Source organism: Sturnira hondurensis, unplaced genomic scaffold (assembly GCF_014824575.4).
Source record: "Sturnira hondurensis isolate 20B ecotype Veracruz unplaced genomic scaffold, ASM1482457v3 Scaffold0007208, whole genome shotgun sequence".
In the NCBI taxonomy this organism is placed as follows: Eukaryota; Metazoa; Chordata; class Mammalia; order Chiroptera; family Phyllostomidae; genus Sturnira; species Sturnira hondurensis.
In genome coordinates, this window is record NW_028079839.1 from 668014 (window position 1) to 804962 (window position 136949).

Sequence of the window (136949 nt, forward strand, 5' to 3'; positions counted from 1 at the left end):
ACAAATATAGAGCAGAGGGGTGCAGAGGTGGGGCCAGGGTGCAGGACTGAGAGCGCTGGGGTCTGTGGGTACCTGCTCTGTCGCCGGGGTCAGAATAACGCACATCTCTGTGCTCTGCTTCCCATCTGGCAGCAGGCCCACACCCTGCTGACAGCATTTCACCCCCACCTGGGGCTCTGCCCGGACTCTGCCCAGACCTCCCCCTCCCCACTGCCCCCCCATGCTCACAGCAGGGCCTCTGGAACCCCTGTATCCCAGTCACCTAAAATGCTGGAAAATGCAGACTCCTGCTCGCCCGCCCCACAAAACCTGACCCCCGACCCTGTGGGCTCTCACTCCCGGGACTATGGGATTCTGAGGGACAGCTGCCTGTGAGGTTAGCACGTGTGGGTTATGGGCGCAGAAGCGTGAACGTTTCCGCCTGAATGGACCCTAATGACAGAGGCTTTTCTGGCTCACACCCCAGGCAGCACATGCAAAGTCCCGTTGGTGTTGAAGGGAAGGTCAGGGTCAGGTGGGGGCAGGGAGGGCAAGGAGGGGGCAGTGCTCTGCTCCAGAGTGCCTAATACCTTTGCAACCCCACCCCCATTGACCTTGGTAGCACGGTCCCCACGGGGCTGTCTGGGGCAGGGGCAGGGGGCAGGGGTGTACACCTTTCTCAGTGTTGCCACAACAAGCAACCATTGACAGAGGGGCTTAAACAATAGAAATGTATCATCGCAGTTCTAGAGGCTGGAAATGGAAAATCCAGGTGTTGGCAGGGCCTATTCCTTCTGAAGCCCCCTCCCCGGCGCCCGGGGGCTTGCTGGGGGTCACTGGGGTTGCTCGGCTTGCAGACACATCACCCCATCTCTGCTTTTACATTCACATGCCATTCTCTCCTGTATCCAAATTGACCCCCTTCGTAAGGACACCAGTCCTGCTGGGAGGACCTACTGGGAGCAGGGCCCACCCCAGTCACCTTATCTTAACTAATGACCTCTGTAAGGACCCCATTTCCAAATAAGGCCCCATTCTAAGGCGCAAAGGCACCCCCATCCTAAGGGGGGGTGAGGACTTCAACATATGAGTTTGAGGGAGAGGCAGTTCAACCCAGCAGGGGGCTACGAAGAGAAGGAAGCAGAGTCTCACTTCATTAACACCTGAGCCCAGCCATCCCTGAAGGCAGGGCTCTTGGGTCCGAGCCAGGACTGGGGGCAGGAGAGGGGAGTCAGCAAGCCAACACGTGCAGAAAAAGCCAGCGGGGGCAGAGCAGGGCAGTGCGTCTGCCCACGGGGATGCTGGGACTGACCAGAGTAAGAATGCTGCTTTCCTAGTGAGCACGAGAGCTGGAGGGTCCCTCTCTAACAGGTCATCGGACGGATCATGTGATCATACAAATGCCTGCCCAGATCTGGAAAAAAGCAACCATGGCAATGGGGAAGTCCTTGCCGCCTCTCAGGCCCCTTGAACTGAGGTAGGGTGGGGCAAAGCCAACCACAGCAGGTGCACAGGAAAAGTAGAGAGCAGGTCAGCCAGCCACAGGTGGGCACAGAAGGGGCATCTCAGCTTCAGCCTCACCCAGTGGCCACACTGGAGCAACGGTCAGGCCCGGACTGACCCGAAGCATCTCTGTGCCCCGAACCCTGACAAAGACCAGATGTGGGCTTGTCAGACAAAGCAGAAGTCTCCCTGTGTACTGCTTGCGGGGGCATGTGAACACAAGTTCTGGGCAGCACAGAACAACTTCATGAGGAAGGTGTTCTCAGGGCTCAAAGGGAACCTGGAACACATCTCGTCCAATCTCATTGCTGAGGTTTGAAGCCCAGGGTGGCCCCGAGCCAGGACTGGAATGAGGTTAAATGGAACAGGTTTCCCATGCAGGAGATGCTGGCTTGCTGCTCAGTCTCTCTGAGCCTCAATTTCCTCATCTGTAAAATGGGAATGATAAAAATTCCAAGGGACAGGGGTCGCACACACCAAGGATTTGACCCGAAGGAGACGCTCCCCCTGGGGTCGGCCGCTGCTGAGCCGGGAGAGTCCAGACTTCACGGGAAACCTCCAAGAAGCAAATGCGATCGGTTTCACCTCTCCATTTACCTCTAACTGGTGAAACTTTAAATCCTCCCGAATGGTTTTACTCTTCTGTGAAGGCTGCAGAGCCTGCACGCAACAGTTTAGATCTTGCTGGATGGTTTGATGTTGTTTGGCTCTTTTAAGAAACCCTGGGGGAGAGCCAACATGCTAAGGCTGAACACAATAATGCTCAGAAGACCAGACGTTTTGGAAAAGTAACTTGGCATCGGGTAGCCACAACATGCTGGCATTCGGCTGTTTCATTGTTATTATCTGGTGTGAATTCTAAACTCAGGGTGAGAGTGGGTTGTCTTCTTAAACTCATCGTTTTCCAGAGTAGAGTTCTTAAAAGTACAGAATTTCCGAATGCTAACAACCCCGTTTCCCCATTTGGGCTCCCAAGGATGTGAGCAGAAGTGGACCCACGGGGTTGGAGGGCAGGGCAGACAGTGAGGCTGAATGAGGAGGCGGGTGGCGGGCTCCGAATGGGCTCATGAAGGACCTGCTCCTGAGGGGCAGCTCCCAGCCCCCAGCTTCCTGCTGGAGAATGTCCAAATATGGCCCGGGGGGCTGGACACACTAGAGAGAGAACCATGCGTCAAGCAGGGCTGGATCGTGGATGGGTCCCAGGAGAACCCTCGGACTGTGACCCAGCTGGGTCTTCCCTCACCCCCTCTGGTCTATGAGGGTCACTTCGGGAAACCCCGATAGCCACTATTGCCAGGGGCCACTGAAGCCCAGTCCCTGAAAGAGGCCTTCCTGGCCGGCAGACCCTCTCCTGATGTAAGACATGCTTTGAGCTCTACAGAATGTCTGCAAAATTACCCTCAGCCCTTCCTCCCAGGCAGCCTCCCTTGGAAGGCAGAGCTGGGGTCGGAAGCAGAGAATCCGCCTCCCCTCTGTGGCTTGCAGTGTTTGCAGAGGCGATCTGGTTGAACTGCTTGGTTTTCACTTGAAAACGAGCAGCCCAGGGGCACACAGCGGCTCGGAGGAAGAGCTGGAGCCAGTGGCCGGGACACTATTCCCAATTAGCCCATTTCTTTTTTTTTTTTTTTGGATTCTATTTATTTGTAGAGAGAGGGAGAGAGAAGGAGAAACAGAGGGAGAGAAACATCAATGTGTGGTTGCCTCGCACCCACCCCCTACTGGGGACTTGGCCCAAAACCCAGACCCTGCCTGGGAATCGAACCAGCAGCCCTTTGGTTTGCAGGCCGACACTCAACCCACTGAGCCACACCAGCCAGAAATGGGTCTATTAGCCCATTTCTTAGATGAGCTTCCATCCCAGAGTCAGACAGACCTGGGTTCCAGTCCTGCCTTTGCCATTTACTGGTCATGTGACTTCCGGCAATGCCTTAACTTCCTCGGACATCTATTTCCTCGCGTGTAAATGGAGCTTGTCCCATCTCCCAGGGCTCCATGAAATCACACGTGCTGGCACAGTCCCCTGAATAAAATAAGTGCCTGGTGAACTTCTGTTCGCCTCATTGTTACCGCTGCGAATTGCTGGTGCTGTAGTTACTGAGCAGGCTGTCCCAGAGAAATCAAGGCTTGGCCAGGAAGCCGGGGTCGGGGCTCTGACCAGGGGCTGCTCCTGGCCGTGACCTTCCATCTCTCTGCAGGCTGGTGGAGCTGTCCTCTGCGGCGGCCATCGGCTCCCACTGGGGAGTGCTCTGCAAGTGCCTGGCCTACGGCAAGGCCGCGTGTGACCCCTTTGTGTACTCCCTGCTGCGACACCAGTACCGCAAAAGCTACAAGGAGATGCTGAACAGGATCTTCGACAGGCGGGCGCTCCGCTCCTCGGGCCTCGGCGGGGACTCCCACAGCCAGAACACGCTGCCAGTCTCTGAGTGAAGGCCACCGCTGCTGGACAGTCTGGAATGAGGCAGCCGGTGAGACGGCAGGGAGGGCTGGGGCTCCCGGGCAGACACACCCAGCCGCCACCCACCTGGCGTGCCCAGTGACCGTGGTTCCCTGGCTTGGAGGGGCTCTTGAGGCTGCTCCCTGGGTCCTCATCAGGGGCAGCCATCGAGCCATCCCTACTTATCACCAAAGGATGACTGTGGGACGTGCTCTGGCTCCTCCTTCTGAGAAGCTCCTTTGAGCTCCTAGACTCACCAGAGCTCCTAGAGGTGACCGTTTGTCTGGTCACGATCAAGGACGCACGGTGCTGGTGGCAGGTGGGAAAGCATGGCGCCCACCTGCTTCCTAAGCACTGGCTATTGGGCTCCAGGCTGCAGAGAAGTGGTGGCCTCCATGGGACATCGGTCGTGGGAGCGAGGTTGGCGGTGGCCCTGTGGCCCCACACGGAGCTGGGCCGCCCTCGTCCGTGTGATGTTGGAGGCTGCTCCAATGCATCTATCCTGCAGCTGGTCCTCGCTGCATTGTGCTCAGTGGGGACGATGTTTAACAGCTAGCGGCTCCGTAGTTGCTGCTGACCGGTCTTAGCGATGCTTCTGTCAGACCCAACTTCTGTTCCTCCCTTTTGCCCACAGCCACCGTTTGTGTGTGCAGACAACCGGAGCACAAACACAGTTGAAACAGGCAGGTAATACATGGAACGAGGTTCTCTGAAGTCTGACCCTGAAGTCACCGTCTGACAACTTTATGTGCCGTGGGGTTGGCGCCCAGGAGAGGCAGGAGGAAGGTGGCTGGCTGGTCCCCCACCCTGATTTGTGAGCTGGATTGGCAGGGGGAATTTTCCTCGTCTCACACGTTTTGCCTGGCACATCCTTTGAAGTGGACGGACGAGAACGGGCTGGAGCCGGGTTTCGGCATTGACTTTGGAGCACGGGGTTCCATTATCCTAGTTTCTGTAAGTCTGCCAACAGAAAGTGGAGGCAGTCCAAGGGGAGCGAGAAAGTGCCCTGTGATAATGATGGGAGAGTGGAGTTTTTATTGAAAATTATAACTGTAATACATGTGCTAATCCATTAGCAGCCTCCTCCATCTGGATTCAATAAAAACCGAGGTGAGTGGACCATGCCTTCTGCCCATTCCGTCTTCGGTCACCATTTCAAGTGAACATGTGACAGCTGAGGGCAATCATTTCTCAGGCCTCCGAGGGATTTCTCTGGGGTGGCAAGGACGGGGGGAAGCCCGCAGCCTTTTCTCTTCTGTCTGCTCCGTACAGCCCAACTTTGGAGATGCGGAGTGGGGGCCACAGTCCACCAGGGACCCACCAGCAAGACCCTATCGGTTTTCACTGCCCGGTGGCCCCAGGAATGAGAGAAAGAAGGTGCTGTGCATGCCTATTTGAAAAGATGTCTTATGAAACTTAGCTTCTCTTTTAGAAAACAAATAGTGGAGGCTGGGCTACTCTGGTCTAATTTCAAGGTTTCCATGGAGACTAGACCAGAGACAGATGCAGCTTCCCAGGCCTCCATCCTTCCAGGTGCAGGTGGAGGTGTGCTCGCCCCTGCCTGGAGGAGTGGGGCAAGGTGGGGAGACAGGTCCTTCCCAATTCCATGTTTAGGGATGTGACCTTGTTAGCTTGACATCAACCACACTGGGAATATCTGTACTGGGAAAATCACCAAATGCTTCAAATCAGGTCTTCTCTCCACCAACAGCTGGTGGTTAACCACCGGCCAGCGCCCCACTGCCCAGGCCTGACTTCCTGTGTTTCTGAAGCAGAGTTGTCTGATTCAGAGCGCATGTGGCCACTCAAGTTTGAATCTCAGCGGACGTTCATTTTTGTGGCGGTTTCCTACTGACAAGCAGCTGTTCACTGTCCATTGTTTCAGCACCAAAAGTCCCAGTGAGGAGGAAAACAAGCACGGAACCAGGAAAACGTGCCCAGGAACTCTCAGAACCGGGCACAAGGCAAGAAGGGGCGCAGCAGAGGAGGTCAGAAGACAGTCAAGTTCAGGGCGTAAAATGTGATTTTGATCAAAGGCAGACTGGACAGATAGATAACTGGGTCACCCCCCTTCCTGCACTGTCTGTACACACAGCACGTGGTCCTAAGGCAAGCAGGCATCTTTACCTCTTCTTTAGCTTGAAAAGAGGCATTTCCTAATTTTCACAAGACTGCTAAAAACCCCATGAAACCAGCTGTGCTGGCATCTGGTGGACAAAACTCCAGCTAAGTCAGCTCATTGGGTGTTTTCATCGTTACTTAGACAAAGGCATCAAAACCCAAGGGGAAGGGAGAAGAAAATCACAGTGTGAGCGATGATAAGCACCCACCAACCCAGCTGGAACCCCCTCTGGGTGGAGGTTTATACTCATCTCTACAGTGTATAAAATTTGCCCCTGCGTCCTCATTCCCAGGTGAATTATCTACCTCATTGGGTAATATAACGTATCCTCGTCACACGGCTTTCTCAGGTCAAGTGCTTAGAACTGTCTAGGCTGGAGTCTGTGCCACAGGGCCTGGGCTTCCTTCAGTCTAGTGCGAGGCTCGAGGTTTAAGGCCCACACGCTGGTGGACATCTGTACACATGAAAACACTTAAGAAGCTGGAAAATAAAGCACGGAATGGAGAGGCTGTAAATCCCTAAACCCACAGGTAGGGCACAGTTTCCCGCCCTGCACAATGGGGTCTCTCAGTTGCAACCCAGCCCACGATGCCTTTTTCAGTCATTCTACAAGTGAGCTAGCTTTTCCTTGTGCTGCTTCTTGAAGGAGGAGACTTCAGAGTCCTAGACCCACCAAGGGACCTTCGGCTCAGAGCCATGTCGCCGCATTCGGGGTCTGTGTGTCTCGTGGTCAGCTGACCTCCCAAAGATGTTTTTTACTTAGAAACCAGCTGCGGGGAAGGGAAGTTGCCTCGAGTCATCTCCTACCAACTGTACATTCCTTCCGGCCCTCGGCTCGTCTTCTGTCACCGTGAGCAATAAACCTCTCTCCCCACATCTGTGACGTCAGTTTTCTTTTCCGTGGTGCCTTTCTTTCTTTGTCGGAGAGAAGGAAGCATGGCACTTGGAGGGTCCCAGAGGGACACTTGCTGGGGTCTCGACTCAAACTCGGCCCTGGCAGCTCCGGGAGGAGACAGTGTCCCCCCTGTCACTAACCAGACCCACCCCACCTCCTTCCCACCAGCCTCTTGCACTTTGAGAGTGGGGGCAGGGCCAGAGAGAGATGGTGCCGGATGCCAGCCCCTGGGAGTGGGACTCTTGTAGGTTTTCATCTTTACCCAGCGTGGCTGCTCCTGCCAGTTCCCTGGGAGGAGCTCGTAGTGATGACAACATCCTGACAGCTGCTGAGTTCTGAGCAAATACTAGACCCCAGGCACCATGCTGAGTGTTTGGGGCCGTGTTCCCATCCATCAGCATGAGAACCTTGTGATGTAGGTTCTATTGTGACCTCTTTACTGGTCTGGGGAAATGTCTAGGTCCCAGGGCAGCAAGCAGAGAAATTTGAGGGGCACGCAAAACAAGGCGGGGTCTCAAGAAGGGCAGATCAGTACCGGTGGCAAAAGTCCCCAACTTCATTTAGCTCTTGGCAGCTCGAGGCTCATGGGGTGTCCTTCCATTGGCTCCCAGGATCACCCTCAGCCCCACCCCAGGGGCCCTCTCATCACATGGCCACCTTGCCTAGGGCGGGGGCCGGGTCTCGGGCTTCTCTTTCTATATGTTTCCAGGGGAATTCTGGGGGAATTACAATGTTTAGCAGTGATCCCTGCACCCAGAATTTACCGTTCACATGCCCTTTTCACCCACAGGGAATCTGATTAAATGTTTTCGGTGTCTGAAGGCTCACTGCCGACCTGGATTTCCCTGCGACTCTGGGCCAGCATCCTTCGTGAGCACCAGCCCAGGACAGCCCTGCCCGGCACCCACCGAAGTCAGCTTCTTCGTGCCCTGCAGATGGGAGGGTTTCCATGGAGGACCCTGGTGACAACTGTTGGAGCCTGAGCTAAGCAGCACGGAGGGCAGGAGAGTGGAGGCCTCCAGGGTTTGCACTTAGGTGGTCAGAGGGGAGAGCTGGCCGAGGGCAGTGTGGTTTTTGTAAGTTGCCACCTTCCGGCCAGGTCCCACTTTCTCTCCAGACCAAGTGGCCTGTCCGGCTTCCAAGAGCTAGTCTGACCCTGGTGGGCTGCTTTCGCTCTGCTGGGGGCCGAAGCCCTGGCCTGGTCCCTAGAGGAGATTCGGGAACCTCATCCTTGCACCTGCCTCTCCAGTGTAGACCCAGCCACAAAGTCAAAGGCCCCTCATGCCTCCTCCCACAAGTACAGGGTGAAGGAGCGGGGCTGGGCATTTCTGGGGGTCGGCCGTCTAGGGGAGATGGATCCCCAGGGGTGGAACTATCCATCTTCCCGAAGTCCGCATCGGGAAAGGGAATGGCTGGGACACATGGTTTCACTCAGCCAGACTCGGGTGTCGCTGGGCAGAGAGTGGCATGTGGCAGCCACAGGCTCCGGCCCAGAGCTGTGACAATACTGACGTGTACCCCTGAGCTGTTTGCTGAGCACGGTGTTGCGAGGTGCGCTGTGAGCTGGCCCTGAGCTGCGTCTGCCTCTGGCGGGTGGGGGCGGGGCCAGGACATGCACGACAGTGTACAGGCTGGGGCTGCTCTGAGATGCGGGCAGAGTGCTAGGGCTGCGAAGGGAGCCCTGGGCTCTTGGGTGCTGAGGAAAGAACGTTCTAGAAGGTTTCCTAGAGGCAGTGGCATTGGGCCAGAACCTCTAATAGGGAAGCGCATGTGATGAGACTCAGGGGAGACGTGAGGTGCCTGTGTGTGATGGGTGTCAAGCTCAGTGTGCGTCCAGGCGTGGAGAAGAGGGACGGCGCCTCCCGAGATGGAGCAAACATGACCTGTGGCCGGTGGGAGGTGGCAGAGGTCTCAACGGTGGGAGGACCAAATCAGATCTCTCTTCAAAGGAGAAAACATGGGGGCAAACCCACGTTCAGCCAGCTACCGAAACAGGGGCAAAGGAGAGGAGGAGAGAAGGAATGGAGGAATGGAGGGAGGGAGGGAGGGAGGAAAGACCAGAATTTTGAAGAGCATGCACATTATACAGGGAGTGGGGAGGGAGACATAATTCATTCCCTTTTTATCCTCACCTTAGGACAAGCTTACTGATCTTAGAGAGGGGGAGGAGAGGGAGAAAGAGGAAGAGAAACTCTGATGTGAGAACCATCGACTGGTTGCTTCTCACACCCCCTCACAACCAAAGACTGAACTTACAACCCAGGCATGTGTTCTGCCTGGGAATTGAACTCTCGACCTTTTGGTTTACAAGACGAGGCTCAAACCCCCTGAGCCATACCCGCCAGGGCACATAATTCATTCTTAAGAAACCAGGCACATGCGACCAGGGTGCATCCCCTGACACTCTACCCGAGTGGTATCAAAGGCGTGTCTTCGGTACCGAGCGCCCACATTCATGATCCATGCAGGGTCCTAATGGGCCTGCCGAGTACGCGCAGGGACAAAGGGAAGGGCTCACACAGCAGAAGGACCTGCATCTGCCAAGGTCACCCTCCCACTGCATCGGTGTTGGGCCACGTTCCTACCCCATGCACACCCACCTCGGGCCCTTCGAGGCGTGTTCGTGCTGCGGGCTATGGAGATATGCATCCAACATTTAAAGTTCAGACATTATTCATCTAATTAGTCTTAGCAGCATTCAAGCTTATCCTGGATCCTGTGTTTAAGGACTTCCCAAAGGATTTAGCTGGTGGAGTCGAACAACTGTGCACCTGCACTTAGGGTGGCTGACCAAGGGCATCTCCCGTGTCCTTTCTCCTGCAGGCCCTGTGACCCTGGGGTCAGTTTCGTCCTTATTCTAGGGCATGGAGGTTGCCTGTAGTTCATAGAATCTGAAGTTCACATTTCAGCAGCTTCAACCAGCCTAAAATCTGCTTTTGGAGACAGGAAGCTACCTTTGAACTGTGGAGGTCCGTTATCACCTCAGCAATACCCCAGACTGTCCACAGGGGTGCATTTGGAGGCCATGACCTTGGCATGTGATCAATGGCTGACCCAAGCTGCTCACTTTCCCAGTGAGCAGGTCCAAGTGACCGCTCATGTCTGATGAGACACCAGACGCCAAGCCCCCAAGTCCCAGCCCACCACGGTCGACCTTCAGGTCACTTCGTACTGAACCCTCACAGCAGTTACGACCATTGACTGAACCTCACGCCCCACAGACGTTCGAAGGCCAAGTTTCCTTGCAAGCTGAAATTATTCCAAACCTCAACAGCCCTGTTTTACAAGTATGTAAGCATAACTTCTTCCAAAACATGTAAGGGACATTTTGGGGGTTGCGGTATCTCACCAACCCCACTGGGATTTCCCTGGGGAAAATCCGGTAAGGGCCAGGTTACAGACTTGGAAGTCCAGTGAAAAATCAAAAAGGCACCTGGTCTTATCCCTGGGACCACCTGGGGCATTTTCTGAACACTGGATGGGGTTGGTCCTTGTTTACTTAGGCCCATTTGCTGAAGGAATTCAACCCCCTGCCAGCAGACCAGTTCAGCCATCTATCCATCCTCGAGAATAGAGCACGCTATCTCCCACGCCAGCCCCATCCAGTGCCCAGAGGAGCGTCACCGCTGCCCCGGCGTGGGAGGGGACTGGCGAGACGCTGTGCTTGGAATTCCTGGGAGCCCTGAGGGATGAGAGCGCTGAACGCAATTCCTTGCATTCCTTCAGTGTTCACAGTTATTTTTTGGTGTCTGTGCAAAGTTGGCCAAGGGCATTCACACCCTCCTAGCTTGGGATATCCAGAGATGGGCAAGAAGATGACAGGGGAGTCCTGTGTGAAGGACACGTGAGGTCGGTGCCAGTGACCTCCATGTGGGAGTTACATTTGTACGCTTCAGAAAACACTTTTGGAAACTGGAGTTTAAAAAAATGGAAGCTATTTCATTCCCGGGGACAAAGTGATCTGCAAATGACTGGCACCCGTACAATGTTCCTTCTGTCCCTAACGTCAGACCCTCAGGAAACTGGCAGGACATCTGTGTGCTTGACGTGGGAGCAGATTCGCCCCAGGCGTGTGCGCCCGGGACACTGTACCCGGGCACGTGCATGTACGGTGTGTGTTCACCAACAGCCACACACTGAGTGTGAAGCAAAGGAAGCCAAATCTGAGCCTCCACTAGGTCTGTGAGCAGTGTGGCTTTCCCTTTATTTTCTCTAATTTGTTTTCTTTCTATTTGTTAGATAAAAGTATGACTCCATCAAAAAAAGAAACATTACTATAAGCAGTCCCAATGTAGCAATATTGTCTTGATTAACACACCTGCCAACTGCTGTTTTCTGAGGCAATGGGACTCAAGATACTCGAATCCAAGGCCAGTGTCGCCTGCCCTGCTTGCAATGGCTTGTGTTTTGTGGATATGGATCAAATGTTGCAGTATATTTTTATGATGGAATTGACGGTTAATACAGGGCAAATGTATCTGTGTACATGCTGATTCTGTCCAATAGAACCTAATGTCATAAAACTGTATCCACACTTTAATGATTTGGTATGAACGTATTTTTTATGCACATGTTACTTGTCTGAAATGCTGGGTTTCTGTAACCTCAGGGCACAACATAGTTTGCATCTCTTTTCTCTCCTATCGTCCTATATTTTGCCCCATTTCTTCTCCCCAGGTGCCCCGGGCCTTCCACTCACCCAAGCCCGGAGCAGCCGCCCCCTCCCAAACCCACCTGCCCAGAGTCTCCGGTGGCTCAGCCCCCCTCCTTCCAAACACCATGCAACTTTTTGCCTCTGTTGACCCAGTTTCTCAGGCTTTGCTGGGTGACTAATTGCTGCTCAGATCCCAGGAAGAGAGTGGGAGGCAGCTGAGAAAGGAAGGAGGCCCGTGGTGGTAGACCACCTGCTCTGTGCTGGACACGGTGCTGGGGCCTGCTGGAGACTAAAAGCGCGTTCCTGGGGGGGGGGGTTGAACCTGACCCCCCACTGTGATCGTATTAGGAGGCAGGGCCTTGGGAGGTGACGAGGTCATGAGAGTGGAGCCCTCATGAATGGGATTAGTGCCCATTTGAAAGAGGTCCCAGGGAGCCTTCATGTGAAGACATGTGAAGACACATGTGAAGCCAACATGTGAAGACACAGCAGGAAGATGGCCATATGCCCTGCCCAGGTGGCTCAATTGGTCGGAACATTGTCCCAAACACCAAAAGTTGTAGGTTCAATCCCTGGTCAGGGCACATACAGGTTGCAGTTTCAGTCCCTGGTGGGAGTGTGTGTGGGAGGCAACTGACCAATGTTTCTCTCACGCATCAGTGTTCCCCCACCTCCTCTCTCTGATATACCCTCGGGTGAGGATAAGCAGTAGTAATAGTAAAGAAGACAGCCGTCTGTGAACCAGGACGTGGGCTCTCACCAGACACCCAGCCAGTACTGTGACCTTCACTTCCCAGCATCCGAAGCCGTGAGAAGTCGACCTCTGCCGCCTGTGGTGTTTCGGTGGCGGCAGCCTGAGCAGACAAGGCAGAGGCTCGGCCGCCGCTCCTCAGCGAAGAGTGCCCGGTGGGCTCCCCCACTTGGTAGTGGCTGAGCTCCCACGGCCGGTAAGGGGCATCGAGATATCAGCCAAACGTGTCTGCCATTCAACTCCTGCTTTCCCTAAACTCATGAAGACGCCTCCTAAACTTAGAGAAGATTCGGCAAGGCCTCGTACAAAGACGGTTGGGGAAACCGAGGCCTGGAGAGGGAAATGACTTCCCAATATCAGACATTAGTACTCAAGTGTCTCATAATCAGGTGTTCTTTCAAAAGCCACTTTTTCCCCTGGTTCTAATGTCAGAGTTGTCGCTTTCTAGGTATAACTTGACAAGGACATTTCAGTTCTGAAGGGCTCACAAGAAGCACGTCGGTGTCACACGGAAAGCCCGCGGTGCCTCACATGCAGGAACACCCAATCAACATGACCATTATCAGTGTCATCTGGGCCCCACGATGCTGCTCCCATAGCCTGTGCCCTCCCAGTAACTGAGGAGCAAACTTGGAAGGCTGATGGCCTTCTGCCACATCTGAGAGCCACGCCCAGGGTGGGAAACGCCACTGCCTGGCACCAACGTGCAGTGCAAGCTGGTAACTTCTCTGTGCCTCAGTTTCTCCATGTGAAAACTAGGAATAGCAGCAAGACCTGCCTCACAGCGCTGTGGGGGCTCTGTGCTCTGAGTGCTTGGAACAGTGCCATCGAGAACAGCCACGTGCACAAGGCATCACTGCCCTGGGGGTGCCAGAGTGAACCCCCAGGATATCCTCTCGAGGGGGGTCCAGGCCACCGCTCTGATAGGCCTCTGCCCGCCCCTTGGAGCTTGGCTGACACCTAGCTGCCCGGAGCGGGTGCTGGATCGTTCTGGTGGCGGGGGGTGGGCAGTCCATGTGGGTCACAGCCCAGCCCCCAGGAGAAAAAGGAAGAAAGCAGAGGGCTGTGCGTGGGAACGGGGGGCTCTGGCCCCCAGGGTCAGCTTCAGAAGGGAGGACCCTTATGCTGACGAGGGGCGGGAACAGGTAGCCTTTCCTGAGCACCTGGTGCGTCCCAGACGCTGCAGTAAATACACCCAGAGCACGGGCTCGGTGCATCTCCATGCTCCTGTGCAGCTGGAGTTCTCCCTGCCCCATCTCACAGGCAAGGAACTAACCGGGAGGGTTCCTTTTGAGCATCAGCTTGGTGGGTCCTGGGGTGCCCAGATATTTGGCTAAACTATTTCTGGGTGTGTCTGTGGGTGTGTTTCCAGATGAGGTTAGCATTTACATCAGTGAACTAAAAAAGCGGGTTTACCCTCCCCCACTGGGTGGGTGTCATCTAATTGGTTGAGGGCCTGAATAGAACACAAAAAAAGAAGGAAGAATTCACCCCTCCTGCCTCGCTGTGGGAGCCGGGACATGGGTGTTCTCCTGCCCTCAGCTTCCCTAGCTCTGAGGACTCTGGGCTTGAACTGAACTACACCCGCAGCTGTCCTGGGTTCCCACCTTGCAGATGGCAGAGCATGGAGCTTCTCGGCCTCTCTACTCATGAGTCGACTTCTTTATATACATAGCTAAGGTTTGGAAAAAGTCCAGCCATTGTTAGTATAACGAGGATGGTTAGGGCAGCATCAATGTAGCCTGGCAGCCAAGGAGAGTGGGCATGAGCAATGACGACTTCACTGTACTAGTCAGTGGGAATGGGAGACACCACTGAGTGAGCATGTGTACTGTGTGGCTGCTGCATTCAAAATGACTGAGTGAGCAGAGCAACAAACCTGCATCCAATTTTATGTTAAGCTTGAACATCCTTCTGCAGAAACTATTCAGATGATTCAGAAGGCTGCAGCTGTGGGCAACTCATGACTGGCAGCTTCATCGCGACAATGTGTCTGCTCGTGTATCACGTCTCATGCGGAGTTTTTTGGTGAAACATCAGATCACCCAGGTGACTCAGCCCCCCACAGCCCAGATGTGGTGCCCCACGACTTCACTCCTGGTTTTTCCCAAAACTAAAGCCACCTCTGAAAGCGGAGAGATTTCAAACTGTGAGTGAGATTCAGGAAAATATGATGGGGCAGCTGATGGTGATGGAGAGAAATGTATGAGGTCCCAAGGTGCCCACTTTTTTAAGGGGATTGAGGTGTCATTGTTCTATGTGCAATGCTTCTTGTACCTCGTATCTTCTTCAATGAATGACCATTTTTCATAGCACATGGCTGGATATTTTTTGGACAGACCATATGTGTGTGTGTGTGTGTGTGTGTGTGTGTGTGTGTGTGTGTGTCTGTTTCTTTAGAGAACCCTGGCTAACGCAGGACCCTCCAGGAGAAAGCAGCCTGGCTGAGGTCCCACAGCTCCCACTGGAACAGCCAGTGCCATCTCTTACTCGCACTGGACTCTCTCACTTCTGCACAGACCCCACTTCAGGCTGGGGGCTCCCAGGAAGCATGCCTGCCCCCTGAGTCAGTATCTCCACTGTTTACCATTTCCCTCTCTGCTGACTTCCACCAAGAGTTAAAGATGGATATTTATAGGCAACGCAGCCTGTTCTGGCTTCTAATTTATTTGTTTTGATCTCCGAGAAGACCCTTCAATCTCCCAGCACCTGATTTCTCATCTTCAAAAGTAAAGCTATGGTGCGAGGTTAGACATACAAGTCAATGGAAAAGAATTCAGAGTCTGGAAACAGACCCTTGCGTATATGGTCAATTGATTCCAAATAAAGGTGCCAAGTCAATTCAGTGGGAAAGGATGGGAATAACTAGATATTCACGTGCAGAGACACAAGAAACCTTCACCCACACCTCACCCTGTACACTAGACTTAACTTGAAGGTATCGCAGACCCAAATATAAAGACTAAAAATATAAAACTTCCAGAAGAAAACATAGGAGCAAATCTTTGCAGCTTTGGGAGGAGGCTGAGCTGTCTTTGATAGAAGGCACAAAGCATGACCATAAAATTAAAAAATGGAAGAATCGGGTCTCGTAAAAATGTAAAACATCTGCTCTTGAAAACACCATTAAGAAAATGAAAAGACCGTCTACAGAATGGAGAAAATATTTGCAATTCATACATTTGGCAAAATAACTATATCCAGAATATATAAGAAGACAAATAACTCAGTAGAGAGAGGCAAAATGTATACAAATGGCCAACAAGCACACAAAAAGGTGTAAAGCACTCAGCATTATCAACCACCGGGAAAGTGCAAATTAGAACCACAAGATGCCACTACACAGGCAATGGCTGAAATTAAAGATTGACAGTACCAAGTGTCAGCAGGAATATGGAACAACTGAGATTCCTGTGCCTTGTTAGTGGAACATGAAATGGACGTAGACCCTCCCTCCAGTCCCTCATGCTGCTCCAGGGCCCCCAGACAGTCTAGGCGGTGACAGCAGGGAAGGACCCACCCCTCAGCCCTCCACACAGCTGTCTCCCAGTCTCACTGCCAGGTAGGGGTATCTTCCCGGAGGCTTTGCCTTCAGGGTACTTTGCTATCTGCCCTGCAAATCAATCCCCAAGGGAAAAAAAGGAATAAAGGGGTGCTTACCTGCTGAAAATCCTCAAGATTTATCCCAAACTAAGGCCCAGAGAGGGGAGGAGACCTGGCTTAGGTCACCCAGGGAGCAGTGGAGGGGCCGGAGTCTGCACTGGGTGTCGGCTCACTAGCTCACCACTCTCCTCTCAGACAGGTCGCTGGGAGGCCTCGCGACATCGTGGATGGTTGCCCAGGTGGCCCGCCTTGTGGACACCCAGGGAGTGAGAGGCAGTGGACCTCAGATATCACCCAGTGTACTTTTACAGATGAGGAAAACGCCCCAGAGAAGGAAAGAGGTGCTTGCCCACACTCCCAGCTGAAGGTACTGAGACCTGTCTCTGGCTCTGGGTTAGCAATTCCCAAGCCTGACCACGCATTCGAATCACCTGAACCAGTTGGTTTCAACACGCCTCCTGGGACCAATCCCAAACCTGCATGGTCCGAACCTGCGCTGAGGGGCCCACATCTTCTCTGCCAGATGATCAACCCAGGGAGTCCCAAGGTGAGGCTAGGCGGGGGCCCATGGCACTGAGCCTGGGGAGGGGTCGCTGGGACCCCTGAGCCTGTACTGGGCTTTAGCGATGGGCAGAAGGGTGGGGAGAGGGCAGAAGGAGAGGGTTCACCCCCTGGGGAGGAAGAGTGGACCTGAAGTAGGTGTTGGTTCAAGAGGAATTTCAAGCCTGGATCCCTTCCTTTCTTTCTGTTGGCTAAATCTAAACCCAGGGCAGGGGAATGGCTGTGGGAGGGGCTTCACAACTTACATCAGTATTTCTTCCTTTGCTTTCACATTTTATTTTTCAATGACAGTTTACAGCTGATATTATTTGTATTAGTTTCAGGTGCACAACGTGGTGGGTAGACAATCGTATACTTTACGAAGTGGTTCCCCTGGCATTTCCAGTATCCACCTGACACCACACATTGTCATCACAACATTGTGGACTATATTCCCTATGAGGTACTTTACATCCCCATGACTATTTTGAAATGACCAATTAGTAGTTCTTAATCCCTTCACCCTTTTCACCCTCCTCCCCAAACTGCGTCCCCACAACCACCAGTCTGTTCTCTGTATCTATGAGTCTGTTTCTGTTTTGTTTGTTCATTTATTTTATTTGGATACCACATAAAAGTGAAAACATATGGTATTTGTCTTTCTCTGTCTGACTTATTTCACTTACCATAATCCCCTCTAGGTCCATCCATGCTGGCACAAATGGTAAAGTCCCAAATGTTTCATGGCTGAGTAATATTCCATTGTGGGCATCTACCACAGCTTTTTCATCCACTCGTCTCCTGATGGGCACGTGGGCTGCTTCCATAGCGTGGCTATCGTGAATAACACTGCAGTCAACACAGGGGTGCAGATATTCTTTTGAATTGATGTTGGGGGTTTCTTCAAATAAATACCGAGAACTGGGATCACTGGGTGATAATGCAGTTTCATTTTTAATTTTTTGTGAAATCTCCACACTGTTTTCCACAGTGGCTGCCCCAGTCTGCACTCCCCACAACAGCGCACGAGGGTCCCCCTTCTCCACATCCTCACCAGCACTGGTTGTTTGTTGACTTATTGATGATGGTCATTGTGACAAGTGGGAGGTAATACCTCACTGTGTTTTACTTTGCATGTCTCTGATGATTAGTGACGTTGTGTACCCTTTCATATGTTTATTGGCCATCAGTATGTCACCTTTAAAGAAGTGTTTATTCAGGTCCTCTGCCCATTTTTCAATTGGATTGTTTGGATTTTTTTGGTGTTCTGTGAAATTTTTTATAAATTTTGGATAGTAACTTCATATTGGATACATCATTGCAAATATCCCCTCCCAGTCCATAGGTTGTCTTTGTTTTGTTGATGGTTCCCTTAGTTGTGCAGAAACTTTTTAGTTTGATGGAGTCCAATTTGCTTATTTTTTTCCTTTTGTTTCCCTGTCCCAAGGAGATACATCAGAAAAATATATTGCTAAGAGAAATGTCCGAGATTTTACTGCCTCTGTTTTCTTCTCAGAGTTTTACATTTCCAGGTCTTACAGCTAAATCTTTAATCCATTTATTCTTGTAGATGTTATAAAAAGGTGGTCTAGTTTCATTTTTTGCATGCCTCTGTCTAATTTTTTCAACACCATTTATTGAATAGACTGCCTTTACCTGTTGTGTGTCCTTGCCTCCTTTGTTAAATATTAACTGACCAAAAGCAGGCGAGGGTTTTAATCCTCCGATTCGGTCCATTGGGATCCAGGGAAGAACAGAGGCTCCATCTCACTCGTGTCTGTGCCCTGAGTGCTCTGCACAGAGCAGGTATGCAGCAGGCGTTAAATAAATGCTTCTGCATTTCAATTCCCGTGATTGGCCATACCGTGTGAGTAGCACTTCCATGATAGATTTTTCTGTCACCTCTTGAGTTTCCGCAGCCATCAGGAGTTGCTGAGAATGCCGTGTTCCAAGTCGATGTGTTTGTTACGATCCAGGCTGTCTGCAGTTTCCACAATCCCCGTCATTACTGCCCTGTAATGAGCTCAGGCAGGAAAACCTCTCCTGGAGGTCAGAGCTCTGCCTCCACACACGGCAGCCTTTCCAGGGGCACGTCTCTGTGGGCCGTGACCGGGAGGAGTTCCAGGCCTGGGAGCCCTGGCCAGTGGGTCATCCGCTGGACAAGACCCAGTGGCACAGGCCAAGGAGCCCCTGGGCCCAGGGAACACAACCCCTCGAACATGAGCTAATTATATCACATTTGTTTGCAGCACCGTGTGCCCTTGCAGTCACCAAAGAACCAGAGAGATGCTTTTGTTTGACATTCTCCCATTTACCTCATAGAAAAAAAGTATAGCTGAGCAGCACAGATGTTTGCCCCTGGTCTCATTAGCTGCCTCCTGGTAATTGCAGGTTTTTTAACAAGCACAAGGCAGAGCTTCTCATGGAAATTAAACCCCAAGAGAAAGAGAACAGGCAAGATGGTTGGGAGCTAAATAATCACACACCCGTGTCTCTGGCGGTGAGATTGGACTGGGCATGCAGGGCAGTGGGGGGTCTCAACTGAGGGCGTAACGGAAACGAAGCTGGATTCTGGTACCGAGTGAGCAAAGCCAGCCGGAAATGTTTCTGCACAAGCCACCAGCTCTCTAGCTGGTTAGCGATTTGTCTGGTGGCTTGACTTGCTAGCTGGCTCTGGTGTTTCTTCCCAAGGTCTGGCAGCCCCGGGTGGCGCCTCCTCGATCACGTGAGTCAGGAGAGGATTCTGGCTGCTCCCAGGCCTGTGGGTCCCTGGACACCAGGGGTGGGAGCTCAGCCCGCCCTTTCCCTCCTGCGCTCACTGTAACACTGTACCCTCACAAGGCAGGTGCTAGATTTTATTTTACCCTGAATCCTGCTTTGCCCCTTCTGCAGCATGGACAAGCGGAAAAGTCTTAAGTTTGGGAATCCAAGTGACCTGACCTAGGATCCGTTTGAGGCCATCCTTGGGACCTGAACCTCTCAGAGCCACCATCAGTGAAATGGTGGCAATAGTTCCTAACTCTGGGAGGGACTAAGTGAGACCTACCCCTGGAAAGTGCTGGCACACAGTAGGTACTCCGTGGACGTGAGTTCCCAACCTACTTCCAACTTCCAAGAAATGTGTCACCTTCTCTGGACTGAGGAGGAGACTTGTTGGGGTTTTCAGTTTCTAGCTTCCAGGGAAGCACCTCTACAAGAGACAGTGAGGGGCGGTGACTCGTCTGTGACCTGGCTGTGGCCCTGTTCCCTCAGGGCTTACTCCTGCTGGGCTGACACGGATTGGGAGGCACCGCCCCAGGCCTGACCTGCTCAGTGATGAGGCCGTTGTGAGTTCCAGGACAAGAAGGCGTGAGAACAAGCTCATAAACCAGTAAAGGGGACCCCTTATTCCAACCCACGTGGGTGGCTTCTGGGAAGAGGCAGCTGCAAACGCCATAGAAGTGAAGGTTTCTCATGAACTTGTGCTGGGGACTCTGTGAGGGCTGGTAGCAGGACAGTCACGGAGCTGGACATGGTGGGCGGGGGGCGAAGAGTGACAACTTGGGGGCCAGAGGAATCTCGCCGACAAGTACCTGCCGTGTGACTTCACGCAGTTCCTCACCTGCCAGTGGGAAATGCATTGTGAGAATGGATGTACATGTCTGTGTAAGTTGTCAAGCACAGGTCCCCAGCACGGTGTTCCCGCAGTTCTTCTCTCACCCAAGGATGCCCAGTTCAACATCGGGCACCAGTTGGTGCTTAATTTCGGATCCCTGTGGCCCTGGCCAGCGGGCTCAGTGGGTTGGAACCTGCAACCAAAAGGCTGCAAGTTTGATCCCGATCGGGGTGTGCATGGGAGGCAACCGATCAATGTTTCTCTTTCTTTCTCCCTTCCTCTCTCTCTAAGATCAACGAACATATCCGTGAGCGAGGGTTGAAAAATAAAAATAAAAAATCCCCATAGAGTGGAAGCTAGCCAGACGCCCACTGAAAAGCCCATTAAGTTCGTGCAGCACTTGGAGCAATTGGCCTCTCAGGTGCTACTTCTGCAGCAACACAGCTCCCCAAGCACGTGACTGTGCTCCCCAGACCTGGGACTGTGCTGCCTTACGTGGCCAAAGGAACTCAGCAGATACGATTGAGTTATGCATCTGAAGAGGGGAGACTGTCCTGGAGCATCTAGGCATGCCCTGTGTAGTCCCAGGGTCCTCAGAAGGTAGAAGGCAGAAGCAGGAGAGTCCAAGAAGATGGGGCGGTGGACATGGGGTCAGAGTCAAGGAAAGACAGGGAGATAGGGAGACGCTGTGCTGCTGGCTCAGAGCTGGGGAAAGGGACCATGCTCCAAGGGGTGCAGGAAGCCTCTAGAAGCTGGGAAAGGCAGCGGCACGGATTCTCACCCAGAGGAGGGCACGCAGTCCTGCTGACACTATGAGATAATAAATCGGTGTTACTTTAAGCCACCACATTGGTGGAATTTGTCGCAGCAGCAAAAGGAAGCTAATTCCACAGATACACAGAAGCACGGCAATTTGTGTACAGAACTCCAGCAGCCCAGGTACAAATGGGGAAGGTGCTTTAGCAGCCACGCTTCGGAGCAGAACTGAGTGACGCAAGGTCGGCGACGTGCCCGTGGCCACAGGGCAGACTCAGTGTGGAGTGTTTTTATGAGAAGCTTAGCAGCTGGAACAAGAGGGGGGATGGCCCACATCCACCACGGCCCTTGCATTACACAGAGAATGGGTTCCATTAGGGCAAAACCACTCCAGGAGAGTGTGACACACTGCCCATCTCCTAAGCCTGATGTTAGAGCCGTGACTCTCCCCGGTGGGGGTCTCGTACTACGTCATCAGATGACAGCGTGGCCATGGGCGTTCCAAATTTAAGCGCATGTATTTTTGATCTAGCAGTCGCCTCACTCTCATTCTGTCATGCAGATAACCTTGACAAGAGGTGGACACCAGGCAAGGATGTTAATGATTGCTTGGCTTACAGTCACAAAGGACTGGAAACGACCTAATGTGCATCAATAGGGAATTGGCCGCATAAGGCAGTATTTTCACAGGTTTATCAAACTTTTCACATGCAACTTTCAAAGGAGTCAGGTGGAGCTTCATCTATTCAGATGGACTCGTCTCCCAGATTTAAAAAAACCAGGGTGCAGAAGAGCGTATGGAGCATTTTTGTCTAACAGGTTGTGGAGACTTTGTAAAGGCCTAGAATTCATTTGAGAGGAAAGAAAGCAGTAACAGGTTAGATCTGAAGGAGTCCAGACCTGGAAAACTGACATTTGAAGTGTAATCTGCTCTTCACCTTGCCTTTCACACACTCTCGCTCCCAGTGCCTGCATTAGACATTAAAGAAAAGGATGATAGAAAAGAGGGAAAGAAGGAAACAGATCCCTGAGACTAGCTCCTGTGTGGGGGCTGTGAGGAGGCCTCAGATGTTTCCTCCATGCAGCGGGTGAGGCTGAGCCAACAGAGAAGATTTGACATAAAGAAGAATCATCCAACTGTCAGAGCCACCTGGCACAGAGCCGGGCTGCCCCGGTGGAGTGTGTCCCGTGGTGGCTGCACCGTTGAAGCCGAGGTCGTGTGAACCTTTTTCGTGGGGTCTCCAGCTTTGGATGACTCGGTATTGTGCAGAAGGTCTCGCCTTGGCTCCACAGTGGAATCACACAGGGGATTTTTGAACCCCACTGAGGCCTGGGGGCCCCACGGCACAGGGACGGAATCAGATGTAGGAGAAGAAGGTCTCTCTCTAGACTCCATTCCTGTCTCATCCTGCCCCCCACAGAGCTCAGAAGGGTTGTAGAACATCTCACAGCTCCCTCCAGAACCTTCCGATGGCTTCCCAGTGCACTTAGGGCAAAGGTGACATCCTTATCAAGGCATGAGGTCCCCCTGAGTTTAATTTTCCGCCGGGGTCCCCACACCCACTTTGTCCCTCTTACTCCCCAGCATGCCTTTGAACTGCTCACGGCCATGGGCTCATCAGCAGCACTGCGAACACATTTCCTGGGCTTCTCAATGGTCCCTCGTTACTGTTTCTCACCTGGATTAAACGCACAGGTGCACATATGGCTTATTTAAGGTGAACATAGGAGCAGAGGCAGCCCATTATCCCATTATGGAAATCACATACCTGGAATGATAATTATGCTCCAGAGCAATCCTGTTTCATTCACGTGGATGTTGTGAAAGCATTTTTATTGCTCCTTAGGAAATCAGGTGTGTACGAAAAGGACCAACTTGTCCTTAGGGGAGATGCCAGCTCAGGTGTCTGGTGGGTGTAAATTCTGCCAGCTGAGGTCAGGAACCTGGGGTGGGATGATGAGTCCTACTGGGGATGGGCTGAGCCCAAGGTGTGGGGTTTGGGGGAAGACTCCAGTGGGGAGATCTGTTGGTGCACAGTCGGTTAAAGGATTTGGAAGAAGAATGGAGAGTTCTGGATGGGAGGGAGACAAGGATCTGGGAATCGTGAAGATTTAGGAGGTGGCTGAAACCAAATGAGCGACGAGATCGCCCCGTGAGTATGTGCTCAGTGAGAGAGCCCCAGGGAACCCAAACATCGGTGGGGAAGGTGGAGGCACAAAAGGATGGAGACAGAGGAGATGCACAGAGGTACAGTGACAAATCAAGGAGTGAGGATGTTTCAAGAAAGAGAAAATGTGGCAGAAAAGACCAGTACGTGGAGGCCGTCTAATTAATCTCGGCCAGAGGAATGGGTAGTCCGGGGCACTGGGTCTTGCATGTCTGGTTGGGGTCCCAGATGGAGTGGAAGTCAGAGAAAGATGATGGCACTGTGAAATAAGGAAGGGCCTCGTGGATTGTGGGGGCTGTGTGCGCATGCGTCCTGTGTTCCAGTCACTTGGCTTTCACACTCTTGCCTTTAAAACTATTTTAAAAAATTTTAATGCATCCTATATCAGTCAGAGTTCTCCAGGGAAATGGAATATGTTAAGAGATTCATTTTAAGTAATGAGCCCATGTGGTGATGGGGGCCAGCAATTCTGAAGTTCGTAGGCCTGGCAGGCTAGAATCTCGGGTGGTCTTGGGACAGAATTGCTTCTCAGCAAACCTCGACGTTTGCTCTTAAGGCCTTCAACTGATGGGGTGGGCACCCCCTACTGTTACAGGGAGTGGTACCCTGTTCTTCAGTGAACATCAGTGGGTGGTAGACATTAACCACACCTGCAAAATACCTCCTGGCAACACTTAGCATTTGATTGAACTATAGGCTGCTCCTGTCTAGCCAAATGGATGCATTAAACTAGCCATCACACATCCTAAACCTTGCAAACTGCTAGTCTCCTGCTCCAGTTCAGCCACCAACACAGTGTCATATCTGCTTAATAAAATTTAGAACCTGGAAGGACTTGGGGGTCCTATGAGGACCCCTCAATAAGTCAAAAACAGTAAGAAGAAGCTGCAACTCCACTCTCAGGTACTTTTTGGCTCCTTCAGGATTCCCCCCGCATGACCTCGATGACATGAGGAAATGCCTTGTTATTTATCCAACATGGGTAGTTCTCAAGTGACTTTCTCCCTGATGTGAAGGGAAGTAGGTGCCTTTCCTGAGACAGTCGGGGAGCTGATGAAAGCTCCCTCCCACACTCCTCTCTCAGGGTGTATTTAAAAGGATTAAATTGATCCAGCATCTTGTTGGGTTTTTTTCTCCCTTCTTCGAATGTCAACCTATCAGGAGCTCCAGCGGCTGGCTCTTCCTTGAGACCACACACTTGTAATCAGGATGGAAGAGAGGCGGCCCAAGACACGCACGCCACCACCCCTGAAAGACGCTCTTCGCCCCAACAGTACATGGCTGACCGGAAATGGATCCGACCTCGGGACCCACGTGTACCGTGCCTGTGCCGAGCCAGCACACTCAGCAGCTCTGACTCCTTCCCCAGCGGTTTCATCAGGAGACCCCCAGTGGCCGGCACCTCAGACAGTGTGGCTGTAAGTCTGTCTACCTGCAACAGGAATCAACATCTCCTGAGGCGACCAACAAGACCCAGTCACGGTAGGGAAAAAAGGATCGGTGAGTGGCCGCTGAGGGCTCCTGGGGACGATTCCGGTCTGTGCCGATCCAACATAATTTACCTGCCCCTTCCGATGGGTGTTTGGTGCCGCTGCAATAACACGTTTGAGACGGCTGAGACAGAGTGTGGCTCCACGGGACCAGGGATTCCCATCCGGGATCCGGGGGTCCCTTGGGGTCTATGAACTTGAAGGGGAAAAAAATGTCCCTTTATTGTCACTAACTTTTGAAATGTAACATTCCTCCCATGGTGAACATAGGTGACCCTCCAGAACAGCGGTCTCAGCACCGGCAGCTTTGTCACCTATGGTGACCGCAGGGACGTCCACACCCCATGACAGTGGTTGTGAATTTCTCAAAATCGCCAGGTGCTCATCACAGCTTCAGAGTTACCGCCAGCTTGTGCCTGCCGCCGGGTCCTGCCCTTCGTGTGTCGATAATAAAGCCCGTGCAGTGCTGTGGCGCACAGGGGCTTTAAAAATGCTCATAATGGTGTACCAGTGCGGTCACTTTCTGGTGTAACCCAACCTACACTGTTTCCTGCATTGAAAACCGGGATTCTAAGGAACAGGTAGCCAAGGTCAAGACCGAGGCTCTGCACCAGGCCCATGTTTTCCGACTGCCAGCACGATCCCAGCTGTCATGGGTCATGAAATCAATTTAGCGGGTTGCAACTGGCATTTAAAAATAGCATACAAAACGTCAGCATGTGGCGTGTGTACTAAAGACATATCGGATTTGTGTTGTTGTCGGGGAGGGGTGCTGGTTCACAAAGGCCCACACATTCCTTACTGTGCTGTGCTAAACACCCGGAAGACATGGCCCTTGGATGTCAAAGCTCGTGAGGACCAGCACGCTGTCTGTCCTTTGCTCCATGCTGCTTCCCTCTCCGGTACTTAGGACAATGCTGAGAGTTAACAGGTGCGCATCAAATATCTGTTAAATGGGGAACAGAAAGACCCACAGAACATGGACCATACGACACACACCTCCATCAAAAATGGCCACGAAACCACTCAGGACATGTGTTTTGAGGACTTCCTGTGCTCCGGGCACTGGGATTTCAGACTACAGTCACAGCAGAATGAGGACAAGTTCAGATCCGTCAGTATTGTGAGGTCAAGTGCAGTGACAACAGAGAAGGGGGTCTCAGATCGGGTCCCGTCCCTCAGCGCCCCCGCTCACATCAGTCAGAGTGTGTGACACGGTAACAGCTGGACGTTGGTGGGATCTTTTACAATAACTTGAAGATCCTTCACATCTACTGTCTGGGCAGGTGCCCTCTGCATGGTCCAGTTCCAACTCATATCCCAGCCCCTGGGGACCACCCTGGCCAAGCCGCCTCCTGGTTATTCCTAGTTGTGCCATCGTCCCCACTCACTGCTCCTCCCCGTCTGCTCCGTTCTCTCTTTCAAGAGCTCTTCCCCACTTCACCCACCGACAAGTGTCCTATAGGGACCAGTCACCTCCTGGATTCATCAAATTTTAGGTGGCTGCAAGGAGCAGAGAATGGATCCGGTCTAGTTTAGGAACAGGAGTGAGCACGTTTGGGGGCAGTGACATTGGCTTAAGTCACAAACACAGGTGGGAGAGGGGTGCCCCACCAGGGCGGCAGACCACGTGGCCATCTGCTCTGATGGGTGGGGCCGTGGGAAGATGTGCGCCCCATTCCCTGTGTATTTAGAAGGGAGAAAGGGAGCTAAGCGGGTCTCTCCAAAGGGCATGGGGCTCTCCTGACCTATCCCCTGGGCTGTTCTGCCTGTGCTGTTCCTAGCTGGCCTGTCCGCCTCCCCAGGTAGACTGAGAACTTCTCAAGGAAAAGGCCTGCATCTTACTCAGCAGCATGGGGAACAGTGCCTGGCAGGCACCGGGTGCTCAGTCCGAGTCCCATGGTGGAGCAACAGACAAGGAATCCCACACAGTACCCAATGCGGGGGGCATGGCGGAGACACATGGACACGCCCTGGTCCCCAGGTACCACGGTCACCGCACCCACCCTCACCTGTGTAGTACACCGGGTGCTTTGTATCCAAGCCTCTCACGTTCTAGTAACTGAAACTGATGCCATCTAACCTCCGATCATGAAGGTTAACAGACAGCCCAGCTGTGAGCCCAGCTGGCTTTCGACCCTGAGGGCCCATTGGTAGGGTTTGTGGTCAATGGTCCTGGTGATTTCTCCTATGTCATTCAGGCACAGGTGGTGGCTTTTCATTGTGATTTTAAGGAGTACATGGTCTCTCATAAGAGAGGACCGACCGCCTGTGCACCTGTGGGTATGTAATATCAAATCTCTGCATACAAGCATTTACACACACACACACTCCTCACCACCCACCCCTTACCTCACAGAACAGCACCCAGAACTGCCCGCCTGCTAAGGTGTCAAAGCTTCTGAAGCTACCTCTGCCTCCATCCCTGTCTCCATGGAAACCTAAACACCAGAGAGGATGAGGCTGGGCTGAGCGTTCTGTCTCTAAATGAGGGGCTCGGACAGAGTCCAGTCCCAGCAGCTGGGAGTTAATAGGACAACACCTTTCAATGGCACAGCCTGGGGACAGTCCTTTAAATAGAACCGAATGCACTTCTGTGTCAACAGAGCCTGTGCGGGCGCCAGACGTGGCCTCCTCTCTGCAGAGAGAGGGAGAGCTGCTGTTAATATTCTAGACCCTCTGTTTACTACTACTAATAAAAACAAAACAACAACAGCTATCAAGAGTTGAGCACTTACTGGGTTTCCTGAAGATCACCTCTGATAGGCAGCACAAAAATGAATCTTGCAGTAATTGCAGAAACACCCTCAGATCCGCCAGCCCCCTGGCTTTCTCCCTGTGCTGAGGCCCCCCGCAGTCCAGCGGGCAGGCTGCTGCTGGGCTGGCTCGGCCCCGAACCCATCACCCCTCATCTGGTCACGGGCCTTGGATTCTTCTATGGGTGAGGACTCGCCCCACTCTCTGTCTGCGTGGCACTGTTTGAGAGCGGACTCCACTCCAGCTTCAGAGCTGGCCCAGGGCCGCCTGACTTGCGCCTTCCTTGGCTGTGGTCCTGGATGGGGCACCTCCAGGACATTTGCAGGAAACACTATTAACAGACCTTGTTTTTACATCAGAGTCACTAAGCTAGTAGGAACTGCCAGGAACTCATCTATTGCTGTAGAAGAAGTCACCCCAAAACGTAGGGGCTTAAAGCAACAACCATATTATCATCACTCATGGTTTTGTGGTTTGATTGGGATCAGCTGGGAGGTTCTCCCATGATGATGGCTGTGCTGCAGCTATCTGGGGGCTCTACTGGGCGGGAGCCCCCGAGGTGGCCACCACCGGATGCTGGCTGCGGGCTGGGAGCTCCCCTGGGGCTGCGGACAGAAGGTCTCTGCTCTGGACACAGCATCTGCCCGTGGTTCCGGCTTCACGGGATGGTGAATGAGCTCCAAGAGCAAGAATCTCAAAAGGATAAGCCCTGCATGCAAGCACCCATCAAGTCTCGTCACTTCATGACTGGTGTATAAACAAAATCCTACAGTGCGCAACTTTTTGAGCTGGGCTTTTCTTTACTCACGCAATGACCTTGAGGTTCAGCCAGCTTGCTGTGTGTTATCAATCGCTCTTTGTTTTTTAATTACTGACTAGCAGTCCATGGTGTGGATGGACCACAGTTTTTACTTAATGCATTTACTTGCTGAGGAATATATAGGTTATTCCCAGATTTTGGCTATTACGAGCAAAGCTGCTATGAACTTTCACGTCTGCCTTTGTATGTATACAGGCTTCCATTTCTCTTGGGTAAATACCTTTGCATGGAATTGCTGGATTATTTAGGTCTGCGTTTAACTTCTTAAGAAACTACCAAACTATTTTCCAAAGTATTGCACCATCCTACATTCCCGCTTGCGGTATTTGAGAATCCTAGGTCCTCCACATCCTTCCAGCACTGTGGAATCCTTCCAAGTCCCTGCTGCCCTTCCTCCCAACACAGCACGTCCTTCAGGGATATTAAATGTCAGAGGGGAAAGAGGCTCCCCCAGATCACAGGTGGGGCCGGCAGAGAGAGAAGTGGGGGACCACCCGCCCACAGGTGCTATCCCTGTACACCAATATGGGGCTGTTCTAAGTCCAAGAGTGTAGTTAACTTGGGGACTTCTATTGCCCCAATACACAGCGTGTGATTTTTACATTTGTGGCCAAAATATTCATCCCACAAAACTCCCAATTTCTGGCTTTTCTTAAAAAGTCAGCAGAATCTGGTAACGCAGGGCTGCCTTTCAGCGTGGTGCTGAGTAATTCTGGGCTGGACCTCCCTCTGCCCCCAGCATGCTGTTACCCCTGACCTGGTGTCAGCTCCAAGGACAGCCAGGGGGACCTCCTCTCGCCAGCCATAGCCCGGCCTGGGCACCTGCTGGGGCATGGGTAGGAATGGCTGACCTGGCCTCATGCTAATCACACCTAGTTCTCCAGCGGCTCTGGGCTTCGGGAGGCTGAGACTTGGCAAGTGGCGCCCAGGGCGCCCCCCCGAAAGAACCTCACATTGCTCTCACCTGCAATTGTGCCTCTGCGGCCTGACAGATGTGAAGTTCCAGAACTCAGGTCAGGAGCGAGAATGTAAGTCAGCCTCCAGCATTTACGCCGAGTGGAAAGACTGACGCTCGGTTAGTTAAAAGTGCATGGTGCCATTAAATCCTCGGTAGACGGACGCACGCCCAGGAAAACACACAATTTCTTCATCGGACAGAGCTTCCGGCAACACTGTGTTTCCCTTCCCACAGAAGGATATTGTGTGGGTAACGTGGCGTGATGCACGGGGCGTAAAGATACGGGAACAGGCAAGGACCATCAGTCTCCACTAACGACGTCTTCTGGTTGGTTTCACCACACGTGACGAATCGACGCTACTTCCCACGGCATCAGTTGGGGAAATCAACATGCCTTTGAACGCGTTTCCGAAGTCTGGAAAAAGTGCCAATCTCCGGAAAGCAGAGCCACTCAATAAAGTGGGCTCATCTGCTCTTCCTCTGAGCGGACGCTGATGCACGTTTTCTGCCAGTCACGCAAACGGCAGGCATGGGGTTCTCTCACCAACGTTTGAAGAAGAGAATCCTGCCCGAAGACAGAATTTGTTCTAAATGTGGTCATGGTGCCCCCGTTTTGTTGTTGATTTGGGGGTGCGGGGATTGGCTAAAGCGAATGGATTTAATCTGCTCAGCTCAAAGACACAGGGCCTGAAAATGGGGGGAAGGGCAGGGAAGGCTGGTGGCAGCCTGGCTGGTCCCAAGGTGTTGGCTTCAGTCGCATCTGATGAGGGCAGAAGGACGGCTTGGGAGCGCCAGGGCCATGCTGGCTGCAGCACTTTTTAGGTACTACCTGGAGGAATCAGAGCTGTTGGACATGAGACTTGACATTTCCACGGAAACCCGAAGCACGAAATCCTTTGAACCAGCCCTAGAATGGCTGCTATGTGACGTCACTTCCCCTGCGGCCACTGCCCTCCTCCCACCTCTGTCTGTCCTCTCTCACCTGGGCTGGTGTAGCAGTGTCCAGCTGCCTCCTCCTGTGCCCAGTCTTGCCCCTGCCAACTCCATCCTTCTTGCTGCTGTTGAAACTGTTTTTCCAAAAGCTAAAACAGATGGACTGGAGAAAGACCACGCATCCTCAGTTCGACAGCATTCCTCAGTGCTGCTCCACCACTCACGTGTGAGGATGTAAACAACCAATCCTTCCGTCTTAGCTGGACCTCATAGAGGTGGGTGTCCTTTCTTCCCGAACATCTCATTCCCCTGAGATGGACCTGTCAGCGGACCTGCATCTCCTAACCCTACCACCCCGTGGCCCTGGCAGGAAGGCTGGAGATTGACTCTCCAGAAACCCACCCTCTTGGAGGGAGATGTTTACACTCTGCAGCCCTTTCCCCATGTGTCCGCCTGCGTGGCTCTGATCTGCACAGCAGCTGAGCCCATCAATCCCTTTGACAAGGAATCGCCCCCGCCGATTCCCTCTGCCCGCACGCTCCAGGTCCTACCTTCCGCACAGCCACAGTGAGCCCACCGGGCCGAAGCGCCAGGTGCCACAGAGAACCCCCCAGCAATGCCTCCCCGCTCCCAGCCACACCCCTGAGGCTCCGCACGGGGTCTGGTGAGCAGTGGGCTTCAGGAAGTCTTTGCTAAGGGAAGGACTCCGTGACCAAAAGTCTCCATCCCAACTTCCAGGTCACTTGCTGTCCTCCAGTTACAGGCAGTTTAGGATTCATTGAGACCAGCAGTGTATCTAGGAGAAGAAGGGACAGAGGTCATTGAGGTGTCACTGGAGTGAGACACTGAGGCGGTGCATTCAGAGCCTCTTCCCCTCAGCCTTCACATGCAAGAGTCAGTTCCTGGAGCCACCTCTCAAACACGCCTTTCTTGGGGTCACAGGTGCATTTTGGTGACCAGCAACAGTGCCCCTGGCCCACCTGTCACCTGAACTTCACAATCACTTCCTGCTGGTGGTGTCCCCTCAAGGCTCTGTGGCTTCTCACATTCAGGCCATATGCTGACACCCAGGAAGGAGCCCACCAGGCCTCACACCAGCTCCAGCCTCCTGTCCCTCCTGGGGACAATAGCAAGAGGATCCACACTCTGCTCAGATCCGGGGCAGGGACCGCCACTGCCCACAGCAGCGACTGTACCTAGCCTTCTTACCCAGCTCCCTTCCTCCTGCTTCCTTGGGTCCCCCCCAAATAAGCTTCTGGCCCCCACGTTCTTACCTCAGATTGACTGTCAGGGAACACCAAACCAAGGCATACAGCTAGACAAAATATTCCATTGTGGACATTTTTCTGCTCCCAATTCTCATCTTACAAATCTTTCAAGGATCTATCCTTTTACTAAATGCTATTCCCTCAAAATTTCTGCTTCTCCATAAACCAAAAAGAACTTAGGCAAGTTAGCGACCACCCCAGGCCTCGTTTCCCCATCAGGAATGTGGAAATAATTGCACATCTCACCCCGAGTTCCATAGTGGTCCTGGGGGACAGCATCTGGCTAGCTAATGCATCTGAATTGCTTGCAAAGGTACCAGATTAGCCAAATGTAGGTTTGCAATGAGCTCCTAAAGCCTGTCCTGCAGTTTCTTGACTTTTTTTAAAAAACCTATTTATCCTCCTTTTTATAGAACTAAACATTTTTTCCACTCGGTTTATTAAAAGAAAGGTTTTTAGCATACATATTTTTAGACTCACTGAAATGGCCTCATTACTCCCCAGCAAGGAATCATGTTCCTGCTCTCTTGCATTTCTTGGAATTTTGTATGTCGTCTCTGCTGTTTTCCGAGGGCCTATAGTGCTCAGAGGGTACTGCTCAAACCCTAATCCAGCTATGGCTGGATAGCTCAGTTGGCTAGAGCATCATCCTGATACCACCAAGGTTGTGGGTTCAATCCCCAGTCAGGACACATACAAGAATCAACCCATGAATGCATCAGTAAGTGGAAGAACAAATTGATGTTTCTCTCTCATCAATAAAAAACAAACAAACAATCAAAAAATCCAATCCTGGTTTCCTCTTGGCCATCACCTGCCTTCGCTCACCTGATTTTTCCCCTGTCTGATGGGGGGGTCCTCTTATAACCCCTCAAAGACAGCACACCCTTATGTCTCTGTGCCATTGTGTGGACTGTCCCCAGTCCCAAGAGAGTTCTGCCCTTGCTCTTCCTCTCCTGGTCTGCCTGGTGCACACTGCTTTGCCTTCTCAATCCATTGATGGACAGACACCTTTCCTGTCCTACGTCAACCAAATCATCAGAAAGAAATGACCCGTCTCTGAACTGGCCAGCAGCACACCCTGGCGTGTCTGTTCTCACCTGTGTTCCAGCTGAAGACTGGAGTCTTTTCCATCCTAAGTCCCAGAGCCTGTCAGGAGGGGACCGAAACAGACACTGGATAAAGGCCTTTGACAACAAAGCTCATCTTATTTCAAGGGAATTCACAACGCATTGCTTAGGGTGGGGCACAAGATTTCCATCATGGAAGAAGGCAAGAATGAACTCCACGCGGTCATTGGGATGGTTGGGTGTCTTTCCATCTCGACTACAAAGGGTCCCAGGATATACACTGGACACTCTGGTCTCATCCAGCTCAAGGCCTCTCCCAAACTTCCCCTTTGCCCAGGCTCCCAACACACCTGAGGGTTGAGCTGGCATTTGACCGGCCAGAATCCATGACAATCACTGTTCTGTGTTTTCCCATTGGGTGGGCTTAGGAACTTCAGGTCAGGAACCCTTTAGGTGTAAATAGGCTCAGCACTTCAGCCGGCCAGAGCCTCGCTCGAGTTCCCTCTTCATGGCGCAGGGCAGTGAGCCCGGGTGGTTACTGGGCCAACACAGCCATCGGTGGTGGGAAAGGCTTTCCCATCTCTGTGGCCACAGGAGGCTTCATCAGCTCGGCTCTTTATAGAGTGGCCTTGACTCCCGATCCACTGTCATCCTCCCTGGTGTGGAGCCCCCTGGGGCCTCTGAGGGGAGGACAGGTAATGGACAGGGAGGACCTGGCCATCCCTGCACCTCCGGCCTTGAAACCCTTGGAAGCACCCATGTCCCATCTTGGTCCCGAATTAGCCCTGCTGCATTAATAACTCTGAGTGTCAGCACCACAGACCCGGGACGCCAACTGGGACGTGATGCTATGGACCAAGCCTGTAGCTGGGAGCACAGTGGAGGGAAGAGGATTTGAATCCGAGCCCACATGCCACTATCTACAGGCTGCTCACCCCAAATACACACTCCCGTGAGCTAAGCAACCACATCTGGGGCACCTCTTCAGACCAGAAGGGGTCAGGGTGGGTGAGAGCCTTGTGCAGTCCTTACGAGTAGGGCAGCCCACCCAGGTGAGCGTTCTTTGCTCCCTCACGTCCTCATTTGTGTAATGAGACTGGTAAGAACTTCGGGGTTACCCCAGAGTGTTGCTGGGAGGTACAAATAAAATAATGGATGTGGGAATCTGTCTGCTGTAAATTGCCGAGTGCCATGTAAATACTAAATAAAATTATCTAGCATTCCTAAGTAAAAGGAAGAAAACTAAAGGTAATAGAATTGATTTCTGGGATGTGACTTTGAGTAAAGCTGAGAGTTCCTCATTTCCTGTGCACCTGTCAGCCCAGGCAGGATACTTTGGTTTACCTCCACCTCTAGGGTCACCAGCAGGTCCATTTGCAGGTGAGGACACTGAGTCCAAGCAGGATCAAGTGACTTGCTTGGAGTCACCCAGGTAGTGAGTGGCAGAGTTCAGAGTCAAGTTCATTTCTTGCCCTGGATACCTGCTCTCTCTGCTGGGGAACCCAGAAGGCCACTGGATGGGAAAGGCAGAGGCTATTCACTCAGACCGTGCTCCAGCAGGAAGTCAGTGCCGTCTCCTGCAATTTGTCAGAGTCTTGAAGGCAGAGGAGAAGGCTGGCTTTGCAGAGAGGGTGTCCAGCTTGCCCTGTGAGAGGCTGTTGGCCAGGGAAGCTGGAGGCTATCAGGGGGCTAGAAGCAGGTGGCACCTGGGATCAGGCAGGGGACTATTCTGAACTGTCTCTGGACGGCCCCAGGTTGGAAGCAGGGACAGAAGTGGGGAAGGTGTCAGTTACTGATCAAGTCCTGGCCATTTGGAGTCGATTGTTACAGGGATTGTTCGGCTTCTAGAATCAATACTGTAAGAGAGCAGCCTGACAGCCTTCAAGTCTGACTTACAGATACATTAACATGGATCAAATCCCCACAACAAACCTAAGAGGCAGGGGTTACTTATACCCATTTTTGAGATGGGGAGACGACTCTCAGATGTGGCAACTCATCCCACCTCACTTAGGTGGTAAGAGGGGTCCCAGGATCAGATGCAAGCCCCCTACATCCACAGAGCTCCATGTCTTAGTCCCATTGCGCCCTCTGGGGGCTCAGTGACTGGTGGGCACGTCCCTTCCCCTGCATGCCTGGGGGTGTCATGGAAGCTTTCTCTGGGGGGGCTGGAACGTCTCCTGCTTCTTCTTGCCCCCAAGCCCCCCCCGGCTTGTGCAGGGCATTGTGTGTGAATCAGCAGAAGTCACAGAACTGGATCCTGACGTCCGAGAGTCTTCAGACTTCCCAGAGCTGGACAGGGATTGCACCCGAAGGACACTGGCCTTCCCTGTATCAGTAAGAGCACACGCCAGAGGAAAAGGAGGAGCGAAGCAGAGTCAGACAGGAAGCTGTGACTTTCGATGAAAATTCGTTGTAAAATAGAAGTGGACACTGTGCATTATGTCTTCTCTGTGGCCAGGAAACCTGCCCCTGTAGCTCTGGGGGGGGTCTATTTCCTCAGCTCGGGTCCGGCCTCCCTTGGAGCTCAGCTAGTGCAGGTTTAGAGAGCAAATTAAGGAGTGGATAGATCATGTCCTAAGCCTCAGTTTTCTCATCTGAAAAGTGGGAGTACTAGCATTTCCCAAGCACAGCCGGGAGCCTAAAAACGGTGGTGCCAGTGGGTACTGGAAACATCAGAAGAACACTTTGTAAAGTAAATGGTTGTCTAACCGCTATGCCGTACCCATGAAACCAGTACAATATTGAAAGTAAACTGTAATTGAAAAAAAATTTTAAAGATATTGTATTGCACTGGAAATGTATCTGAAGAAAAACAATTAGCTACTTCTCTGCTTCTTAGCATTTGCAACACACCAGGCATCAGCCTTGAACTCAGGGCCTGAATCCTCGAGACAGACACATCAGGTGGGCCCTGTTACTATACCCATTCTGCAGAGGAGAAGCCTGAGGCTCACAGAACCGACACAACCTGCCCCAGGCTGTGCAGGGTAGTGGCAGGATGGGGACACAGCCCAGAGCTCCTGGCTCCAAGGAGGAGGCTCCTAGACTCCTTCCTGTAACTGGCCTAGACATGAGGGATTGGAGCAAACTGCTTGCTCCCATGGACAGACGGACATTTCAGCTCCTCCTCACTGCTCAGCCTTGCTCCAAGGAGAGGCTTGGAGGAGGCCCCAGAAAGCTGACAAATGAACGAGGCATGGGCAGTCTATTAAGCAAGTCCATCTGAGCATGAGCGCAGCCCTGCCCCCTTCCTCCCACGACAGGTGAGATAAGGAGAAACGCCATCACGGTGCTGACCTCCCAACACTCAGACAGTTGACCAGGCTGCAGGGGGTGCAGAAGCTGCCCTTTGGATGAGCTGCACTAACCGGAAATCAAAACAGGGCCGTGAGCTGGGGCAGCACCCCGCTGTTGGGTCGTCTCAAGTGGACAGGGAGTTACGATGGCAGAAAAAGCCTCAGGCTCTGCGAGCTTCGTCAGGGTTTCCCACACGTTTCATCAGCCCGTCGCTAACCGTGTCCCCAGACACGCTGATCAGATGAGGGTTCCCACCTTCCGTCCTCTGATTTCTGAAATGTGCCCGTGGCTCCTCAGGCTTCTGTCCGTGCCTGGGGGCATGGTCTGCTCTGAAGAAAGTCGGGCCCAGAGGCCCAGCCCCCAGGGCTGCTCCAGGACCTATTTAGGGTTTCCAGGAAGGCAGTTAAAGGAGGTTACCCTGAGCACCCTGCCCCAGCTGCTGTACGCAACACGACTTTGGCCACTTTGTCCCCACCGTGGGCCTCTGTGTTCCGACGTCTAAATCCAGGGCAATCGAACTAGTCCAAGGACAGAAACTTGAAGCATCCCTGCTGCCCCCCTTCCTCTCCCCAAAGCACACACAGCCAACAGGTTGCAGCGTTCTTTCCCACCGAGCCAGGACCCTGCCTCAGAATCCTTCCTGACACAGAACTCCAAGCAACTACAACCGATAAATCAGAGTTCACCTGAAAGAAAAAACCAGGTTGCTGTCCCAGGACTTGTTGATCTGGGAGGTACCCCTCAGCTCTCAAGACCTGTCGTTCTTGTCTGCATACCCAGGAGGCACTGAATGACTCCACCTGCCACTCTGATTTCTTTTCTCTAATTTTCCCTGGGCTCCTTGTGCCTTGGCAGTGAACTCGGGGCTCTGTTTAAGTGGCAGAGGACAGACGGCCTCGTGGGACAGCTCAGCCATAGGATCAGACTGTGAGGAACCTGTCTCTTAGCCTCCCAGCTAGTCCTGCTGGGTGGGGTGGCGAGGCTACCCAGGAGAACCACACACTACAAGCATCTTACCATTTGCTTTCTTTATTTTTCTCATTCTTCCCAGATCAGTGAGGCAGCAACAGTAATAAAAAGTGAGACAAATTTTCCTGCATGACAATTCGGTAACCCCTCCTGAACCGATGCTCCACAGGTATTGGTTCTAAGAGCCTTTCGTTACATTCAGTGCGATCTGGAAGGCCTGGTATTCCGTGCATGGGAAGTGCCTGCCATCTGGACGCCAGACAGTTGGGGAGAGCTCGCTTCCACGGGAGGAGGAGCATCTGGGGCAGAGGGAGGGTCGCCCGTCAGCCTGCCGTCTCTTTCCACGTCCTAGCAGCTCAGAGGAGCGGGACTATAGACGTGGTTCCTTCGGAGGCTGGCACCTCCTGCTGGTCCCACCCATGGAGCCCCCAGGACTACTGGACCAGCAGGAAATTTGGGGGTTCTCTGTAAACCCAATGTGCATGCAACCAGCCCCCAGGCATGCCTGATGCCCAGCCATCACTCTTGAATTATTTCAGCCATCCTCCCCCGCTGTGAGCGTGTCACTCCTTTGTTGAAAGGAAAATAAATGGACTCAAGAGGCCGCCTGCCTGATGCTCACTTCATAATGCCTCTATTATCACCAACTGCACAGCTGATTGGCAACAGCTTGGGATGTCCAGGGGCCAGATAGGGTGGATTGTCTTAGAAGGCCCATGAGCGTCTCGAAGGGTGACTCTGGGGACAGCAGGGCCCCAGGCATGCAGCACGTTCAGCTACGCAGGTTGCAGATGCACAGGGAATCTGCTGTCACGCGAACAGGGGGAGCACCGGAATCCCCTCGTGCACAGCCAGGAGCCCCCGAGCAGGCAAGCTCTTCTCTCTCTCTGATTCCGCTTGACTTGCTGAATTCGCTCACTCCCACCAGCCTTTCTCTGCTGCTCTGCCCAAGTGATTTGGATACATGGGAACAAAGAAAAGAAAAGACCCCAAGCCTTCAGCCCTCCCCTGGGGACCAGACTCGCAGGGCACACATTCTCCCAGGCCTTCTGGGATTACAGAGCGAACAACAGGGAGTGTGTCCTCTATGGAGCTATGACCGGGGGCGGTTCGATCTGCAGGGGTCTGGACGCAGCTCCAGCGTTGGGAGGTCACCCACGCTGCCGTCTCTTCCGCCCCCGCAACTTCAGCTGCCGGGCGGGCAGGCTGACGGGCTGCTTCCCGAACTTCTCCATGATCTCGCGGATCCTGGCCAGGTTGGTTTTGCTGAGTGTGAAGTTGCACTGTGTGGCGCCCATGTCATAGCCGACCATGCAGTTCTTGGTGGATGAGGTGAAGCCTTCTGCCTTGGCCGTGACCACATACTCCCCGGGGTTCAGGAGGCGCCAGTAATCCCCATCGTTGGCTGTGAAGAGAAGGCAGAGGGGTTCGGAGCAGTTCTGGCCCAATGCAGACACTAGCAGCCCTAGTGTCTGAGCCAGACTCCGAGGCGGGCTGTGTGGGAGCCGAGCCCCCACAGAAGCAGATTTTTAATGCATTTTGGAAGCCAAGATGCTTCCCTCTTTAGAAGCCCCCTTAATGGTTTTAACAGGCAGGGGTCGGGGTATAGACTCCCCACAGTGTTAACACACATGAGCAGAGATGGAGAAGTAACCACTAACACTCCGCCCGCTGTGGCAATACATGCCATTCATTGTGAACTTGAGCTTCCAAGCAGTGTGCCCTCACCACAAAATGCCATCCCGAAAAGTTGTCAGTGCATGGCTTTTTGGCTCTCCTTGGCATGGCTGCAAATATAGAACAGCAGTTAGGGTGGGGCCCCTCACTTCTGAAAAGAGAAGGGAAGGATGACACGGGACCAGGGCCAATGGCCTGGGAAGAGAACCTGGTATACGCACCTCATTCCATGGCTCTTTCCATGTCCTGGGTCCAAGAGAGACTGGAGCTGCAAGGCTGACCCCCTGCCCACTGCCCCCCCACCCTCAGCTGCACTGCCGGTCAGCTACCCAGCAAGCACGTAATGGGATCTATACCCATCCTTAGCTCTAGGTTAGGTCCTTTCTGCACAAAGTGGGGGTCTAGGTCAAGCCTACTCCTTGCCAGGAGCCTCCAACCTTCTGAGAACACAGAGCCCTGACATTAAAAAGGCCGCGAGACGGAACAAGGAGACGCAGTGACCCCTGCAGTGAGCACAGCACAGGGAAAAGGTCCACACTGACCCGCTGGCCCTCCGAGGGGAACTCTGGTGTAGGTGGTATGAGGGCTCCTTTCCTATGTGAGTAATTTGATGCCCAGAGAGGTATGCTGTCCTGCACAAGGTCACACAGCTGGTAACTAGTGGGTCTTCTAGCAGCAGGTTTGGGTGTTTCTCTCATGACAATCTGAATATCCTGCCCGGTGTAAGCTTCAGTGCCGGGTGAGAAGAGAAAGGGCAGGATCCGAGGGAGTGTTAAGTCAGCCCTGAAGTATCCTAAGGTGAGGAAGGAAACTGTGTACGTGTGTGTGGATACGTGCCCCCCACAGACATAGATGACACTCGGAAGCATCGCGTTTGAGTTCACGTTACAGCTGTGATTCATCGGAGACCGACCACGCGATGGTGAGTCCACAAGACCTCAGGATGTTAAGGAAGATGAACGACGACCATCGGCAGTTTGTCTCGGGTTCACACGGCCTGCTCTCCCCTAAACCGGGCTCAGTGCGAGAGCCCAGGAGCACTACCTGGGTGGGGGCTCCCTGGTCTTTCTGCGCCCCTTCCTTTAGTGAAAATGCACGGTTTTCCATGAAATCTAACCTCATTTCCTGGCTTTTCAGAAGGCAGGAGCCCATTGAGCAGCCTTCGTCTCGTACCAGACGGCCTTCCTGATACAGTTCCCCCTGGGAGCCATCTCTCTGGACCCCTACGGCTCCTGGGGACACTGAACGGCCTTCTCATGGCACGTGTCCTTCTGCCGGACCGGGGGTCCTCCTCTTCCTCATCCTGGGTCAGGGCGTGGGCACCACCCTCTCATCCTTCTGCTCTTAACGGTGTGTTTTCCCCAAGACGCATCCTCCATTAGCGCCCGTTCCACTTCGCGGGAGGAAGACAAACACGGGAACACAAACCGGAATGTCTTATAAACACGAGAAGCTGGACACCTTCAGCCTCAACTGCTTGTTGGGTAACTGCTGCACTGAGCAATCAGGCCTGCTCGGGGGTGCGTGGGCCGTGGAGCTGCAGGGGCAGCCAGCACATAGCTGGCACCATTGACACCAGTGGGCAGAAGGGCCAACCCAGGCCCTTCCATTCAATAGCAGGTCAGGTTAGTGTCCACCAAGGAAAGGGCAGTCCCATGGCATTCTGAGCCTGGTACTTGGCCGACCTATTTACATGCATTTGGAAAGCATTCTTACTGGCTTCTTTCTCTGTAGAATTCCACTTAATATTCCTATTTATTTTGCACAAAATCCCTCCTGAAATAAAACTTGTCAGATCACATAAGCATCAGACAGAAATCAAGGCAAATTCAGAGACGACACTGAGCCCCGAAAGATGCCGAAACGAATACGGGAGAGTGCGGCGTGTAAAGTATGGAACTCAGCGACGTGAGAACACACTGGGAAGTTACTTATGGGGGAAATAAAGGCAGAGGGAGGCGCACTTCCCACTAGCTCATCAAAACTGCCTCCTTGATTACAGAGGCTTGAAATTCAGAGCTCATTAGGCAAAGTACTTTCTGCAGGCTCGTGGGACCCCGGGGCCTTTTTATCTCTCACTCGATTTAAAACCCTGTTTTCTCACAGTGCGTACAAGGCACTAATAGCCCAAGGAATGTTCCAGGCTCTTTTATGAATCACTCTTTCAGAGGGGTTCATTAGCAATGTTTAAAATACGGTCCTATGCAGAGCAGATCAAATAGCCTCTTTCACTCATGAGGTCTGTCAACACCTGGCAGGTAGCTGGTCCATTAAGAGTTCGAAATCACATTTGCTGGATGAATGAATGAATGAATGAATGANCGCACTTCCCACTAGCTCATCAAAACTGTCTCCTTGATTACAGAGGCTTGAAATTCAGAGCTCATTAGGCAAAGTACTTTCTGCAGGCTCGTGGGACCCCGGGGCCTTTTTATCTCTCACTCAATTTAAAACCTTGTTTTCTCACAGTGCGTACAAGGCACTAATAGCCCAAGGAATATTCCAGGCTCTTTTATGAATCACTCTTTCAGAGGGGTTCATTAGCAATGTTTAAAATACGGTCCTATGCAGAGCAGATCAAATAGCCTCTTTCACTCATGAGGTCTGTCAACACCTGGCAGGTAGCTGGTCCATTAAGAGTTCGAAATCACATTTGCTGGATGAATGAATGAATGAATGAATGACCAGCAGGGGTTACTATGTACCTACTGCCATGCTACGCTGCATGAAAACATTGTCCAGCGAAGAAAGAGACAACTACAAGGAAAAACTGATGCAGGGCGTCACCCAGCAATGGACCGATTTGTAGCATTTCAGGTACATTCCACCCATTGTAATAGTTGGCCTTCTATACCAGGCACGTGGGCAGGTATCCCGGCATTGAGGGACACATGCCAGGTCCGAATTCCAGCCTCAGCCCATCTTGATGCCCCAGGCTCTCCTCTTCCTGGTAGGTCAAATGTGGCGACTGGTGGGGAGGGCAGGGTCAGTTAACATAGGTGCACAGTTTGGGGGGAGAGGCCGCTCCTCCCCTCCGGGAAGAGCAGCGTGGGGTCGGGAAGGCGGCCTGCACTGGCTCGCCCGTTCAGTGTGCACTCTTGGAAGCAGCCTGTAATGTCCATTCACTCATTCAGACACTCCCGGAAAACAGGCGTTTCCTACTGAGAAAGTTGGCACACCTGTGCAGCTTACCTGTCCGGATGTCGTGGCTGATGCCTTCTACGGAGATGACGGCATCTGGGATTCCTCTGCCGTGTAAATCCCTCACCACACCTTTGATGCCGCGATGGACCTGCTCGGCAAACACAACGAGAGACACCGGTGAGCTCGCCAACACGCCCCACCCGACCCGCACGGTGAGAACAACGAACGCCAGCCCAGTGCCACCAGTTGCGCCCACGAGGCCTCGTCGAGCTCAAGAGCTCCCTGGCGCTGCGTGGGTTTGGTGTGGGACACTTGTGGATCCCTTTGGGGTCCCTGCAACAGAAGTCTTCCACAGGAGGGAAAATATCTTGGAGGTTTAAAAAATATTAGGATCTGAGAGAATCCCGTTAAAAAATCCACTAAAAATGGAATTTTTGCCCTCACAGTTTGTTTTCCTTTTCCTGTGCTGTATGGACTTAATGTTATAAACAGACAAGCAACAGAGAGGAGACAAGAACCGACTTTCCTGCAAACCACAGCTCCGTCTACAGGGCCCTTCCCGGTTGGCTGTGTGGCACAGCAGTGACTCCGGACCTTGTACCTCAGCTTCCCCTCTGTACTGAAAGGTGACGATCCAAGATGACATCCCAGCTCCAAGCCAAGGAGAGAGGCCTCCGAGGGGAACCAACCTGCAGGGCCCTTAAGCATGGACTTGTAGCCTCCAGAATTGCGATTTCTGTTGCTGAGACCCTCGGCCTGTACACGCTGTCACACAGCCCTCGCTGACGAATATGAGGAACCCAGCCACGTCCCGTGCCTCCCCACAGAGCAGCATCTGAAAACCCCAGATCAGTCTCACCCGCCACAAACCAGTGGGAATGATCGGCTCGGAGTCAGAGCTCACTTGCCTGCGTCCAAGCAAGTGCAAACAGAGCCGGTCCCCTCCCACACTGCAGTGGCTGGCCCAGGACAATGGCGGCCCAGGACAATGGCGGCCCAGGACCATGGAGCCTCGGACCGTGGCCACACCCATTTGATCTCTCACTTTCCGCCACCTCAAGGGCCTCATTCCTTAGCTAACTCCCCATTGCAGCACGGGCCCACGCCATACCTGCTCCATGAACACAATTAAGGATTCCCGATTATTCTCCCATTCCTCAGGCAGCTGGCTCTCGTGAGGGAATTTGTCACAGCCCACGTAGATGGACAGCTCGAAGCAGTTCGTGTGAAGGTAGCTGAAATCGTTGAGACCTGCAAGCCAACCGGACAACTGAACAGAGCTCCAAGTGGCACTGGAGGGGCAGCACGACATGCAAGACCATGAACTGGAAGACGTCATTTGAACAAGGAGGCGTCGTGTCCACTACAGACAAAAAGTGAATCACAGCAAGTGTAACAGGTCAGGGGGTGTCAGTAGGGGGAGAGGGTGCTGCTGGAAGCATTTATGGGAGGCAGGCACCTGTGCAAGCATCTTGGACCAAAGGAGGACAGAAGTTACTGCCTTTCAGATAAAATCCTCTTATTTCATCAAACTCAGTTTAAAACTACTCTTAGAATAAGGGTATCATTAACTAACAGCAAGGATTTTTAGTATTTAATTGAACTTATCTCTGTAACGATGCTGCTCTCTGTAACAGTTTCCTATCGTAACCCATCAAGGCAGAAATATGTCTGGATTGTGTGTCTGGGAGGGGCCAGAGTCAGGGTTGGAAGCCAGGTGTGCTGCGGTGAGGGCAGGGATGGCTGCAGGGCAAAGGCACCCGCCGCTACGCCCCAACGCAGACTAGCCCTGCGCATCCTCACAGGACCAGTGCCAGGTGTGCAGGACCCAGCCTGGCAGGGAACTGGTCCCTGTATTTATCTCCTAGGGCCGCTGTTAGCAGTGACCACAAACTGGGGAACTTAAAACAATAGGATTTGATCTTCCCGTAGTTCCAGAGGCCAGAAGCCTGAGGCCAAGGTGTTTTCAGAGCTATGGCCCCTCCAAAGGCTCCAGAGGAGACCCTTCCTGCCAATTCCAGTGTCTGGTGGCCCCTGGCTGCCTCGGCTTCCGGCTGCGTGGGTCCTGTCTCTGCCTCCGTCCTCACACGGCCCTGTTCTCTGTGTCCATGTTTCTCCTCTTCTGCTGTTTATCAGGACATTTGCCAGTGATTTTAGGGCCCATCCAGGAGACCCAGAATAACCTTGTCAGGACATCGTTAAATGCATTGCACCTGCAAAAGGCCAGTTTTCCAAATAAGGTCACATTCACATGTTCTGGAGATCAGGAGGTAAACATAAATTTTGGGGGGCTACCAGTCAACCCACTACCACACCCAACACTTAGGGAAAGGGTAAATGAATGTCGGGTGGCACAGGGTCCCAGTGGCTCTCCTAACAGTTTTGTTTGGGGAGAGTGGGGTGACTGACAAGGACTCGGTGCAGTGACATTCTGTGTGGTTGCCTGGAAGCTCACCCAGCCTCTGGGCAGCTCTGAGGGTCACGGGTGTGGGCAGCAGAGGGGGTGGGCTGTGTTTCTCTGTGTTGATGGAGAACGAGAGCCGGCCCTCCCTCAACTTGACCGGTCTTGGGCCTCCCCTGCCCTGTCTTCACTCCCTCCGCACTTGGCTCACCATAACGCTAAGCAACGCATCGCTCAGTGTGAACGTGTGATTAAGAAGCATGACTTTGAACATCAAGAGCAACTCTGTATCAATCTGCTGCATAATCTCTAAAGTCACAGGCAAAATGATACAAAACATATGGTTCCTCTCTCTGTCAATTTCAGATTCAAACCATTCATGTGTCATCAGTCACAACATGTGTGACAAACAAGGACACGAGAGCCATGGAGTAAAAGTGGGATGGTGTCAAGGTCACAGAAAATCCTCCGCAGGGGTCTGGTCTGGTTGAAGAAGGTTGGTCCAAAGGCCAGGTCCACTTGCTCAGCTGAACCCCGACTCTGGAGTTACAACACCAGGAGGCCGGCCAGCAGCACAGGTGGGCAAGACACTGGGGTGTGACTCAGACAGTTCTGCCCGAGCCATCCGTCCTGCCTAGGGACAGCGAGACCCTCGTTTTCTTCTCTCCTGGCCAGAGTCCTGCTCTGGTCACGAGGTCCCACATGGAGCCCAGAGCTCACGTGGGGTGCCCAATGCTATCAGGACACCTGCCTTCACTGTGGGGGAGGGTGCGGGAAAAAAGAGGGTCTCACATCTCCTGGGAGTTGAAAAGCACACAGCCCAAACAACATGCATTTGGAGATGCCCAGAGCTCCCCTCGGTGCTAATGAGTAAGCGAGACCCAAGCAGAGAGAGGCGGCGGAGGCGGAGGGGGAGGCAAGGAAATGAGAAATCGCATTTCATTAATCCACAAAGCCATGAATCCGAGGCCTCATTGTACCGCCAGGAGAATAATTAAAGAGGCTGGAGCTGCCACATGGCTCTGCCACAAAAGTCCCTGAAATAATGGGAAATATAATTGATAGGGAAAAAGTTAAATGCCACCCATGTGACTGTGTGGCAGTGAACTGTTCAAAACGTCACCATTGACCAGACATGAAGGAATGCAGCTGTGCCCACACCGAATTCGTCACAGCAGCCAGAAAAATAAACACACGTTTCACGTAAAGATTATTTCAGGTTTTGGGGGCTGGAATTGAAAAGCAAGAAGGCTTTTTGACCATTAGAAAATTTTCTTAATAGATAGGAATTTGCATTTTAAAAAAATTTTGTACGGAGCAAAACCACAAGAGAGATCAATTAAATGCCTCTGCTTGGTAGGTAGCCCCCCCCAAATGGTGAGCGACCATGTTTTAAAGTGGTCACAGAAACAAGCACTTCTGCTACTTTTTATTCTCCTTCTCCTGAGGGTGGAAGCACACCTGAAAGGTGTGTGAAGGCCAAGTCTCCAGCAAAATAACACTAACGTTCACTGGCCCAGTGAAATAGAGAACCTGGGCACGCTCCCCGAAGGGGGTCCGGTCCATGTGTTCCACAGGGTGGAACTCCCCACAGCTGAGCATCTCCGATAAACCAGGTACGGGACAAACGCACGTCTCTCACCGACACCGTCCTCACAACAGTCCTAGAGGGAGCACTGTCGCCACTGTCATCGTGCCCGTATTACAAATGAAAGACAGAGGGGCCCAGAGAGGTGAAGAAACTTGCCCGGGGCCACACAGCATCCACCTAATGAACCAGAAATTGAATTCAGGCCCACCTGACATGGGATATTTTTCAACTGCATCAGTGGCTTGACCAACCCGCACAAAGCCAAGGAAATAAGCAATGAACAACATGCTTCGGGTCCTGACACCCCTATAGAGAGGGACCTCGGGGAATGTGACATCGTTTTCCCCCTCCGTGGGGAGCCCTGGGCCAGGCGCAAGCACTTGTCCTGAAACTGGGACCGGGTGTCTCTGTGGGAAGCCTGGGGTCCTGTGTGGGCGCTGGCAGCAACGCCGAGTGTGCCCCTCACGGTGCTCAGCTGGGCTTCCACCAGACGCCGTGGGACAGCAGGGAGGCCGGCCTGCTGACCACTGTGGATGGGAGATCTGTGAAGCAGTCTTCCCCACCTGTTAGGCTCACACCTGAGCGTGGGGTCCTTTCTGGCCCCCTCTGCAGGTCACCGCACAGGACGTCCTCCGCAACGGGATCAGCTCCAGAATGCTCTCTGCCCCTTCGCTGGGTTTGCTTTTTGGTCAGATATTCCCCCGAGTCCACATTTACCCACCTCTGACCCTATGAAATCCGAAACGCTCAGTGGTGAAGAGCAGGTCCCGGAGTCAAACAGACCCCAGCTCTGCCCCTCTCGGCAGATCCCCCCTTCCAGCGACCAAGCCCTAGTCATTTCTAGAACAGGAACCAGCCATGGTCCCCCAAGACCGGAAAGGGTGAAAGGGGAGGTTCTGCAGAGGGCTGGGACCTTTCAGGGGTTAACCATGTGGAGGTGGTGTTCTAATGACGCTAACAATAGGAGGTGTCGGGAGGGTTAGGAGGAGGTGGCCCACGGGTCCCTCCCTGTCCCTGTGGTGCATTGTCATCTGGCCCCACGACGCAGGCCAGACGATCAGAGACTTACTTCCGGCCACGGTGTGCCAGGAAGCCCCGTTGACAGTCCCATCCTCCTTCTGGAAGTCTTCCGTGTGGCACACCCTCCTCCTGGCATCGGTCATGAGGCGGTGCGTGGAGGCGTAGGAGTAGGCCAGCCAGCGGAACACGTGGTCGTCCGGGGTGGGCGTGGGCTCCTGCGTCCTCCACAGGGACCGCACCATGTCGTAGGGGTACGCCACCACCAGCTCGCCCCCCTGCAGGTTGCCGCCCAGCACGAAGGGGATTTTTTCCATCCAGGCTATGACGGCCCTGGTCTCCACCGCCACCTGCGAACATCCCCAGTGAACCACGCCTTGAGGAATCCAGTAAGGCAACGGCTTCCTCTCCCCAGCTTTCCGAACAGGGACCAGGTCGAAAAGGCAATCCTTTCCCGGAAGAATCGGAGCAAAACTTTGAATTTCAAAATCTGTCCTGAATGAACCCGACTTTGTAGAAATAATGGAGTTACAAAAGAGAAATCCAGGGAAGTTTGCTTTCACAGAAACATTGCGGTTACTGACAAAGAGGGAAGGATGGAATACGAGCGCTGACGTGCTGCAGCCCCGGGGACACGGGGTGGGGAGCCCCCATCACGGGCCGCTGAGCACCCAGATGCAAACATGGCCACCCACCCTGCGTCTCCTAATGAAAGAGCATGGCCTTAAACGCATTAACCCCCAGTCAGGCCACGCCCTTCGTCCAGACGGCCTCGGTGAAGGACCAGGCAGTCCACATGCATTTTAGACTTTGTAGGCCATACGGTCTCTGTCCCGAGGACTCGACTCTGCAGGGAAGACACCGTAGACAATGTGCAGACGAAAGGAGGAGGCGGGGCTCCAATAACAGTGTTTACTGAAGCAGGCCTGGGGGGCGTGGCCTGCGGGCTGGCGCTTGCATACCTCTGTTCTAATTAGTCCAGTCTGGTCTGAATCCACTGCCCATTTGCGAGGAACAGAGGAATCTGTTACATGGCCTCACAAGAATATAATTAGCTGAGTCCAGACAAGGGGCAATGCTACAAGACAGTCTAGCTGTTGATAACGTAGCAGGTACAAGGTTGACAGCAATGAGATTGCAAGGGAAAAAGAAAGCGATGGAGGGAGAAATCTGTCGTTTAAATGAGACTTAACAGATTATAAACCAGTCAAAATGAATGGGATTTTTTTTGGATCCTGCTTTAAATGAGCTAAGAGAGACAGAATGATAACAACAAAATGTAAAGACTGGCTAGATATTTTATAATATTAAGACATAATTTATTTGTAGATGACAATGGTAATAATTTCCAGTTTTAAAAGAGAGTCCCGTCTTTTAGAGATAGTAAATATTTACCAATAAAATGAGCCTGCGCCTGGCATTTGCTTCACTAACCTTGTAGGGGGAGAAGAAAGCGGGGGAAGGGAAGGAAAGGCGGTGGCGATGTTAGACACTGAAACTGGGAAGTTTGATACGGTCACACACTAACCGCTGATCGCCAGACTTGTCATCAGTTACTGGTCCCTATGAAGGTCATTCCAGTAGAATAAAATCCGTGATGAAAGACAAACACTGGAAGTAATTGAAGTGAGCTTGCAGTGTGCTTGCCAAAAAGGTACCATTTCCCACCCTGCCCTGCAGTGGGCCGGTATCATCGTGTCACTAAATTCTGACCAATGGCAGTGACCCAGCAGTATCACGTTGGAACTCTGGGAAGGCCTCTGCACGTTATCTATCGCATTATCTGAGAGGAAGGCTGCTTTCTAACCCCGTCTCTTCCCTCCCTTCACAGACGGGACAGCTGCTGCCTTGGATTGTGACTTTGGGGATGAAAGTCACCAGCTAACAGGGTGGCAGCAGAAAGATGGGTGAGTCCCTGGTTCCTGATGACCATGGGGCTTCTACTTGGCCAGCCACATACCATCCACCACCAGACAAAAGCAATAAACTTCGACCTCGTTCAGCCACCGTTACTTGTTTTGCTCTGTTGTGGCTGCTCGACCTCACCCTGACATTCATAGAGACATTCAAAGACCAGGGGCAAAGACCAGAGGCAAATACCATGGAGAAAGAAGGCAATAAAAGGCCGTGAAATTCTATGAAAATTGTTTCTTCCACAATATACTTTTTGTGAAACTAGCCCTAAGGACTTTGGGGGAAACATTTCTCACCCAGTTGCATTTTTCCTTCCAGAGAAGCATCCCATGTAATGAACCCATGGGGAGTTATTAAAATAAAAATAAGGTATCTCCAGCAATCAGTGAGGACTAAGGACAATTTCATAGCAGAACTGCCAAAGGCGGGGGTATACTGATAGCTGCAAATACGCAAATCGGGGATTTTTTTAAAGCAGTGTGTTCTTACAAAGGATCGTAACTACACGATTTTTTATAAAGAATCTCCTAAAATATCCACTTGGAAGGTATTTTATTATCTAGCCTTCTAGCACACGTCCCTACTTTTGGAGAAAACTTATAAAAGAAGCACCAGTTTTGCCCTGGTCCCCTGCAGATGCCAGTGGGCTTTCACGCTGGCCTTCTGGGCTCTGCAGACTGTGGGTGCCGTGCTCACCGTGGCGTTGTCAGACCGAAACCACTCGGGGATGGCGATGTGGTGGTTGGGGACTTTCCTCGGGCTGTCCTGGTGGCCCTCTGTCTCCCAGAGTAGCGTGTTTAAGTCAGGAAAGTTGTTGTTGATGTCGATGCCATCGTGGGTCCAGCGTCCCAGGGACCAGCCTCCCAGCTCCGAGCCCTGTGAGATAATCCAGAGTGAGAGGAGTCCACAGGCTGCTGGCCGGTACCGCCTCGCCACACACAGGGCGCCCCCATTGCCATCCCCGAGCTGTGCCTCTGCGCACCCTCCCACCCAAAGGCAGATCCAGGGCAGCATATCGAGGCCCCTTCTAATCACACTTGGTGGGTGATGGATGATACAGCCAAATCACCCCACAGAGAGGGACTCCTGCTGCAAGGCAGTGCTCAGAAAGTGGGAGGTCCCTCCTTCCCCCTCTCCTCGCTCCTGGGAGCGTCTACACTGGTCAGATGAAACACTGAGTGGTAATGACTCTGAAAGCCCATCACTACAAAATTAACAGCCTCCCTCTCCGGCCCCTGATCCTGGCTCACAAACCCCCAACCAACCGGTCTGCAAATCCTTATTTGTATCAATAAACACAGCCAAAATTCTGGGCCGTAAAGCGTGCACTTGACAGGTAGCATTGTTTTCAGCATGATTTTCCATTTTATTCCCAGATAATCCTAACCCTACACATGATTCTATACATAACTATGACCTATGACAAATTCTACATCATGCTCAGAACATGAAGTATAAACGACATATCAGAACATCAGAACGACTCTCCTCAGAGGACCTAGGAGAGCTCTGTAAGTAAGGGTCAAGGCCAGGGCCCGCCTAGGCAAAGTGCTTACACCACCATGCCACCCTGTCACGACCACTGTATTAGCAACAGTGTTGCTCATGCTCGCCTTCTCCAGTCTGCTGACGTGTGCCCCTCAGGGTCCCTGTCATTCTCAGTTCCGGTTTGTATCTTTCATAACCTTGTGGGGTCCCTGCCTCAGCAGCGAGACTCTACAAGGAAGCTTCAAGTACCGGTTGCTTATTATTATTATTATTATGATGATGATGATTAGAGGGGGCAGGAGACATTAATTTGTTCCACTTATTGATGCATTCATTGGCCGGTTCTTGGAAGTGCCCTGATCAGGGACTGATCCCACAACCTTGGCGTATCTGGACAACCCTCTAACCAACTGAGCTACCCAGCCACGACCCAAGTGTGGACTTCAACTCCTGGCCAAGCGTGCCGCGCATCGGAAGCCCAGCCATCGCATCAAGTGGGGGCGCGGGGCCATTACCCCTTCGTAGGCCTTCTCGTAGCCGTCGGGGTTCAGGGAGGGCACGACGTGGATGCGGGTCTCCTCCACCAGGCGGACGATGCGCGCGTTGCCAGCCAGGTACTCCTGGCACAGAAACTGCACCAGCAGCAGCAGCAGCTCGCGGCCCAGCACCTCGTTGCCGTGCGCCCCCGCGATGTAGTGGAACTCGGGCTCCCCTGGACTCAGAGATGGGGAAAAAGACGGTCATGCTGGCAGCCAAGCAGCTCTCGTCACTTGGTGCTGGGACACAGGAGACATCCCAACCAGTATGACTTTACAGGCTTAGCCCCAACGGTTCTTCCCAACGAACCTCCAAAATTTTATCAGTATAGTTTTCTATCCCCAAGTAGGTAAGTAACTAAGAGAATGTGTAGAAAACTCTCAAATGACACCAACCCCTGGGCGATAATGTTCGCTCCTACTTGGCAAGAAGAGACGCAGAGCACTGTGCTGAGGCTTTCAATGTACAGATGGAACACAAGCCACAGAAACTATTTTTCTGTTTGAGGAGGCAATTATCTTTCTTAAAAGAACTTCTTTTTAATTGCAGAAGGACACAAAGGTGAATAAACACCAGCAGATGACAGTCTGGCGGGTGAGTCAGCGATGCACGCTTTTGGAAATGTTGGAACGGGCCGAGTTGGAGCGCTTTCTCATCAAAGCCCAGCGTTTTCGGGGCTGGGCGCAGACAGACAGCGCTTCCTCCCTGCTCACTGTGAAGCCGCTACCTTTAGGGCGATGGGTTGGTACGAGCAGATGAGCCCTTTACAGGAAACTCCTGAGAGGAAGTGCAGAAAAAACACCGGCGAACGTTCAGTCCAGAAACACTGGCAAACGTTCAGTCCAGAAACACTGGCAAACGTTCAAGTTGGACGAGTCAGACAAACCTCTGAATTTAAACGGAAGGGGGTCCCTCAAGGGCTCACAGGTTTACCAGGAAGAAAACCCGGGAGGCCCCTCTGACTTGGAGGTGGGCATGGGCTCCGAGTGACTCATGGGAAATGGCTGAAAATAGGAAATACTTAAAACAGGATTAAAATATTTAAAAATAACTAGGGACCTCCTCTAACTTGAGCCTCTAATGACCAGGGAGTCCAGAATTTTCTCCCAGAAAAGGATCCTGTCTGACCCGTGTTTGGCTGCCTTTTTCTTTGGTTAGGGCTCCTGGTCTCAGAACAGGATTGAAAACAGGAGAACAGGACTAAAAACAGTCCATCTGGAGAAAAGGAGGGCATCTCTAGCTTAAGTAAGCTGACAGCCCGCATCGTAAGACAAGAGACTCAGAGGATGAACTGTAGGATCTCAGTGAGCAGGTGTGTGAGCAGCTTCTGCCGGGGGCACAAATGCTCTCAAAGGGCCAACCGTCTCCTTTGCTCAAGGAAGGCACCAGGCATGAAGGGACGCGTGCGTCCCAGAGGGGCCGCCTCACCGACTTCGTGCTCCCCGGGGTGGTCGGAGATCTCCACCGCGTACAGCTTCAGGCCCTGGTGGCTCTTGCCAATGTTGTAAATCCTTGTGATGTTGGGGCACATTTCATTCACGACCTTCATCAGCTGAAAAACAAAAGGGACCCTAAGCAAGGACAGCTACGCACTACAGGGGGCAGAGCTTCCCAAGGCAGCCACTGCTCCCCGCCCACAGCCTCCCACGCCCCGCCCCCATCACACACTGCCCCTCTCCACCGGCCTGGAGTGTCCTCCTTGGGCCCCCTCTGCCCTGCCCTCCGTCCCAACACCCCTTGGCTGTGGTTATCACTGTTCTCACCTCTCCGGTGGTGGCATTACGTCCCTTGGCTGTAGTTCTCACCTTTTTCTCCTTTCTTTTGTCCCCTCACTGGACTGCAGACCCTTTATGGGATGGGCTGAGCCTTTTATCACTCTATCCCTGCCTGGATGCATATTTATCAGCAAATATCAGTTTTCCTCCCCAACACAATAAGTGTGTGGGACGGCAGGCTGAGGAGACGATGCTGCACCCCTGGGGGAGCTCACAGTGCAGCAGCCGCAGCAGCAGCGGGGAGTCACACGATGGCCCACGTCATGGGTACGGTTGGGGGATGGGGGAAACAGGCTTCCACGAGGAAGAGAAACACAAGTGTGTTGCTTTCTGAATTTTAGAGTCAACTCATCATACTGACAGCTGCCACTGCAGAAAGGGACAGGCTGCCAAGGCGGTGAGGTGGGCTCTGCTGGTTGCAGGGTACCAGCTGCCCTCGGGGTCTGGGGGGGGGCAGGGAGGATAGAGACACCCTCTCCTGAGGTCACCTTGCCTCCCATCTCTGAACAAGGACCTGTGAGCGGCCTGTTATATGGTCTGGAGGTGCTGGGTGGTTGAAAGACCAGCCCCACCCCTGGTGGGGGCAGGAGCAATGGGCTGATTGCTGAGCGGGTCGGGTTGTGGAGCTTGGAGGCCTTAGAAGCAGCGAGGAAGGACAGCCCTGCCAGGGAAGTGAGCATGCCTGTACCCATCAGAGAGGACTTCGTCCTCTAGACGGAGGACAGAAGCTGGGTTGCAGGTGGCCAGAGGATGGCATGGCCCACAGGGATGGTGTGGACCTGGATGTGCTCAAACCGTCTTTCAAAACATTCTCCATCAGCCAAGTTACCCATAAAATGTCTTCATAAGTTGCACATAAGCACATCTGTTGCAAATTCACGCTGGGTTAAAATCTATGAAGGCAGGAGACTCGGTAGTATGTGGAATTTAGGACACGGTGGAGTCATACTGCTGAGCGCTTCATCTGCCTTTCGTAACACAGCATCCTGCGTTCGAGGAGTGTCGGCGAGCCTCCCTCCAGGAGTGGAGGGATGCCCAGCGGTAGGGCTCCGCTCCAGCCCACGTCTACAAGGGGCCCCAGGTGCAGCCATGGTGAGGAGCACGGGGTCTAATTCCTTCCTGGGGCAAAGCTGCCTCCTTGACAACTCTCTGTGTTACAATGTCCTGGTGAGAGAAAGAGGGAGCTGACTCTGAAGAGCTCATGTCCATAAGAGGGCAAGGGCAGAAAGCCCTCCGCCTGTGGAGGAAGAGCATGAAAGGGAAGGCAGCTTCCACATCCATCAGCACGAGCGAGACCGGGTGCAGGTGGGAATGGAGCCACAGGTGAGATGCAGCACGTTTTAACCAGCGACACGTAAGAATGTCGACAACTGCAGTTAGAAGGTGTTCTATTTCTGTCAATCGCAGTAGTAATGCTTTGTACTTCTCCACTGAATCTCACTTGTGACCACCAGATGACTGTCCCCATGGTACAGATACGGAGACTGAGGCTGAGAGAGACACCGAGTGATTTGCCCAGGGTGCCCCTGCTGGTACCCAGGGACACCCGGGCTTTGGGGTCTTGGGGCCCTCCCCTGTCTGTGAAGATGCAGCAAAGCAAGGAAAAGTGGCACGTCCCTGCTGCCGGATTTTCTGTGGCACACCGAGACCCTTCTGCAAGACGGCCACAGCACAGTTGCCATCTAATCTGGGGCCCCACGTGCTGGTCCCTCCTGGTTGCATTCTCTGCTTCCAGCATCACCCTCAGCCGCCCCCGACCAGCAAGAGGTGCCGCCGGGCCTTCCAGGCAGGAACCATTGCTGCAGACACACAGCCACTCGGCTCACCCTCCAATGAATGCGCACACTCAGCNCTGAGAGAGACACCGAGTGATTTGCCCAGGGTGCCCCTGCTGGTACCCAGGGACACCCAGGCTTTGGGGTCTTGGGGCCCTCCCCTGTCTGTGAAGATGCAGCAAAGCAAGGAAAAGCGGCACGTCCCTGCTGCTGGATTTTCTGCGGCACACGGTGACCCTTCTGCAAGACGGCCACAGCACAGTTGCCATCTGATCTGGGGCCCCACGTGCTGGTCCCTCCTGGTTGCATTCTCTGCTTCCAGCATCACCCTCAGCCGCCCCCGACCAGCAAGAGGTGCCGCCGGGCCTTCCAGGCAGGAACCATTGCTGCAGACACACAGCCACTCGGCTCACCCTCCAATGAATGCGCACACTCAGCACGGAGCCGGGCTGGCGCTTGATGCCTCCCCACCCCCCCGTGCTGCTGCTGCAAACGTGCTGCCTGTGTTAGGGCTCATGACCTTGACACAGGAGAAAGGCGAATATCGTCTCCCCTTGGACACGCTCTCAGCCACGAGTCTACCCGTGGGCCAGTGTCACCAAACCAGCCACATGTTCCCTCTTCGGGTTGTGGCAATAGAGTGCATTATTGTGTTGTCACGGGCATCCTCTCTGCAGACAAGAATGAGAACACTGGCAGGTGAAGAATCTTTTTACAAGGTTATTGACAACCCTCTACACAGTGGCCTGCTGAGGCTTCCTGGCGGCCAGTTGCGCCGCGGAGCCCCGGGCTATGATCCACCGCACTTGTTCCCCAAACAGTCAGAGACCGTTTTTTTGGAGTTTGGGTCTTGATCCATCTTGAAAGGAAGGACTGGAGTTTCTTCACGGCCTCAGAAGAGCAGTTTTCAACCTCTTTCATCTCAAGACACACAAATTACTAAAGTTCTACGGCACACCAAAAATATGATTTTTGTCGATCTGACAAAAAAAATAGGTATAATCTTGATTCAGTCACACCCGGAGCTATTGCTGCGTTGGCTGTTGCCATTTTTTATTTTGACAATCTTAGGGAAAGGAGGCCAGGGCCCCTGAGTAAACAGCCAGGTACTGCCTGTTTTAAATTCTCGAGGTACGCCCCCTGAAAGTAGCTGCCTCAGGGTGTGCATTCTCCTGGGGATGATGTCACCTCCAGGCAGGTGGAAATTGGCTCTTGAGGACTACACATCTTAGATATGGTAATGCTTTGTAGCCCTCCAAAGCTCAGCCCTACTCAATACAGTAATGGGGGAGGGAGGATAATTAATTAAAGTATGTAAGCACCCTATTGAGGGGGGTACTAAGGAAACCCGGTGGAGAAGAGAACCTGGGTGTGTGAGACTCTGACTTCTCAAGAAGCCACGTCCTCATCTCCGCAATGGGAACAACCTCTGCCATCCGTGTGCCTCCCAAGTTCTGGGCTCTGTTGCTTCCCTCCTTTCCCGAAGGATGGAGAAGAAATAGCCCCCTTTGCCGGTAATCAGGTTTCTAGTAATACGTCAGAAGGAGACTTCAGACAGATTAGTAAAACAACGTGCGTGGTGACAGGTGCTGTGGTGTGTTTCATTCGATTCGGGAGCTGCGCACGTGCTCCGGAGCAGGAAGACAGCTGAGGGGACAGTGCGACACACGCTCACTGGAACGTCCTTACAATTACAATCAGGGAGACAGCATGACACAGGGCTGAGGATCCCGGGTTGACTGAGAAAAGCAGGGCAAAGTCACAACCACCCTCTGAACAAAACTGTGTGGATTCCGTGAACATGGAGAGGTACACACTGGGCAGAAAACTGGGGGACATGAAAACCGCTGGTACTTGAGGTCGGTGAGTTCTCGGACGACTAACTTTTAGACCTTTGGTTTGCACTTGATGTTGACAAACTACTGTTTACCCAATGAGTTAAAATGTTGAAAGGGGAAAAGAGAGAAAGTCCTCTTCCACCATCTTTGCTCCTTTGGGAAACAAACCCTGCATTTGACTGAGTGGGAGAGGAACCCAGAGCGAGGGAGGGGGAGAGAAACACAGTAAGAGAGGCCCCCACGGGTGGGGACTGGGGGCGCGTTGGTCTGGGTCTGCGGGACTGCTGCAGTGACCTGGCTACCTGACGTCACAACCACCCCTCCCCTGCAGGCCCCACCCCTCCCCCTGCCCAGCCCCCAGCCCGAGGCCCCAGCTGTCCTCTGCTGCCCTAGAAATCAACGCTGCTAGCTGGCTGCATTCCAGCCTGTGTTTCCACTGACTTCTCTCTAGCACAACGCACTCTACTCACCAGCCAGAACTCCCCAAGCATTTGGAACCTGCAACCCCATGCTCCACACCAAAGTCAAATCAACCTTTTCCTCAAAACCGCCTCTCTTCCGCCCTTAGTGGACGGTACCCCACCCCCTAGGAAGCACGCTAGTCCCCCCTCTCTCCCCAACTCACTCCCATGGCCAATCTAGGACTAGCCAGGCCGTCTCAGAAATGCCTCTCCCCGTACCTCCTCCTCCTGGGCAGGTCCCCGTCCTGGGGACTGCCCAGTGCCTGCCAGTCTGCTCTCCAGACAACTTCCAGACTGATCTCCCCAAGCTCTGCTCCGGAAGAAACCATCTCTGGTGCTCAGACTCAGCACAGCAGGCTGACCTCGCTCCCAGCAGACGGCCCACTATTCCGGAGACATGCCATCTGTCGCTAGGATGATGGCTCCTGCTTGGCTCTTGCTGCCCTCACTGCTCAGAGCCCCTTTGTCGGTCTCTGCCTGCCCAGGCCTGGCCCGCTCCATCTCCGTCAAAGCCCCCGCGACGATAGCCAACCAGGCCAGCCTTTTCTCCCTCCTACTCCCCAAGTACCTGCGCTGAGATGACCTCAAATAGACATCTACTGAGTACACATTATGAGCTTCTGATAAAATGAGTCTCTGGCCTCATGGCCCCAAATGCAGGAGATGTAAGGCGCCAGCAGACAAACACATCTAAACACCTATAAACCGGGACCTGTGCCGTGAACGCCTTCAGCTCTCTGGGAATAATTAACTCCTTCTCCCTCGGGTACCAGTGTCTGAGCAGCGTCCTCATCTCCCCTCCCTCCCCTCCCTCCCCTTCCTCCCCTCCCTCCCCTCCCCTGGGGAGATCAGGGCCCCCAGGTCACTGCTCTGGGAGCATCTCCTGCCCACAGGAAGCACACTGTTCTCAGGACGTTCCCCTCCCAAGGCGGAGCATTGTTCTATTTTTCTCTCCGTCTTCTTGCTCCTGCTGCTGTTTCTCATATTTGGTTTGTTATGAATGTCTCTTTCAATTCTAGGATAAACTATCTTGCTTTTTCCTCAAAGCAGAAAGGCTTCTACAGTAACCTAGCAGACTCCAAATGGGAAGCCACTAAAAATGCTGGCTGTTCTCCCATCCCTGGGAGCCAGGGACCCAGGTGACAAATAACCCCCACTGAACACTCTGAGGGATGGACAGTGGAGGGCTGCTGGGCCCTGGGACCCCGGAGGGTCATCCAGCGTCACCGGCGGGGCCACATTGGCCATGCCAAGGTTTGTCTCAGCTCTTACATCTACCAGAAATGGTGCCCAGAGTTGCCCAGGGCATGACACGCAGCTCCCATCTCCTATTCCAGGAGCAGAGCCCAGTTCTGCACGCGGGACGACTATTTAAAGACACCCGCCACCTGGATGGACTCTGTGCAGGTCGCTCTTTCTGAAACCCATTTAGAGTTATTGCTTTTGACATTAATTGCACCGAGTTGATGTTTGTCTGATGCCTGGGCTCGAAAGATGCCCTGAGACGTGCAGTGAGCGAAGCCGAGGTCACACCCAAGTGCTCCATACAGTGAAGCCGTGAACAGAACCGCACTGACACCCCAGAGTGGGGAGCAGCAGGATGACTCACCAGCCTCAAGTCCAAACACATTACTGTGATTTCTGAAGAGCAAGACAGCAAGACAATTTCTTTGGCACATCCCACCTCTACGTCCGTGCTGACAGGTGTCTGGAAGCTGTGTGAATGTCTCCAGTTAAATGACAAACCGGTTCGTTGACTCCCCCAGATGAGCCAGAGAGCCCTCTGGGCTCAGCCTAATTGCTCCTGAACTTGCACTGGGCAGTTGGGTCCTTTTCTCAGCACCTAGGAGACCATGCTTGCAGCCATGTGAGTTTGGCCTCGGTGAACCCTTGTCCTGGAAATGTATTCAGAAAGCCATGTCTCTGTTCGTTCTCTTTCTTCAAACAGATTCTTTGATATCTAAGGATGTCTCATTTGCTGGCACCCCCCTCCCCCTCCCCCGCACTTTTGAGAGACACGCTGGGAGCAGACCCTGAACGGGCTTTCCGAGGCACAACACTGAGGATGGGCTGCTCTTTCAGCCTGTTCCAGTGAATGCCTGGTCCCTTCTCCCTCCTGCACCCAGCGTGCACGCACCGACCAGAGCTCAGAATCCCTGGCTCATCTGGGATTGCCAGTCCCTCCCCACAGTGTGCAAGGACTCAGGGCTGGAAGGGTGTCAGCCAGGGGGACTGAAACCGAGCTGCACACTAGAATCAGAAGGAGGGCTTTGAAACATTTAGATCCCCGGGCCCTTCTGCTGAAGATTCTGCTTTAATTGGCCCCGAGGAAGGGTTCAAGTACAGGTTTTTTTCCAGCTTCCCCAGGTGGTTTTAATGTGCAGCCAAGATCGAGAATCAGACAGTCTGAACAATAAAGGGTGGGGTTATGAATGCTCAGAGACTCAGGTTCCCCATCAGGAAGGTAAGGATAATGAGCCCCCACCCGCTCAGGCTGGTTGGGAGGACCGACCACAGCGGTACAGGGGGTGAAGGTCACGGGCCCTACGTGAGGGCTTCCTGCGGTTGCCACCATCGCTATTATTCTAGAGCCTCTTTCTCCTGGACTCTCCATACGACCAACATCCTGAAACCCACGAAGCACTCAAACACACAGAGATTCTTGAGAACTCGAGTACTAAGTCAGAAACGTCTGGGGTTGGATTCTATCTCGACCGTCTGCTGGCGAGGGAGCCTTACCCTGGTCTCGTGCCTTCTCGCATCCTCAATCTCAAAACTACAAGCACTTCGTGCGGCTTCAGCAAACCAGAGGGATCATTCAGACCCTGTCCCTAACGCATCGCCCTCGTTTCTGAAAGTGAACACCTGTGCGCTTCCCGCTGGGCACACGGCCTGGGGCTCTTTGACAAACTCGGGCCTCACCTGGCGCATTTCCCTGTAGTTGTGGTGTCTGAAGTCCAGGTCGTCGGTGGTGGTCATCTCGTTCCGCCGGTGATAGTAGTTGTTCGGGTCTAGGGGGAGAGACGTGGTTTTGAATTCACTGGCATCATTCAAATGAATGTGGGGGCTTGTGGCGCCTGGCTCAAGAGCCCCTTGTACTGGCTCTATTGGGCACCTGGCTCATGTGGGGACACAGCCCAATCTCCAGCTTCTAACATCCCCATGGAGGCGAGAGAGACAACTTTCTAGAAGCTTCTTATGAGTCAGAACTACCCAGTGATGGAGAGTGTGGGCCCGGACCAGGATGCCTGGGCTCCGATCTCTGCTTTTCCAATTATGTGCTGCGTGGCCCTGGGCACATCACTGGAGAGAGTCTTTGCCTTAGTTTCTTCCCCCATAAACAGAAACGTACTGGCACCTCTCTCATTGATTTATTGCTGGTATTAGTTGGAATAATCTGTGTCTCTGCCAAACTGTCAGCACTGAATAAATGAATGAATAACTCAATGAGCGAATGAATGAATACCACACTGCGTGAATGGAAATGATTGGAAGTGTGCTGGACATTACTAGTTGCTTGCCCAGCCATCAGCCCACTCCCTGCCTCCCTTCCTCACAGAAGCCTGTGGCATTTGGGAACCAACCCCCTTCTCCACTTCTCGGAAACGTACCTCAGCCCCAGCGGCAGGGGTCCAACGTGACTGGCCTAAGCCAATCAGAGCACAGCATCCCCTGGCCACTCTTACTGGTCCAGATGGAAGGAAAGGACTTTACTGTCACAGAGGAGGAGTGAGTGAGAATCCTCCCGGGGACAGGACAGCAGGAACCCCACTAACATCAGGGGCTGATGAGTGACCCAGCACTGGAGCCTAGCTATCCTGGGGACTTCCGCTCACACGAGACAAAGAACTCCCTCACCCATTAGGCGGGGGCAGCTGGGTTCTGTGGCCGGGGAGAAGCACCCGGCAGGTGTCATCGGGACGCATTAACCGGGGGCGCCACTGGGGCCTAGTATTCAGGGTCTGTGGAGGCCATGTCTGCTCCTGACCTAATTCCCCTCCGTATAAATTTATTTTTTTCCTTTTGTGCTCATAATTATATAAGCATGTATTGTTCATGTAATTACAAAACAAAGAACACTTAAAAGAAAGGAGAGACAGGGAGGGATGAGGAAGAGGAGAAGGAGAAGGGACTACCCAGGTCTTTCTCCTGACCTGACAAAAAGTAGCAAGGCAAAAAGATCCTTAGCCAGCCTGGTGTCATCTCCACCTGGGGGACTCAGCCAGAGATCCTGGCCAGCTCTGATCTCCCTCCAACCAGAAAGAACACAATGCTTTATTGATTGATTTGAGAGACAGAAAGAGAGAGACAGAAACATCTGTGTGCTGTTCCACTTATTCATTGGTTGATTCTTGCATGTTTCCTGACCGGGGATCGAACCTGCAATCTTGGCACATTGGGATGATGCTCTAACCAACTGAGCTACCCAGCCAGGGCCAGAAGACAGTGACTAAGACAGGTCAAATGTTCTAGCCCGGGAACCACGTAAGCAAAGGCTGGAACCGCAGCAGGTGTGGGTTGGCTCCCAGTGGCTGGAGGCAGAGGCAGAGGCAGAGGCTGTGGCAGGTGATGCCCCCAGTGGTATCAGGAGCCGTGAGTCCTGATTCCTGCCACCAAGCGTGGTCCACAGACCGGCAGTGTGGCTGGAATGGGACCCAGCCCAGACCTACTGAATCAGGGTCTGCATTTTAAAAAATCCCCTGTGACTTCACAGATTCAGAGGTTGGAGAAGTGCCGTGTGAACGTACTGAGCGCTCTGCCGGTGAGGACGAAGGGCGCAGTGCGCTGTGCACACATCTGCAGTCGCCTGAGCCAGCCACACGTCTGTGTCCCCACAGCTGTGGGTCAGGACTGACTTCACTCCTGAGATCAAGGCTTCACGCATTGAGCTGAAAATCACATACAGGCCCCAACAATAAAAAGACAGTTTTTCATGCTCGCAGAAGGTTCGCCAGTAATGCTATTAGAAACGAATGGCTGTCATTAAAGAGAAACCATGTGGGAGGGCCAGCTGGCACTTTGTCCAGGAAAGAAAGCAAAGCAATTCAGTTTTAGCCAAGAGCACCCCCCCACCCCCATTACTTTTCAAGGCTTTCCTTCAGGGACCTCAGGCTGACCCCCCCCTCAGGCAAGCCGCCTTTCCTTTGATTTCCAAACCTCCGGGTTTCAAAGCGAAGGTACAGCATATTTTTCACGTTAATTTACACTTAACTTACAGACGTGCTGTGTTCTAAGAGCTATTCAACCCCCGTGTCCCAGGGGCCTCTTTCCAAAACTCTGTAAAGCCCCCTTTGTCTCTGAACACAGGTTACGCCTCCGAGGTTCTTTGGAAGGACTGAAGAAAATCCCAGAACTCTACAAAAGAGCCCCATGCTCGGCCCGATTCTTCCAGCCTTAACACGAATCCATTTGCCTAAACACATAGGTACAAATTCCAGAACTGCCTCAGAACCACAGTGAGTATTTTTTACAACTTTCTGCCCCCTACGTTTTGCACAAATCCTTCTCTGCTCGTCTGTGCATTCTGACTGCGTCACTGGGAACCTGTTGGGAGTCCAACGCTGCAGGGAACAGATGAGTGAGGATCGAGCCAGGTCCTCCTGGGGCCCGGAATTTCTAGCACGCTTTTATCTTGCAAACCGGAAGCTCTGTGCCCGTCACACAACACGCCTCATTCCCTTTACCTCTGAGCTGTAAGTACCCTATTGATAGATCGTGGTATAGGGCATTTCAGCTTCCAGTGCAGAAATTTCTAGAAACAGTATTCAGGAAGTCTTAAAAAGAATCGGGACCTCCTCCACCCACACCTGAGAGTCTCCAGGATGTGACGCAAGGGGTGGAAGGACAAAACCAAGAGAAGCAGAAGCAAAGGTAAGTGAATTTCTCGTACACAAGAGTTCCGAGAAGAGACTCTGGGGCCGCATTTAGGCCACAAGGCAATGTCGGGTGTGAGTGGCCGAGGTGGTTGGGCCGCCCTTGCCTTTGGCTTCACTAACTTGCACAAATGGATGGTGCCAACGATGAGCATGGGGGGCCGTGTGCCACCTGGGCCTGAGGATGTGACCACCAGGGGCAGCACGTGTAAAGGCCTGACCCCCTCTTGGCAGACTGCTAAGTAGCTTCCAGAGGAAAAGTGGCCCTAAGTATTTGGGGCTGGAAAATAGAGCCACTCTGGCCTGGCCTTGAAAGCACCCGGATTCCACACTATAACTCCAACTCTGTCTTTGTGAGGCTTCAATTGCCTCCAGGACCTGATTTCAAATGCACACACACACGCGCACACCCCCAAGAATAACGTCACAGGAAAATGGTTATTATACCGATTTCAGGAGTCTCTTGAGGCTGCCCCTTGCCCTCTCAACAACAGGTGAACTCCTGCGAGTGGTGAGAAACTAGGACCCGCTCTTTAAAGCAAGCAGATGGAGGCTGTGCTGAGAGGCATGGAGGGCAAGCCTCCTGGCCTGGCACAGAGAGGGCCCCGCAGACACCTGCCCACACCTGGGCCTAAGCACGCCATGTGCTCGGGACAGCCTGCAGGCCCCAGACGGCAGCAGGCGAGGACCCGGGATTGAAATTCCAGGAGGAACCAGCCCTGAAAGCAGGCCCAGATGGGAGACCAGGCAGGCCTCCAGCATTCTCCTGCATCGGCCTTGAAGACGCACACGCCCTGCGCACCAGCGATCCCACTTTCCGTAATTGAATTTAACTATCACCCTACAATTGAATAGTCCTATAATGTATACAATAATCTCGGACACACACAAAGACACAGAAACAAAGATGTTCACTGTGGGGAGCTTTATAGAATCAGAATACTGGGGACTACTGAACTTCCAACTCTAAAAGGCTGATGAAAAACATGAGACTCCGCCCATGAACTAGGACAAAGGCATCCACCAGATAGATGGTCCCCGACAGTGTCAATGACGCAAGAGAAGTTTCACAATCAGTACGTACAAATATACCAGGAAGTACCCGTCTGGCGCGCGGGTGGGCAGGCCGGCAGAGACACCCATTTTGCCCACCGGTACGGAGACTCTGTTCCAAAACTTCAGAGTTGGCAATGCCAGATTGGGAACTTCGTGGGATTGAGAGACAAGCCCTAAGTGACGTTAAATACACTTCGAAAATGCATTCGAGTGAGTAAATGGTAGAGGGTGGGACACCTGTGGGAACAGCACGATGGATATGCGGATGCCAGAGTGGGTGGTGCCCTTCCCCCCGGCCCACCCTCAGCATTGCTGGAGGGACTGGGAAACCCCAGGGAGTAAGGCCTGGTCTCCTACCGGGCCAGAGTGGGAAAGCTTCCCCCAGCAGAAAAGAGAGAAGATATGACCCCAGTCAGCTCCCCTCCCTCCCTGTGGCTTGACTGGAGTGGACAGGAATGTGCGGATTCTGGTGGGTCCTGATGAAGGGCCTCGGGATGTTCTAGGGGCCAGTTGCCTGGAGATGCCTGGTCAGGATGAAGAGGCAGCCACCCATAGACTCCATATGGGCACAGATTCATAAGCGATGAAAGGCCAGGCAGGGCCAGCCAGGGGCCGGACCAGATCAACCTGTCCAGAGCAGACCCAGCAAGGATCCAGGTGGCACGTGAGAACTCGAGCCCCCTCCTTTCCGCCGCCCTGAGGACATGGCCAGACCCCTCTGTGTGAACAAAGAGCAGCTTGTTGAGAATGGGGGGGGGTGTTCTCATCAGTGAGTCAGTAATTCACTCCTTTTCACTGTTTCCTTCAAATATCTATTGACAGACAAGGGAGGAGGGAGAATCGTTGAGAACTTGATCACCAAGGTGATCAAAGAGTCAGTAACTCACTCATCCCAAGGGAATAAACATTCACCCAAGGACACAGCCCTTCACACGCAGCGCCTCACATGGAAAGGCACTGTGTACATGGTCAAGTTTAAAATGAACTCCCACCACTTCCTCTACCCAGTGTGGCAGGCACACTCAAGGACATTTAAATGTGTCATTGCTTGCGTGTGGGTGGTCGAGTGGAGTGAATTTTCACCCTTGAGATATGCATCATCTTAAAATCCCAGTAGGCAAACCATAGCTGGCAGTTACTGTGAGGCCCCAAATGTTCACGGTGTTTTCTGAGTGGGAGAATGGGACATTTTTATTTATTTTCTTTTGGCTGACCCGTGTTTTCTAAATATTTTGCAATGGATGTGAGTTTCTTTTTACATGAGGACAAGCTCACTTGGTTTATCTTCATTGGCTTTGGCGAGGCCCAGCGGGAACACGGAGGACGAACCCACCTGGCAGCGGGCAGCCAAGGACCTCCATCCTCAGGCAGACGCTCCCGTTGTCGAACCAGGACTGTGGGTTTATGCGGAGGTAGCGGGCCACCATGGGGACGGGCAGCTCGTTGAGAACGGGGATCTCCTTCTCACTGTTTCCTTCAAATATCTGTAGACACGGAGGGGAAAGGGAAAATCGTTGAGAACTCTAGTGGCAAGGCATCAGCGAGTCAGTAATCCACTCAGCAGGGACACTGCTTGTGCGCTGGGCACGGAGGAGAAAGAAGAACCAACTCAGGCCTGGCTCCTGCTCACAGGAAGCCCACTACCTTGGGGGTGAGAGGTCATACTTAGACATCACAGGTGAAACCGATGGGTGCCATGGCCAAGGGTCAGCCACAGCGCTCTGGGTTTCCAGGAGGGAAGGACCAGGCGAAGCTTCAGTGAGGAGGGGCAGTGTGAATTCGCCTTGGAGGCCAGCTGCTCAGATCTATAGGAATGGGAAAGATTCTAAAGAAAAGCAGAGGTGCCTGGAGCAGCCCAAGGTGGGGTGCAGGGGCAGCAGACCCACTGCGTTCTGGAACGTGGGTGTGTGGGCCGGGAGTGTGGGGTAAAAACAGGAAAGATGGTTGAAAACAGAGGCTACAGTCAGACTGTGCAGGACCCCGGAGATGACGTCAGGAACGAGCACTGGAGAACCAGAGGAGGAGGGGACGTGGTGAGAACTGCCCACCCTGGAGGAAATCGTGGAGCCAAACAACCGGGGCCGTGACAGCATGGTAGGGAACTGCCATCATTAAACAGCTGTGAGGGGTCACCCATTCTTTGAGGGCCACACGACCACCAGGGCTGACCTGTGACCCGTGGGACAGACTGTACCCCAGCAACTCTGGATTTTACGTGAGCCCTGAACGCAGGCCCATTGGTGCTGCGCTGCCAGGTCGGAAGGGGGTGGTCGTTCTCCGTGAGACTCCGAGGTCGGTTTGAGTCCACGTGAAGTTGGCAAGCGCCCCGGGGCCAGAACTCGCTGGGTGCCCACAGCCTGTCCCTGCAGAGCCGGCACCGCCAGGCACCCAGGTAAGGGGAAGAAGAGACTCACCATGTCTCCAGATCCGTTCTTAACGGTGACCCACGTGTGGCTGTCATTGCTCACCATGACCTTGTAGGACGTCACCCAGTCACTCCTAGGAGGAAATAAAACGTCATTGGGACCGTACACTCTAAAAGGTCGACCTCTTCTATGTAGAAGGGCAGCGGTATGCAGAATACGCTGCCCCTCGCCATGACCTTGGCCTGGGCCACAATGCATTCATATAGCATGGAAATCATAACAGCACGGAGCTTTCTGAAGAAAGCTATTAAAGAAAAATGCAAAGCAGGTTTTCGGTGGACTAAAATAAAGAATAAAGTATTCAGCTTCAAGAATGAACATGAGTACTGAATGGTTAGTGCCCTTTACAGACTTAGGACAACGCCTGGACCCTCGCAAGCACTAAATGTCGGCCACACCAGAGGACGGACCAGCGGGGAGATATCTGTTCTTGGTGGACATCAGTGTCACACACACGGTGGAACCTTAATAGAGTCGCATGTGGAAAACTGACCTCAGTGAAAGTTGTGAGTTGGCCTACGAGCTTCATTTGGGAAACTGATTCGGGAACCAACAGATGAGAGCCCGGCAACTGCAGAAATGACAGCCTGAGTCTCTAATGGACACTGGGCTTCTCCTCCGCCATTGCAGCCACGTAGTCCAGCCCCCCCTGCCCCAGCGACAGTCCAGTGACGGCTGGGCCCGAAGCCAGACCCCTGCACAGAAGTGACAGGGTGCAATGCCCAGATTTGACTTCCCAGAGCAGAGCTCCATTTGATGGGCTTGTTTATTTAAACAACCTTCCTGTGAAAAACACTTTAGCCCCCTGCCCCGGCTCCTTATAACATCAATCGTTACGTAGTACGGAAAAGTCTGGCTGAGCACCTTGCTTTTCAATTTTGAAAGTATTAGACCACAGCACAATTTACTCATCTTCCAGGACATTCTGCCAGCGGACACACATGGAATCCTTTCTGTGCTGTGAAATGTGGACTCGGGATCCAACTCAACCCCAATGACATTCTGAGTTTCTGGTCTGAACCACCTGTCTGGTAAAATTTGTTTAGGAAGAGTCGAGGGTTCTACTCATTCTGGTCCATCTGGCTGACTTGTCACTAAAAAATTATTCTTCGGCACTTTTACACATTTGGAAACACACCCTCACCTCAAACCCTCTCCTCTCTCCTGCCCACCGGCGCTGGCTGATACCCACTGGAAGCTGGAATCTACCCACCAGCACGTTCCTCCTTGGAGGGGCCCACATGTGCACACTCGGACGCAGTAAGCATGGCTTTCAAAAGGGCACCTCAGTGACAGCCTGTGTCCTTTGCACTGCAAATTGTCCTCACCCAAAATAGCAACTTGGTCTCCACATTCAAGTGGTTTCCAAATGACTCACGCCTGCCACTCTGTCCGCTGCTCACCTGCTGCTTGGGCCCCCAGAGACACCGAGAGCTGAGCACACAGACAGCAGGGGGTGGGGGGGCAGAAAAGAAAATTAAGTAAGTTCTCCGAAGAAAAGATAAAGAGAGAGGAAAGGAAAGAAAAGCCAAGTCACAGCCAGGCAGACTTAAAGAGGACAGATGGACAAATCCTCAGCTGAGTTTGGGGGGGTGCCCCGCTTACTGGCTTGGACCTCACTCTGGACTGCAGACGGGCGGCACAGCCTGGGGCCACTTCAACTTCACCACTCAGCGTCTCAGTGACCTTGCAAAGGTAACTCACCCCAAACCAATGGATTCATTTCAAACCATCCGGTCCCTGCCTCAGGAAAGGAACCGCCATCCATCCACCCACGGGGACCAAAATCCCAGAGTCATCCTTGGCACCCCACTTTCCCTCCCTCTCCAATGTCGAATTCGTCACCAAGTTCTGTCAGTTTTACCTCCCACATTGTCCTAGAAAGTATCCAACTCTCTCCGCCTTCACCGCCCCACCCTCCACCCAGCCCATTTTTCCTATCACAGTTGCTGCCGAGGACGGGTCTCCTGGAGTTCAAATCCAACCTGCGGCCAAAGGCTCAATTCTCTAGTGCAATGATAGGTCATCCTGCTGAACCATCCCTCTCATTTCAGTATGAAGACCAAAATCCTCCTGTGTCCTACCAGACCCTTGCTGACCTCTTGTTTTCTACGTTCTTTCTCTCCATTCCTGACACTGATTATACTCCCTCTTGCCTCAGGGCCTTTGCACATCCCTTCCATTTGTCCATCTGGACTTCTCTTCCTCTCCTGCCCCCCAGGTCTGCCTCTAAATTAGTCAGACCTCAAACCTTATCAGCTTAGCCTGTCCTGATCCTCCAGTCTAGTGGATTTCTTACCTCTTTCCTTCTTTCTTAGTTTAATTCCATTTGAAACTGTATACTCCTTTCTAAACCATCTAATAGGGTGTGTACCCACTCTGGAGTAGAAGCGCTTCACAGCCAGGGGAAGGACAGACCGCGGTCCTTTGGGACTCAGAGGAAGCCAAACTTCCTGGAGGCCAAGGAGAGGGACGAGACAGCAGGAAGGCCAGCGGCATCCTTCCCAACATTCACAAAACAAACAGCACTTAAAAAAAATGTTTTCAGAAAATTGGAAGCATTCCCCTATTATGAATTTGGCATAACCTGGATATCAAAATCTGATGAGGACCTTATAAAAAGGCAAAATTGTAGAAGCATTTCTTTCATAAGCATAGATACAGAAACCCCTAAGCAGTTTATTGCCAAATGCAACCCAGGGTGATATAGACAGGATAATACATCCCCACGAAGAGGGATTTATTCCAGAAACCCATGGATGGGTTAGCCACACTTGTAACCAGTCGGTATAACTCACCACAGAAACAGAACTAAGCGGGAGAATCATATGATTCTTTTGACAGACGCAGAAAGTGCACTTGAGAAAATTGGACAGCCATTTGAATCCAAAAGAAAAATAAAACCCTCTTAAACTAGGAATAGAGAGAAACTTCCTTAACCTGGATAAAAAAAAGTATCTACAAAAAAGCCGACTGGAGAGCGCAGCCAGCCCCATGCAGTGAGGGCCCCAGGTCACAACACTGGCTCAGTTCAGGGCAGATGCATCTTCGCGACGTGAAAAAGACGCCACGCAGCGGGAGCTGCACGTCCGGTTTTAACACCAGAACGTGGTTCAATAGAAGCTGCAGGACTTTCTTGGAGGCTCAGTGGGAGCTGCGGCAACATCCCCGGCAACCCGGCAGCATGGAAAATGAATAGATTTTGACACTTTCTTGGAATTCTGAGACAAGTCTGAAAAATAAAAAGGGAAATAGGATGTCTTCTGAGAATGCTGTGACAACGAGCATTAAGAGGAACGTAGAGGGGTGACCTCCGAGACCTCAGATGGCAGGTGTGCAGAATGAATGCATCCCGAGTCCTCCTCCTGTGTCCCCTTCGCCCCTGAGACTCTGGGTCTGAGACGTGGACGCCTGTGGATGTTGGCTCTGGTCCCAGCCGGCCCAATGCTGCACATGTGTCCACAGTCCCTTCTTACAGGAGAGAGAATGAATTCAAACTTGGTTAAAATGAAAACAAACAGAAAAAAATACTTGATTTATGGCAAACGTGTCACTGATATGCAATAGAAAAATAATTTTTAAAAGTGGTTCTGGAAGCCCACAGGGTAAACAAGGTGTCTTGACTCCACCCAGTAACTGACTCCAGGTGGCCGCCGTCCCACACGGGAACGGTGAAGTGAGGGAGCAGAGGGGACCAAGGCAGGTCGGTGGGTTCGGCTGGAGCAGTTTTCCAAAGCAAAGGTCCCTGTTCACACTCAGGAGACTTCTTCAGTGAATTCATACTTGCATTCTAATCTCTTCTCCAGTTTTTCTTCCTTTTTATATTCTTCGATGAAGAGAATTTCTTAATCATTACATACTCCAATTAAACATGTTTAGTTTCCAGCATTTGAGCCCTTTTCAATACATTTTTGACATCTAAGATCATGAAGATATCTTCCTATGTTTTCCAATGTCAATATTGGTCCTCATTCTTTCCCTCTTTTTGTGATCATCTGTGAAATGTTCGTTTTATTACTCTTTTAAAACATCAACTTTTGACTCTGTTTACTACTATTAGTTTCCTATTAGATTGAACCATATAAAACTACCATTTTTATAGATCAAAATGGTTGAATATCTGCAATTTCCTAAGGCTCAAGTTAATATTTTATAAATTTCCACTCTTCAGTATGTTCTTCTTGGTACCCTCTGTAGGTTTGATTCACTGTTCTTTTTGAATAGTTCCTTGAGATCACTGGTTTTCAGTCTTATTTCTTCATGTATATTTTTAAGGTTATAAAGTTCCCTTTGAACACTGCTTTAGCCACATGCCATAATTTTAATCTTATCTTCATTATTATTCAGTTCAAAATATAAATTCCTGCTGCGACTTCTTTGATCTTAGACTCATTAGGAATCTACTTTTAAATCCCTGGGTACTAAATTTTCTCTGGTTACCTTTTTATTTCTGATTTTTATTTTAATTCCATTGTGGACAGAGGACATACTTTGAATCACGTCAATCCCTGGACATTTGTTGGGACTTTCTCTGTGGCTCAGCCTTCAGTCCATGTTGGCTCATGTTCCGCGTGCCCCTGAAAACAGTATCAGTCCTATACTCACTGTGTGTGATGCTCCGCACATATTATTTCAGCCAAATGCATTCATTGTGTTGAGGTCTTCTGCATTTTTAATGATCTTCTGCCTGCTTATTCTATCCACCCTGAGATTACTAGTCTGAAACACAGACGCCTGTGGACATTGGCCACATACAACGCCCATAGGCCCTATTGTAGAAGAGGTATATGCAAGAATACCAGTCAGACTGTGAGTCTGTCTGTTCTGTCTTCCAATTCTCCCAATCTTTGCTTTTCACATACAGTCAAGTGGGGCTACTGAGTGCGTACAGATGTGAGAGTGTGTCATATTCTATTGGTCATTGCCTTTTGTAATGATGAAACGTCCCTTTTTATTTCTATGAGTGCTTCTTGCCTTCAAAGCCAACGTCCTCTGCTATCAGGACAGCTAACCCCTTTGGTCTGGTCAGGATTCCTACGCCATATCCCTGTCATCCTTCTACTTCTAACCTTGTCTCCCTGAATTTAAAGTGTCTCTTCTAAATAGAATACAGTTCAGTTTTTCTGTTTTTTTTTCCTTAAGCACAGTCTGATAATATTCTTCTTCTATTGGAGAATATAGTTCATTTAAATGTAACATGACTTCTATTATATTTAGACTTATATCTACCATCTTACTGTTTTTCTTTGATCTATCCTGTCTTCCTTTTTCTCTATTTTGCATTTTATTATGTCATTATTATTCATCTATTTTCTTTTTATTAACTTACTGATTATTCACTCACATTCTTCTTTTCACTGTTATCCTAAAGATAACCTTAAAGAGTCACTACCCTCACTCAAACCAGAAGGCCTGCCACGTTCACAACAATGCTGGAAGCATCCACACCTTGGGCCCATCCCTCCTCCCTCCATTTTTTTGGATTATTTTGGAATTCGTTTTTAGTTTATGTCTCAAATTTCATAAAACATGACCATTAATTTTGCAGTTAATGTTGATAAAACAATTTATTTGCCCTTTCTGGTACTCTTCATTAAGTTTTGCATTTCCATAGTTTCATGGAAGATCATTTTCTTTCTGCTTGACGAACTCTCTCTAATATTTCTTTTAAACCACGTAGGCTGGCAATAATGTTTCCGGTTCCCATCCTCTGAACATGACTTCATTCCATTTTCATTTCTGAATGATATTGTTGCTGTAAATCCTACATTGACATTTATTTTCTCGGAGTACTTTTAAAATGTGACTCAGCCAGCTTTTTGGGCATGGTCTTACTCACACGCACACGTTTCGAAAGTACTATTGTGTCTTTAGTGAACGTACAATAAGAAAATGAGTAGAGAAATAAAGGCCGTTTCCACTCAAATCCAACGTCCTTGTTTGCATCCTACGCAAACCCAGTGAGCTGCCTAACCTTTCTGAGAAAAATCAGGACAACTGCTAGGAGGTTAGACATTAATTTATATGTGGAGAGGTGTCACAGTACGCTGGTTAAGACCTCAGGCTTTGAGGTCAAGAAGCCCCACCTGAAACCCCAGTTCTTGCATTTACTAGTGGTGACCTTCGTGAGAGTCCTATGGCCTCCAAGCTTCGGCTGTAAGTCAAGGTAACAACGCCACAGCCAGTGAGGATCACGTGAGGTCAAGTACGTGGAGTCTGAGCCTAGCGCCTGGATCACAGTAATTGCCCTACGAAACGGAGCTCTTAATATAACCATCACAACATAGAAAATTCCTAGTTGAACCATGAACATAATTCAGATGCTCCCTCCAGACACTTCCAGGGAGCCACTGATCTTCCAGTTTAACCCTCTTGTGCCTTAGTAACAGTAAGGATCTGTCGCAGCCATCAAGAAATGATTCAATCTGCCCTGGCTGGTGTAGCTCAGTGGATTGAGCATGGGCCTGTGACCCAGAGGATGATGGTTCGATTCCCAGCCAGGGCACATGCCTGGGCTGCAGGCCAGTTCCCAGCAGGGGACGCACAAGAGGCAACCATACATTGATGTTTCTCTCCCTCTCTCCTTCCCTTCCCCTCTAAAGATAAATGAACAAAATCTTTAAAAAAAAGAAATGACTCAATCTGAATTAAAATGAAGAAGGTGGATAATCCAGGGTGGTAGAAGAGCTGTTTGCCAGTCAGTAACGCTGAGGGAGGGCTGAACTGCGTCTGAAAGTGTCTCCAGGTGAGAAAATTAAAGCGACGTGGAACGGGTTAAGTGGCGCTCCTCACCTTGTTGCTACTGTATCACAAATACCATGCTAGCCTCTGAGAAGCGAAGGTAAATTCTATACGATCCCTCTACTCGGGGTTTGTACAGGCTAACGAGAAAGACAGGGAAGAAAACGGAAATTTTCAAGGGAAGGGAGTGGAGGCCTGTGCGGAGGCAGGTGCAGAAAGTTCAGTGAGGGAGCACAGAGAGACTGGGCGGCTCAGAGGCCTCAGGGAGGTGCGGGCAGGGTGGTGCCGGCTCCCTGTGGACAGCATCACAGCTGCACCTGTGATGTTTTTGTGACGGGCACCCCCATTGTTGGGAGAGAGCCAGCTTCACGGATCGGAGCTACGATACCCGGGTCTCCTGGACCCCTAATCCTCGGGAAAGGTTTGGAACTCACAGGCCTTTGCGGCTTTCCCCCACTTGCCTCCGAGAGACTTTTTCCCCAGCATCACAAAGCCACCTTGACATTTTATTCCCTGGGGTGGGACACTTCAACGCAGAGCCGTGCAGCCCGGGTGGAGAAGCGCCTGTCACAGACTTCCTAACTGCGGAACGGCGGGGATGCTCCAGCGGCTCCCTCGCTTCACACACAGACGAAAACCAAACCAAAACCAAGCCACCCCTTGCAGGAGTCGGATCGAACGAGCTGGACAGAGTGGGATCCCCTTTATTTCTCCACACCTGGAAGTTCGGGTCTCCCACCCTTTGGTCCTCCTTGTACGCTCCTCTTTCCCCTGGCCTCCAGGCTCAGAATTTCAGCACCCCCAGATCGGTCACCGCCCCTTGGGGGCACTTCAGTGTCATAAGCCCCTGAAAACTGTCTCCCTTTTCTCACTAGTAAATTGCAGTGACGCTGATCCCAGCCTCAAAATAATTTTTTTTCTTTTTTTTTAAAGCTCTGGCAAGTGCCCATGGGTCTCGAACCACCCCCACAAGCAGGAGCGGTTACCTGGCAAAGTTTGAATCCAAGTGCCCGCTGAGCTGAAGCCAGTCCTCAAAATAGTTTTGAACAAGACAAATGGAGAATTACCATGCCATTTTGAATTTCAAGTGGGGTTTCTCAGTCTCAGCCCTGTTGGCATTGGAGACTGAATAGCTCTTTGCTGGGGAGCCTGCCCTGGGCCCCGGCCTCTGCCCACTAGATGCCCCCTCTGCCCACTAGATGCCTCCCTGCCACAGCGCCCTACTTCACACCCTACCCCCAGGTCATAACAATCAGAAAGGTCTCTGGACATTAACAAATGTCCCCTGGGGAAGCAACAGCACCCCAGTTGAGAACCATTGCCTTATATGGGGTCTCTCATCAGTGACATCCAGTCGGACACACTGCCCAGGGCTACTTGGCACCCCGCTGTGCAGTGGGGGTACTCCTGTGGTGGCAGGTGGGAAGGATGCTGAGAAGAGCACACTGAGCCTTGGGCTGGAAGTGGAAGAGCTTCCAGAAGTCTCCAGCGGCCAGGACAATGACCTACTTCTTCCTGCTAATGGGCTCACTACCGACAAGGCCAAAATGAGCCTCTTCCTTGAACAAGGCTCCTACCACGGTGTGGGAGGAGCCAACTGTTTGAAGAAACCCCAGGAAACTCCACCTATAGTGAGTGGGCAATGAAGTCCAACACTGCCTGGCCAGAGGGGAAGGACGGCCCTCGGTGTTTACTTGAACTCGAACGTCCACTTCGGGAGAGCGATGGGCACGTGGGGGCAGAGGCTTCCGTGGCCGTGGTTCCTGCCGAAGCCCCGAGCCTCCCACTCGGCGAATGGAATCAGGGAAGAGCGTTCCTGGGAGGCCCCAGAAAACCCAGCAAACCACTCAAACGTGGTTATTCCAGTAAGAGCAAGCGAGTCACACAGGAAAGGAACTAAATTACAGAACCCCATGAGATGCAGCCATAAATAACGGCTCAACAGTGACCACAATACAAAAGACGGATTTACCTAAAACCGGTAACATAACCCTTTTGGGAGAATGAGAAGACACACGCATTGGGGGCGGGGCGGGGCGGGGCGGGAGAGTTACAAGTAAGTCAATACGAGACTTAAATTCTCACCTTTCACAGTAGAAAGTCAACAGATAATAACCAATTTAAAAGGATCAGAAAACAGTACTAAAAGTATTTTTTCAGCAATGCAGGGATGAAGAAAAATAAATCAGAAGAACCAGCTAAAGGGTTTGTGGTAGTTGCCTTGGGACACCAGGAATCGAGACCGAGGGGTACGGGGCACAGACAACTGTTTGTAATGTGCTGTTTGACTTTTAAAACTACCCCCGTGATTTGTTAATTTAAAAAATAAGCCCCCGTGTTCCTCTCTTTCTCATCTCTGCTTCACTGCTCTGGCACTCTCTTAATTTTTCAACCCAATTCAGGGTCACTTTCTTCCAACACATACAAGAATTGAGGCCAGTTTATATTTCTGTTATAAAGCAGGATTAAGAAGCAGCGATTCTTGTTTCTTTTCCTTCTGAGTTCACATTTCATGATGCTACTCTGGAGAGAAAGTCAGGGGAGTTTCACGGGAGTAAAATTGGAAAGCACTTTGCTTTTTGCTTCCCGTTGCCCGCCTTGTGTTCGCCATGTATTGCCAGCTGACTGCTCCGTTGGCCGCGCTAATGTTATTTTTCAGATAGACTTTAAAGGAAAACTGGGGATCAGAAGGTGGTTTGAAAAAGAAGAAAAATAACGGATTCTGTGAAACTTTGCAAAGATTTTAACTTTTAAAAACGCTTAGGAAAGCTGTGGGCCCAGCAGCTCTGTCAGTCTGGACAGAAGGCAGCGCAGCATGAAGTCTCCCCCAAAGAGAGAGAGAGAAGAGGGGGCTTCCTACCAGGCATGGGAGAGGCTATCAAGGGAGCATGTCCACACCACAGGACGTGTGCCTTCTCCGGCCTCGCTGCAGCTTGGAGAGCGAGCGGACAGGGCCGCTGCAGACAGTTCCCGGAGCTGGTTGGCATCCTGGGGGCGGCAAGGACACGCTCTGCCCCGTCGGAACTCTGCCACCTCCAGCACTGGCAGCCAAGAGTAAGTGGCCGGACCCTGACCTCCAGGGGTGTGGTAAGGAACAGAGTCAGCACGTACAGTGCACCTACTGCTCACAAACGCACCCCAGGCAGTTATTTCCACCATGACTGTTTTGTGATGGAACGCGGCATCTTCCAGCACATCCCGGACTCAGCCACTCAGCGGTCTGCAGTAGTGTCAGAAGGGGCCAGACCAGTGCACCCGAGGAGTCACGCCTTCTCCCATTTGGAAACCTCCTTTTATCCCAATCAAAACCCCCAAACATGACTTGGACATTTTTGCTGAGATGGTTGGACACCAACCAGAGATCCCAAGAAGACCAGAAGCTTCTGGGTAGAGGATAATGAGAGGAAACCATTTATTTTTTGTACCTAAACTGTGCTTTGAACACAATTCAGAATGGACTTCGTATTATGAAGAACCAGGCCCTGGCTGAGTAGCTCAGTTGGTTGGAGCTTTGTCCTGATACACCAAAGGTTATCAGTTTGAGCCCCGGTCAGGGCACATACAAACCTCAACCAGTGAATGCGTAAAGAAGTGCAATAACAAATTGATGCTTCTCTCTCTTTCTATCTATCTCTCTAAAAATCAATCAATAAATAAATATAAAGAACCCTACTGGCTAGAGAGGGGCTAACCCACTGTGGGGGTTAGTAACCCACTGTGGGGGTTTGACCTCATCACCTCCCAAAGGCTCCCCACCAAATACCGTCACATCAGGCGTGAGGAGTTACCTCAGCCATTGGGTGAAATATGGATCATGTAATAAATAAAGCTGGGACACCCCGGTAGCCATTAGATCTATTCTATACACTGTGCACCGAAATGTATTCCATATTCTTCAAGGAGTTCAATGGAAAAAATTTAAGTCATAAAAGTACTAGAAGAAAATATGGGGAAAATCACTTCTATCTTAAGAAGGGGCACAGCCTTTCTAAGTATGACATAAACCTTACAAGACTAATTGTTAACCATGGATAAATTTGGAATTGTTGTATAGCAAAAAGTGACAAGAAAGGGAATAATTGGGGAAAAAACATGAGTAAGTCTAATCGCAAAGAACTAATGCTGGTGGACACAGGGTAAGACCTCAGGGTGCCCACGGGGCTGGGGTGTCCCCTACACTGGAGTGTCCAGCCATCAGTCTTGCCTGTCAGATTCTTCCTTCCCTCCACCTCACAGGAGAGCGCCCCCCCCCCCCCAAATCATCCCAGACAGCCTTGATCAGCCTCAGAAAGTACCATCTGACATGATCAATGAGCAAAAACCCCACAGCCTCTGCTGGGAGAAGCCCTGGAGGTTGCCTCCTTTCTCACATAAGTAGGGAAAACACTGTTAAACCCCTTTGCACTCAGAGAAGGGGGTCCCAAATCTCTCCTATTTTTAGGACAATTTTCTGTTGGAGCTGTGAGGGACAGGCATCCCCTGCCCCTTACTGTCCCCTCCTCGACTGAGCTTAACGTGCTCAAATCCCAACTGTGGCCGATTCCAAACTCTGAGCTACCGCGCTGCTCCCCAGAGGTCTAGTCTTGCCTTTAGTAGCTTCAGAAGCCTTAAGAAAACTAAGTTTTGTGTCTTGTCTGAAACAAGCACAGCTGCACACAACACTGGAGAACATAAGTGCACCCCCACTCCCATTCTCACTCCCCAACCCCCACTGGAACCACAGCCTCGGAGTTAAATGCGTCTCAGCCACATTCTCAGCACAGCCAAAGGCTGGACGCTGGAAAACCAGCCTGTGGATTTATTGCATTTTTCACATGGACTGGTTACCATGGCTTTCTGAGAATGCAGACCATAGGACGGAATGCTGGAAACTTAGAAATATATTTCTTTTCCACTGCCTCCAGTAAAAATGTCTACCAGGGAAAGAGGGGGGAAATGCCACTTTGGGGGCCAAGTCCAATAAATTTGGGTAGGGCGAGATGGCTCCTAGTTGGGAAGCTCTTTTCGCAAAGAGTGAAAAGGAAAAAGAAGGTATTTGAAGTCCTCCAAATCTGGGATTAGGAAAAAAAGGAAGAAAAGAAAGAAATGGCTCACAGGAATCCTAAACACGGGAGAGAGGACTGGTCCCCATTCTGTTCCGTTAGAACGTGGTGAGTGTGGAAGTCTCTAACCAGCATCAGAGAGCAAAGGGGTGGGGTCGCTAGGCCACGGGAGGACTTGGGTGGGCCCTGGGCAACTCACCATAATGGGGACTTCAGTTTTTCCACGAAAGATGACTGCAAACTTAGTGGTTTAAACAGCACACACCTATGACCTTACAGGTCTGGAGGTCAGGAGCCCTAGAGTCAAGGTGCCAGTGAGGTTGTGCGCCTTCTGGAAGTCTAGAGAACAATCTGTTCCCTTGCATTTTCCAACTTCGGGAGGCCAGGGCCCCAGCCTGCATCCTCACAGCCAGCAGCAGTGGGCACGTACTCACGTGGCCACCTCTCTGTTCTCTCTCTGCCTCCCTCTTCCACTTTGAAGGACCCGTGTGATGACACAGAGCCCACCCAGAGATCCGGGGTCATCTCTTCATTTTCAGATCAGCTGATCCGCAACTTTGATTGCGTCTGCAATTACGAGTCCCCCTTGGCATGTGACATGACATATTCATGGGTGCTTGGGACCAGGATGCTGACATCTTTGGGGGTTGCTATTCTGCCAACAATACGCCCCTTCTTCCATAAAAAATATTTAAAAGTCATATTTTATGACTGTTGATATAAAGATGACTACATTAACATTGTGTGTTTAAATGTTTTCTTCAGCCCTAAAGGTTCATTTATTTCCTCCAGATTGTAAAAGAAGTTGAACACTTTCTTGGGCCCCTAAGCATCTTGAGGTCCCAGGTACCATGCCTGCTGTGTCTGATGGGTAAGTTGGCCCTGGGGACAGCCCTGCCGTGTTCCCTGGCCCCAGCCTCAGGAAGTGCTCAGGCGGGGAGCACATGAGTCCATCTGAGGGGCTCAGGGCCTTGCGGCACAGAGGAAAAGCAGCAGTGAAAGTGGAGGGATGCAAGGAGCAGAAGAACAGGCATATTCATTCACAAGAGGTGGAGAGCGATGAGCCAAGTTCCTGAGACTTGCCAAACCTCAGTTTCCTCATCCATACAATGGGGCCCCCTCCACCAGGAAGCAGATGCAAGAAGGCAGGTCTGTCCAGCTAGTGTCCTGCGGAGTCAGAACCAGGGGTCGAGGACAACAGAATTGTTAGGAGGGAGTTCTAGAGTTGTTTCTGCTCAGACATTTTACCATCCGAGAACCTGCCCCTGAGTCATCAGCACCCGGAAAGCCAAGGTGAGCCACGTGGCTGTGAGAGCTTTATTTAATTCCAAATGATGTTCTCTGCCTTATTGGAAAGTAACATGAAATGAAGAAATGATTGCACGCTGCCCTTCTACTTGAACCTGGGGATGTTTTCATTTGAAAGCTCTCCCTTTCATGCCAAAACTCACAGTTCAAAACTGACAGTTTTCTAAGAGGTTAGAAGAGAGTTTGGAAACTTCTGTCTCTCCAGTGCCCACAAAAGCCGACATTCCATTTTGTCAATAACAGAGGAGACACAGCATGAGACAGTGGGCATCACACACACTCGCTCCCAAAAAGGCAAGTAGATGCTTTCTGATGCGCCAGCTGCCTCTCTCTCAGGAGCTCTGCTTCCAGGGGCTGCCCGGCACCCTCCAGGGCTCCTGGCCCCTGCCCTGCGCCCCTTCCTCCACCCCTGCCAGGCCCTGCTATGTTGGGGCCCAGACCCACGGGAGGAGTGAAAAATGCCAGGATCCACCCTCTGGGAGCAAAAAACCAGAGGAGGTTGAAGAGAGAGAGGAAGCAGGTGAACACTTGTCACTGTGGGCCCAGAGGTCCAACCACCAGGCAGAAGCCCAGCCCAGAAGGTGCTGCGAAGGCTCCCTCTCCGTTCCCAGTCTCTGGACCGACATCCTCCAACCTCTGCCTCTTCTCACCCACATCCCCCTTCTCACTAAGATGCCACCATCTCGTCTGCTGCTTCCTCCTCTCCTCCTGAGCCAGGGTCCAGAGTGTCCTGGAGATGCTTCCAACAGGGACAGCGCTCAATGGCCAGCCCTGTGGCCTCACATTTCCCGGACGTCTGCTCCTCTCTACCCCCCCCCCCCCCCCCCCCCCCCCCCCCCCNATGACCCCAGGCATCACCTCTACTGCCCCATGGAGTCCTCAGGGGGCCATGTCCTTCTCACCGCACCTCCATCGCTTCTGACGCCTCATCCCCCCCCAGGGGCTCCTTGAACCTGACTTTAGCTCCCATAGAATCAGCCCTCTGGCTCTAGATCCTTCTGACCACCCCTGGATCCCACCTGAATCCCACATGGATCCCACCAAGTCCTGGTCCCTGGACCGCCTACAGCTGCACTGCCCACAGCTCTACTGCCCCCTAGTGGACTAGGCGCCAACAGTGCCAAACTTCACTTGGAGTGCCAACTTCACCAAGAATATACGCTCCCCGCCCCCCCCACCCCCCCCCACCCCCCGGCGGAAAGCTCCGAATCCCGCTCAGAATTGGTCCCCACCATTAGCTCCTCAGGGGACCAGGGCACCCTCCCCCTTCCACAGTGAACCCCTCAACCATGCCGGCCCCTCATCCCACCACCACTGGAGCCCCTCAGGGACCTGCCCCACTGGCCCTGTTCCCTCCTGGGAACACAGCTGTCTTCCAGAAAGAAACGAGGAGACAGACCTTTCTTTGGCCTTCTGGGTCCGTACCTCACCCACCCCATTCCTCCCTTCCTCCACCATCGGAGTTCTCGAAGCGGAAGCCCACACTTGGAATCCCGACTGAGATTTCCCCGGGCAAAGCAAAGCCGCCTCCTTCCCGCTGGGGCTCAGCCCCTGCCAGCTCCTGGCTGCCGCGGAACCCATCCCCCTCCCTCGGATCAGCCAACTGCATTTTACACAGCCGGCCAAGGAGTGGAACCTTGCGCAGCCCTCACCTCGCAGACTCACCAGTCAAATTGCCACCTGCCTTTAAGCACCATTTACAGACTCTCAGGAGGTAATGACGATCGTTTTTCTTATTAAACAATTAAAATGGAAAACATTTGCTTATTTTAAATTGCCTGTATTTTGCCCAAATCATTAGGAGCATCTATGCACCTCAGGCAGCATAATTAACGTTTCCATCATCACATTGCTTATAATTATAACATTCCTACATCTCACAAGCTTTCAGAAATTAGGGAAATGAAAGATGGGTTTTTAATAGTATACTAATATTTCCCTAAATTGAAATTAATAGAGAAGGATAATTTATATCTGTGAAATTCAGTCTCATGAAAACAATTATATTTTGTTACTTTCAAATAGCATGAATTATTTGAAAATACCAAAACTAGAATCATAGGGTTTTTCACCCACTTGGTCAGGAACTAGTTGTGGACCATGGTTAAGCCTCATGACCTGCGCTCCCTCTGCGCCCGGGGCCCAGGGACAGCTCTGCGGTCCCAGCCCACACCAGCATGTACTTTGCCGATTCTAGCGGCCCTGTTAACATACCGGATTCTCCCCGCAGCCTGAAAGCTCCCTGCCAGTGGCCACCTCTTGCTCACCTTTGTATCGCCAGGGCTTCTACGGAGTGTCCGACCGCAGATGATCCAATCCATAAAAACATAAAGAGAGCATCGGGAACAAATAAGGTCTCGGTTGCTCACTTAAAATAACAACTACAGAAGTTCTGTAAGTGAAAAGTACTAGCAGTACTTAAATACACGCTGCAGGTGGGCTTCCAGCCCACCTCGATAAGGTGAGCATCTCAATAAAGAGAGTCGTAATCGTTCTGCTGGTGGAGGGTCTTGCCTTCCATTCGTAAAAGATGCAACATCTGTGGGGAGCAGCAAAAGGAAGCCCAATATATCGAGGGGCATCTGTGCTTAATTCCAAAGTGTTTATGTGTTCCCCACACCAGACAGAAGCCATTTATAAACCTCAACATCCATGTGGCCAACTCCAAGGGGCTGCGAACCCCTTCCCCTTGCATTTCTAAAACATCACCAACCAACGTGCAACTCTCGGAGACTGGGGTGTAAGACTACACATCGAACTAGGAAAATCAGACCCTAACTCCAAGCCCGCCATGGCTTGTCCTGTTCTGAATGCCACGCCTGCCTGTTACACCGTAGGATTCAGGAAACAGCAACCAGTGTTTGAAGGAGTTGGCAGGGTTGTGCTTCCACAGAGGCGCCCTTGAGGATTTTGGGAGGCTTGCTACATGGAGATACTTGGGGTGCACCCTCCAGCGAGGCTCTGTGGGGAGGAGGGGGCGGCAAGGCAGGCGACGCTCCCCACCCCGAGATTCACACAGAGCAACCTCACTTGTCTGTCTTCTTTAAGTGTGTCCAAGACAGATTTTACCTAAAGGAAGGCTCTGTGGCTAAAGATAAAGGTTGGACACCACTGTTCTGCATAGTGCAAAGGGAAGAAACTTCCATTTACTGAGCACTTGCTAGGTGCCGGGCAATTTTAAAACAGTAGAACAATTTCACTCAACGTTCACCTCATCTTTATGAGATAGGGAATAGTCATCGTATTCTAGAGAAGAGCAAACTGAGGTCCAGAGAGGAGAAACGTCATCACCAACAGGAGCCAAGAGCCATGACAGGATCCCACAGCCACAGATGGGATGTCACCCAACTCCGGCATCTCTGTCTCCCCTCAGGCTTTTCTTTCCAGACCCTCCTCTCTCCCCACGTCGGTTTTAAGTGCGCTCTGTCCTTCGCACTCACGGACTAGTTAATTCCTTACCATTGTGTATGAACGAGCCTTTGTCAATTTGTAACTTCTTAACAATACGCTGTCATTAAAGAATCAGTGATTGAACGGGCAACAGATGCCTGGTACTTGGCAAGGTTGCAAGGACATGTGATCAAGGCCCCACCTCCATTGTCAAGGTGCTCAGGCTCAGGGAGGAACACAGAAACCAGCACACGGCAATACTGGAAATGGTCCCACAGGGCCCATCCCGGGCACAGCGTGAGCACAGATGTCATCGGCAGAGGGAGAGAGGGACAACGACGGTCTTTACTATTAGAATTTGATGGTCTCCTGTTGACATGTTTTCTGGTCCTAGTGGAGTAGATCCGAACGCCTCCGGCATTATTCATGCCTCCGGGAAAAGGGGCTCAGACACCCGAATGCGTCCTCATCTTGTTTCTTATTCAGCCCTTAGTGCAGACGGTTCTTTTCCCGGCACTAACACAAACCGAAACCCATCCGCTTTCTTTTCATTGTCCTTGGACAATAGTTTGGCTTGAAATACATTTAGACATTAACAAAAATAAACTGCCCCTTGAAAGCAATTCTACCCCTTCTCTTCCCTCTTAGATGTTCCTGTCCTCAGCTCAGTCAAAGAAAGATATTGTTCTACCGCAATTTCTTGTTCACCCACACCCTCTTGAGTTTCTAGTTGAAATGGAAAGTGAGCATTATTCTTACGCTGCTTTCTTTCTAATCCAATAATAACCCGACCAGTGGGCCGCTAATGATTGTGGTCAGACAGGTTAATAGCCCAGCGTTGAGACAGAGTCCCCACTCTCGTTCCCGTGAATAATCGCAAAGCAGTCTTTCTTTCCAAGTTTCCGTTTTCCTTGAGTAATTCAACTTTTTTTCCAAAACCCTTGCCTTTCTGAATCTAAACAGTGAGAGCAATTGTCATGGTAATGAGCCCCTGATTAGAGAGAAACACATACCACAGAAAAAACACGGCACGTGTAAATGCATGCAGTGAGTGGGAAGCAGGTAAAATGCGGTGCACAACTGTGTAAGCAAGTGTTGTCGAAATGCACGAATTATCCCAGCGCTGGAAATTGGGTAAAGGAAGTCATTCAAAGAAAGAAAAAAAAGGATGAAAATGCCTCCTTACAAAATGATCTGTAATAGCAGAAAATTGAAATGGGGCTGGAGGCCTGGCTGAGCAAATGATGGGTTATTAGAAATAGTCGTTATGGAGTCTGAGTGGCAGCAGGGGGCTGCCGCAGGTGTGCGCGTGTCAGAAACAACAGACTCGCCCATGTAACCTGGCTGCAAACGGGGCGTCCAGCCCTGGGCGCAGGGCAAGAGGGTTTTCATTTTTTGGGGGGGGGGAGAGGCATTTGCACTTCTATTTTTCCATTTATCATAGTAAACTATACATAAAATTGTGATTTTCACCATTTTGAAATGCACAGTTCAGCGTGGTAAGGACACTCACACTGCTGTGCAACCATCCCTCCCCACCGACTCCGGCACTTTTCATCACCCCAAAGCGAAGCTCCGTACCCACGAAACACTAACGCCCCGCTCCCTCTCCAGCCCCGGCAGCCGCCATGCTACTTCGGGTCCCTACGAATCTGCCTCCTCTAGGGGCCCCATGTAAGTGGAACCATCCAGTACCCGTCCTCTCGTGACTGGCTCACTGCCCTCAGCAGAACGTCCTCAAGGATCACTGCTGTTGGAGTGTGTGTCCACAGTCCCTTCCTTTGCAGATCTGAGCACCGCTCCCTGTGTGATGGCACCAGGCCATGCAGAGTGTGAAGGGGCTGCAGCCAACTCTGTCAGGCCTGCCACCAGTCACCTGTCAGGGACCCCGCCCCGGCCGCAAGCTGGACTCTGAGAAATGGGCTGCCATCTCCTTCTCGGGCTTCACACTGGCCCATCCTTACAACCTCTCTAGTCACCCTTTAGCTGGGAGCCTGCCTAGGCCTCTAGCCCTTCTTCCCAGAGTCGGGAAGATTCAGACCTTCTCCCCCAGGACAGTGGCTGAGACCGGCCACCTGTGGCTCAAAGCTTGTCCAGAGCTCCATCTCCAGCTGCATTCAGGCCACCACCCAGGGCACCAATAATGCACCTGCCGCTTTGTCTCAGCCTAACCTGCCAGGCGGGTCCTTCCCCTGTTCCCGTGAGGGGGAGGATGTCGTTCTGAGAGATGCACCTTCCCGGGGGTCTCGAGTCTACAACATAACCAGCCCCCAGTCCACATTCCAACTTCCTCCCCTTCCACTGCCTGCCACCAGCTCCCTCTCTGAGATTGCCCGGTCTCTGCCCAAACCCTAGAACAAGAGTCTGCAGGCGGCACAGAGCCTGCGAAGCCGGTGCGGCCACACTCACAGCCAGAGCGAGTTTCTCCCCTGAGTGATGACGCCGGTGAACCGGGTCAGCCGCCGGGCGTCCACTTCGATCCACTGGTGCAGGTCGTTCCTCCCCGCGCACCACGCCCCGTCATAGAAGTCGTTTTCGTTAATGCCTGCCTGGAAAGAAACACGGGTGTTCTTCAGGAGGCCATGAAAATCGAGGCACATCTTTTCAGAGGGGGCAGGGAAGAGAGTGAGAAAGGGGATCGAAAAGAAACACGGTGCCCTGAACTCCTCACTCTAAGTCAGTAACGAGAGTTGTTTACTATTAAAAGTTAGAAGTTTTTGAATATGACATGCCCTCTGCTCGCTCAGTATGAGAGATGAAATTTAATGAGTTCTGCTATTACTCATTCATCTAAAAGATACAAACTGTCCCCTACTCACCAGCCTGCCCACGCCAAGCACTGGGACACGAGGTGACTCGTCTGTCCCCGAAGCTCAGCCTCCGGGCGGGAAGAAAGGCATGAGTTGGAACATGATGGGGCGTGTGTTACTTCAGGAGTGGGAGCCAACTCTTACAAGGGCATTCAAGGACAGCGCTGCCCTGCTGGCGCAGGGTCTGGGGCAGAGTCTGGGGCAGACCAGGAAAGAAAGCCGCACAGCAGAGGTCATGTGTGAGCTAGGTGGCCAAGGCCAAGCTCATGTAGGGAGTACTTAGGTATTAGTACTTGAGTCACCCGATGTGTTGACTATCTACTACTATTGCTACCAAAGGTTCCTATGATCTGAATTTACAAGGTAGGTGAAATTTCTGCTCTGGGATTTTCCTTGTATTAGCACTACTTGAAGAGAGAAGAGGAAGGAAGGGAGGGAGGGAGGGAGGGGGGATAGAAAAAAAGAAAAACAACATTTGAACCAAATGAAACTTCCCGGTTTACGAAGACCCTCTCTGCATGGTTCCCAGTTCCCATGGCTGTTTCACAAGTGCATAATCAGGTGGGAAAAGTCTGAATGAGACTGGAAAGGTAAAAATGATAGGCCCGCCCATCTTCCCCACCTCTGAGCACTGTTCAGCCCAAGTCTGGGGAAGCCTGACTTCTAACGGGCAACCACGGAGTGAGAGTCTGGCTACAGTGGAGAAGCACCTTGACTGAGGGCTCCATTGGCGAACTCTGCATCACGGCCCCGGCTGGCACACACCTTGTATCGGGACCAAACCGCAGTGCGCGCATCTCCAGTCCTCTCCTGGAACAACCTTGGAAGAGCCCTGACGGCGCACATCAGAATGCTAACATGTCATCGTCTTCTAGAATCACTACCTCTCCCATGACGGTCAGTACAAAAGCTGTTAGTCAGCGTGCTCCAGAAACCCAATGCATCAGCCCCTCGGGGTCTCATGGCCCATGGGGTGTCCGTGATGAGGACCTGCAGGTGCTGCAAGGTCCTACCTTCTAGAACCATCAAAGAACGGCCAATTTTTGCAAGTGTGTGTTACTGGTGGTTCCTAACGGTGCTTCAGTGCACACCGTTACGGTGACAGGGGCTCTATTAAGCGAGACCTCTCCTTCCCCAACGAGGCCAGTCCGCGAGAGCACTGCCCCAGCCTGAAGGGCATAGGATGCGGCTGCTCCCTTTCTCCACTGAAGGCAGTTGTCCTTCCAACAAGACACCTGCCGCACACTGGTGACCGACACTGTCCCGGCTCATCTTTCAAGGAACCAGAATGCCAACGTCGCCCTTGTTGTTGTTCCTCTTTTTTTGTGAACAGCCCCAGAGACTGATGTTCAGAGCTGCTCCGTTCGCTCTGCCGTGTGACAAGTGGCGGCCCAGGCAACAGGGAGGGAGAGAAAGGTGGGAACGTGCGCAGCCCTGCCCTCCTGCAGCGTAGACCGGGCAGATGGACAGAGGCCCCCCCAAAGCAGCTTGGGTCTTGGTCCTGGCGCCTTAAAACTGACCCCTGCCCAGGGTGCTGGTTAAGAGCTTGTAGTCTGAAGTCCCCCTGTGTGGGTGTGAGTCCCACTCTGCCACCGATGCACCACATAAATGCAGACGACTTGCTTACATGCTGTGCCTCAGTATCCCCACCTTTAAAGTGGGGACGACCATGATTTCTCCCTTGAGGGTTGACTGTGCTTACAACAGGGCCCTGTACATGACATGAGCTCGGGAAGAAAAAAGTGCTCGATACATGTCAGTGAACTATGTGTCTAAAACTCCGATGATCTTGGCAAATCAAGGCTGGCGGTGCCTGGTCACGGGCCAAGGAGTCAAGAGCAGAGACGCCACCCAGCCCGGGAGCTTTACCCCTCGAGGCCCCTGGCGGCTTGTAGGGGCTGTGCTCCTGGCACTCGGCCGGCCCACTGCCTGTGATCTGGACTTAAAGGTGAGGTTCCTGGTTTCGCCCCTGCTGCCAATCAGCCCTTCCTGAGCTCGATACACAGCCCATTAAATGTGGCGCATGGTCGGGAGTTGAAGAGCCCTGCCCGAAACTGACTCACGGGGCCATGACGGCCACCTCTGGGAAATGACAGCCACCTCCGCAAAACCAGTTATAAGTGTATGAAGCAAGTTCCTGGGAGAAGTTGGTGAGAGAGAAGGTACCAGCCCCAGAGATGTCACCAAATGACACCACACGGCAACAAATGACATTTGTACGTCTCCGAGGAGCTGAGGGAGGGTGCGCTCCCCCCATTTGTTCTGTAACGCAGAGACAGGCTTCGTGCGCTCTGGAAAACCTTCAGTCAGCAATTGCTAAAACAAAAGGTTTCATTCCTTAAAGTATAAGCTAGTCTTGAAAACACTACATGGCATGATTATTTGTAATGTGATACCAAATATATCAAGAATTAATGTGATTTTCTCAAGGCGATTAGATTATATATATAATTACTTTACCTTAAAAAAAAACAATGCCTCTAACAGACTAAACTTTTCTTAAGATAAATGTGGGGATTATATATCCCTAACAATGAGAAAACTTGATACTATCCATTTGAGACCAAATAGGTTTTTCTGTGTCAAGATGATGTAGTAAATACATACGCCGGTTAATCGGTGTTCTCTCAAAAATGCCCCCCAAAGAAAACGAGATAAAGAAATAACAACCTGGATCTCTGACAAAACCAGAAGCCACTTATAACCCCCAAGCTCAAGTACATGAGGACAGAAGTCAGATGGCTGACCTAGCAAGGAAAGGAGATGCTCCCTACGAGAGGCACACCCCCGAGAAGCCTGCCTCGCAGCACCTGAAAAAGCCCCGGATGTAGGTTCTCAGGTGTCTGGGAAGGGGACAGTGAGGTGGGGCTGAACACAGAGAACTGAGTCAAAAATGCACACATTTCAAAAATTAGACTCCCAGGCCCCTTCACTCCACGGCAGACCTAAATTTTTCTCTAAAAAACAAACCACAGAGGCTCTGCAGGGCACAACCAGACACAGAGCAGGGCAGGCGCGGCGTGAAAGGTCAAAAGAGGGAGCTCAGTGGCCATCCACACACTGGAGAATGCGACGCCCCGGCCCCCTTTCTCCCTCCGACTCCAGAACACGGTGCTGCCAGGCGTAGAGCAAAGAAGCAAAAAACACACTGCAAGTGTAGTGGAGAACAGGAGAAAACCTCAGGGAAAACTACAGTGCTACCCTTCGAAGGAAGAGATTTCCCTGTCACAAAACAGGAGTACGATATTCTCAGAAAGAATAAAGTATTGCACAAGAAAGAACTCTTAAAATGTGAAAATTCCAATAGTAATAGACAAAAACAGAAAAATGAGAAGAGCAGAGGAAGAAATTCAGAAGATTTTTAAGGAAAGAAATTACCAAAAAAAAAAAAAATGCTATTAGATAACGTCCCAGATCCATGGGTCCTGAGACTCCAAAAACACCAAGAACCTAGTATGGTAAAATAAGACCCACACCAAGGCATATCGCTGTGAAACCCCAAAACACAGGTAACCAAGAGAAGATTCTAAAAGCTTCCAGAAAGAAAACTGAAAAGAAAACACATATATAAAACAAAGCAAAGGAATAACAAGGGTACCAGAATTCTCAAGAGCAACACCCAAAACTAGAAGAATGGAGGGATAAGGACTTCATTCAGAAGGAAAAGATTCTCCTCCTAGAATTTTGTACTCAGCCAAACTGTCAGGCAACTGCGTCAGTAAAATAAAGACATTCTCATATTCAAAGAGCCTCAAAAATTCCTCTCTCACGCCCTTTCCATAAAGCTACTGTAGGATATGCTCCACCAACAAAGAGGCAGAACGCCAAAAAGAGGAAGACATCGGATCCACAAATCAAGGACCCCAACCCAGGAGGGCATTCCCAGAAGGATGGGGAAGGTAGGCCCGGGACGGCCTCTGGGCAGAAGACCCAGACAGCAGCCCAGACTATGGAGCTCCTGACAGACCTCTGCAGAAACGTAAAAACAAAAGTGAGGCTAAAAACACTGGGTGGGTATATTATGTTACAGACGATTACATCAAAGGGTGTTTTACAGACCCAGACCTATTTCAGGGGGTGGGAGTTGTTCTTAAAAAGATTAGCAGATCTAGGAAAACAAAACGTTGTCAAGCCCTGGCTGGTGTGGCTCAGTGGATTGAGTGTCAGCCTGTGAACCAAAGGGTTGCTGGTTCGATTCCCAGCCAGGGCACATGCCTGGGTTGCAGGCAAGGTCCCCAGTAGGGGGTGCTCAAGAAACAACCACACATTGATCTTTCTCTCCCTCTCTTTCTGCCTCCCTTCCCCTCTCTCTAAAAATAAACAAATAAAATCTTTTTTTAAAAAGTGGTCAAAAATGATACCTAATTAATTATTCCTTGTCTCAAAACTTACCCTGTGTCTTAGCTCAATAGTGAGCAACATTTACACAACCACAACTATCTTGAACATAGATTTCCCCAAAATTTGAGATACAATTTTATTGGAAGCACTAAAGAGGAGTAAACAGGTACTGAAAGGACTTGCAATGCTCATCTCCCACAATAAGAATTCAAACGATAAAGTCAGAAATTTATAAATAAACACATCAATATCATTTAGAAATAAAGAATTAAATTCCCAAAGAGACAAGCCACCCCGTTTGTGGTGCTTGGTTATGGAAGCCTCAGGCAGCCGATGGGCACAGTCCTCTCATTCTGAGCGTTAACGGAGGTTGCAACAGTGCATTCCCTGGCCAGGTGTTTTCGGGTGTGTGTTTGTTTTATAATTCCATTTCCCAGTTCGACTACCGGAGGCTTCCTTGACTCTTATCTCTCGCACTCCTCATCCGAACCTCATCTACAGCCTCATCGGGAAACGCTACTTCCAAATATGCAAACCCCAACCACTCTGACCACCACCACCCCTCCCGTGCAGCCGGGGCCAGAACCACCTCTTGTCTGGGACCCTGAGGTGGTCTCCTAAGAGGTCCGCCTGCTCCGATGCTTGTTCCCCTATGTCAACACAGTGACAAGGTTGGTCTTTTGCACACCTAAGTCATTCCTGTGCCCCAAACCTTCCATGGCTCCCCCAACGGGCTCCAAGTCCTCCCAGTGTGACCTGCGGGTCCTTGTCTGCTGCGGCCACACCAGCTCTCTGCTGCCCGCTGTGATGCAGACCTGCTGTAACTGCAGCCTTTCCCACGGCCCAGCATTCTCCTCCCACAGCTACTTGACTCCCTGTGGACCCTCAAGCCAACTTAGCCCATCTCCTCCAGGAAGCCCACCTTGATTACATTTAACGATGACCTGCCCCCCACCCAGGGCCAGCCTGGTTGACCTCCACTGCTGCTGTAGGTTTATTTCTCTCTGTAGCACCTCTCACCTTCTAGTTGCTATGAAAGTTCTATTTGATTCCATTTCTGACAGTTATGTGGCTCCCCGACTAGAGTATAGGCTCTCAAATGACAAGGACCATTGTCTGATTTGGTTGCTGAGGTGGCCCAAGCACCTAGACAGGGCCCAGCACATAGTAGGTCCTCCATAAATGTTTGCTAATGGATCAGGGACTATTTCTATAGTTACTCATCATTGTTCCCTAGGACTTACTCAGGTGCCTGGCACATAAAGGCCCTCAGGAGGTAGTTTTGCTTTTGTATCGGTGAAATGAATAAATAAAAGAAAGAATTTGCTCTGATCTTTCTTTCCCTCTGCCTCTCCCTTTCCTCTCCTTTGTCCTGCCCCCACTCCGGATTCGTCCCTTCGGCAGTTTGTTGTGTTCGTGGAAAGCCCAGCACAGAACGGCCTGCTCCCCGACTCCCCACCGCACCTGCCTGGAGACAGTCCGCCTGGCCTGCACGTGGCTAGGCACACAGCCGGGTGGGCACCCTTTAAGAAGTCAAGTTCAGTTGTGCTAACGGCATGGACACAAGGCCCCAGGGGTTAGATAGCTATACCCCTGGGACTTCTCTGGGCCTGGCTGGGAGGTGGTCCCAAAGGTACCAGGAGCTGGTCAGGGAGATGAGTCACAAGATGAGACACCAGGAGAGACTGCAAGCTGGCAGACACATTCACATTCTCCTGGGCACTGACGCCTCAGAGAAAGGAGCCATGCTCCGACCAGTGGCCGAACTTGAATTTGAATCTCAGCTCTACACTGACTAGCCTTGGGGTTAGGACAGGTCATTTAGCCTCTGAGACGTCAACTTCCTTATCTCTGAAACAGAATTTCTCTCCAAGTATGCTGGAAATGAAATGAAGTATTAATTTAACAAACTAATGCACTAACATAGGTGAGAAAAACTCAGGTAGCAAAGCGGAACAGAATCCACTTCTGAACCGGGGGGTGCCGAGTCCTTAATCGTCTGTGACCTGCAGGCCAGGGTCTTGCTTCCCTGGGCTCCCCTTTTCCTCGTCCCCCTCCCTGTTCTGAGTTCTTCTAACGGCTCGTGTGTGACCAGGCAAGCTCCTCGAGAACAGCATGTTACCATCATTACGGTAATGCTCATGGTGAATCTTCCAAGAGAGTCGTAACTTAAAATATTCGGTCCTGTGATTTCCATAAAAACCCAAACATCCAAAATTCCAGCATTTTGGCATGCAAACGCTGTCTCCCAGACGGTTCCTTGAAGCCAGATGCAGAACGAAATCTCTTTATCAGAACAAGTGGGACATTCCTTGGCTTGGAAACTACCCCCACAGTGATTAATTTTGCCTCCGCAGCGCCCCACACACAGACAGCCCCCCAACTGGGTCCTGCTGAGTTATAGTAAGGCTTTGCATAGCCAGAAGCAGGCTGGAGGCTGACCACCCAGAGAACCGGCAAGGCCCGCAGGAACAGACAGCCTTGGGGTCAGAACACCGGGTGCAAATGGCTGCAGAGAGAGAGGCGGGAGTGGGGCAAGCACTCGTGATGTCTGAGATGCTGCCCACGTACTTCCCGCAGGATAAACGTGGTCTCCAGGACTGGGCAAAGTGGGGCTCCAGGTGCCTCCAGGGCCAAAGGGGACAAGCAGACTGACACACAGGGTGTCCCCATGCACTTGAACTTTGACACCAGGATAACGCTCAGATAAACCGAGCTCAGAACTGAGCTATAACTGACTTCCTGTCTTCCTGCGGGGTACATCTCAAGCCATAGGCACTGACCATCTTTTTGGTCTTATGCCTCGTTTCAGGTAAAACAACAATTGGAAGATGGAAAGTAGCTCCTAATGTCAGCACCCAGGTGCTCTGTCAGATTCCTCCAGCGAACCACTGACCAGGGAGCCGTGGCTGGTTCCCGAGGAATGGCTCTGATCCGCTGGCGTCGGAGCCAGGCATCTGCCCGTGAATGTGGTACCAGAGGTGAACTTCTCTAAGGGCCAAACTCCAAGTCATTCTAACCCAGGTGGGACAAGACAGGGCTGCAGGGTCAAGTGACCGTGACCAGGCATCACACAGACACGGAGGAGTTCATGCAGAATCCCATGTGTTTTCTCATGATCTCAAAATGTCAGCTCATTCAAAACTCAGATCTGAGCATCAGCTCTCCTAGATCCCCATTGACAGGCAGAACCTTAAGTTCTAGCCTTGGTCTCGGGGCTTCATTTCTTTGGTCACATGTCAGGCTCACACTCACACTATCTGAGAGCCTTAGGAATGAACTGGAAACCAGTTCTTGGAAGTGGCATGTCTCATTACAATTTGCTGAAGGCTTTCCAGCTAAGGAAGCCTCCATGTAATGGTAGGGGGTACATCACCGGGAAGGGGCGCAGTCTCTGACCTGCCCATCCCCCTTGCTTAGTGAATGAGCCGTGGACGATCTCTTGGGAACCTTAGACAATTCTGTGTGAGGTCACAGCCTCACAAGTTGGAGAATGCAGGGGTCCTGGGTGCGTGGCAAGACTAATCCTCGGTCAGAGGGCAAACCCCTGCGGCCTGCTGAACTGGGGCTCTTCCCTGGATTCTTGGAAGATCTATCTTGTCCCATTGGACCCTGGGTTTCTTCCCTGAGTTTATGTTCAATTGATATAAATAAAATTCCTCCTGCAAAAAGGAGAAGTTATAATTGAGTTACAGGGGGCTTTTACTCTTCCAAAGCCACATGCAAAAGATGAGGACAAGGGAATGCTACAGGCTGAATGCTTATGTTCCCTCAGATTTTATAGGTTGAAACCTAATCCCCAAGGTGACGGCATTAGGAGGAGGGGCCTTGTCTATGGCCATACCACCCTGAATGCGCCCGATCTCATCTGATCTCGGAAGCTAAGCAGGGTCAGGCCTGGCTAGTACTTGTATGGGAGGAGGAGGAGCTTTTGCGGGGGGGGGGGGGTCATTAGATCATGAGGGCAGAGCCCTCAGGAATGGAATAAGTGCCTTGATAAAAGACGCCCACCACCATGGGGAGAGGACACCATGTGGGAACCGGGGAGTGGACCCTCACCACAAACCCAATCTGCTGGTGCCTTGATCTTGGACTTCCCAGCCTTCAGAACTGCGATGAATAGATCTGTGTTGTTTAAAGGTCACCCAGTCCACAGTGTCCTGTTAGAGCAGCCCAAACAGACTGAGATGGAGAGACAGGTGTTTCTGCTATAATGTGGCAAATACAATGCAGTAAAAGCTCGTTGTCTGCAAAATCTTGTGCTATGAAGACAAGTTCATGGAGAAAATAGGCTTCAAAATCCATGCAGCTCTGTAATCAGAAGAACTTAAAAAAGAAATCAGTCCTAAAAATATCAGCAGTTAAGGAAACATGCAAAATTGACTTTTTAAAAGTATAGTATAGCTACAATGCTAGAATTGGACATTCAAAAACCCCACGGTAGAGGCAGTACAATAAAAGGGGGGATAAGGAAGAATGGCAGCTACTGATTTGTGGGTCAAGAGCAAAATGGGCAAAAAAAAAAAAACCCTGAGCAACACGCCTCCCAAAACATGTCCTCCCCACCCACCCCCACCCACCCCCACCCCGGAGCCAAAGGAGCACAGAGAGCGAGCACGGGATGGAATTCCTCCGAAGTTCTGCACTCAGCCGTCCTGGTGCACTCTGGGACCAGATGCTGGTGCCTGGTCCCCCAAAACATTAATGTCCTGGCAAAAATGACACACGAGCCAAGCCCACTTCAACATCACAATGACATCATTCCATATTTGCCAATCACCTATGGACGAATGTGTGAAAGTAAAACACACATGATAGCAGAGCAGCGCGCAGCACTGCCTTCAAGAAGCCACCCTCCCAACAGCCATGGTGCCCCTAAACTCGGCAACAACTGCCCAGAAACACGTGGTGAGCACAGACAGATGGGCAGACACCGTGCTCAGTGTAGGACACTCAGGAGAACAAGATTCACACTGTCTGCAAGATCACCACTCGACGAGGGTGACAGATAAGCAAATCAGTGTGAGACGATTGTCAGGAAAGAGGGCTGAACGTGGTTTAATTCCTGCCCAGAGCTTCTATCTGTTGCCTGGGAGGAACCCGGGGGCTGGGTTCATGAAGCCGTCAGGAGCAACCACTCCAGGCTTCAGGCAGCTGGAGTTCACACCCTGCCTCTCCCAGGAGAGCTTAACCACGTGACTCTACCCATCCATACGTCTGTTTTCTATAAGAGAGGTAATGACGAAGATCGGACTTGTCTCCTGTGGAGCAACAAATGAAATAACGCACGGAAAGCAGGACAGAGCAGATTACTACCTGGGCACGTTCCCAGCCCCTCTGCTGCAGACGGGGGGGCTTCCGAGCAAGGGGAGTAAACGGGGGCTTTGCACATCTGCCCTGAGGTCCAGCACAGCCCCTGCCAACAGCGCGCCCCTCACGACGGCCAGATGAGTGAGTGCGTTCTAACGGCAGGGACATGGCACTTCTCCCTCCGTGCCTTTTGGTCCTCGCATTCTGTGAAGGCACCAGAGCCGGCGGTAGGATGAAAGGGGCCTCAGAGAGGGCAGGCGGCTTGCCTAAGGTCACTCAGCTCATTAGCAGACGCGGCACGCCTCAAGCCTGCCAGCCCCTGCGTTCTGGGCGGACCACCTACGTGCCCATGGGGCGGGGCCCACACCCTGCCCTGCAACATTTAACTACGGTTTCTCCTTCTGACACCTCGGCCCTTCTCGCACACAACACCCCTTTCATTGGCGTGCCTACAAAACACACGTGTGTGAGACAAGGCGTGGTTATGTTCACACTGCATTTCAAGGTCATCATTTCCCTGTGGGGGGCCGCAGGCAACCCGGAGCTCTGTGATTAACCCACAGGGCAGGGGGACCCAGGGGCGGTGGGGGGGGACAGCCGGCGCAGACCCGGCTGGGCAGCAGCAACTTCACACCGCACGGGCAGGCTCGGAGACTTCGTCAGAGGGTGTTTGGGTGGACGACACGCCACTGAAGAAAAGCAAATCCCTGTGAGGGCAACTCCCCGCTTCATCCTCACCGAAGGCCCGAGCGCGTGCCTGCCGACACCTTCAGCCTCCGGAACATGCTTTCTGCCGGGCGTGAGCCGCCCCTGGGTGAAGCACTGAGGAGGCAGGAGAGATGACCAGAGAGAATGGACAGCCTGGCCCAGCGCTTCCTGGAGGATGACCTGCCCATCAGCCGGCCTCCTGTGTGGCTGAGCAAAGGCAGGATGGCGAGAAACTGGCCCCTGCACCACGGCCAGGTCTTCACCCAGCATTCTTGGCTCACTTCTTACGTGTGGGCCTGCACAGGGGGGCAGGGGGAGCGCAGGGGAGGAGGACAGACGGAGCCCCTCCTAACTGTGGCCTCTGCTCCAGGAGGGGCAGATAAGACCCCAGGAAACATGTCAACCATCGCTCAGGAGCACAGCGCCACGCAGGAATGCGGGGGCTGCCACGCAGGGCCCAGTAGGGAGTTGACCCCAAGGGCACCTGGAAGCTACCAGAGGCTTGAAGCAAAGTCATGAGATGGTCCAGCAAATGCTTTAGAATCTTAAGCCACTCACTTTCACCATTCAGTGAGTCCTGGAGATGCTGGGGACCCCCATTTTACCGATGAGGCAGCTGGGGCTCTGAGACCACTGTTCCAAAGACCCTAAATCTCTAAGTGTCAAAGGTTGAGCTACTCATGCCTGGTGGAGGAGAGGGGGCTGTGGGCAGGGCACCCGCTTGAGAAGAGGCCCAGAGCCCCAAAGTGCACAGTGCATGGGGTGTACAAGGAGCTCGCCTTCTGGAAGTAGGACCTTGACAGTCACATGGGCCAGGGCTGCGGTGGCCCCTGGGCTTCAGGAGGCAGGCCAGACACGAAGTGCCAGGCCCAGAAGAGCCACTGAGAATTTGACCTGGGAGAGCCACGGAACCGCCTGGAAGAGGTGTAGGGGGTGCCGAGGAGCACCGGCAGGCAGGAGAGAGGAGACAAAGGCCACTGCTTGCCCATCCCCATGGGGCTCAGTGGTCTCCTCCTGCTCTTTCCAGACACATCCTTTGCAAGTGGACTGCCTGGGGTCCAGGTGTGAGCAGCACCCTGTTTACAAAGATGTCCTCAGAAAAGACACCTACCCTGGCCCTCTGTCTCTGAGAGATGGGGGTTCTGTGGCGAAGCCTTTCCTGTTGGGGGGGTGGGATTCGGGTGAGACGCAGTGGGCAGTTAGATGCCTGACCCCGGCTCAGCGAGCCACCATGCGTCTGTGACCAGAGCGGCTAGCCACGCCAGTCAGAGCCCTTCCCTGGTGCTGGTACCTGGATGTTGAGTCGCCCCCGGTGCGCCCCCAGGCCGTAGCGCTTCACTGTGGACGCGTGGAGCTGGAAGTCCGTGATTTTTAAGGTTTCCAGACCAAGAGGTGGGCAACCTGGAAAGGAGAGTACTTGTTAGCAACAAGGACAGATGCCAAAAGAAACGAGTTCCTGGTTTTCTGAATCTGGCTGCCTGCTTCCCCATTTTCCCCTGAACTCTGGCTCATCATAGGAGCCCCACACCCGGGCAGGCTCAGTGTGCCTCCGGACAAATACTGTCGATTCATCTGTCGACACCGTGCCAACTTTCCACTCTGGGTGTTTCTGCCCGGATATCCCCTCTCCCTGTTGTTCACGCTACTGTCTGAGGCTGTTTCCAATTAAGGGCCCTTCCACAGTGGGACTCAGCCAGGAGCAGTGCTGGTTAGAAATTTCAGGGCGACCCCGTGGCTGAGCTCTGCAAATGAATCGGAACTTAACTGATGTCGCTTCAGCAGCTTTGGCCTTTGCACTGTGCATGCTGATTGCAAAGCAATAGAAATAGAAACAATATATAGCATCTTTTGTTCTTGGCAAAACGGGTAACTTTGAGAAGGGCTATGAAAGGTAGTTCGGTCCCAGCTCCGCTGGAATGAGACGTCAGCACGGGGGCAGGCCCTCGGCCATCGTCCCAGGCCAACCCATGGTCCCTACGATGAGAGACTGACCAGCAGCCCCAGGGCCAGAACCCAGGCCTCCTGACCCCTGGGCAGCTGTTCTCACCACCCACCCTACATCGAACGAGAAATCTCCAAGCAATGCTATGTCCTTCAAATTCGACCCTGGAGGAAGACAACAAAAACCCCCGCAGTGGAAGTAAACAAAGTTTGTTTCTATGAGAAGCATTAGAAAGTCCACGCGGTAAGAAAAGGCACTGCTATCACGCAGCCAGGACGCTTTATCACCTGTCGCATCAGAAAAACGTCCATTCTTGTTCACTCTTGAGATGATGTCACAGCCAGAAAAGCCTCTCCCTGGGTCCACAGTCTGGCTGACAGTGGGCGCCTTTGGAGGGAAGCTCAGATACACACACACACACACACACACACACGCACACACACACACACGCACTGCAGCTCACAAGTGCAGTCCTAATAAGGAAGTTTCTCCTTATCAGAAGGCACTATCTTTAGAGCAGTTTGAAAGCCTTCGCCATCATCCAGGCTAGTGGTAAAGAAGCTAGAGGTGGCTTCACGCTGAGAAAGTGAACACCCTTGCCAGGCAGAGGCAAAGTCACGATGCCCGGGGTGGGGGAGGTGTTCCTTCAGGTGTGAGAACCAGCCACAGTTGTTGTCAACATCCAGTGATGGCAGAAATCTCACAGAAGGGACCAAAGCAGGGACACAGAACAGCTGGAGGATGGAGCTACCAGTGCCCTGGTCCTCCAGGCAGCAGGCACCACCAACCACGTGTTCCAGGAGGGACGGCGTCCCACAGTGTCACACCTCTCGGGGCGGGGCGGGGGGGTCTCCTTTCAACTCTGCCCCTCCCAGAGAGGGCCGGACTGGCCTTGTCACATGTCTGCTGCTGGGAATCGGGTGCTGTTGTTAGTAGGGATGTCAGCGCAGGGACACAATGGAAACCGGCGTGGGACAGGCTGCCTGCCCAGCATTGCAGCCTTTGTGCGGCTGAGGTGCAGGTCACGGGCTCTTCCGGCCCCTTTCCCTCACTTGATACCCACCGTCTCCTCTTCCTCTCCACCCAGGCCACTCCCAAACCCTGCAGTCTGCGCTCCGGCTTCTGTCTGGAAGCAGGGTGGCTCTCCTCGCTTGGGGGCCCCTTGGGACCCCTGGGCCTCTTCTTTATGTCCCTGCAGTCTGCTCCCTCCCCTCTCCCGACCCCCACGGTTTCCGTTACACAAAAGCCTCTTCCCTTTCTTCTTCTTCCTTTGAGCCCTCCCTCAGAGGCCACCCCTCCCTCCCCCTTTAACAAGCCCAGGAGGGTGGCACCCCTGGCCTCTTCCACAAGACAGCACCCTGGCCCCTGAACTAGCAGAATCAAATCACGTGCATGCACAGTCTAACCCAGAACCCCACTTGCGAGCGTATTTGGACACCCACGACCCCATGACCTGCCACACATGGAACCTGCCCGTCGGCAGGAGCCCTGGTGGCTCTCAAGGCTGAAGCAGGTGTCCAAATCGTCTGCCCTGGGCCAGTGCTGAAGAAGTTCTACAAGGCTGCTTCCCCCCCCTCGGTGCCACCGGGTCCCCCACAGGCCGATGGCTGAAGCCCTAGCGGGGGTCGGAGACTTGGCACTAGCCAGTGGCACGCAGCGGGCTGATTCGTCTTCCATCAAATCCCTCCCCTCTCCTCGTTCCCTGGAGAGCTCCTGTACCTTTCCTTCTGCCCAGGGTCTGATTCCCACTGACTTTCACTCCACTCTCAATGGGGACCTCCAGCTCTGTGAAAACTGCAGGCTACACCAGCTGCGAGTTTCCTGCCTTTCCCGAATCACACCTGAAAACCTTGTGCAATCAGCAGACAGGGTGAGAATAAGGGTTTAAGCACAAACTCAGGATGTTGTGGGTNTGCCACACATGGAACCTGCCCGACAGCAGGAGCCCTGGTGGCTCTCAAGGCTGAAGCCGGTGTCCAAATCGTCTGCCCCGGGCCAGTGCTGAAGAAGTTCTGCAAGGCTGCTTCCGCCCCCTCGGTGCCACCGGGTCCCCCACAGGCCGATGGCTGAAGCCCCAGCAGGGGTCGGAGACTTGGCACTAGCCGGTGGCACGCAGCAGGCTGATTCGTCTTCCATCAAATCCCTCCCCTCTCCTCGTTCCCTGGAGAGCTCCTGTACCTTTCCTTCTGCCCAGGGTCTGATTCCCACTGACTTTCACTCCACTCTCAATGGGGACCTCCAGCTCTGTGAAAACTGCAGGCTACACCAGCTGCGAGTTTCCTGCCTTTCCCGAATCACACCTGAAAACCTTGTGCAATCAGCAGACAGGGTGAGAATAAGGGTTTAAGCACAAACTCAGGATGTCGTGGGTCTTTGCACAGAGATACCTGAGGTGGAAATCCCAGCTCTGAATAGCACCGATCCTGACGAGCTGCCAGGACCCTAGAATGACTGAGACTCGGGGTTTTGGCATGAGAACCTCCATGGTCAGAAAAACGAAGGATTTTGCCACACAGGAGGACAGGAAAATGATGGGCAAGGCAAGAATCTTTTGATTTAAATATTCAAAATTAACCCAAAACACAGAGCCCTGAAGTTTTGTCCAGGTTCAATATGTTGCTCTCAACCTATTTCACTTCCCTCTTTTTCCTACTCCAGGACCATCCTCCTCAAGGTTTTTGCCACGTCTACTCAAAGTCCAAATCAAGCTGCCCTCCCCCTCGGCCTCACCAGCAAAACGGAACACCTCTGCGTTGGAAACCAAGTTTCGGAGGACAACTGAGAAAATAACGGAAAGCCAGCAGCTCCCAGTCCCTCAGGCCCATGCTCAAGGCCACCTCCTGGTCCTTGGATGACATCTGCATGACTTCAGTCATTCAGCTGCACCCTGCACTTTGGGCACAACAGAGACAGAGGCCAATGTGGCAGCCCGGAAGGCAGGGAGCAGGCAAACAAAACCCGCAGAACACACCAGCGCCTTCCAGGGGACCCCCGCCTCTTCACACTAGAACTTCAGAAGGGCAGAGGATGGAGAGGAGACGCAGGCACCATCCCAGCTGCAGGCCCTGCTCGTCCATGACGGTCAGCAGATTCCCAAAGCAACCATCACCGGACTAACACGAGACTTCTCATCGGCAACCCCAGGACCCAGGGCCAAGGAAAAGGAAATGAGGATCCAGAATCCACTGTCAGCCCCCAGTCAGGGCATCTTCAGACAGACGAGCACCTAGGAAATGTGCCCCCTCCCACCAGAACCATGGACTTGGCAGAAAGAACTCCTGGAAGAATGTGCCAGAGCCGCAGACACACACCGGGCACAGGAACGGCTGAGCGCTCTGCTCAGCAACGCGCTCCCCAAGCCCAGCCAACCCAGCTGGCCAAGGGCCTGCAGGCGCAGCACAAGGGTGGAGCGCAACATTGGAATTGCTTTGGTTTTAAATTCTCACAGAAACATCCTGCCTCCGTCCAAGGGGCTGTCACCTTCCGGTGATGAGGACACCTCCCCTGCCCTTTAGAGACTTGACTGAGGAAGATGAGGTACTGCCTCGAGGCTCAAGTAAATGAAGGCGAAATGCGTGTTTTCAAGTTTAATGTCAATTCCCGCCATCGGTTTGGAAGTGCTCTTGAAAGCAATGGGACACCCGTCCTGGCTCTGGGCCCCTCCTCCTTCTTTGGAGTCCCCTGCCAGGAAGCCACCGTGGCAGGGACTCAGCGAGGACTCCGCCCCGGGGCAGCCTGTCCCAACAGCAGCCCCAGATGCCCCGCAGGACTGCTGGACCAAAGCACACCTACTCTTTTCCAGCAAATCAAGGTTCTGTTGTCTCTGAGAGAAAAGAAGACTCATCCTGAGATGCATGTGGGGGAGGAGAACGTGAAATTATGAAGGAAGAGACACTTCAGGACGATCTGATCAGAGATTGGAGATGAGCCATCACATGCAGGCCAGAGAGTGACAGCTGTCCAAGATGACTCTGCTCTCCTCCTAATGTCAGGACACCCTGTGCTGCGCAGGCACCATTTCCCAGGCCCGGGCCTCCTCCTGCACCCCCTTCCGCCACACATAGGCGCGCACACACACAGCAACCCACCCGTCCCCTGCTAACGTACTCAGCACGGCAGCCAGCTCCCAAAATGGGTGTTAGCACTACGGCACCTGTGTATCGGTCCTCCTTGTCATCTCCACCACAAATGAGCTGCGTGCACCCCAGCTCGTTAGGATCTCGGGGGTCCACTGCCTTCATAACGTGGAGATCTTCATAGCGCAGGGCGAGGCAAGGATACGGTGTTCGGACCGTAATTCTACATCCAGAGCTTCAATCCGAACCCCCACCCGACACACCTAAGGTGTCGGGGAAGCTGTCACAAGGGCCAAGTCATTAGAAGGATTTTAAAAGGGTGGCAATTTGGAGAGCAACCGGCTAATGTGCAAGCTGCTACCCTGAGCCAGGCCCTCTGAAGTCATTTTCATCTTCACACGACCACGAGAGGCCATCCTACCCAGAACAAACTAAGACTCCCCCCGGGGCTCACCCAGAGTTACATCGCTACTAGGCGTCCGAGTTGGAATTTGAAAATCGAGCGTGGCATAAAATCCCAGGCGCCAGCTTTATGCCACCTCGGTTTGACTTGAAAACTCAAGCATGTAATACAAGTGCAGGCTGTGTGGGGTGTGGGGGGGCCCCAGCAGGGAAAGGGAGGGGAGCCGGCCCAGGCGTCTCCGGTTGGTGGAGGGCAGTGCAGAGCCCGGGCCCGGTGGGCCTGCCGCGATCTCCACTGACGACGAAGCAAAGAATCCTCCAAGACTCCCAGAACCCCGCCAGGGACGGGCTCACAGCCATCCTCAACTTTAGCTTTCATTGTTGCCTCTGAGTCGAGGAGCTCTGACTCACGGCATTCTTTCCTTCACCTTCCTGAACTTGACATTCCCTCTGATCAATGAGAGTGTGAAGGCTGCTTCCTGACACACTGGGGAATGTGTGTCCAGTGCCTCAGAGGTCCCTGGCTCCCCAGAGGAGGCCTCACTCGGGGTCTTGGGAAAGGAGCTGATCTCAGTCTTCATCTAATCGCCCTGAGAAAGCTCCTTCACACCCCCTCCCTAGAAAACCCTTCAGACGTCACCAGCACCACAGGCCTCCTCCACGCAGAGGTTCCCACCCTGCCCAACATCACAATGCCCTGGGGAACTTAGAAAAAAGATAGCCAGACCCCTCCCCTCAGGCTCTGATTGACAGGGCTGCAGGGGGGCCCTGGCCCTGGTGTAAAGCTCCCAGGGGAGGCTTCCGAGATGCACAGAAGGGGCTGGCGCCTCTCACCTGTCTCTTCCTGCTGACTGGGGGCCACCTCGTTTGAAAAGCCTCCCGAGACTTCCTCCCCCCACACACACGCCTCTCACCCCACCCGCCCCAGCCTGAAAAACGTACAAGCCACACCGCGCAGGTCACAGGGCAGCAGCGGTGAGCTGTCACCATTGAATGTCCAAAGCCCTGATATGACTTTTCCTGATAAACGAGTGAATTTGTATTATGAGCCAATATACCTGATAATCACTATGTCTGCATCACCGTGGAAAGTTCATTGTCCAAACCTGGAATTATCTTCTGGAGGGTAGACCCCTTGTGGTACAGGTTCCCCCACTTGGTGAGTGTCTAGGAACCCATCTGGATCAGGGTACCAGCTGGCGTTGTGGTGAGAAGCTGTGTTTGGCTTCAGTGAATTTTTTTTGAAGGCTCTTTCAACGCATTTCAATGTGTGATTTATGAGCACACCTGCCCACTCCACGCTGAGTGTTCAGCAGGTTTTGACCAAAAACGGCATGATTCCCATACCCCACCTGCCCTATTCACCTGATCTTGCCCTGAGCAAATGTTTTTTTGTTTCCCTGGATGAAAAAAAGTCCTCAAAGGGAAAAGTTTTGCTGACGAGGAAGAGGTGAAACAAAAAACAGCAGAAGCCATAAAAGCCATCAAAATTGACAAATTCAAAAACTATTTTGAGCAGTGGGAGAAAAATCTCAAAAGGTGTATTGCACCAGGCGGAGAATACTTTGAAGGTGACTGAAATTTAAGCATGTAAGAATAAATACACATTTTTTTAATAAATAAATTCCAGGGTTTTTGGGGTCTTCCCTTGTATTGCTTATGAAGCCCCTCAAGAAGGAATTATTGGTTTGGAAAAGCATTTTTCCAACCTCGTTAACTTGCTTATAATTTTCATGAAGTTTCCCATGTCCACGAAACACCTGCACTGTCTATTACCTAATGGAGAGAGCTCCCACGCAGGGCTGCTACTGAGCTCGGTCAGTGGGCCCTTAACAAACCAGAGCCAACCTCTCCTGAGCATTTATCATATAACAGCCACTGTTTAATGTGCTTCCTGCAGGGAGCCTTAGCTAACGTTTACCGCAGTCCCATGAGTATCTCCTATTATTATCTCTGTTTTATATTGGAGAAAGTTGAGGAACAAAGAGGTTAAATTATATGCCTAAGTTCACATAGGTAGTAAGCGGGGGACCCGGGTTTGCACTCAACTCAGTTTGACTCCAGGACTGGTAACTGCAAGACACAGCAACAGCAACACAGTACCCAGAGGCCCCTAGTCCTTCATACGGAAAGAGCTCTTGTAAATGAACATGTACACATGCATACACACACGCGTACACACGCGCGTACACACGCAGGGGATGGCTGGAGACGCTCACTCCAAGGCGTTGGCCACGGCCGTCTCCGGAAGATGAGACTGTGGATTTGTTGTATTTTCTCCTTTGTGTTTTTCTACATCTTCTGAATATTCTATAAGGTGCATTGACTTCTTTCACAGTCAGAATGTTTCATAAAAGCCAGTGAGAGGAAAAATCTACTTTAGAACAGCTTCCACTTCAATAGGTTAGAAAAAATATGTTTTTAACGTTTCAGGGTATGACATGGCGAATTGGATTTTCTGCTAAACCCATCCCGGGACCAGCCAGGTAGAATGAAAAAGGCCTGGTGACAGAGCGCTGGGCAGAGGGACAGCAGACAGTCGGGTGTCACCAGGACAAAACCCAAGAGTAAGAGAAACGCTCGTGCTGGCCTTTACCGCGATGACTCAGAAGAGCTGAAGTTCCTCTTCAGGAACCGAAGCTGAGGCACCTCCCCTGCAAGTGCACGCCTGTGACCTTGTGACCAGAGCCATACTTGGGGACAACTGGGTGACAGACATGAACGGAGCCTGTAGAGGCACCCAGGGGCACTGCTGAGCCCATTGGGAGTCTGTCCCCCCGGCCCCTTGTCTGGAAGGCATTTCTATGCCACCAAGCGGACTGTGGCCGTGGCCTCGGACCAAGGCCTGTGGAGCCTGCAGCCAGGCGGGCCACACAGACCTACTGGCTTTAACAATCACGCAGTGAAGTCTCCTGCAAGCAGCAGTGAGCCCAGGGCCCAAAATAAACCTCTCCAGATTGTGAAGCAAGGCTGGAAAAGGCTTACAAGGCAGAGGGTTCATTTCAGAGACTGAAAACAGCAAGTGGGGGAGCCCTTAGCTTTCCCGGACAGGCGTTCCTCGGGCTTTCTCCCCAAGTTCTGTCCAAGAGGGTGTGGCCCTGTCCTGGCCCTGCCCCTCCCCTCCCCTCACTTCCAAAGAAGTCTGACAAGCAGATGTGGTCATTTATCACCGTGGCTGCCAGGGCCGCCCAGGTCACATCAGCCACTCCCCCTCCAGAATCAGGAGTCTGGAGTTTGCACCAGGACCCCCAACAGCTGTGCCAGATGTCGGAGGGAAGACCGAGCTGGGCCCTGAGAACATCTGGCTGTGCAGCAATGGGGAGAGACTCCACAGGGCTGAGAGGAAAAGCCTCGAGTCTCTCACACAAACACACTCACAGAGAGCGGCCCAACCCCCAAGCAGGGTACCCCGCCGAGGCCTCACCGTCCAGGCACGAGGCAGGAGAACTGAGAAGTTCCCCCTCACCACTAGGTACGGCTTTGGGAAAACCATCCACTTCCATCACAGCCAGAAATCAGGCTTTCTCCCTCCAGGTCACAGACCGTGTCCTGTGGGGGCTAGCCCTGCTGTCTAGTCACGCTGAACACACTTGGGACACCCGGTCTGCGCCCCAGACTAGTTCCGGCACAGGGCAGGTGCTCAGGAAACAAGTCTGCTGTTCTTGTCACGTGCTGCTACCAACGCTGGGCACATTCTGAGACGGATCAGACACGGGCCCTGCTCTTCAGCACTCACAGCCTCCCAGGACAGAATAGCCACACCTAAAAATCACTGTGATGTGAGCAAGGAGAAGGTGGGGACCATGAGAGAGTCGTATAGGAAAGAAAAAGAGAGGCAATCGGAGCAGGCTTCCTGGAGGCAGCATTTGCAGAACCCTGAAGTTCTAAGGCAGGAGTTCACCAGCCACAGCCCATGAGAGGGCCACATCCAGGCCACCATCTGTGATTGTATGACTCACCATTTAAGAATGGTTTTTATAATGTTTTAGTGGTTGCAGTTTAAATAGTTATTTAAATTCTTTCTTAATAGCCTTGATTTTTGCTTCTTGGCCATTATGACATGTACTATCTATGATCTGATCCTTTAAAAATGTCTGCCAACTCCTATAACTAGGGCACAAAAAAGTCCCCACATAGCAAACAAATATCACGTGCAGTGTCTGCTGAGGGCTGACATTGTCCCATTGTCTCCTTGTGCCTGGACTGTAAACTGTGTGTGCTATACTCTATGGACATTATTTAGTGTTCATAAGAACCCTGGAAAGGGCTATTATCCCCAGTCTCCAGAGAAGGAAACTGAGGCATAGATAAGTGGTAGCTTGCCCAGAGTCTCACAGCCTTGGAAGGCAGGGCGTGACACAAAGCTGTTCTCCCCATCACCAACTTAGATACCTGTTCGGTTTGCTGTGGAGGAAACACGTGAGCCACGTCTTCAGCAGAGGACACGTGAGAAACAAGCCTCTATGTGGCTGGGGAGGAAGGGAGGCAGAGGCCAGAGAGGAGTCAAATCACAGCGGACTCTGAATGCCGAGTGGGGGATCACTGTGCAATCGACCCCCAGCCACTGACACGGGCATGGGGTCATTTCACTGCAATGCTGTTTATGGCAGGAAAATACTGGGAACGACCTAAATGCCCATCACCAGGCAATTAGATAAATTCCAGAACACACCTTTAATTGAATGCCAAGTAACCTTTTAAAAAAATGAGGATCTTCTCTATCCTCATTGTATCAGTCAGCTACTGCTGTGTAAGAAGCAAGCATGAACTCTTCGTGGCACACAATAAACAAGTACTTCTTAGGGGTCTACAGACCGGCTGGGCTCAGCTGGCAACTCCCGGCTGCAGGTTGAGGACTATGTGCTCCACTCATCTCTCAGCCCCCTTGGCCCGGTGGCCCAGTGGCCCAGTGGCCCAGTGCACACATTCATAGAAAGGGCAGAGGCACAAGGAGCTGATGGAACCAAGCAAAGCCTCTTATGCCCTTGGCTCAGAGGGCATCTTGTCACTTCACCTTGTCACTGTCTTAATCTACTGGCTTCAACAAGGGACACGGACCAGCCCAAAGTCAAGGGCTTTCCCCTTTTTCAAAGGGAACTGAGAAGCTGCACAGCAAAGGGTGTACACATAGGGAGAGGTGAAGGCCAAGTGCACCGATACAGAACAACATCAGGAGGACACACATCTTGGGATGTGCTACTATCCTGGTTCCTGGCCACAGATGACACCGCACCTTGGTCATAAGGACAGCCAGGGACACAGCCTCTCCCTCAAAGTGCAAGTTCCCCAGGGGTGACGTCCACCCCTGACATAGCCTCTGAGGCCATCCACCCACAGAGCTCAGTGTGCTTAATATCGGTACCTCCCACTGCCCTGAAAAGGGAGCAAATAACATCTGCTCCACCTGCCACTTTGGACACATGCAGGTGACATCTGCTCCATCTGTCACACTGGACACGTGCTGGTCACATCTCTCCCACCTGTCTCTCTTTGAATAAAATGCCACCTTGCACACAATGTAGGTGACATCACTTCCACCCACCACCCCAACTTCTTCATTCTGCTGCATCTCCAGCAAGGCCCCCTAGTGCAGCCTAGGAGACACAGAGGAGAAGGAACACAGGCTCCCGAGAGGACCCTGCTGTACAACCTGGGCCCCGTGCCGCCCAGCGCCACCCCGCAGGCACCCCGCCTGACCCCAGGCCTGCGTTCCTCACCGCTATGCCCTCTGCCCCAGTGAACGGCACCTCCACGGCCAGCATCTCTCCTCCCTCCATATGTGCGTGTCAGGGACCTCCACTGCTCCCCTTCCCTCCGGGGTGTCCCCAGTTCTGGTTTCTCAGAAGAGCAATGAACTTTCCCAGGCCAAAGTCCCTTCTAGGGCACTCAATGAATCCGAGCCATAACGGCCACCTTTGAGACCAGTGATCCCAGCCCTTTCAGTCAGAGCTCAGAGGTCAAGGTCAGGGAAACATCTTGAGTGGGCCAGTGTGGGGGTGGGAAAGAGCACCTGTGGCAGAACAGGAGGCCAGTTCAGACCTTCCTGTGCCTACGTGTGCGTGCATTCCTACGTGCAGAGAAATGGGCCTGGAAACATCTTTCTGAAAACACCTCCTGTAGCGCCAAGGACTTCTAATTCTGGTGATGACGAACTGTGAGATAATTCAACCCAATCCTCCTGCCGAAGCCACTTAAAAGAATCTAGACAACATATTTTTAAATATGTTGAAATGCACTTAAGAACTAACGAGATAGAGAAGAACTCTCAGGCCCGTGTCTGATGGCAGCAGGAACCCAGAGAAATCTCTGAAAGCTGCTTTAGCATTTGTGATCCTGAAGAACAGCTGGCGTTTCACCAGCCTGCTGGGACAAGGGGACAGAAAGCCACGCGAAGGCCCACCCGCAGCGAGGGGTCCTATGACCACCCCTGATGAGACACAGTGACGCAGTCCCAGCGAAGCAGCCCCAGCATCTCAGGGGCCCGCCACACTCCCTCCTGATGTGCACATCCTCTCGGTGGCCCTGGCACAGGACACATCTGCCCATGTGGAGACGGAGGAGCATTCCCATTTGTCAACTGACCACAGAGGTTCAGTTTTGCTGAACCCCCTCTTCTGTTTTACGAGGTACTCTTAGTTCTATGTAGGACTGCTTGGACGGCGAGTTCTCGGTTAGAAACTCAGCCCTGAATCATTACCTTGTGCCTAAGGGGACATGCGATCCCCCTGGTGACTACCAACTGGTACTCAGCTTACGGGCTCGTGTGGCAGCCGGAAGGGTCCTGCTTCTGTAAATGCAACTTTGCAAACTTCTCTTTTTGTTTTAAGCAGCAGTACTGCTAAGGAGAAAGTCCAGAGTCAGAAAAATCTTGGGATCGAATCCCTGGTTTGCCACTTACACGCTGCATCGCCAAGGCGAGTGACCCACAGTACCAAGGCGCATCCTCCCCGTCTGCAAAACACGGATGACGATGTAACAGTAATGGCGGTAACAACATCCGCAACACTCAGAGGAGCAGCGGGAGGTGTCCAAATAGGAGGCGCGGGGCCAGGCAACTACCGAGAACATACGTGCAAAATACATGGTCCCTGCTCCTGGCGGGAGCAGAAGTGGGCCCTAGATCCCACAGTGCAGAGCGTCGGTTTCCAACCATTCCCATGCCGTGGCACACAGAAACCAATTCCTAAAATCCTGCCGCACACCGTAAAATAGATTCTATTTTTGCTGATTTGACCCCCAAAATAGGTATAATTTTGATTGATTTATAAAACAATACTAAAACGTACCTGCTCTGTTTGCCCCAAAGTGACTTTTTTAAACATCAGGTGTCTGTACTTTTACATTCAAGAATTAACCAATCAGACACAACCTGATTATGCAGCAGGACCAATAAGACGCAACTCCATTATACAACCTGTACATTTATGGATCAGGACAGGGCATTCACACCAGGATGGCTGCTGTCGTGTTGGCTGTTGTCTTTTTTTTTTTTTAATTTGACCATCTAAGGAAAGAGAGGTTGGTGCCCCTGAGTCAGGCATGGTATGTTTTACAAATTCTTGTGGCACACCCTTTGGAAAATGCTGAGTAATAGAGATAAATATTAGTGATAGTGATAGTTAACAATAGTAATGGCTGTCACTCGTGGGCCAGAGTTTGCCTGTGAGTCTAGAACTAATGGCTTCGGCCATCAGAAGATAGGTAAGTAATCGAAGGAGCAGCATTTTCACACAGCAGCGAGACGCCAAGACTGGCATTGCGCACCGTGGAAGTAGACTTGCTCTCTGACCCAAGAGGCCAATGGGCCTGGCTGGGAGGTAAGTGCGCACAGCCAAGGCCAGGGCACCCGTGAGGCCCCCAGAGCAAGGAAACGATCGTGCCTTTGGGGAGACAGGCTGGGGGCAGTGGGGAAGGTACCCAGGAGCTCGGCAGCATTCAGAGATGACGGAAAAATCTGGCTGAGAGTTACTGCACAGCTTCAGAAGACAGAGTGGCTGGGAAGACTCTCACCCCCACGCCAGGCAGCCACACGTGGGAATCTACAGAGTGCTGGTCAGTGGGTGGTGCCCTGAGATGGGGCGCGGCTCTCCACAGGGCCTCACTTACCCTCTCTGACTTCACCAGGGGCCCTGGGGACGCTGTCATCATCATTGGCAGCCCGCTCAGAGCTCTTGCCTCGAACGCCTTTTCTGTTGCTATTTTTACCTAAAAAAGAAAGAGAGGAATGCCTTTGCTCCACACATGTCACAGTCGCCCCAGGATGGGGAGGACTCAGCTGTCTTCCGCACAGCAGCCGTCCCCACCTCTGTGTCCCCTGTCCCCAGCGATGTGCCTGGGATGCTGAGGCACTCCCGGTTAAAGGAGAGGCAGCATGGTCGTGTGTGGACCCAGGGCAATAAGCCCGCCCTTAAGAACCACGTACGCGTATGGGTCGTTCCTATTCTGAGACTGCAGATGGCGCTGTGGTTATTATACCTTGGACCCTTCCTGGGACGGAAAGAGTGATGATAACACGAAGTTGGAACTTGGATTTCGGACCCAGCGCTAGCATTTCCCTTGGGCAGGGCTTGGCCTGCTGCGTACCTGGGGGGCTGGGGGTGGGACTCCTCATGGGCCCCTAGGGAGCCTGCCTGCTCCAGTGCCTTGGGCTCCTCCAGCTTCTTCCCACACCTGCTCCTTCTCCCTCTGCTCCAGGACCACCAGCCCCCTCTCAGCCCTCAGTTGGTGTTTCCTCCCTTCCCAGATCTTGGTACTAGGTAAGTGCTCTTCCTCCTCCTAGCCGCCTTCCCTCACCTCCACCTAATTACCTCCTGCTGAGCCTGCCAATCAACTCCCAGCCCCAGAAGGCTTTCCTGCACTCCCCTCCTGAGTCCATGCCTCCTCTGACGCTCCCGCAGCACCTGCCTTAGGTCACGAGGCCCCTAAGCAGAGGCTGAGGCAGGGGATCAGGTGCAGGTGGCCACTGAGGGAGGGCTCCAGGGGCAAGGGGAGGAGGGAGTAGGGGGCCGTGGAGGAAGGGGTTCAAAAGGTTGCATTCTCCGATTCGGCCTGATCCCTCGGGAGCTCTGGAGCAGGACCAGCCCACTGCAGGGACCCCCATCCCCCTGGGGACAAGGGGCTGCTTTTCTACTGCCGGGTAGCTCTGGCCACCGACCAACGCTCCAGAGATGGAGGCAGCTGTGAGTCGTCACAGCCAAGACCCCAGGTGCGGCCCCAGGCCCACCGGGAGGGGGGCACCTGCAAGAGAGAGGGCCCAGTGGGGTGCCAGCAGGCCCACCATGCGGCTCTTCGCACCTGTGCTATGTGGCACCACCGCACACGTGGAACACATGGAGGCCTGTTCATGGGGGAAACTGCGTCTGGCTGTGCTCGCTGCTCTGTCTCCAGAATTTGGCAGAGAACCAGCTTGAGGAAGGAAGGAGGGAAGGAAGAAAGGAGGGAAGGAAGGAAGGAAGGAAGGAAGTCAATAACCAAACAGTTAAAAACGAGAGGAGGGGTAGATCTGTGGAGAAAGACACTTAGTCTGGACTTTATAAATCAAGTTGAAATACCAAGACTGGATTGTGCCAACTAATGAAATCATTTCTGATTGTTCCACAATCACGAAAAGAAAAGAAAATTATTGAGAAAAACTCCAATCTTCAGAAACTTCAAAGGGCACGCTGAGCCCAGCTCAGGGCCCTCTTCCCTCCATCATATTCGTGGGTGGTGCCCGCTGAAAGGGTCTCTCATTTTTCATGGAGGCCAAGAAGTCGCAAACTGAAGCATTCCCCTCAGGTCAAGGCCATCAAGGCAAACATCCAGAAAGGCCAGAGGGGAGAGGCTGCCCAGCTGGGTGTGTCTGACATTGGCCTGATGCCACCGGGCACCTGTGCCACTTCTGTGGGTAGAAGTGTCACAGGCAGTGACCACCAAAGGTGGCTTCTTCTGAAAGGGTCCATGAGCCCTCAGCTGTTCACTGAAACCATGGCCGTGACTCTGGCGAACGTGGATCCTGACTTGGCAGAAAGATAAGACTTTAAGGGGGAACAGTTTTACCAAACACGTGAGGAAAGGCCGGTGCTCTGGGAAAGAATGCTCCAGCATCCCAACCCTCCCCAGATGGTGGCCTTGGTCAAGTGACTTCTCTCTGCCAGGGCCACCTCTCTGCAGCCTCCACAACCAGCACGGGGGGAGTGATGGTGGAGAAGGCCCCCCCCCCCCNTGGCGAACGTGGATCCTGACTTGGCAGAAAGATAAGACTTTAAGGGGGAACAGTTTTACCAAACACGTGAGGAAAGGCCGGTGCTCTGGGAAAGAATGCTCCAGCATCCCAACGCTCCCCAGATGGTGGCCGTTGGTCAAGTGACTTCTCTCTGCCAGGGCCACCTCTCTGCAGCCTCCACAACCAGCGCGGGGGGAGTGATGGTCGAGAAGGCCCCCCCCCCCCGGACACCTGCAGCCTTCCCGCCCACACCCCAATCCACGCCCACGACCAAAACGTCTCTGCTCAGCTCCGGAATCCAAGAAAGGTCCAGATGCACACACATGTGCTACAACCCTGACAGGTGGATTCCCCGGGGGACACCATGTGGGGTTGGGGGACAGGAGCACTGAGGTTGTGGCCAAGGGGCAGAGACACCAGGCAGGGCCCGGCCACCTTTCAAAGCTCCAGGTGCTGCACAGGCCTAAGGGTCTATTCTAGGGTCTGCCACTGCACTGACCACAGTGTGTCCTCGGGGACCCCTCCACCTCTGCGTGCCCCGTTCCCGCATCCAGAAAACGAGGACACCAGGCACCTGCCTTGGCGACAGTGACGGGGTGGAAACAAACAACATACAGCATGTGTCAGCACTCCGGGCAGGACCCGAGTGCAGTGAATAGAAGGCAGCTTCAGTCCTTTCACCAGTGATGCTGCCGTGGGGCTGCTCACAGCCCAGAGCACCGTTCCAGCTGCTGAGAAACACCAGCCGACACGTGGAGGGCGCCTCCCAATTTTCCAGGCATCTTCCCATCAATCATAACATTCGATCTTGGCAAGTGCCCACTGAGGGTGGGAGGCTCACTCTGAATGTTGTTTTACAGGCGGGGACACTGAGGCTCAGAGGGAGGAGAGACCCACCCACGGTCGCTGACAGAGCCAGGCACAGCTGGAGTCTGACTCCACATCCGCATCCTTCCCAGCCCCTTCCTCCCTCACAGCAAGAAAGGCTGCATATGGTCTGTCCAGATGAAAGAAGAGCGTAAAGTGGAAATAGCATACAGAGAAGGAGCCGGAATTAAATCGACATCTCCATCTGGGCTGCGTGACAGGACTGAATTCCTTAAAAGCAGCAAAACGGAATTACCCATGTGGGCCCCAGGCTCTATTTTGGTCTGCGGTGATAAATAGAATGCTTCTTGATTGATAGGAAACAATTTTTTCCCTCTCTATACAAGGAGCTTACAGTAGCATACCCCAGAAATTGAAAAATTCTTTGCTGCATATTTTCATTTTCCCCAGGAAATTCCAGCCCAGACAGCCTCTGCAGTCCCCCTTGTGAAGGTTCCAGCCCAGGGCCCTGAGCGCCCACATAGGAGGCAGGCCTTGCCTCACGCAGAGGGGTTCTCAGGAGCACCCCAGAAACGCAGCCTCGGGGCATCAAAACAGACAATAATGACAGCTGTCTAAAGCGCCACCACCCATGCACACCTGCAGAGAGCCTTGCCCAGGAGAGCCTGCAGGTCGCTGCAGGTGGCTGTGAAAACCCCACACAATGGTGGCTACACACGTGTGCGCTGCTGGGTGTCCGCTGAAGGGCCACAGTGTGGAGAGGGAATGGCCTGTGTCCTTATCCCCTTCTCAGACCGTCCAGCTCCCTCGGAAACAGGCTCCCCAGGGACCAGGTGAATTCTGAAAGGAGGCATCGCCTCTGCTACTCAGGGCCGTGGATAGTCTAGGGTGGAGATGGGGGGACCAGTGCACTTTCCTAAGTCTTTCGCCAGGGCTAGACCAACTCAACCAACCAACCAACCAACCAGTCAGCCAACCAACCAACCAATCCACCAATCCACCAACCAATCAACCAACCAACTCAACCAACCAACCAACCAACCAACCAGTCAGCCAACCAACCAACCAACTCAACCAACCAACCAACCAACCAGTCAGCCAACCAACCAACCAATCCACCAATCCACCAACCAATCAACCAACCAACTCAACCAACCAACCAACCAACCAACCAGTCAGCCAACCAACCAACCAACCAACCAATCAACCAATCAACCAACCAATCAACCAACCACCAATCAACCAAAAGCCCTCCCTACCTTCTTCACCTGTGTCTTCCCCATCAGCCTCTGCCCTCCCCTGGGCCGGCTTTTGTGCAGAAGGCTTGGTCTCCATCAGGGTCCCAGGACATGAGGGGCAGTCACTTCCAGCCTCTATGCAGCCATAGCTACCTTGCTAACTTGCAACCAAGTAAGGAACTCTTTAAAGAAATAGTCACAGCCGTAACAGCAGCAGACGGGGTGTGCCGGGGACGGTGTGGGGCACGGTTGGTATTCTGTGTGTCTCAGTTTGAGTTCAGCCAGGAAAGAGTCTGAGACAAGGCCTTGGTCCAGAAGGGTCTATGGGAGGTGACTTCATGAGAAGGGAAGAGACAGGGGTACAGAGAAGGAAAGGCCAATAACCCAGGCTGCGTGTCGAGCAGGACCCTCTGGGATTCATGAGAACTGAACAGAAAGTGCCCGTGAACTGTCCCTCCGAAGGCTGGGAGTCTGAAGGCTGCCCCAGCTAAGCCCACGCCAGGAAGTCTGGCTTAATTACCATTCCCATGTCCCAATGAGGAGTCCGACACCTGGAGAAGTCACTCATGCCCGTAGGTGGCAGAGCCAAATCTGACCCCAGCTCTCTCTGAATCCCGAACAAACTCTGCTAGATACCTGCACTGCCATGCACAGACTGACTAGCTCACAAACACCTGCGGCCCCCGAGTCTGAATTAACATTCGAAGGTGTTTGGTAACACTGCAGCCATCCTAGGTGCCCGGGGCCCAGACAGGTGCCCGGATGAGCAGCAGACTGGATGCCATCCAGTTACAGACACCAGCCCCTCGGGAGGTCATCCAAAGACACACTGGTTTCGTGGGTTTCACCATCCCAGAGGGGAAGCTCTGGTGGCAAGGATCTGGGAAGGTCACCAAGGGCAGAGCCAGTGCTGGAAACTCCAAACCTGAGAGCGAGGTTCCCTGGCCCCTGTGGACATGTAGCAGAGACCTCACCTCAAAAGTGCAGGCCCCAGGGCCCAGCTGCCCTTGTCCAGGCACTGAAGGCATCGAGACCTGGCAGCCACGGATGCTCAAGGTGCTTGGGAAACTGTTTCTAAGAGCTGCAGCCTCCAATCCAGCTTTCCCAAACACCGAGGGTCCCCCCTCCATTAGCCACCAAGCCTGGCTTCGGGAACCTTGGGCACAGGCAGGGGGATCTGGCAGCAAGAACAGTTGACTTTGGAGAACATTTTGGAAAGAGAGCTGTTCTCTTGAAAGCTATTTGCTGATGGACATGAAGTAACCTTGTTTATAAAACATCCTTTCCCTCGGAATGTTATAGGGAGTTTATCTGGACGAAACACTGGATTTTCTTCAAGCGAGCATTCAGTATTGTGATACAGAGATTTCTTGTTCCTTGTTTGCGTGCACTGAGCCCGCTGAGATTGCTGTTGGAATACACACAGAGATGCTCACCAGCACGCTCTCCTAGCGCTCAGTCCAGAGAGAGGTGTCCACCGAAGGCCCGGGGAAGCAAGACACCCTGAGAGAGCAGAGCAAGGCTGAGGAGGGAAGCTCTTTCCAGAAACTGGCTCGGGGCACACACAGAAAGGGCTTTGTTTACAACTGAGCATGCTCAGATAACAAGTCTTCGGTGATTGCCCCGAGGGCTGGTGCACAGCGCAGCACAAAATGCAAACTCGCAGATCCTGGCACAGACATACAAACAGATGTGGCTGGCTGCCCGCTCCGCAGATTCCACCGCTGGGAACTCGGGACCAGGACTACAGATGAGCTGGGGAAATGCACGTACTCAGACGAGTGCATTAGCCACCCCCCCCACCCTCCAGGAGGGCAAGGACAGGTAAAAACCCAAAAGGTAAAGACTCTGTAACTTAGTCTACTTCTAACTCAAGGCACGGGAGGAGGGACAAAAAGAAAATCTTCAAATCGCCTCTTCAAGGACTTGTTTATCAACTCGTTTCTATTGCCACTTGGAAAGAATCGGTGAGTTATGTAGCCACGACGTGCTTCTCCATTCCGTTTTATTCTCTAAAAATAGTATGGCCCCAAACCACGGTCACCAACTTGGAGATGACATGCAAAGTAAGTACACCCCAAGCCCACGGGCATGCCCTAAATGTGGTCCCTTACCTACTCTTCACCCTGCATGAAAAGTGGGGACCTGAGCCTCACTTGCTGGGTCCCAAAGCATTCTAGCCCCAGGCATCTAGAAAGTACTGGGCTCTGCGAGGAACAGCCAGCTTCGTGGAATCAGAGAGAAGCAGGAAGTCGGGCCCCTATGAGTTCTGGCCGTCAGTACCATTCCCTGGGTGGGAGCAGAGCCCGTCGGGAGAAGGGTGTCAGTGGAAACCGAGTAAACCGCTGCTGGAATCTCGCAGACAACAAGATTCGCTGACCTCTTGGGTCCCTACAAGCTCCAAAATTCTGGGATGAACTGGTGCTCACAGTGAGGACCTGAGACGCCATCTGACACTGAGTCCCACTCGGCCTCAGAAAAGAACTGCACGGCTCTGCGTCCTGACGGAGGTGGGGGATTCCACGCATCTGTATGTGCAGTAAGACTGCAGAGAACCACACTAGCACTTGCACGCATGTGCACACACACGAGTGTGCATAAAAACTGGTGGAATATGGGGCATGTGATCCGGTTAATAAAATTGAAGCCATGTCAACTTCCTGGTTCTGACACTGTATGTAGCAGTGATTCTCAACCCGCTGGGGACTTTTGTCTAGAGACAGTGTCACATTGGGGGGTGTGTACCACTGGCATCTAGAAGGTCAAGGACAGGCATGCTGCTAAACATCCTACAACGCGTGGGACAACCCCTCAGCATGCGTGCACGTCCCGAAATGTCACTGCTGCCCAGGTGGAGGAGCCCTGGGCTCAAGTATTGTCACTGAGCTAGGTGATGGGCACAGAGGACCTCACTGCTCTGTTTCCACAATTTCCTGTGAGTCTATAATTATTTCAAAGAAAAGACAGAAGCTTTTAAAGATCTGAGACTCCTCAGGATATTATCACAGTGCTGCTTCTCCAGTGGTCCACCAGCCACTCCTGGAAAAGGCAGTGCTCCCCACTAACCAGAGATTCAGCTGTCCCACGCCGGCGCTGCCACCCACGGCAAGCCTCCGTGGTGGCGTGAGAGAGCAGCCAAAACTCACCCCGCAATCTAATCCCCAGGCCCCTGGCTCCCTAGGTCATCCTTCCTGCGAAACGAAGACAGAACCCCCTGACACTCAGAATACTTGCCTTCTACCTTCCCTTGAGCCCAACCTTCGTGCAAGACAAGGACTACCCAGCCCCGACTGGTATGGTTTGCCCGGTTGGGCATCATCCTGCAAACTGAAAGGTCCTAGGTTCGATTCTGGGTCAGGGGACGTGCCTGGGTTGCAGGCCAGGTTCCTAGTTGGGGGCACGCAAGAGGCAGCCAATTGATGTTTCCCTATCTTTCCCCTCCCTTCCCATCTCTCTAAACATAAGTAAATAAACTCGTAAAGAAAAAAAAGACAAGGACTAGCTGGAAAACATCATCTGCAAAGACACAGCCCATGACAGACTTTTAGGTTAGTTATGCGTGTTGTTGCATTCTCATTCACCTCCGAGTCGAAACTCTCATGCCTGCCCCGGTGCCCAGATAGCGCCCACCACGTGGCACATGCCGCTCACCCAGCAGAGCCAGGGCCCGAGGCTCCTTCACACTGAACACCTCGTTGTGTCTCCTTCCTCTATGAATAAGTGCCTCCCTGAGACACTGACAGCTGCTTCTGAAACGGTCCGATGCCGAGGTGACTGCGGCTCTTACCTCTCGAACCGTACGTGCACCAAGCCACCACGTAAAGTGGGAGGAAAATGATTTCTCTCACCACAGTTGCACGGCACAGAACTGTCACTGACCCCCTCAGTCAAGGTCATTCTCAAACCAGTCTCTCCCACCTGGGGTCCAGGGTGAAGGATTGCACTGGCCAAGCACACGATTCCCGCCAACAAAGGACAGAAGTTGACAGTCTGTGACGCATGTCACACTTTGCTGGGCAGAGTTAGGGGGGTGCTTTAACAAGCCCCACGCAGCCCACTGGGAACATGGCAGGCCTGGAGGCAGCCCTCCCGGGAGGCCTGAGCTCAGTCTCTAAGCCGAGTCTGGAATTCTCGAGGACCTGCTGACAGTTTGGGGATCAGCAATCCAGCTCTCAGCACACCTGCCATTACTGTCTCAGTCCCCCGACTTGTGTTCCAGGAGGGCGGGGGCAGAGCTGGCTTGCTTCCTATGCCTGGGGCCTCACCTGGCACCCTGTGTAGAGCAGGTTCTGGGCAAAGACCTTGGAATAAGCAGACAGCTCACAGAAGGACTAGCACAGTCATGCCTTGGCCCACTGGAAGGTTTTGTTGGAAAGCTTCTAGAACAATTAGCAAAGTCCAGTGAGGTAGCAGGCCCAGTCTTCCCACTTGCAGCGAAGAGGCTGAGAGGTTTGAGGAGCTGAGGCCCAGCCCCAGGCTGGGGTGTTAAATACAGTCCTCAGACCCTCGGTCTGGGGCTTCTTCCCACCCCCTCACTCCCACTATCCCCAGTAAATACCAGCACCTAATACACGTGTCTTCCATTAAAATAAATACTCAAAAAAAAAAAAAAAACAGCCCTGGCTGACATAGCTCATTGGATTGAGCACGGGCCTGCAAAGGATCGCGGTTCAATTCCCAGTCAGGGCACATGCCTGGGTTGCAGGCCAGTTCCCAGCAGGGGGCGCACTAGAGGCAACCAAATATTGATATTTCTCTCCCTCTCTCCCTCCCTTCCCCTCTAAAGGTAAATAAATAAAATCTTCAAAAAATACCACCCTGGCTGGTATGGCTTAGTGGATTGAAATACCGGCCTGTGAACCAGAAGGTCACCAGTTCAATTCCCAGTCAGGGCACATGCCTGGGTTGTGGGCCAGGACACTGGTTGGGGGCGTGAAAGAGGCAACCAATGAATGTATCTACTGTACATCGATGTTCCTCCCCCTCTCTTTCTCCCTCCCTTCCTCTCTCTCTAAATATAAATAAATAAAAACATGTGCAAATTTGACTTAGACCACCAAAGGAAAAAAAAAAGGCATTGAGTTGAAAACTGCAAGAGAAGGGCTTTCAAATCTCCCAAGCAAGTGAGTGACGCTGAGCGACTTTCCACACAGCCAGAGCCCTAGCTTCCCCTCTGTAACAATAGCGAGAGTGCCCGCCCCGCTGGGCCACTGAAGAGTCAATGAGATGGTGATACATGCAGCTCCTGACAGAGTCACGGTAGGTGTTCTGTGGACATGAGCGTCCCTTCCCATTCTGTCCACTGTGGCATATCCAATCCTTAATTTTTATAATTCTGCAGAAAACGTTAGGAGTTCCCGATGGTTCTGTCCAGGATTGCACAGCTCTCAGAACTGCCTGCTGATTCGCAGAGCTGCCTAAAGCTGAGATAGGGCAGGCAGCGCCCCCCTACCCCAGAGCACCGGCCAAGGGGCTGCCCACCCCCAGCTCCACCCCTTCTCCCGCTTCACTGCAGACTTCCACGAACAATTTAACCAAACGACAGTGATTCCTCCCATGCCAGGAGCTGTGTGAGGTGCCACAGGCAGAGGTCTCCTTTCGGGGAAGGCCATCACCACACAGCTCCGCAACCCTGAAATACTAGGTCAGAAGCCCTTTGCAATCTGAGCAAAGAACATTTGGACCGACTAAGAGAGAGTCCCCTTCACGGGGAGTGTGAGAAACAGAAGGGAAGTCACTTCCCCGAGACAGGGCGGGCAGAAACTGGGGGTGGGTTCCAGGAGGGTGGAGAGAAGGATGGAACACACAGCACCCAGGCTGCCAGGGCAGCGGGCCTTTCCCGGTGTCCTCAGCTTGCCCTCTACACCGGGGGGCACCAGGGTCCAGCTGCAGCCCAAGGCTTCCCAGCAGAGGCTCCCGGAAGTGGGCAGAGGATTTAAGGGGCCCAGAGAAAGCAGGAGAAGGGGAGGAAGCTGAGGGGACCCTGGCTGGGTCAAGGCCCACTGCGGAGCCCTCTCCGGAAGGCCACTGTGCCAAAACACGCCAACCCTTCACATCCCCAAACCCAAAGCTCACTCTCCAGAAAACGCCCTGCAGGAAGACTGAGAACTGGGCAGAGGAGGAGGAGTGTCTGGCAGAGGAATCCTTTGCTCAGCGCAGTTCAAACTTGGCGCAAGGGGTGCCCAGCTCCCAGGCAGCTTCCCCACTGCACAGCCCTGTCTCTGCCTGAGGGGGTGACCGTCGGGTTGAAGTTCCGGGGAGCTCCGAGGGGCCAGCAGGGTGCGCAGGACACTCTCTAGAAAGGCGGGAGCAGGGGCAACCATGAAGAGGGTCATGGGGGTCTCTTGTCCTAGACTCACAGACAAGGAAGCCAGCCGATCCCCCAGACTCAGCTGGCTGAGCTGGGAGAGGTTCACGCCACCGGCGCCCCCTCCGGCTGCTGCAGCGCAGAAAGTTATTTACCTGGTGGAGGCGTCTCTGGAACCAACTTCTCCCTCTTAGGAGCTTTCTTGGGCTTGGTCGCCTTCTTGGGCGGCCTGGGCTCCGGTGGGCGCGGCTCCCGGGCCCCCTCCTCCGCCCCCTCCCCCGCCCCCACGGGCAGCAGCGGCGAGAAGGACTCAGACTCGGGCTCTGGCTCTGGGCGCGCGTAGTAGTGCTCCTGGCTCCGGATCTCCTGCACGTAGTAGTCAGGGTCCTCTGGGGCTGCTCCCTGAGCCCCCACTCCGTCCAGCGCCACCTCCAGGAGCACGAGGGCCAGCGCCAGTGCGGAGGCCCGCGGGCGGGCCATGCCCACTCTGCCCCGCGCCCTGGGCAGGGTCGCTGTGGCCGGGAGTAGCGGGCGGGCTGTGGGCTTAGACCTTGCAGCACCGCACAAGGCGCAGAAGACGGCAGGCTGGCTGCGCGTGTGACCGGCCGGCTAGGCTGGGCTGGGCCAAGGGCGGGCAGGGGCCGCCAGCCGCAGGGCGGGTGCAGGGGGGCCGGCCCCGCCCTTCCTTCTTCCCTCCCTATCCCCGACGACTGCGCCAACTCCGCAGCCGCTGGCCCTGGGAGGCAGGTATTGGAGCCACCTCCATCCCAATAACTGTCTCCAAACTTCTCCTGACCGGCACTCGCACACGTCATGAGCTGCCCTGCTGGGCGCGGCTTCCCAGAGGAATTCCCCTCTGGAAGTACATAGGTCCTGCCCTTTTGTTTTAGGGGTTGCAGAACTGTGACCAGAAATGAGAAAGGATTCACACAGGTGAATCCTATTGCAGGCACTGTGATGGAAGTCTTCAGCCACTTGGTCACCAGGTTCAGAGGAGCAAAGTATCCACTGGGCCAAGGCCTAGTGACTCTGCAGGTTCCTTGCTCCCATCCAAGGCGGTGACTCTGTGCGACTGAAAAGTGAAAAAGTGGAGTTATCCTCTGCTGGCCTGGGCAGTCACCGGTGACTGGTTCATCCGCAGAGCCTCCACTGCCCAGAGCCGCCCAGGTCAGGCAGGGAGGGAGCTCACCGACTTTTGAGAGGGTACCTGCTCCCCTTGGACACCTTCTGGCTGGTCCTTCAGGCTGCGTGTTGGGGGTGCTGGCCCCCACTGGTTTTCGTGTCTTTTTCTTTGTTTTCTGCATTGGTTCTCTGTTGCTGCTGTAACAGAGGACCACAATACCATGGTTTAAAACAACAGGTATTTATTGCCTTATGGCCCTGCAGGTTAGGGGTCTGAGCAGGTGCCATCAGCCAAAATCAGCATCAGCAGGCCAGGCTGCCAGCGGAGCCTCTGCGGGGTAGGGGGTCCCTTCCAGGCTCACAGCGGGTGGTGGTTGAAGCCAGTTCCCCAGGTGGTGTCCCTGAGGCCCAGAGGATAGGCTGGCTGTCCGCCTGGCCCTGTTGGTTTTCTCCTGCCAGCTGCCTGCACTCCTTCCCTGGCTTTCCATGAGGACTTCCTAGTGGCCTCTCTGGTCCTGGCCTGTGGGTTCGAACCCCAGAGCCAGGGCTGGTCCGCCGACTCCCTCCATGGCTTCCGCTCTCTCTGACTTCCGCCTCTGGGGTAGGCTTCCTCCTGGTCCTGGGGTGAGGTCTCTACTTTGATGGGCTCCTGCACTTCGATGGGCCGGACAATTCAAGACAGTCCCCTCTTTTAGGGTGATAACCCAACCACACCTGCTGTCCAAAACCCAGCTTGCTGTGAAACTGATGTATTCGCAGGGTCTCAGGATTCAGGTAGGGATGTCTTTGGAGGGCCATTCTGGCTCCCAAGGGACAAACCGACCCTCCTTTCTGAACGGACTGTCACCTTCCCAGTCCCTATGGACCCTGCCATTCCAGGATGCCAGGGAGCTGAATCTGGGCTCCCCAGAAAGGCTCCCGTGTTCCTGGTACCAAGTTTCTGAGCCCACACAGTGGTCAGGCAGGGTGCGGACCAGCAGAGCTGCCATCATCTGCCTTTAGGCTCCCCCACTGGCCACCTTGTTTTTTCCCTTTGCTCCCCCTCAGCCCAACAGGCCACTGAGCTGGGCCATCCTTTGGGGCAGGTCTTCTGGTCTCCCCAGCCACAGACAAAGCAGCATGGCCATGACGAGAAGAGGAAGCTTGGGCCCAGGCAGGGTCCCACCTTGCCTCTCCACCAAGAGGCCTTGGACTGGGTCCCCAGGACATTCCAGGACCAGAGCTAGTGGAGGTCTCCAGAGTGAGAGAGGAGGCGGGCCCCCTTGCCCTCCCCAACCACTCTCCCAGCAGGCTGAGCTGGGCTGCTCCGTGACCCCCTTGGATGCATGCTCGCAGAGACCACTCACATGGAGCTTTTATCCTAAGCAGGGCACTCCAGACAACAAAACAGGCCAGCTTGGGGCTTCAGGGGCAAAACGGAACATGCTTCCAGCAGCAAGCGATCTGCCGAGAAGTCGCAGCTAGCTGTGTGAAGCACAAAGAGGGGGTCCCCTGGTGTCCTGGCACCCAGGAGGGGCCTCAGAGACCACCCAGGCCAGAGTCACAGCCTGCACCATCCCCATCAAAGATGTCAGAGTTTGCAAAACACGCAGGCACCGGGCCCAGACCTGCGGGAACCTCCTGGGAGAGAGGACGGGCCACTGGCATGTCTACGAAGCTCCTCAAGTCATTCTGATGCAGTGCGAACTTGAGACTGGCCTCCCCTCCCATTTCTCAGAGGGGGAGACTGAGGCCCAGAGTCACCCACAGACACAAAGCAAACTAGGGACAGCCAGGACAACACCCTGCTTTTGTGCCTTCATGTCAGGCAGTGTGAATCTGTGTGGCCCTGAACCCGTAAGTTCTGAAAACACGTTACCTTCCTGGCACCTCTTAGCAAAGCAGTTAACGTGCATCTGCTCCGCAGCATCGGGTCAGCGTTCAGAAACTGCCCACCACCCCCCCAACAGGCTTTTCAGCTCATCCCTGGAATCAGGAACTGTGTCCCGCTGCTCCCTGCTCCCACATCATTGCTTGTTTGTTTTCCGTGGAGAGACATGTCATTAAAGCAAGCGGAACAAACAGAACAAGAATTGACTGCACAGAAGCCAATTCCCCCAACACGCAGCAGCCCACGGCACGTCCCTCTCTCTGGGGCTGCTCGCCTGGAACCTTGCAGAGCACAGTTCGGGGAAGGTAGGAAGATGAGGTGGCGAAGCTGACCTCGTTTTCTCGTCTCCGTGCCTCATCCTGCTCCTCAACATTGCCTGTCTGCTCGGGAGGGTTTCCTTGTTCTTCAGCTTCCCGGATGAAGACGGTCCCCTCTCCTTAACATCTAACCCTTAGAGGGGTGGGCCAGAGTAGGTTTACAGTTGTTTGTATGGAAATAACACGATTAATAAATAACAACACAAGGATCAACTCTGTGTTTTGTGTCCTCCCAACTATAAATCCCCTTCGGCCACCCCTATGTATCTAGGACTTATTACCATGTACCTAACGTTGCTTCTTGTGCCCCACATCCTTTAATTCACCTCTTCCTCCGTTCCCACGTCCGGTACCCTGGTCCATCCTGTAGAGCCTCGTGCCCAATGACCGGAGCACGTACTTGCCAGGCCTCCCTCGAGGGCTGCCGTTCACCCTGCACAGGAAGCTACCAGCTCTCTCCCTGAAACACCCGTGTGTAGTGTGGCTTTCTTACTGACAAACCCAAAGTGCCTATCAGTCCCCATAAATCCAGCCCCCCTGCGTAGGACTCGGGGGCTTGTGTACACACCCAAACTTGGTTCTCCCAGCTTACCAATGGGCAATGATGATAAAGCATACTTTTTCTTATTACTGATTTTTTTGAGAGAGAAAAAACATCAATTGGTTTTCCACTTATTGCTGTATCCATTGGTTGATCCTTGCATGTGCCCAGACCGGGGATCCAACCCCCAACCGTGTGGGGCGACGCTCTGCCCCTTGTCCAGTGTCCATGACCTCTTCATTTACTAGTGATTATTGCGATCTGCTAATTTCACATGCCCTGTGGAAGCAATACAATACAAGAAAAACGAAACAATTCCCAATAAATCCTTGTGGCACAACTCATCCTGGCTAGGGGTCTTTCGCAGTGTGGGCAAAGAGTGCTTTGTCCTGGGACCTTTTCCTTCTCAACTTAATAATGCATTGAACTTAAATCAGGGACCCTGCAAGAACAAGGAGCCTTTTCCGTCAGTGCACACGGAGCTCAGTAAGGTGCTGACTCGTCTGGGACGGGCATTATACCACAGCGCCGAGCCTGCAGCTGGGTGAAGCAGCCAATGCAAATCTGGGAACCAAAACGGCGGCTCAGAGCCCCTCCTGGCTTCTGAGTCTCACAAGGGGTGCTCTGGCTTCTCTCGGGAAGGTTGCATGCATTTCTATTAAGCAAGGTAGGCTGGTGTTTATTCACTCACCCATTTCTGACAGTCAGGATTCTGTTCGGCTAATTTCTATCACATGACCTAAATCTGTACTTGTCAAATAATCCTCAAACACCGTACATAGCTAACACCTCTTTAAATATTTATGAGTCCCACGGAGGAGATTTATGTGAAGTTGCTTGGCGAGGAACGCTACAGTGTTACAGGTTCAGAAAGCGTTCTGTTGAAACAAATGTCACGACATCAATACTTTTACCTCATTTTTCATAACCAACTCTCACACCTGCTCATTTCCCTAATTATCCCAGAGGCTTCTACACCCAGGGAGAATGAAAATGGAATTGTTTTGTTTTTTAAGATCAGTAATTTGAAAGATTAGCTACTATATATAAAAACCTGCTCTGACACAGTCATTGCTAAAAATACAGTCTCGAGATAGACGCCCCTGGAAAGAGATGCTAAGTTGTTATGGCAACTCTGATTATAACTGCAAAGCTGGAGGGCTTTTCCCGTCATGGCTCTGTTGAGATGTGGCGGTTTAAATGGCAACGTCCTTTGTAACGTCCTCAATCTCATTACCGCATAATTACCATTTCGCATTTAATTTTCAACATGTTTGTTCTTCCTCTGATGCTCTGTAGATTCAACGCCGCTTTGATGAGCCTCATTCTTAGTTCATGCCCCACCCCCACCCCCAAACTCAGCTCTTCCCCTCACTGTTGCCTCGTGCTATGATTTCATTTTCGGATGGACCCGGAGAAACTGGCTTTGGCTTGAGCTACTCCATTTGTGAATAAGAAGGTGCTGTTGCGAAACTGTTGAGAAACCCCACCAACGCCCTCCTGGGGAGACAGCGCACCCAGTGGCCAGAGGCTGCGCTGCATCCCTGGAGACTTGGCATTCCTGGTCCCCTACCGTGTGCAGCAGGGTTTCCAGGTGGGATCGCATCTAACCTTTGGGCACAGCAGACACAACGGAGAGCGGGAACGGACCACTGGTGCGGAAGACGCTAAAGTGGGAGCCAGCCAGTCTTTGTGGACAAGTTCCCGATGGTTTTACAGGTGAATTTACTCATCAAAAACACTAACATTTCCATCTTATCAAAGTTTTATTCCAGGAAATTAAAAAAAAAGAGTAAAACCTTTTTAAATCATTTTATGCAGTTAATGTAATGTTGATCCTAAAACCAGAGAATGACAATATATTGTTTTAAAGGACATACTGGGCTCGTTTCATTAGGAACATGGATGCAAAAAACTTTAGGTCAAATAGGAGCTAACTGAATCCAACAGCTTATTTTTAATACAGTATGACAAAGTCAGCCTTGTTTTAGGAACCTAAGGATGGTTCAACAGCAGAAAATCTCCCTGTTTTTATTGATCACATCAATAAACCAAAAGACAAACATCACGTGACTATGTGAATCAATGAACTGTTAATAAATTATCCGAATCAGAGAAGCATTTCTTTTTCTTTTTTTAAAGATTGTATTAATTTATTTTTAGAGAGGAGAAGTGAGGGTGAGAAACATCAATGTATAGCTGCCTCTCATGCACCCCCTACTGGGGACCTGGCCCACAACCCAGGCATGTGTCCTAACTGGGAATTGAACCAGCAACACTTTGGTTCGCAGGCTGGCACTCAATCCACTGAGCCACACCAACCAGGGCAGAGAAGCATTTCTTAATATTCAACACCTATTTAGAAGAGAAACTCTTAGAAGACTACAAATAAAAGGAAACTTTCTTAACTTGACAAAGGTTATACACCGAAATCCACAGCAAACACTATAATTAATGGAGTCGATTTAGAAGCATTCTCTTTAAGACTGCGTTCCCGGCCAGATATCCGCTGTCACTATAATTGTTTCACATGGTCCTGGAAGATGTGGCCAATGCTATAGGGAAATAAAAGGGCAGGAAAGGCACACATTTCAAAGGAAAAATATTTAAAATCATTATGATTAGAGATTAATAGTCTGACCATTTACCCAGGAAAGAGCAGCAGAATCATCAAACAAAAGAAAACATCGCTTAACAAGATTGCATGATGAAAGAGAAACTTTTTAGAAGTCCATAACATTTCTCTACACCCCTAATAACAAATATGAGAATATAATACAGGATAAGGTGACTTCACAATAGTAGTAACTACGAGTAGAATTAGTCTGGACTTCATCTCACCAAGAACATTCCAAAATAAAAGATGTGGAAGATGTCCCGGACAAACGGCAAGGCGTTTCCTGCTCTTTCATGGACAGCACAGGGTCACAAAGATTCGATTCTCCCCCCACAAATTAATCTATAAATTAATTAATTATACATATAAGTGAATTATATATCATTAACTTTATTTGGATTTGACACATTCAATAAATTTATTCTAAAATCTGCATTACAGGAAAAACACCCTAACAGCTAAAATCACCTTGACTTACCCAACCAGGTATTAAGACATATGGTGAACTCACAGTTGGAAAATAAGAAAGAAGAAACAAAAATCATATTATTGACACAAAAATAGACCACAGACTAATGTAACAAAAGAGAGAGCTTATTGTATTGAGAACAATACGCAGCATGAAATGTTATGAACTGAGAATCCTCATTCTTCAATTTTCAAGGGCTGATATATGGCGCTGGGAACGCTGGCTGTCTATCGGGCAAAGCTGTGACTGCATCCTTACCTAGCCCTGCTCACAAAGGTGAACTCCAAGTGGATTAAAGAACCAAATGCGAAAAGTGAAACCCTAAAGGTAATGGAAGAAATGTAAGAAACTGTCTCTGTGACCCACAGATGGGGAAAAGCTTTGCACTCAAAAGTACAAACTGTAAAGCAAAAATAAGAATCAAAGGCGGTGACATCTCCTACAACAAGATAAAGAATGATGCTCCACAAAGCACACCCTGGACAAAACGAACAGGAAGGTAACAGACTAGAAAACGGAGCATCTGCCAAAAATGTAATGCCCACGAGACATAAAGAAAAAAACACCAACAGAAAACTGGGCAAAGGCCAGGAACACACTACTTACAGGGAGAAAGTGCAAGCATCTAACCACGTAGTAGAGATGAAGACTTAAGTGATGAGGTCCCATCTGGCGGCCGTTTACTGGGCATATAGGAGAAGGCTGAAGGGGGCCAAGCGCTGGTGATGCTGTGGGGTGACAGGAGCCCTCATCATGGCTGGGGGCGCAGGCCCAGGGACACCCGTGTGGACAGCAGACTTGTGCTTCCTGACACATTCCAAAGGAGCCACGTGCTGGGCCCACCTCAAATCTTGATACTTGTTTCAGAGAAAATGTGAAAGATCATGAACCCTGTGAAAAACAAAGCTCTAGCTAGGAAGCATCTTTTCCTGCTGCAATGCCTGTGCCGATAGAGAACGTCACCTGAACTCAGGCCGCAGATCACCGAAGCAAATTCAGCAAGTTGCCATTGGAAAGCAGAAGGCTCTGGTCAACCAGAGTAATTACTCCTTTTTGTTTCCACTGGACTGAAGAAGCCGTGAATGTTAAGGGACCACCTACTAAGTTCAGCCCAACTGCTGAGTAACTCAGAGTAACCTTTTGGTCTCCCTTGACAGGCGGATTACTTAGGGAGTGGCCAACGTAGGAACAGGTGAGCAAGTGCAGTGTAGGAAAAGCATCTGCAGCATGCCCTTATGCCCTCTAGGGGCGCTGTGACACAAACTCCCTGGACAGGAGGAAAACTATGGCCCTGTCCTCAAGCCACCCCTACCTGATCGAGGTCTGATCAGGTACTCTGAGCACAGGCCTGAAGCTGAGGCATGGTGGTTTTTAAAACTGAATTTCATGACACATCTAGGAGCACAATCGGGGAATGCATTTTTTAAAGTGTAGGGATCCTTCCTTCCCACCTGGGTGCCACCGAGGTTGACCTCCGAGTTGTAAATCAGGGGCCGAAATGCAGAGTGCTTCAAGGGGCCTGGGCACAAAAGGTAGGAGCCCCTGGGGGACAGCATTTCCCACCCTCCAAGCACACCTTGCCCTCCACGGGTACAGGAGGGCAAGCTCACCTGATTGTGGACGCTGGAGCTGAGAACCTATTTCCACTCCTAAGCAGGCTAACATTCAGGCCCGGAGAGCTGATGCGTTGTCTAGCCAACCAAAATTGGCAAGCACGGTAACAACCTGGATAAAACGTGTTGATCTCTTTTAGACCTAAGCTTCCAAACTCCAGTGGATAAAACAAAAAGTGTATTAATTCATATTGTTTCCATTCTCTATCCTGGAAGTGGGGCAGAGGGGTGTTAAATACTGAGGTATTTAAATTTTATATTTTAATATACAGGGAGGGGCAAAAGTAGGTTTGCTGTTCTGAGTTCACAAAGCAGAGTTTATCATTTACTAACTATTGTATTATTTTCCCTATGAACAACTGGAAACTTTCACCCCCTTCCTGCACATAAACAGCCTCCAAACATAGTCACCCACCAGGAGTGGCCCACCTGAAGAAGCAGCAGGTTACCCACTGAAGTCAGACCAGCATGGGTCTGAGGGCCTCTCATCCCGACCCTGCCTCTCACTAGCTGTCAGCCTGGAGCAGGGACTGCCTGCACCGTCCCAGCCTCAGTTTACCCATCCATAAAGCAGGGGAATCCCACCCTGACCTGAGAGAGGATTGTGGCAAGGACAGAATGAAACTGTGCACGTAACCAACTGCCTAACGGGAAGCCGGGTTCACGGGGCACACCCGGGAAAGGGCAGCTGCTGCTGCTGGTGTCGAGTCCCCGAGCCGGTACGTGCTCACTGAAGGCACTTCCTAACGGGGAGAGGCAGCCTCCACAGAGGCCATCCCCACCCCCACCTTGCAAACATTGTTGCCGATCCTGGATGCTCTCCAGCCCTGCCTGTCCTGGCAACCCCCTGCTGGCTCTGTGAGATCCAACTCTACTGCCTCTTCCAGGAGAAGCCTCGCTGCATGCAGCTGGGAGAGGCCCTCTCTCCTCGCCCCCGGACTCCTGCAGCGTCCTGTGCAGTGCGTGTCTCCCGGGCCCTCGGGACATTGCGTGTAGGCACCGACTGCACAGCAGACCCCTCCCAGAGCAAGAACGCTGGAGAGCAGATGGCATCTTTCCTGTATGCAGAAGGTGCTCAGTAAATGCTGGCTGGCTGCATTAAAGGGCCTTGAGAGCAGAGTCTAAAGTCTGATTTCTCTTGGCACCTATTGCGGGGCCTATCCCAGTGCCTGACACATAGTAGGTGCTCAATAAACAGCCATGCACTGAAATGGGCTTTCAAAGTCCACACTGCCTGGACTGCATTTGGTCCCTCCTGGCCTTCCAGCAAAGCCTGCGATCTGGGGCATCCTCCTGCCCTGTCCTGCTGTCTTTACCACCACCTGGTCCCCGGTCCTTCCCTGACCGGGGAGGCCCTCCCCAAGTGCACAATGTCAGGAAGACTTGCCACTCCCACAAGCCCAGGTGCGCTCTCCTCCCTGGCTCCCTGGAAGGGAGCCCCCGGCTGGGGGAGGGGTCTTTGCCACGTGCACCGAGTGGTCCCCTGTTGGCATAGCCACTTGGGGTCTTACAGTGGATTTTGTTTTCAAAGAAGGAAAAGCTGGAGCCAGACCAATTAATTTTTAAAGAGATTCAAATTAAACAAGGTTTCTCAGGCATAGTGTAGCCTGACACAAAGGAAGACTTTCTGGAGGAACACTCAGCCTCCATGGGGGGGTCAGCTGGTCAGAACCCGAGCCTCCCCCTTAGATCCTACCCTCCCTCTTAGCTCCATCTTTGGAGAAAGAATAAGTGAGACTTAGGACCTGAAATAAAAACAGCATCACAACGATTAGAAACAATGTGCAATATTTTCTTTCTTAAGTAAAAGCTTCCCAGGTGCTCATCACACCAATACAATTCCTTTTGGCCTTCAGGTCTCCGTTTAAATGTTACTTCCTCAGAGAGCGCTCTCCGGAAGATTCTGTTTTAAGTAAGACCCACCCTCTGCCCCCTCTCCCAGCTCTGCCCCCTGCCCTTCTCCTCCCTGCCACCCACTGCACTTTGTCCCTCTCCCGACTGTGCTGGTGCAGTGGCTGTGAGGGGTCTGGGTCCAGATTGAGGCTCCGTCACTCCTCAGCTCTGTCTTAGGGGCAAGTCCCCTCACTTCTCTGTGCCTCAGTGTCCTCATCTGAAAATTGGGGGCAATCGTTTCTATGTCTCAGGCTTGTGGGGGTAAACGTGTTAATACACATAATGTGCTCAGACAGGGCCTCGCCATGGGACGGGTGTCACATGTCTTATTCACGGAGGAGTGACCACACCTAGCCCTACTCCTGGCAGGGCAGGGGCAAGTGTGTGGGAAAGACTGGCCCGGGCTCTGCCCAGTCCACACCCCCCAACAATGGACCCTTGTCTGGCCAGACTGAGTGTCTTCCTCTTCTGCGTTCACTCATCAGGGTGTGGTCTCCTCTGCCACCATCCACCCCTTCCTTCCAGTGTGTCACCCACCCACCAAAGCACCTTTCCAAGTGGACACATGGTCCCCCCTGCACCAGGAGGCTGGAGTCCCTGAGGGTGAAGCCAGTGACCATGCTGTGGGCCAGGCAGGTGGCAGGGGTGCAGAGACACGACCTGAAACAAGGACAGAAAAGGCTTTCAGCTCCTGTTAGACACCTCCTTCCAAATGCACCAGGCTCCCCTGCCGGGGCCACTTCCAGTGTGCAGCAAAGAGGGGCTTGAGGAAGGGCCGGGGGCACAGCACAGCGTGCCACTGGGCCATCTGCAGCCAAGCTGTTCGCAGCTTAAGGACAGTGTGACCTTGATGATGAAGCTGTGATTCCAGAGGGAGCAGTACAGGGAAGGAGCCGTGGACCCGAGTCACTTCGGTTCTAGGGATGTCACTCTGTGCCTTAGCCTTTCGGAGCCTCGGTTGCTCATCTGCAAACTAAGCAGTTGGGCAGTGACCCTGGAGGCTCCTCCCCCTTCTCCAATCCCAGATCTTCCCACACTGTGACCACATCCCTGATGCTTTCAGTCCAGGGCAGAGGATGCCCTTCACATTCAAGTGCCTCATCCTTCCCCTGGACCCCTTGCTCCCCCTGTTCCCCGCCTCTGCTAACCTCTGTATCAGATCGCAATACAGTCACAGCCCCTCCAGCCAGCAGTTTCTCTCATCCTAGTGCCTCTCTGCCTCGACCTCCATCCTCACCCCACTCCATCCCTCACCCCGCCCTGAAATGAGGCCTCCGTGAGCCTATTAATGCACAAGCTCAAACCCATCAATGCTTCCTCACTACCCAGAGGACAACCAAACCCCGGGGTCCATGTAAGCTCCCCGCCCTCACCTCCCAACACTCTCCTCCCCGCTTCACTCCACCAGGGGAGTCCAGGTGCGGCAATGAGGTCACACCTTCCACATAGCCCTGCTCTCTCTCACTCACCCACATGCCACTGCCAGGAACAGCCTCACCTACTCCAGGAAGCGCCCCCACCCCAGCTACCTCCATCTGCTTCAACTCCTCTCCCCACAGCTCTGCATTTCACACCAGAAACGTGCGAGAAAGGGGCCCATGGGCAGAACATGTGCCAACCTCATCCCTGAACCCTACGGAGCCTCAGCTGCCTCATCTATAAAATGCAGTAGCAATACCTCCCCAGCTCAGAAGGAAGGTGGAAGAGATGCTTTGCAAACTGCAGACGCCCCCCGAACGTCAGGCCCACGCAGAGCCAGGGCTCCCACTCCCGGCCATGGGGCACCTCACCTGCCTGCAGCTCCAGGACCTGGAAGGGTCTGCCAGATGGCTGCCCCCCGAACAGCCCTACTACAAACCACACCAGCCTCCCTCAGCTGCCTTTAAGCCGCGAGGCAGGTGTGCACAATATCAGAATAAAGTTTGAATTGAATCCAGAGTCTGCAACGCTTCATAAAAATCACACTGCAAATCCCTTGCCGTGGAATGCCAAACTGAAAAAACAGTAAATAAATTCTAGGTTTCCCCCCATGGGCCCTAAATTCCCCCCGAGTTAGCTCCACAAAATTTGGGGACCCGCCAACAATAAAGAATCTGGGCCAGAAACCCCTCCCATTGCTTCAGTATTGAAGCCCTTCCCATGCGTTTTCTAGGGGAAAGAGACACAGGGTCTCAGACCACCGAAGGCCAGGGTGAGGCAAAGCAGCCCCCAGCTGGTGCCGGGGGGGGGGGGCGACCGGGAGACGGCTGCGCTGCCATCCCCATCCCTGTGGCTGTGTGGCTGCCTCCCCGCCCTGTCTTCTTCTGAGGGCCAGATTTCCAGCTGCCCCACAGCCGCCGATGGGGGTCAGCTGCCCACCTGCAGTTCACCTGGGAACAGATTCATGGATTTCTGCCCCAACAAGTGGGTGCAGTGAACTTCGTGCTGTGAGGCAGCTGTCAGGCACCAGAACGGTGTGTGTGCCTGTGTTTTCTAAATCCCTGCACTGCCAGGGGGGCTTCCGTCAGTAAACAGTGGGCATTTACAAGGCAGGCTGGGCCCCGGGAGCCTGGGGATACCTCGCCACGGCCCAAATGACTTGCCAGTGTAGTTGACATTCCACACAAAAGGTGGTTCAAATCCCAAGAACTGATTTTAGAGGCCTCCTTACTGAAAACGCTTCTCCTTTCAAATGACACCCTTTCTGTAATTAGAAGAGAGACTGTTATTCAGGTCAGATCTTTTTTTCTCAAATGCCTGTGCTTTATACAATATTAGCGTGAAAATGAGTTTCCTTTGGACAAAAAACACAAAGAGCGAGCGGCCCTGCAGGGTCGGCGTGAAAGGGGCCCCTGTGGTGTGTCACCAGCCACCACAGACTCCCACCCCCCGCCCACCCTGACCCTGCCGCGGACCACTGGGTGACACGGAGCCCTCCCTGGGCACTTCACTCTTAGGAACTTGCCACGTGTCCCCAGGAGCGTGGACACCCCTGGAGAATGTTTTTTTAAATGTTCCTTTCATTGTTCCCATCACAGACTCACAGACAGGCTTTCACAGGGTCACCTGTGAACTCGGAGACAGCCAAGAGCGTGGCTGGTGCCCCGAGAGGGGTGGGCCCCCCAGAGGCCTGGGACACACAGGTTTGTCCAGATGGAGCCGCACTTATAGATCTTATATTCCGGGGGCGCGGGGTGGCGGTTAAATAAATACACCACAACATCCACAAAGCACGTAGAGCTTTGATAATACGTAAGAAGAAAAAAAAGGGGTGGGATGATGAGAGAAGACGGTCGGGAGGGGTGAGGAGGGAGGAAGGGAAGGAGCGTGGCTGCCCTGTGGGGGGGGGNAGTCTGCAATGCTTCATAAAAATCACACTGCAAATCCCTTGCCGTGGAATGCCAAACTGAAAAAACAGTAAATAAATTCTAGGTTTCCCCCCATGGGCCCTAAATTCCCCCCGAGTTGGCTCCACAAAATTTGGGGACCCGCCAACAATAAAGAATCTGGGCCGGAAACCCCTCCCATTGCTTCAGTATTCAAGCCCTTCCCATGCGTTTTCTAGGGGAAAGAGACACAGGGTCTCAGATCACCGAAGGCCAGGGTGAGGCAAAGCAGCCCCCAGCTGGTGCCGGGGGGGGGCGACCGGGAGACGGCTGCGCTGCCATCCCCATCCCTGTGGCTGTGTGGCTGCCTCCCCGCCCTGTCTTCTTCTGAGGGCCAGATTTCCAGCTGCCCCACAGCCGCCGATGGGGGTCAGCTGCCCACCTGCAGTTCACCTGGGAACGGATTCGTGGGTTTCTGCCCCAACAAGTGGGTGCAGTGAACTTCGTGCTGTGAGGCAGCTGTCAGGCGCCAGAAGGGTGTGTGTGCCTGTGTTTTCTAAATCCCTGCACTGCCAGGGGGGCTTCCGTCAGTAAACAGTGGGCATTTACAAGGCAGGCTGGGCCCCGGGAGCCTGGGGATACCTCGCCACGGCCCAAATGACTTGCCAGTGTAGTTGACATTCCACACAAAAGGTGGTTCAAATCCCAAGAACTGATTTTAGAGGCCTCCTTACAGAAAACGCTTCTCCTTTCAAATGACACCCTTTCTGTAATTAGAAGAGAGACTATTATTCAGGTCAGATCTTTTTTTCTCAAATGTCCATGCTTTATACAATGTTAGCGTGAAAATGAGTTTCCTTTGGACGAAAAACACAAAGAGCGAGCGGCCCTGCAGGGTCGGCGTGAAAGGGGCCCCTGTGGTGTGTCACCGGCCACCACAGACTCCCACCCCCCGCCCACCCTGACCCTGCCACGGACCACTGGGTGACACGGAGCCTCCCTGGGCACTTCACTCTTAGGAACTCGCCACGTGTCCCCAGGAGCGTGGACACCGCTGGAGAATGTTTTTTTTAATGTTCCTTTCATTGTTCCCATCACAGACTCACAGACAGGCTTTCACAGGGTCACCTGTGAACTCGGAGACAGCCAAGAGCATGGCTGGTGCCCCGAGAGGGGTGGGCCCCCCAGAGGCCTGGGACACACGGGTTTGTCCAGATGGAGCTGCACTTATAGATCTTATATTCCGGGGGCGCGGGGTGGCGGTTAAATAAATACACCACAACATCCACAAAGCACGTAGAGCTTTGATACATACGTAAGAAGAAAAAAAAGGGGTGGGACGATGAGAGAAGACAGTCGGGAGGGGTGAGGAGGGAGGAAGGGCAGGAGCGTGGCTGCCCTGTGGGGGGGGGGGGTCCGCATTGGGACGAGGTGGGGCAGGGAGGCCCACCCTGATGAAGCCCCAGCCGACCTCCTAGGATGACGTGAAGCCAACCGTGTGCTCGACTGAGGGCAAGCTTCCGGAGAGGGTCGAAGGCCTCAGCCAGTGACATGTGCTTGGTACCTGTTCACCTCCACTCATTCCCTTCTACACGCGTTCCCCAGGGCTGCTCGAATCCAATGATGCCTAATTGCCCGGGTTATTCAAAGCCTCCAGAAGAGTTCACTTTCTATCACCCGGGACCAGCCCTCTGTAGACACGTCCCCCAGTCCCAGAAGCTGACGGTCCGTCTTTGATGTCTAAAGTGGGTCTCAAATGGGAAGCCAGCGAAAGCGCCCCTCGGATCAGCTCTCCACAAGTCCTCCCCATTCCATTTAAAATCAGCTGAGGAAGACAAGGGGTGAGTGAATGGCTCAGCTCTGCTGCCCTTTCTGTCCCATCCTAGACAATGGGGGGGAAGATCGGGGCCCCCCGATGTCCACAGACAGTACCCCCACCATTGTCGCCTGCCGACATATAGCCCCTCCACGGTGATGACCTTGATTGACCTCTTCAGGTGGAAATGAAGACGCTTCAAGGAGAGGTGTCCCCTACTCCCACCGTCAGTCCTGCTGGGGTCGCACCCACCCACCTGCTCCCTGCGAGTGCAGCCGGGGTAGGTCCCAAGCCCACACAGGCCAGGGCAAGGAGAAGCAGGAGCAGGGCTCCTGTGCCGTGGGCAGAGAGCGGACACAGAGTGGTGGCGGGGGGAGGCTGGAGGAGCACAGGAGCATGGCAGGTCACTATGAAGGCAGAGCCACCCCAACAACAGCCAGGGGCCTCTGATAGCAGGTGCCATTCCTGCACACCTGCTGTGCGTAAATTGCCGCCCCCCACCACCACACCTCTCCTGTAGCTTCACAGTAACCCTGGCGGGAGGGGGGCCTTAAGGCTGCGGCATCACCAGGGAAAACAAGGCCCATCTGCCCAGGTCCTCTGAGGGGCATCGGTGGCTGGACTCTGGGACTCCGCTCCCGAGCCCAGGACAGAGTCCTGCAACTGCAGGCAGGCCCTTCTGAGAGAATCCCCAAGGGTGCGGGGAGGGGTTGGGGGCCAGGGCTTGCTTGGGGGACTCACCTCAGGGCTGGCCACTTTAGGGAGCATGACCTCAAACACATCTACGCTCCATCCCACCTGGCGCAGCCATAAAAGGCAGTTAAACTGTTTCACCCTGAGCCCTGGTAAACACCCTGCTCTCGCCCTTTTGACTTTCATGACTTATTCATTTATTTTTTTAAATATCCTCGATCCGGTCAACCATCCAATCACTTTTGTCTCTCTGGAGTCCCACAAAGTGTCTGTCGTTTTGTTGCTGCTATTTTCATTGGTCAGCTGGCTCTACAGGGTCACCAGGAACCGCCCACCCTGGTGGCACTCTCCCTCGGCAGCCGGGCCCCCTGCACCAGCAGGCTGGTCTGCAGGGTGAGTTCCGCCAGAGCTGCAGGGTGCCGGAAGGTGGCCTCCCGAGGGAGGTGGGCCCCCAGGCCCAGCTCGGAGGGATGACCAGCTGCAAATGGGCTGTCACCCCAGCTGGCTG

General features: G+C 52.6%; 2 protein-coding genes across 3 annotated transcripts in view; one reads left to right on the plus strand and one right to left on the minus strand.

Moving 5' to 3' along the window:
• GPR26 (G protein-coupled receptor 26) overlaps nucleotides 1-8935 on the plus strand; it is a 21166-nt gene extending 12231 nt beyond the window's left edge. Inside the window, exons 3-4 of the mRNA XM_037051141.1 lie at nucleotides 3678-3947; nucleotides 7724-8935. Coding sequence (XP_036907036.1) covers nucleotides 3678-3909 — 232 coding nt within the window. The 3' untranslated portion in view covers nucleotides 3910-3947; nucleotides 7724-8935. The remainder of the gene's footprint in view (nucleotides 1-3677; nucleotides 3948-7723) is intronic.
• A 27674-nt stretch (nucleotides 8936-36609) lies between these two features.
• Nucleotides 36610-120797, minus strand: CPXM2 (carboxypeptidase X, M14 family member 2). 2 transcript variants are annotated; one of them, XM_037051142.1, is made up of 14 exons: nucleotides 120341-120797; nucleotides 109715-109813; nucleotides 96480-96589; nucleotides 84429-84568; nucleotides 65527-65611; nucleotides 64446-64596; nucleotides 59106-59194; nucleotides 51763-51886; nucleotides 50313-50509; nucleotides 49006-49185; nucleotides 46448-46745; nucleotides 42498-42637; nucleotides 41435-41534; nucleotides 36610-37970 (listed from the first exon to the last, which is right to left on the minus strand). In XM_037051142.1, the coding sequence occupies exons 1-14, from the start codon at nucleotides 120663-120665 to the stop codon at nucleotides 37717-37719; spliced, it is 2292 nt and encodes a 763-aa protein (XP_036907037.1). In that variant the 5' UTR covers nucleotides 120666-120797; the 3' UTR covers nucleotides 36610-37716. The 2 variants fall into 2 exon arrangements, with proteins under 2 accessions (XP_036907037.1, XP_036907038.1); XM_037051143.1 differs by lacking the exon at nucleotides 109715-109813.
• Between the last annotated feature and the right edge of the window lie 16152 nt (nucleotides 120798-136949).

Excerpts from the sequence above, each read along its gene's own strand:
- CPXM2 (XM_037051142.1), bottom strand. The coding sequence starts at position 120,665 with ATGGCCCGCCCGCGGGCCTCCGCACTGGCGCTGGCCCTCGTGCTCCTG. Across the intron at positions 59,195-64,445 it reads CCTTGGCTGCCCGCTGCCAG|ACCCGAACAACTACTATCAC; the intron begins GTGGGTTCGTCC and ends CTCTCCCCCTAG. Across the intron at positions 41,535-42,497 it reads TAATTGTGTTCATGGAGCAG|GTCCATCGCGGCATCAAAGG; the intron begins GTATGGCGTGGG and ends TTTGCCGAGCAG.